Consider the following 114568-nt stretch of genomic DNA (forward strand, 5'->3'; position numbering starts at 1 on the left):
GGGGATTACACTCCTTGACTTGCAGATTTAAGATGAAGATGACAGGATGCACTGTGCTACTGGCCTACCACAATAGCAGGCCCAGAAGGCTGTGCGTTGCCTTAAAGATCACCTGGTTGAACCCATAACCTATTGCTCCAGTGAGAATTTCCAGTCCCACCAGTGAACCAGCCACAGGCACCCTAGCACAGGCTGCACATCCTGACGAGGGCCTCCAGCTCAGACAAGGCCAGCGGCACTGGCCAGGTCCCTTCTCCCCTTGTCTCCATTATACCTAAAGAACCTAGCAACCTGACTAGGAAGAAATGGGACAGCCACTCTTGGCCGCCTTCCTCCTTCCCCCGATAAAGGACCCTGATTTTGTTCTGGCATCGGGTATCCATGAGCTTCAGGGAAGCTGGGTGGCCCCACCGTAGTTCCGCTTCTCCTTCCAGTGGTTGGTTTAGGAATGGGCTTGTGTTATAACCTGGTCCCTGAGACATGACGAGAAGTTGGCTGAGGGATTATCAAGAAATGTTAAAAGCAAGAAAAGTAGACTTTTTTCTGCTTCTGGTCGTTGTCTACATTTAAATCCTGGAATTGTTGAAGTTTCTTGAGACCATAAGGGGACTCAACCTAAGAAAATAAATCAATGGGCAGAAACTAGAAAACAGAATAATGGAAAGAAATTGGTCCCTGATGACTTTGTTAAACCCATAAATTAACCAATCTTGGATGAGAACTATTTCAGAATTTTTAGTATATGAGGGTTTGTTGGTTGGTTTTTTTTGTGTGTGTGTGGTTTTTTTGCCACTGTTAATTGGCTTTTGGGTTACTTGCAGCCAAAATTATATGTGAACTCTCGGACTACAAGGCCACTTCGATCCTGGGGCTTCCCCTGCTCTTTTCCTCCTTCCGAATGGCTGAGTCACCTCTGACTCATCCACTGAACCCTAAATATTTGAAGGAGTTCAGGATAGGCAAGGAGTCCATTCACTTTCAGCACAGGACATGACTCCTGAGTTTCAGCAAACTCTCAGGCCAGCCTGCATCCCATCTTCTTCCCCCGTTCCTTCTAAGGGAACTAGAGGTATGCGGACTCTGCTGCTGGGAATGAGATGTGTGAGGAGCTCCTTCTTATGCATCTGGCCCACACCTGCCACCTGCCTTTTTCACAGAGCCCTCCCATCCCACCCCCTTTCTCCTGAGGTAGACCCTCCTTTGCCGCACTTCCACATCCTCTAAATCCCCTTTCAAATGCCTTCTTTTCTATGAGGCCCCTCCCACAGCGGAAGACCACAGATTTATCTCCCTTTGCTGACCAAACCAGTGCACCACACATTTAGACAGTAATGATGTCCTGAAAGTTTCTGCCTTCTAATTGTTTCCTACGAGCTCGACATTGTCCCTCAAATGGGACTGTGCACCTTTGAGTGCAGAGCCTCGCAGTCCTAGACCCCCAACAGCATCAAGCACAGGCAGGCACTGAATAAGTGTTTGAATTCAACTAAAAAGAAAACTTCCCCTACAGTCAAAAATCACAGACATTTTGAGTTAGACCCTCAAAGGCTCTCCTGTCCACCTGCCACCCACCATGACACTAACTGATGGGGTATAACCTCGTTTATACTTCAACGTTTGCAATGAAACTGAACTCCTTGCTTTGTGTGCCGCCTATTTCATTTACGGACAGCTCTCAATATTAGAAAGCTGTTTCGGTTTTACTACCAGGCCCAAATTTTCTTTCCTGTAACTTGCCTTCACTTGTCTTACTTAATACTTTCTGGGATAAAATAGAATGAGTATGTTCCATTTTCACATGATTGTCCTTCAGATATTGAATAGGCCTGCTACATCTGTTCTAAATCCCATTCCTTCAGGCTAACTACAGTAGGTTACTTAAATTATTCTGAAAAGGGCATGAAAAAGAACCTTTTCCAGTCCCAAATTTTTCCTTCTATGCCCTCTTTAAGAGAGTCATTTCTCTCTTAACTCTCATCTATTAAGTCAGTAAATACTGACTGACTTCTTACTATGCGCCAGGCATACAGCAGAGAATCTGACATCCAACTTGCAGTCCAGGAGGGAAGACAATCAATCAATGAGAGCGAGGAACAGAGTGTGCCTGCTGACGGCATTGCACAACTTCAGGGGCTCTGTTCACAGACAAATACAACTGAAATGTCACCCTCTAGACTTACACAATGTGGTCACTGATGGGAACAAGCAAACTGTGGTTTAGGGACGGCCTCCTTAGCAGGAAAAAAACCATTGAAACTGAGACTTGAAATATGAATAACAGTTCACTGGACAAAGAGGAAAGGAACAACATGCTGGGCTAAGGGAACAAGTATAAAGATGTAGAAGAAAAGGGGGAAGGTGTGAGAGCAAGAAGAGGGAGTAGAGAGAAATGAGGCTTGAGAAGTAAGCTAGGATCAGGCCATATAGTTTCTATTGGGACATGTTAAACAGGTTGACTCATCCTAAAGAGAGTGGGAATCCACTGAAGGGTTTTAAGTAGGGAAGTAACATGATCATATTTGCATTCTGGCTGTTGCATGGAAAGTGAGTTGAAAGAGAACAAGACCAGATACTGGGGGACCAATTCAAATCTATACAGTGATCCAAGCCAAAAAAGAAAAAAAAAAGGAAGGAAGGAAGGAGGGAAGGAAGGAAGGAAGGAAGGAAGGAAGGAAGGAAGGAAGGAAGGAAGGAAGGGCAACCGTGGCCTAAACCAAAGTAGCAGCAGTGGGAATAAAAAAATTACATAGGCATAATTGTGTAATAGTTGAGATGCAGTGTCAATTAGATTGGATGGATGGCTTGATGTGGAGAGTGAGGGGAGAAATGAAGGATGTCTAGGACAAATGGTCAAATGATGGTGCTATTGACTAAGACTGGAAACCCTGGAGGAGGCCAGGAAGATAAAGATCCCAGGGTTAGATGGTTTCAGCTGAGATACTTAAAGATATGTAAGTGAAAATGTCTAATTGGATTCAAGAGACATCTCCATAAGATTCTCGAGTCAATCTATAAATTGTAGCCGAAGTCATGGGAGAGGAGGCCAACTCAGGAAAAGGTATTCAGGATGAGATGAGAGGTTCAAAGCACTGAGGAATACACCCATTGAATGTCTGAGTTGAGGATGATATATCAGCAATGGAGATCAAGGAGAAACAGCCAGAAAGATGAAAGAAAAAGTGGAGTGTGACGCATGGAAATGCAGGGGAGCGGGCGGAGCCGAGGACTGCCGGAGGCCACCACATGTTTCTGGCCAGACGTGTTCGGACTATCGCCCTCCTTTCCCCAGGATTATTGATCACGAAGGAGCCTCTCCACTGTCGAGCAGACCCATTAGCGGCAGCCACACTCCGTTGTTGGCCATACGGGATGCGGTGGGTTCAACGGTGTCTTCCCAAAAGTTACGTTCAGAGCTTTGGGGTTCGCATTAGTGTCCCATGTCTGATGTAACAAATTATCAAATATTTAACTGAGTTACGAGTACACAGGCTTTGGCTCCATTATTGTTTTTAAACCATGCGTACATATTTTACATACAGATATGATTTCGTAATCACAAAAATAAAAATAAACAATAGCAAAAAAGGAAAAAATGTGTTCAAGCCCTGACCCCCTAGTACCTGTGAATATGACCTTATTTGAAAATAGTCTTTGCAAATGTAATCAAGTTGAGATAGGTTAGACGGGAGTAGGGTGGGCAGGAATCCAATAACTGGTGTCCTTATAACAAAAGGGAAATGCAAATGCAGAGACAGAGAGATACAAGAAAAGGCCATGTGAAGATGGAGGCAGAATTAAAGCTATGCTGCCACAAACCAAGGAACAGCAAACACTGCCGGCAACCGCCAGAAACCAGGAGAGGCGAGGCGGACTCTCTCCCAGAGCCCTCAGGACGAGCGCTGCCCTGCTGATGCCTTGATTCTGGACTTCTAGACTCCAAACCCATGAGAGAATACATTTCCACAGTTTTAAGCCGCCCATCTCATGGTAGATTTTTATGGCAGCCCTAGGAAACTGAGCCTGGGGGCAGCTAAAATTCTAAGTCTACATTTGAACTATGATGAAGTTATCTCATTCTCAGTCTGTGTTGCACACTGAAGTTTTTTAAATAAAATTTATGACTGACACTCACCCAAGTCTGCTTTATTCTTAGACATTTGGGGAAATTGGTCTAAATTTTGGTGAATTTGGCTTCCGTATAATCACCCTGGTTGATACAGGATTAAATATGGTGGGTCAAGGCCCTTCTCCCTAGCTAGAAATAATAGACAGCTATATCTTATCTACACACTGGTCACAGGCTTGATGAAATCCAAATATACTAAGTCTACTGGAAGTCCAAAAGGTCATACCAGAATGACTTTGCATCTGCCCTCTCCACTCAAGACCAGCACCACGCAAAAACACCTTTTCATCTTGTTGAGTGAATGTGCCTTTCTCTACCCCAGGCAATCCCAGTGACTATGTTGCTTGTTCTGTTCTTGAATCAGCCCCAGATCTGAGGTACTCGGTCTCCCAGACATGACTCTGAGTGTCCTCTAAAATCCGACTCAGCACCCACACCTACAGACCTGGCTCAGGTGTGTCCCCATGCACAGTCCTGACAAGTGACTTACATCGCTTAAAAGTGGGACCAAAACAGTGAAGCTTTACCAGATCCTAGTGACCGTTGCCTTCTCTCTCACTTGCTGGTGCACCCTTGGGTTGACAATCTGTCACTCCACTCGCTCTGCAGTAGAGAGAGGCAGTGGGGAGCCTTTCACACTGAAACTGGGAGAGAGAGGGAGACAGAAGGGGAAGGTGCACTCATAACAGGAATAACATGTCAGAAGCTAAAGCTTGTTGAGTAGGAGACAGGCCAGATGTAACTAGATGTTCCCAGCCAGAAAGCAGAGCTTTGCGTGCAATCCTTAATTTGTAAAGAATGGAGAGGGTGGGGAAGTTCCTGTGCTACATTTCCCTCTTTCCAGCAACGACTACAGATGGAGCAGGAATCTTTCATGAATAGCCAGCCTTTTCTTTTTTGTTTAAAGATTTTATTTATTTACTTTTGGAGACAGAGGAGGGAAGGAGAAAGAGAGGGAGAGAAACACAGATGGGCCAGAGAAACATCGACCAGTTGCCTTTCACTTGTCCCCCTGGGGAGTGGCCCACAACCCAGGCCTGTGACCCAACCAGGAACTGAACTGCTGATCTTTCGGTTCACAGGCCCCCTCTCAATCTGCCGAGCCACACCAGCCAGGGCAGCCTTTTCTGCCACAGAGGAAAACAAGCAGCAATGGGTCTAAGAAAAAAACAAGAAAGTTATAGGGTCCAAGTTAGAAAAGAGCCTGTGCACGTGAGGGCTCTGCAGCCTCTGCTGTGACCATCCCAGGACGGTTCTGCAGAGGCCCCCGTCTGCCACTCTTCAGCCTCACCAGGGGCACACGAGGAGGAGAAGATGTGGGTTCTGACATGGCTACAGAACTCCTACTGGGGAGGGAGTAAGCTCTGGGGTTTGGTGAATGACGCTGCAGAGTTCACGGAACTCTAGGCCAGATTTTATCAAAACAGTGGGAAGTGTGCAATTGGGAAAAGTAATGTTGTGACATATTTTCTGTTAGTAAAAACAGATAAAATGCCACTCCTGTGACCAGGATACCTAAAGAAATTACGTCCCCTTTGGTGTTGCTCTATGTGTAGCTCTTCAGTGGTTTGGGGCTGGGATACTCAAAAAAAGCTTATGGGGTGGAGCAGGTAAAGTATTACTTGGTGTTCTATGCGTGTAGCAAGTTTGGTAAACATCAGGACCCCTTGCAGGCCTCCTGCCCTGGGAGCCCGTGATTCAGGGAGGCCTCCAACATGTTTCTTGCTCACCCGCTCTCTGGTGTGCCTGGCAGGGAGTGACACAAGCCAGAGAGGAGCTAGGACCCCTTGAGAGTTAGGACATCACACTTTTCCTGTAGGCCCAGGAGCAAGGGACATGTGCTCAGGCCCGTGACAGGCCCGGGGCCCAGCACCGCCCTCAGAACGGCGCACACGTTACAGGGGCAGTTGGACAAGCGCCTGCATGCCAGCCAGGCTTCACATGTCTGGGCTCTGGATTCCTGGTAAGAACTCTGAGGGTGAACACTGCTCTCCCTTCCATCCCATTTTTTCCCTTGATTTTCTTATTTATTTGTATCCAGCTATATTGTACCACACTGGCTATAATTTTGGAAACTGTTATTTGTCATGTTTGGAAAAATGGCATACATAAAATACTAAAACATAAATATATAGGAAAGCGAAATAACCAAAATTTAATTGAAATGGTGTCCCCACCAAGTGTGGACAAAAGCCAGGTGGTTAGGATTTCTCAGGGCATCTGGAAATCTTCAGCTTCACCACCGGCTCAGCCAGCACCCTCTGGGCGTTCTCTGGGCGCCTGCTTCCCACCGGGTGCTGCGAGAGCGCCTCCAGAGTCCACCCACTCCGAGGACAAGAGTTTTCTGCTTACCCCTCCTGGCTGCACAAGTCTGGGCAGTTCGTCTTTGACGGCCTCAGCTCCGCCCACTGGGACATATGGGTGAGAAAGGAGGTGGGTGGGAAGTTTGTGTGGTCGCTGCCGCAGGACCCACTGAGGGCAGAACCAGAGGAAATGGGTTGAAACAGCAGTGGAGGTACTGGGGGCTGACCGAAGGGAGGAGGTGCTATGTCAGGTGACAGGCGAGCTCGGAGTTCTGGGGGTGCCAGCTAACCTCCTCCAGGAGGCGTTCCTGGGTGTCACAGAGCTGTGGGGACCGCTGTGGCTCCAGGCCTGCGCTGTCTCGGCCGCACCTTCTGACACGTACTCAGAGCGCGCGGAGCGTTCTCCTCCACAGAACTGTCAAGTGCTCTTTTTATCCTCTATGAAGAGTACCAGACGCTACTAAGTTTCCACCAGAATTCAGCAAATATTTGAGGGCCTGCTATGTGCCAGACACTGGAGATGTAACGGCAAATAAAGCAGACACAAATTCCTGCCCTGTGGACCACCTGTTCCAGTCCTTACAAATAAATAAAGTATACAGATTTTTAGAAGATGATCAGATCTATAGGGAAAAATTCAGTAGGTTAACTTTTGTATGGACATTATGTTTCAATAAAACCAATTTTAAAAACAAAGCCATGGAGGGGAACAGTGCTTAGACTGGGGAGTCAGGGGTAGGAGGTATGACTGCAGTTCTAAATAGGGCAATATGGTGTCACTGAAAAAGTGACCCATGAACAAAAAGGAAATGGGTTGTGCAGATATGCCAAGAAGGAACATTCCATCTTCAGCGGGTGGTTATAAAACCGCCAACATTGTGCCCTTCTAGCCCTTTGGGACTGTGGATGCTACATGCCCCTAAACTGTGGCTTGCCCACTGACAAAAAGCCTTGAGCTTCAGAGGCTTTGGCTGCCTGCTCTGTGCCTTTGGCTATGAACTTCTGCTGAACATTAGGGTCCTGCACTATAAAAGATTGTTTATTAGGTACTTAAGCTGACCCTCGGTGTACAAATCTATAAAATGGGGATAGTAATTGCACTACCTCATAGGGTTGTTGGAGGTCAAAATCCAAAATAGAAAAGAAGGTCACAAAGGGGACCAGGGCCTCTGAACAGGGCTGCAGGGTTCCTTCAGTGGGTCTTCATTCACCTGTGCCTGGAACTGGACTGAGCGGTTTGCACGAATTAGCTAAAACCCAAACTAGACGCAGCTGCTTCACATTTCCTCCCAATCAGCCCTAGTCTGCGGCCTCCTTTGCTGGGATACAAACCAGTGGTTTTCTCTGCCAGATTCTTCTGAGAGAAGAGAACAATACCTCCGAAGTGAGGGGCCTGATTAATTTCGGCAACTGTGGGAGGGGAGGAAAGGGGATGCATTCTCAGAATTGGGGCTGAGGCTGGGGCTGGCGGGCTGCTATCTCAGCTCATTCTAAACACCAGGGGCATGGGGGTTTCGAGAAAAACCCTGTGACTCACCCTCACTTCTCATGACCCCTGTTTTACTCAAAGGCACTCTGTCTTCCCACCATCGTCCCTGGGCCCCCAACTCTGACTGGCTGCTGACACCCACCCAGTGGCCCACCAAGCTATTCACACCGCCTCCCAGCAAGTCCGTGTCTCAGCATGGGTGGGGTACTCTAAGGAGAGCACCAGGGGCCCAGCCAGCTGCCAGAGCAGATGGCTGCCGCTGTTACAAAAGCACATGTGTGAGGAAGTTGGGGGGCGGGGGGACGAATAGAAAACCCAGGAGAAAATGGAGCAGGGAAGGGGCAGGAAGACAAATTTCTATTTTTTAAAGATTTTACGTATATTTTTTTAGAGGGAGGGGAAGTAAGGGAGACAACCATCAACGGGCAAGAGATAACATCAATCAGCTGCCTCTCGAACACCCCCCAGTTGGAGACCTGGCCCACAACCCAGGCACATGCCCTGACTGGGAATTGAACCGGCAGCCTTTCCATTTGCAGGTCGGCACTCAATCCACGGAGCCACACCAGCTGGGGCCGAAGACACGTTTCTTAATCCCCAAACCCAAACTCTCCCTTTCAGATAACTGCACACACCGCGACGGTTATCGGACTGCTTGCTCTAGGGTACGGCAGTGAGTGCCCACTACGTGCCAGGGATTGATTCTCCAGCTTTTGTATCGCTTTTCATTTGCTCTTCACAGCCCTAAGAGGTAGGAGATGGTGTCTTAGTCTGAGTCCTCAGAGAAGCAGATGCCAAAATGACACGCAGGGGTTTTGTTAAAAGAAATGTCTTTTTTAAAATTATACTTTACTGATTATCCTATTAAAGTTGTCCTGATTTTCCCCCCTTTGCCCTCCTCCACTCAGCACCCTCCTCTCCCCCAGGCAATCCTCCCACCATTGTTCATGTCCATGGGTCATGTGTAGAAGTTTCTTTGGCTACCCCATTTCCTATACTGTACTTTACATCGCCATGGCTGTTCTGTGACTACCTATTTGTACTTCTTAATCCCCTCACCTCTTCTTCGTTCATTCTCTCCTACTCCCCTCCCATCTGGCAACCATCAAAATGTTCTCAGTATCCATGATTCTCTGTTCTCCTTGTTTGTTTATTTTGTTTTTTAGATTCAATTTTCGATAGATTTGTATTTCTTGCCATTTTATTGTTCATAGTTTTGATCTTCTCTTTCTTAAATAAGTCCCTTTAACATTTCATATAATAGTGGTTTGGTGACAATGAACTTCTTTAGTTCTTTTCTTAACTGGGAAGCTCTTTATCTGCCCTTCAATTATAAATGATACCCTTGCTGAGTAGAGCAAGCTCAGCTGTAGGTTTCTGCTTTTCATGATTGAATATTTTTTGCCAGTCCCTTCTGGCCTGCAAAGTTTCTTCTCAGAAATCAACTGAGTCTTATAGGGACTCTCCTGTAGGTCACTAACTTCTTTTCTCTTGCTTTTAAGATTCTCTTTTTTATTTTTAACCTTTGGCATTTTAATTATGATGTGTCTTGGTGTGGGCCTCTTTGCACTGACCTTCTTTGAGACTTGCTGAGCTTCCTGGACTTGCATGTCTATTTCCTTCACCAAATTAGGGAAGTTTTCTTTCATGATTTTTTCAAATAGATTGCCAATCTCTTGTTCTCTCTCTTCTCCTTCTGGCACCCCTGTGATGCGAATGTTGGGCCTCTTGAAGTTGGGCCTCTTGAAGTTCTTACGCTAACCTCATTTTTTTTCTATTTTTCTTCTTGTATTTCTGATTGGTTGTTTTTTCATTCCTTATGTTCCAAATCATTGATTTGATTCTCAGCTTCATCCACTCTGCTATTTTTTCCCTGTTAAATTGTTCTTTATTTCAACTAGTATATCCTTCATTGTTCGTTATTTATATCTTTAAGTATATCCTTAAATTTTTCTTTATTTCAACTATTTCAACTAGTATATCCTTCATTTCTGACTGAATGGATCTTTTTTATGTTGCTGAGGTCCTCATTAAGTTCCTTGAGCATCCTTATAACCAGTGTTTTGAACCCTGCATCTGATAGATTGCTTATCTTCATTTTGTTTTGCTCTTTTTCTGGCTTTGATCTGTCCTTTCATTTGAGTCATGTTTCTTTGTCTCCTTGTTTTGACAGGTTCCCTGTGTTTGTTTCTGTGTATTAGGTACAGCTGCTTTTTGACTCGATGTCTTGGTAGAGTGGCCTAATATAATAGGCATCCTGGAGGGTCCAGTGGCACAGCCTCCCCTATCACCTAAGCTGGGTACTCCAGGTATGCCCTTTGTGTGGACTGAGTACACCCTTCTCTTGTAGATGAGGCTTGGTTGCTGTCGGCAGATCAATGGGAAGGATTTACCCAGGCCAGTCAGCTGCAAGGCCTGGCTATGACCACTGACCACCAAACTCCACTCTCCATGGAAGATCAGCTGTGCAGGGGGAGGGTAGTGGTGCTCTGATGTAGCCTGTGGCTGTCCACCAGGTGTGCAGGCCTTGGTGTTTCCAGCGCGGTAGAGGCCAATGTTAGTCCCCACCTGTGTTTCGCCTGGGGCACCCTGACTGAGCTATGGAGCAATCTGAGATGGCTGCTACTCGTGCTGGTCTTAGAGATTCCCAGGTGAAGCCAAACTATGAATCTAAGCTGGCTGCTGTTAGTATGGGGCCTGGAGAGTCCAGCTATTGCTTGTTTGATAAGATTTAGGAAGTTGTGAAGCAGGAGCCAAGACCAGCCATTCATATGGAAAAGCAGCTTGGGAGGGTCTATAAGTTGGGTGGGGCAGCGTCTCTTGAGGATCTTCAAGGTGGGTCAAACGGTGTTACCCAAGTTGATGGAGTCTCATATATGGCACCAGCTTACTGGCTCTGTGGGGGGAGAGTTTAGCAAAGAGCCAATGACCTCTGCTCGCTTTGATACCAGACACTTCATTTCCTCCCCTAAGCTGCTACCAGAGTGCTGGAGCTCAGAACGAGTGAGTCTGAGTAGGTGAGTCCATGTGTGGGTTAAGAACTGCTTGGGGCTCCAGAAGTTTCTTCTACCAACTCAATACCCACTGGTTTTTGCAGCCAGAGGTTATCTTCTGAGAGCTGGGGATCTATCTTCTGAGCACTGGAACCCTAGGCTTGGGGGCCTGATATGAGGCTGGGACTCCTCACTCCCAAGATATCCCTCCCAAATTTTTATCCACTACACACGGGTGTGGGACCAGCCCATTCTGAGTCTGCACTCCTCCTACTAGTCTGGATGGATGGATGTGGTTTCTCTAATTTTGTAATTGTCAGACTTCCATTCAACTCAGTTACTGACAGTTCTGAGTGATGGCTGTTCTATATTTTAGCTGTAATTTTGATGTGGTTGTGTGAAAAGGTGAGCCATGTCTGCCTATGCCTCCATCTTGACTAGAAGAAGTCTGGTAGGAAAAAGGTCTTTATGATAGAGAGGGAGCTGGGCAAAACCAGACCAGGGGTGCAGGAGGGCAGGGAGGGAGGAAGCCACCAGAGCGTGCCCAACCCCTGCTAAGAGAAATGAGGACAGGAGTGTGCAAGTGTGCTGGACCACTGTGCAGTCTCAGGAGGGTTGACAGGGCTGCCAGGAAATCCTCTAGCCGAAGTCAGCTGTCACTAGAGTCTTTGTTTCCTCAGGAACTTTCATGCCCTGGTGTCCCTGCTATTCCCAGTCACTGGTGGAGAGCAGGTGAGAGAAGCGTGGCCTCGGTGCAGAAACAGCAATGGACTTGAGAGCACAGCAGCTGGGGCACTGGGATGTCTATGCTGGAATTGGAGGTCTGTGAGGTGTCTCCTCATAATTAACAATTAATGAACACCACATATATTAATAATTATTATGGCAAATCATATACAGTATAATTATATATTTATTATCATTATATTTGTAGTATGTCTCATACTACAATAAATAATTGGATTATAATTAATAATTGTGGGATTCCACAATTATTATCCCTATTGTACTTGTCAATAAACTCACGCTCAGAGAAGTTAAGATGCCTGCCCACAGTCTGAACCCAAGTTTAATACAACTCCAAAGCTTTCCCCTGTGCAATGTGCATCTGAGCTACTGACCACCACACAGGCCTGATTTCTCAGACTCAGTAATGAGCAGAGGGTTGGGCACACCATCAGCAACCCAAGGGGTTTGTGTGTGTGTGTGTGTGGTGGGGGGGGATGTGTTTGAGCTCCTGTGTAGTAAGAAAACATCCTGGCATGTCTCCTATGTCCCCCATAACATCTAGGACCCTGAGTCAGAGCCACCTCCTCTGCCACGGGCCTTTCTTTCCCCAAGCTCCCTAATCAGAGGGGACCCCTTCCCCCCACTCTGGGCTTCTCTTACAGCACCTGTCAGTGTGCCTTACATCTACGTCTCGTTTGCACCATCATCTCCTCAGTGTCCCCATCAGGGGCACTCACTTTCCAATCACTTACCTGAGAAGCAGCTCAGGTAACCTGCTCAAGATCAGAAACCAGAGGGCATTGAACAAGGCTGAATCTCAGATTTGTCTCTGAGCCATCCTGCCCACACACCCAAAGTTCATGCAAATAACCACAATTTGGTGAGCAGAGCTGCTGACGTGGGGAGAGATTGAAGGAATCCCCTTGTCTCCTCCAGGTCTGATTTTTCCAGTCGCCCACAATGCAACCAAGGACATATGCATTAATCAGTTTGGGGAACTTCAAATGTCCTTATTCTATCCCGTTTGCCCCACTGCTGACAGCGAATCCTTTCACTGACCTCTCATTCAGAAAGCAACATGCAAAGTGCATTCACTCATAACCTGATAGTGTCTTTTCTGCCAGTGCCTACTACCAAAACACATATAACCTCTGATCTAAATATTCCACTTCTAGGAATCTGTCTTACAGAAATGCTCACACATGTGCACAAAGATATTGTACATTCTAATTGTAAACAAATGGAAATAAATGAAACATCTATCCTGAGCAGAGAGTTAAATAAATTATGGTGCATCCACACTGTGGAATACTCTGCATCTGTTTAAAAAAAGGACATGGTGGTTCTGAGGCCCGCCATGAACACTCACTGAGGGGCTAAAAAGCAAGTTGGACATTGACTGGCAGGTATAAAAAATTTCTGGAGTTTGATTGTACAACAATGTGAAAAATACTTAACATTACTGAACCATACACTTAAAGATGATTAAGATCCCAGGCTGGTGTGGCTCATTGGATTGAGCACCATCCTGCCAACTGACAGGCCACCGGTTCGATTCCCAGTCAGGGCACATGCCTGGGTTGCAGGCCAGCCAGGTCCCCCACTGGGGGTGTGTAAGAAGCAACTGATCAATGTTTCTCCCCTTCTCTCCCTCCCTCTTTCCCCTCTCTAAAAAAATTAAATCTTCAAAAAAATGATTAAGATGGTAAATTTTATGTGTATTTTACCACAACTTTTTAAAAAATCAAGTTGCAGAACACTAGGCCTAATGATTGCACTTACACTTCAATAGAAATTCAATAAAATTTCTACCATGTTTATAAGCATATATGTGTGTAGATAAACTGATACAAAAATATTTAAACTGGATAAAATCCAATCAAGCTATTAAAAGAAGTTATTTAGGGAGTTGGCATAGCTGGGTGAGGTTATAAAGAACTTTCACATTTCACGCTGTGTGCTTGCATAACTGTGTGTATATAATTACTTCCATGTTTGAGTTAATGAAATTGCTTTTGTTAATTGTTCTTTAGTTACATGCACCATCCAACAGCTACTGAGCACCAACGCTGGGTCGGCTGTCATTTTCAAAACCTGCAATCAGATCAGACCAGACTGGATTTCCCTCTGTTCTCTTCTTTTTTGCAGACCAGCTAGAGAATGGCCTGCTTTGGTCCCCCCTGTGAGCGGGTGAGTGGGATGAGAAGTAAGGCTATAGTCTCACTACGACGGTCTTTTCCCTAGAACAAGTTTCTGACCAGAAAAGGGGACAGCTGAGTGCCAGAAACCCACAGTCCCCTCCAGGTCTTACTCTAAACACCAGCTGCCCATGCACCACAGGCTCCAGTCACAGCTAACCAAGGTCTGGGTCAGACTCAGCAGGATCCAGTCACAGCTAACCACGGTCTGGGTTGGACTCAGATGAGATCGTGGTTTCTTTGAAAAGCAAACCTCTAGCTGGTGGTTTGGAGAACCACAGGTCTCCAAATCAGAGAAAAGGGCTGGGAGAACTCTGCTAATTCTGAAACTTGAGGCTTCCTAGCCCAAGAGAGGAAGCTGAAGCTATTGGATGAACAAGAGGCCCACAGCTGCCAGGATTGAGAAAGGACCAAAATCATGTTCACATGGTTTCAGACAGCAGTGGCCTGTGCTAGCAGCTGGCCTGGGCTCAGGCCAGAGCCACCCAGACTGGGGGCTCATTTGCATACCCTTTGCAGAACCTTTTGCAGATACTTTGCATTGAAGGGCCCCAGGAACACTGCTCCCCTGGGATCAGAGAGGATGACCAGAGAGGTCAAGTCCAGAATTTGGTCACACGGACCCTAGGAACACAGAGGGAGAAGAGGGCCTGAGAAGGGGGTGGGGATAGCAAAGGGGAAAAGCCACTCCCAGATTTCACTTGCAAATCCCGGCATGGTTGTTGAACGGGGTAGGAAACTTCATAGTCCCTAAGAGCAAGAAAATTATGCAAACACGTGCATTTGCATAGCAGTTCAATGGCCCTTACGTCCCAGGGCCTTTTAGCACCCCACCCCCACCCCCACCCAAGCACCACATCACCACCTAGAAGCCTGCAGACCTGACTGCAGGTCTAAGGCTCCCTTGGCCAGAGGCTTTGAGCAGAAACTTCTCTTTGGAGCGATTACCATTCTCTCCAGTGGATGGATGTGCACTCTGAGAGAACCCCAGGTTTGAGATGTTAGTGTGCAAAAATTAAAGTGTGGAAGGTTGAGTACATTAAAATGAGTATTTTCAACAGGGAAGCTCCCAAGGGCTTTGTGTTTGAGACACTGAGCGGTGGAAGCACCACGACCTGGCGTGAGAGCTGGCTGTTCCGTGGGGCTCAGGGGGCAGAGGAGCAAGAGAGTCCTGGTTTTCCGAAGGACCAGCTCTAATTGCACATGATGTCCTTTTCCACGGTGATTTGTAAAAGGTGTCACAGAAACATGACCTAAGTTTAAGGTATGACTTCTTCATAATGCCTCTTGAAAAAGTAATGAACTGAAGAGTAGATAGGGAAATCCCTGTGTTCCCAAGTTTTGGGTTTTGGGAAGCAAATGTGGTGAATGAGGGAAACCCAGGTTAGAGAGGCTGAAAGGAGAATATGGGCAGAAAACACCAAGGACACCCCAAGAGGGTAAATCAGATTTCCCAAAGACAGTGCTGATGGAGTCAAAGGTCAAGCTGAAGAGCAGAAAGTAGTTCAGACCGGGAGACAAACAGGGTGAACCGAGACTTGCAGAAGCAAGACGCTGGCCCTGGTGGGGAAATCTCCGCCATGTGGTTCCCTCCTTTTCTACCATCCAGACCGTCCTGAGCACCAACCCGAGGGCTCCTTGGGAGGTGCTCCTGGGCCTGCCCAAATAGCGCCCCCTTCTGGACCAGACACCTGCCCTGTCCGCTTCATGAAAGGCTGATTCTCCCCACCTCATGTCATACCAACATCTGCCTGCTCCCCTAGGAGCCACCTGAGGGTTAGACCCACCCATACTCATCCATGTCACCCCAATGTCCCCGGCACTGGGCACTGCACATAGCAGGTGCTCAAGGTGAGCTTAATGAGACCCTGGCATCTTTCCTTACTCTGGGAGAGAGGGAAAGTCCTCCCAAAAAGCAGCTCGGGCCTGAGGCCAAAGCACCAACCCTGCTGGAAGGGTGGCCTCCAAGGGCTCAGGTCAGGTCAGCGGCCCTGTTGTTCTGTTGCACACACACCAGCTGTGCTTTCTGCCTCTCAAAGTCCCTCTGTGGCAGAATGTAACCCTCACGCGCCTGGGTGAGGGGGGGCGGGGTTGGGGGGGACACTGATATTATCCCCAAGACATGGACTTGACGGCTTCTTCCATAAAATGAGGACGCAGGGCACACTCCTGACCTCACTCATCTCTCCAGTCTCAAAACTTCTAGGGCCCTAGGAGGCTGCCCTGGGCCACCTGGGCTTGGATGACATCGCCCTCACTGTCGGAAGCCATTTGGAATGGGCCAATTAAGACCACAGAGGGCTGTCCTGCAGATGCAGAGGAAGACTGCACAAGGCCTTTCTTCCACTGTGGTGTACGCTTTGCACCTCGCTGACAGGGAACCAAGCAGGAACCAGATCTTATGCATGTTCATTCTTTCCAAAGAATTGTGCATGTAGTAAGTGCCAGAGTATTCAGTGATTTGGTTTGTTGGGTGGTCTCTTCACACTGGTCTGATTGACTGAATGCAGGGAGAGGTAGATGAATTCACCAACAGCCCCCCCCTCCCCCCGGGCTGGAGCCTGGCACCCCTAGCCAGACTCCCTCTGCAGTGGCTGAGGTCCCTAATCTTCAAGAGAAAGAGCCAGGGAGGGGCTTTATTTCCTAGGCTGAGGGCGCCAAGGCTGCCCCCTAAAGCCTCCTGCATGCCCACTCTGGCCCACCTGGGGAGTGCCCAGCAGGTTTGTTTACATTCACCAGTGGATGGGACAGTCACTTTCCCCAGCCTCGCCAACCCCACCCGCCTCCCTTAAATAACTGGGTTTCCTTCACTTCACACCCCGAGCAGCCGGACCCACCCACCTTACCCACTCACCACTCACAGCCCTCCGCATTTCCTGTCTCTAACCCAGTCAAAGGAAAACCCCAAATTTACTGTTATTGTTTACCAACCTGTCTCCTCACATCAAGGCTGAGACGGGCCCTCAGTGCAAGGGCAGGAGCACAGACCCAACCTAGACCAGGGGCCGCACTCCAAACCTGAGGTTCCCTGTGCCCTCTGGGCAGGGCAGCCTGCCTGAGGGTGGGACTTCAGCAGTGATACAGGCCACCAGACACCCGACCTTACAAAGAATTTAAACCATCTCCTTGAATTCTTCACAGTATCACCCCCGTTTCCAAGAAAACTGAATTCTGCTCGGCAGAGAGGAATCTGGTCTGTCACTGCCCTTCCCTCAACCGCTTCCTTATCAAGAGGACTGCGCTGTGTTTGAGCTCTCTACACGTGGAAGCATGAGGTCCGAGTCAGATTCACCTCTGCTTAGTTGTGGAGGCCTTGGGAGAGTCATTTTCTTCTCTAAGGCTGTTTCCTCACAGGTCAGCTGGAGGCCAGACCGACTACCTCCGAGGGCTTTCGTACTGAAGAGATCAGGGTACTGCGTCACCCAGCACGGTACTGGGTGGTGCTCAGCAGGCACCCACGAGTGCCCTTAGCCCTCTGCATCTCACACCACTTTGGGGTATTGGAGAATCTCATCCTGTAGCAGCCGTGCAAGCCAGCAGCTGTATTTAGGTATAAAAGTGCCATGGCCATCCCATCTGGGAAGAGGTTAAGTTGCCCCTAGAGACAGGGAGGGCATCCTGGAGCCAGGCCAGCATGCCCAGCCAGGGATCAGCGCGAGTGGAAAGGCCCCGCTCACCAAGCCAGGATCATCTCGGCCCTTCACTCTGGCCATCCCAAATGCCAACACCAGGCAATGGCCAAGAAGATGTCCTGAGCTGGGCTCACCTAGAGGAAGAAGCAAGTGTGTGGAGCAAGAGGATGCGCAGGTTGTGAGACAGGCCTCTGGCAGAGCGGTGATCCTCAGACACCACATCCTAATCCCCGGACCAGTGAACATGTCACCTCACATGGCAACCTGGGCTCTGCAGGTGAGACTAAGGTCAAGAACCTCCTGGATTATCTGGACAGGCCCAATCTAATCACATGGGGCCTACGAGTGGAGACTCCTCCCCGGTTAGCGGGGAGAGCGTGCTGACAGGAGGGTGCTCGAAGTGTGCTACTGCTGCTGCTGGCTTCCAGGACGGGGGAGAGGGCCACAGGCCCAGAAAGTAGGAAACCTCTGTAAGCTGGAAAGGCAAGGCAACAGACTCTCCCAAAGCCTCCAAAAACGAACACAGCTCTGCTAGACCTGGATTTTAGCCCAGTTACACCCTATGAGACTGCTGACCTACAGAACTGGGAGACGCTAAATTTGTGCTAAGTCACAAAATGCATTATGACAGCAACGGAAAACTAACACAGCCTCCCCAGACAGCAGAGTGCTGACAACTCCCTTCTCCTCTCACCTCAAGTTCCTTCCCACCACCCTAGCCCCCTCTTCCCCAGGCTGTCACCGCTGACACCTGCATAAGCTCACACAGCCTAACGATTTCTCTGAAAGCAAAACCGTATGCTGGTTCATCTGAGCAGTGGTTTCTACAGTGATGACTTGAGTTTCGACGTAAGACCCAACCACAGCTGTCCTTTCAAGACTCATGCAGGGACCACCGTGCCTGTGCCCATGAGCCAGAGTGGAAGGGATGTGACCCACCAACAACTAAGGACACAAGGAGGCCTGGTGTCCAGGCAGGAGACACAGTGTGCGGAGGAGATTCCGCAGGCCTTGGGGTCCTGAGTTCCAGTCCTGACCAGTGAGCGGTGTGACCCGAGGCACATGCCTTTACCCTCTCCATCGGCTTCCTCACTCCTGAGACAGGGGTAACCCCCTGCCTCACCTTTCCCCGACAGCTCTGAGGCTCATGTGAAAAAACGTGGATTTTACCGTCTGACTGGGAGAGAGAGCAGTGGGGTCAGTAGACCCACCTGTACCTTTGGCCCTACAGCAAACCAAGCCGTGTGATCTCACACATCCCCCTCTAGGCCTCAGTCTTTTCACCTGGGAATGGAGGGGGATGGGTCACATGAGCCCTGGGATCTCTTCCAGCTCTACTGTTTTTCGCTTTCTGCCTGACCCCTATCACCCCCTCCTGGAAATCTCAGGAACTACACAACCTGTTCCCCTGGTCTCTTTCTCAGGATCTGAACTCAATTAACAACCACCCTCTTCTCCCTAGAGGCCCCCATGCCAGTTGGCCAGACCGGGCTGAGGGTGCCAGTGTCTGACTATGGCTAGATGGGTAAAGAATCGTGTGCCAAGAAACAACTTGGCTCCTGATTCATATTTGGCAAGAGCACAGGTCCCAGGCCCTTCCTGGCACCTCCACCCTGCTCCAAAGGAGAGCAGCGTTAAAGCCCCTACACCAGACACACTGACCAGGCCAACAGGGCAGGCACCAGCTACTGCTTGCCCAGGAGGCGCTCCCCTCCTCTCATCCCCTCCTGTGCCTTCTCCTTCCCCCCAGACCCTCAGGTCCCCTACCCTCCCACCCCTCCTGTCCCTACCCCTCCTGTCCTGTCTTCTCTTCCAGGACACCCAGCCTCTGTCTTTCCAAGAGACAGAACCACTCTCCACATGTAGGAGGAGAGATGGAGGAGTCAAGGGGCTAAGCTCCACAAAAAAGAGAAACAAAACCTTTCAACTATTAAATCCATTTAGTAAAGATGATTTCACTCATACAAAACAACAGTTTACAACACTCTGAATGCTGGACACACCACCAGACACGGGAGGCACTGTAGGCACTTGGAGCCCTTCCCCCACGACAGAGAAGACCCTGGGTGCCCCTCTACCACCCTGCCCTGAGGGAGATGAAAACTGAAGTATCACTGACCACCCCCACCCCTGTCCCAAAGGGACCATGGCCCTGAGGACCTCACCCATACTGCACCTCAGTAATACTGGGGGAGGAGGCCCCTGCCCTCCCCTCATTTGCCTGGACACATGAGGCCAAGTTGTTTTGGGTGGGGGTGACGTGGCTAATGGGGAAGGGGTAGAGTCGGGACATCTTTGGTGTGAAGACCCCCCCCCCAAACCCACTAGGCCACACAATGGAAATGTGTGGGAGGACCACAAGGATGGTGTTGCCTTTGCCCATCAGGGGTAGCCGGTGAGCCCAGAGCAAAATACAGAAGCTCAATGTCGCTTATAAAGTGCCCAGGCTCACCCACGTGAGCTGAGAGAAGGCCTGTTGAGAAATGGCTAAAAAGGTAAGAAAAACAGACAAGAATGGGTCAGTAACAGCAGGAAGGGGAAGCACTGGTTACTCGGCAGATCAGCACCTCAGAGGACCAGGACCAGCACTAAATGGGGAGTCAGGGTCCTAGGGGTGGGCGGTCCAGTCTTCCTATTTCACGCCAGTGCCTAGTCACTCCTCTCCACTGCCCAGACTGGCCAACAGAGACAGGCCCTGGACGGCCGGGCTCGGAGTCCAGACAGGCTCCCAGGCACTGTGGCAGGCCCAACACAGGCAGGGCCGGCCCATGCAGGGAAAGGCTCTGGGGGCCCTCCCTGCCTGCCCCGGCCCCACAAACGCACAGTCCCAGGCACACATGCACAGGCGCTCAAGCACACTCAATCACACTCCTATCTGCCTGGCACATGAGTGATGTCCCAGGGCTCCAGTAGAGGACATGGGTGGCACCCTGGCCCTAGCCCTCCATGGCCTTGAGCTCCACAACACCTCAGGCAGCGGCGAAGCTCAAGCTGTGGCGGGGACTGGGGCAGGTGGGACAATACACAGGGACACTCTCTATAACAGTTTCCACAAATACCCTTTAACAAGAGGAAGGGGCTTGGGGGAGAGGAGAGGGGAGGGGAAAGAACAATAAAAGAAGTTTCATAAAAATTCTAAGTCAAATTACTGATAAAACTGCGAAGTGAGCATAGGTTCAAGAGCATCTTGCTCCCTTCTCTCCACGCCCTCCGAGCCTCTCCCTCTCTGGGGTGGCCGGGACTGAAGGCAGAATTCAGCCTCTCGTGAGGCTCCAGGCTCTTAGCGGCCGAGGAGGAGGGGAGGCAGCTGCAAACGGTTCTGTGTCTCTTCAATTAAAAAATATTTCCAGGTCGAGAGTTATTGCTTGTCCTCTGGGGGAGGACGGGCCGAGCGGCTCAGTGAGCGAGGGCTGCGGCCTCCAGGGCCCGAGCTTTCTTCCGCCTCTTCAGAAGCAGGGGGTTGGAGGCATCTTCAATCTTTTTTATCTTGATCTGCTCATAGTCGACGCGCATTGTGGCCAAGGCACTGGTCATCTCCTCCTGGGAGGAAGGGGTTCCAAACATGGAGAGATGTAAGTGAAGACAGGATGAGGGCGGGCAGGCTGGGCGGTGGTTCCAGGACTGACAGCAGCCTCAGCCCCAGGCTGGGCTGACCACATTGGCCACCGCCGCTGCCCCTCTCCCAGAGCCCTCCAACGACCGACCACCCAGAGGCAGGAAGAGCACAGGACAAGGAGTCAGGGGACCTGAGCTCTGGTCTGCCGCTGCCACTCATCAGCTGTGTGACCTTGAACGGGTCGTTCCCCTCTCTGGGCCTCCGTTACCTCATCTGCAAATGGCCTCTCAGGTCCTTAGACCCCGGGAGCAGAGAGTTGTGGGAAACAGTCAGCCAAGTTTAGACTGCACACAGACTCTTCTGCCCCAGGCTGGTCAGCAAGCAGCTCAGAGTCGCTGTTCTCACTGGAACAGGCATCCCCCGAGGCAGAGAACAGGGCAGAGAATGCAGAACCAAATCCTCCCAGGCCGCACCACCAGGCACTCCTGTGAGCTCCGCCCCAAGCCTCTCTAGGCCAGTGATTCCCTCACCTTGACATCCTCCCACCGCTCCTTGTCCTCCTTCAGGACCCGGCTGGTGTGCAGGGGGGTCTGAGGGACCTTTGTTGATTGCTGAGGGGAGAGAAAAGGGGTCCAAGTGAAAGCCTGGGCAGGGCAGAGTCCTGGCTAAGGCCTTGTCCCAAGGGACAGTCCCCAAGGACCCAGGTCCCTCTGGCCACCAGGCTCACCATGATCCAGGGGTGGTTCATGAACTCCGTGATGGTCATCCTCTGAGTGGGCTCTGTTTTCAGCAGGTTCCGGATGAGCATCTTCACTGTGGGACAGAGCCAGGGGACAGAGCTCAGGGGACAAAGCTCAGGGGCCACTCTCCCGCTCCTGCTCCTTCCCGCCGTCTTCAGGGAGAAACCTGGGGGTGCCGCACAGGGGCAGACTGCCCAAGGACCATCACGGCTACCCCCTCACAGGACCTGCCCGGCCTATGGCAGGCCCTTCACCCAGGCAGGACATGCCCAGCTGCTGTGCGCAGTCCATGGCTACACCCTCCACACGGCCACGTGTACACGCACACGCGAGCACATGCGCGCACACACACACACACACACACACGTGGGCTCTTCACCTTCCTCTGATACTTCCGACCACTCTGGGTTGGGGAATTCATACTGGCCCATTCGGATGCGACTCTTCATGCCGGGAGAGATGGCAAGGCCATGGTTGGAATAGAAGGGTGGATACCCACAGAGCCTGAGCCAGGAGAAGCAAGAAAGGAGGAAGAGTGGGTATTATTTGGGGTAACTACCCCGGAAATAGGCTGAGAAACATACCTCTTGTAAAGGTCACAGAGAAACCAGGACTCGCTGACCCAGGCACAACACAGAAAGCCAAGGACAGGGCCCAGGATTCCTATATACCAAGCACCCAAACCACAGGTTTCCCTGTCCATTCGATAGTGTACAGCCATCACTTAGCTGTTAGAACCCACTAATAAGGGGCCGTGCAGGAGCTTCTCAGGGATTCCCCACCCCGCAGGGGAATGCTAACCTCTGCCTCTTCCTGTCATCTCAGAGAGGTCCGGCCTCCACCCACCTCTGTGCTGACCTGGCCCGGTCCCGGTTCCCGCCCTCCCGACTCCCTCCTTGGCACACTCACAGGATGTACATGATGACACCCAAGGACCACATATCACAGGACTTGTCATACTTCTCTGGGCCCAGCACTTCCGGAGCTGCAAACCAAAAGGCAGTGTGGGCGAGCTGGCCCTCAGACCCGGCGACCCAGCATAGTTTCTCTGTGGATGATGCTCCTCCCAGCCCTCCAGCCAATCACGATGGGACCACAGCTTGGGGTGGGAGGGGAATAAAGGAAAGGCCTTCCTCCAAGTGGAACCAAGGGCTCAAATCTTAAGAAAAAATATTTTTGACAAGAGCCTTTCAGGCCCACAATGTCCACTGAGTTTAACAGACACATTAGCAAGCTGGCTCTTAGCCACCAGCAGGGGCCCAGAACTGACCTGTGTACCACATGCCACTAGGAACCTGCTGGAGATGACAGCTATGCTGGGGAGAAGTGCCCATGTGCCCAAAGCCCTGTCTGCAACCTCAGGCAGACAATTTCCTACAACACTTCAATCCCAGCTTAGCTCTAGAGAACACCCCTTCAGGCCAGGCCACACCAGAGAGTACTACGGGACACAGCTCTCTTAGGACCTGTGGTTCCAAGGTCAGAAGAAGAGGATTTCAGAAGGCTCTGGAGAAGAACAAGGTCCGAGTTCCTGTGGACCTACCCACATAGTATGGCGTGTAACAAGGAGTGGTCAGCGAGTTGTGGCTGGTGGTTTCCTTGGCAAAGCCAAAATCAGTGAGTTTCAGGATGGCATTGGGCCTCTTGGAGGTATACAGGAGATTCTCAGGCTACAGAAAGAGACACAGAAAAATAACAGTCCTGCCGTGAGGGGCCTTGGAAAGTCAAAGGGTCCAGACACCATCCTCCTTCCTCCACCAACAGCCACTTGTCTGCCGCCTACGATCTGCACGCCGCTGGCTGCATGTGACCAGCTAGCTCCCGGCCTACCGAGAGCTGACAGTGCGCTGGGCGGGGAGAGACTAATGCACAGAGCCAGCAATACATACCACAAGCAGAGAAACCAAAGGTATGACTGTGTGCTGCTGACTGAGGACTGCAGGGCTGAGTGTGGCCACAGAGGCTTCCCTGATCATTTGGAGGTTTGCCTAGAGAGGGCAGATACTGCAGAGCAGAGAATGCTGCCCTGCCCACCTCTGCCCTCAGGAACGAGGCAGCAAGGAGGCAGGATAACTCTGTCAATCCTTCCTGGGGTCACTATGATCCCAGAGCCCTCTGCAGCACCTGAGTTGGGGAGTGGGGTGGGAAGGGGGTGAATGATGAACAGCTGGTACCTTGACATCCCGATGAGCAATGTTGATTGAGTGCAAATACTGAATGGCCTCACCAATGCTCTTCATGATTTCTGATGCTTCTATAGAGGAGACGAAAAGAAAGATTGTCATGAGGTTTGAAAACTCAGTATACTAGCCCACCCCCATGCAGCCTAAGGCTCCCTATATCCACTGCTCACTCCAGAAACCAAGACACAGGGAGCGACCTGGGCTCAGCTGAGGACACCAGCCCCAGCAGCGAGCCAGAGGAGGCAGCAGGCCTCGGCATCTTTCCAGAGGGCAGGCACCACAGAGGGTCCCCTTCCAAAACCCTGCTGCCTTGCCTGACCAAGGCATCGTATCCCACAACCGACCCTTTCTACCTCTTTCCGTGAACGCCTGGTCTCCTCGGTCCTGGATTCGGCTAAAGAGTTCTCCACCATCCAAACTGAAAAAAAACCACAGTTGGAACCGGGGAACACAACACCCCACCACCACTCTCCATCATCCCTTTTCACCCCCAAAATTCAAGCATTCACATTTTAAGCTTTGGGACACACCTGACAGTCCTCGGAAAGTGAGGGGCCTGGGCAGGGAGTGTGGGGGCTGGGCCAGGAGCAGAACCGGCCAGGCTGCTTACCACTCCATCACGATTAGCAGGCACTTCCGCCCCGCATACAGGTTCTCATAGACGTCCACGATCCGCACGATGTGTGGGCACTGGGAGGCCCGCCAATGCAGCTCTACCTCGCGCCGGGCCTTGGAGCAGTCCTGGAGCATCTACAAGCCAAACAGCCTCCTGAATAAGGGCACCATCTCTGGAGGGGGACAGCTGGCTGCTGGCCCAGGTGCCTGCTGACATGCCCACTGATGCACCACAAACTCCCTCCACCACCGATCCTGTACCAAGCCAGCCCCCTTGGCATTTTCCCTTGGCAGCTGCCTCTCCTAAATCCTGACTCGGAGCTTTACAGCTCCCTTATCCCCTCTGACAAAAATCCTAGTGTGGCCCCTTACGGTCCTGACAGTCTGTGCAGCAAAGGGCACCAAGTCCATTCTAGAAGGCAGGCAGCAGGCAGCACCAGAAGACAGGGGTGAAGGAGGCACGGGAGAAAGACAGATCAAGGAAAACCAATCCAATAATGGAGAGGGATCTAGGGAGGGCAGAGACTCGAGGATTTATAAGAAAAGGCACTTCTGGGATCCCTCCAACCCAGCACACCAAATTCCGAGCAACGCTCTTTCTACTTCTGTGGTTTACCTCATTCAACCACAGACGGCCTCAGAGTCAGCCCGTGGTGGTTCAAATCCTGATTCTTGTGAGATGTGCAGCCTTAACCAAGTTCTTTAACTCACCAAGCCTCCTTCTCGTCCCCTCATCTCTCCTGGGCCAGATGGCCAGGGGCTTTAAAAGAGCCTGGCTCTATCATGAGTCTCAAGGGCTGACTCTTGACTAGTCCAAGCAAGTCTCATTGGGTCCAGGCACTTTACTAGTAACTGGCTTGGAAGTCAGCCTAAGACCAACATCGGCCAAGAACTCGGTGGGAAATTGGCTCAGAGGCCTCTTAAAGGGAGCACGAGGACCATACATCAACTCTGCTGCATATGACACCTGGGACCAGGAAAGTCACCTTGGTGCCATTAGGGGAACCAGCCTAAGAGGATGAATTCACACACTGAGGAAGGCATCCAGGAGAGGGGGCTACTACCTGGACCTTGCTGATATGACCACACATCCGTTATGGCTTCTTTTTGGTAAGAGCCAAAAAGCACCCTAATACACCCCTTTGTAAATGGGTATACATTTGTCATACGAATTAAATGAAAGAACTCTGCAAAACGCCTAGCAGAGTGCCTGGCACGTGCTCAGTAAGTGGGGCTGCCGTTCTCATCACAGTGTTTGCCAAGCGCCCCATGCAGATGCCGAAATCATTACGACGAGGACCCTCGCATCACAGACTTGCCGACTCTGTGGGAAGTCAAGATTAGCACCACACGGGACACACCCCAACTGCCTCGGACAGGAGAGGGCTGCGCATGAGGCAGGCAGCCAGACTGAGAAGGAAAGGCACGGGCTGAAGGCAAGGCTGACAGGCAGGGGAAAATGGCGGGAATCAGGGCTGACTCAGAGGGAGCGGGGTTGGGGTGGGTGGGTGGGCGAGCTAAGGAACCTGCTGGAAAGTGCGTGAGGCTTGGTATTTGGTAAGTAAGATCACATGGCCAAGATGGAGCCAGATTACAAAGGACAATGGAAGGCAAACATGAGAATTTCCAACCGTAAAACTAGCACTCATTTATGCTATGGCCCATGATATGCTCAACCTTTTCTAATTTTACAGTAATTGCCATTTTACAAGGTGAGAAAACCGAGCCTCAGAAAAAATAGTGTGCGCCGGGCTCAGATTTGGAGAAAAGGGGAGCCAGGGTTGGCATCCAGGACTGGTGGGCTGCAAAGCCCAAGCCTTTTCCACTACACATCACACAGCTTTTGGAGACAGAATGAAGGCAGAGGCTTGTTAGTCTCAGACCGCCAAATGCAGACTGACTTTGCAGAGCTGATTCCCAAACAGATGCCCAGTTAATTCAATCTCCCAAGGAGCCAGCAAGAGGAAGTCTCCGTGGGGTCACACTGCCACCTCGTGGCCAAATGAGGACACTGCACAGGTCCTGGGTTTGGCCAGCATCAACTTCATACATTTGGTTGCACCAGGAAATTTATTTTCCTTTCTCAAGCTCTATGAGGAGTAGAAGGAGGCGCTGAGTGATTTTATGTGCATGTAATTTAATTCCGCAAGCATTTATTGAGTTCCTACTATGGGCTGTACATTGTGTAGAACATCGAGACCAAATAGAAGGGCTCTGATCTGAAAGACTGCAGGCTGGAGATGGAGGGCCAGGAGTGCACTAGGAATACACATAGAAAATACTTACAACCCACTGAGATAATGGGCTGTGAGACTGACTGATAAATTCAAAGGATTCAGGAGCAATGGTTCTCAGAGCAGCCAAACAGGAAAGACCTCTATCGCCCCCTATGGGCACACAGGAACTGAGTCCCTGAGAAAAAGAAAGTTGTCAAATTTACTCGGAGGCAATATGAAGTCATGGATCAACTTCTGGTTGCGTATCCTCTGGAGAGGCCCTTACCTTTCTAAGCCTGCTTTGCAGCTCTAAGTTAGGGAGGATAATACCCACCTGGGCCCCTCCCTCTTACAGCCATTGTAAACATCCAATGAAATAACANCAGGAGCAATGGTTCTCAGAGCAGCCAAACAGGAAAGACCTCTATCGCCCCCTATGGGCACACAGGAACTGAGTCCCTGAGAAAAAGAAAGTTGTCAAATTTACTCGGAGGCAATATGAAGTCATGGATCAACTTCTGGTTGCGTATCCTCGGAGAGGCCCTTACCTTTCTAAGCCTGCTTTGCAGCTCTAAGTTAGGGAGGATAATACCCACCTGGGCCCCTCCCTCTTACAGCCATTGTAAACATCCAATGAAATAACACCTCTAATTGTGCTGTGTCACCAGACAGGTGCGAATCACTGAACCTGCAGCATAACTATCTCTCCGTCACGTCTGTGCGGAGGCTGGAGTACGTGGTACAGCCAGCACAAGTCATCTGCAGGACTGTAGGCTGGGTTTCTGTCTGCAGCCTGGAACCAGCTCCAAGCTCTAACCAACCACAGCTGTGCTGAGTGAAGAAGCACCAAGGCCCAAACCCAAGTGCATGACAGCTCTCACGCCAAGCTCTGTTCTCTGCCTTAGGCATGTAAGCATGTGCCATCAGGCAAACGAGAACTGCAGCCAGAAAGCCTGGGGTCACATCCCCCTCCAGGCTCACACACAACTCTCTGCCGGTAGAGGAGCCCACTGGATCTAGTACAATACATCTGGCCTTGGGAAGCACACACAACTCACTCCCAGTTCTGCACTTCCCTGCTTGTGTCGACAAGCCACTTCACACTTCTGAAAAGGGTTTCCTCACCTGTTACACTGGATTCCATTCAACAAAACAAGCAATTGTAAAAAATGATATTCTTTGATTCTAAGAGAAACAGAATAAAAATTTCCCATGAAGACTGTTAGCTGACATTCGGGGACATGTTTATCAAAAGTCCCTGAATGGATACGAAAACCAACGCAAGCAATGAAAGCAAGACCTTCAACTCAGTCAGGAGGGCAGGCTGGCTGACGTCATGGGGCAGAGCCAGGAAGAGCCAAAGAGGCTTTGCAGACAGCTGTGGTGTGCAGAGAGCCTGGAGAGAGGAAATCAAGAATGTGCTAATCTGGAGTACACACTAAGTAAAGAACAGCAGGGGAGGTGCCTGAGCTCCACGCCAGAGAGAAGAGACAAGGAGAGAAAACAGGATTCCCAAGGTGTTGACAGGGGCAACCAGCAGAGATGCGGTGGGAAGTTCAACCAGAAGCTAGAGTCTCACCTAGGAAAGGTTCCGCCTCTCTGGCTGGAAAAGGGCAGAGGACGCCCAAGGGCCTGAATCTGAAGGGGGGGAAGCGTCTTCCTACTAAAAAGCCAGACAGGTTCTTGGGCAAGGAATGTCTGCCTAGAAGGGACTGTGAAATATTTTAAACCCATGCTAAGCCTGGAACAGATACCGTGACTTCCCGCCTCCCTCCAAGCTTGCATCTGAAATTCTCTTGCGCCGTAGAAGAGACTGCAGCACCTGCTGTGTTGTGCTAGACTGCAATGCAATAGGCAAGCCCACCTCCAGTGCTCTGTGGCCTTCCCAAGCCACAGAGTCCACTGCCTGGGAGGGACCCCTAGGGCTCCCAAAATGCTGCTCCTGCCTCTCTCTCTTTGCCAGAACCTGGAGGGAGGCAAGATGGTCCCACTTATCTGCCCCCCAAATCTCCCATCACGGGCTCACATGAAAAGACTGGAAAATAGCCAGCATCCCAAGCCTGGCTGAACAGAGCCAGAGAAAATGAAGAAACAGAGCCCAGGCCCGAGGCTGTGCTCACCAGTGAGGTAGATACGAGGACAGGAGGGAACAAGCTCGGGACCCTATGGAGCATCCCCTTCCCAAGCTCCACCACCACTTACCAAGGAGTCTAACCCCTTTGTGCCTCCGTTTCCTACCTGTTAAATAGGATAATAGTAGTACCTATCTGTGTTAAATGAATTAACATGTACATTATGTAAATTACTAAGGGTGGCACTTGGCGCATAGTAAGAACTGCGTAAGTGTCTGCTGATTGTTCTGCTCCCCCCAACACCCCTGCCCCCAGCAGTGTGAGAGTCCCATTGGGGTGGGGAGCTGGACTCCCACTCCTGCCCATCTCATTTACGGCATTAGCACTGGACGGAGGGGGACCCAGAACCCTGGAAGAGAAGCAGCTTTGGCGTCCTAGGCCCTGAGCAGTCTAGCCCCCTGCCTATGCTACCTAAACCAGGCAGCTGACGGCAGGGCTGCCATGTAATGAGAAGAAGCCAGCCCTTCTCAGGAAGGGCCCTGCGGCAAGAGGATGCGTAAGTTTGAATCAGACTCTGTGCTGTCAGCGTGTGGTGTGTCTTCTTGTTAAACAGGACAGCCCTGCACTCCCAGCAGGGGCAAAGGTCACGCACTAGCCCCCAGCCAGTAGCACACAGAGAGGGCTGGGGCTGACCTAAGGGCCTTCCCAGGCAGAAGAAACGAGGAGAACTTGGAAAGGAGGGTTGCTGCCTGGGCTGGCATCTGAGCAACCCCCTCTCACACAGCCCACCAAGCAGCAGGCAGCCTCAGATCCAGAGGAGCAGGGGAAAGGGGCCAGGCCGCTGCCTGCTGGGCGCGTGCTGTTACTTGGGTGCTAAGTAGTAGAAATGGGGAACCCTCACACCCTTCCTCACACCCACCCCAGGAGGAAGTCTCCTATTTTATAAATAACAAAACAGGCTCAGAGATGGTAAGCAACTAGTTCAAGGCCTGTCGGCCAGTTGTGCCTGGCAGGGCTGGAACATGAACTCCATCTCCACTGTTCCCAAAGCCTCTTGTCCACCACCCACGGCAAGGCCAAGGGGGACAAAATCTGCCCAAGGCTGTGGGGTCAAGAGCCAAAAGTGGGGGGCTGAAAATGGACATGTGCCTTAAAGTGCAAACCCTTTGACCTTGAAATTCCTTTTAGAATGTTACCCTAAGATACTAATCATAGATGGAGCTTTAAGAAGACATATATATATATATATTTATATATCTATATATCCCAATAATTGTTTATTTTGACTAGAAACAGCTAACAAGCTGAGTGCCCAGTTACAGCGAGAGATTTACCTATACAATCTACAATCTTATTGTAGATTTAAAATGATGTTTCAGAATATTTACAGGAAATGGATTCCTATGTATCTATTAGCTTCTTAGTCACCATCATTGTCATTGTCTACTTTTTGGGGCGGGGGTAGGCAGCACAAATCCCAACATGTAGTTTCCTTAAATATATTTATCAGAAAGTATCTGATAGTAAATGAAAAAGCAAGTTACAAAGCCTATGTACAATATAGTTCTACATGTACATCTACACATAGACACACATGTGTGTACATCTGTAACAGGAGGGCATTCATACTCAGTAAATGTTAACAGTAATTGTATCTTAAAGGTAGGATTACAGGTGACTCAATTTTCTTTACTATAGCTTTACTTTCTACATGATTTCTAATTAGCATATATACTTTTTAAAGAGGCAAAAAAGCTTAGCTCTCCACATTTTAATTGGAGGGTGTCATCCATACCCCTAATGGCCAGGGAACAAGCAGCTCGTGACTTACAGGCAGCTCTGCCAGGCGGCCCAGCCAGCCGAAGTCCACGGAGTCCTGAGCAACAAAGCAGCTCGTGCCCAGGGGAGAAGATAAGAACTGCAGTACAGCTGTTCAGTCACTCGCTAGCCCCAAGCTAGCCCTCCGGAGCTTCAGCTAGGACTGGGGCATCCATGTCTGGCTCAAAGACCTTTGGCCCTCTCTTTTCAGCCTGCAACCTGGGGAACTGGGCCTCCCAATGCCCAGCACTAGTGAAAAGGGGAGGGTGAGGAGGTCACAAGGTGCAGGAGCAGGACACAACGTCCTTACAGCATCTACTGTCTCTACGGGGCGATCCGAAGCCTCCAGCCCTGGATCTGCAGCCAGGGAGGGAGGGGCGTGGGGAGGAGACACACGGCACAGGCAGTACCGATATCACCTTCCCAGAATGCCACCACTCAGCAAAACCCTGAAGCATCCAGAGTGCGCCACACACCGGTCTCAAAGACTATGGGATATATAACACAGAACATGACAAGGAAGGCCTGCCCCACGAGACTTACATTTTAACGCACGAGGCTCATAATAAACAAGGTTGGTTGGTTTTAATTCTTAATAATGCATTGTGATTTGTGCTGCAAAGGAAATAAACTGGGAGCTGCCACAAAAACAGCCCTGGTGGTGAGGGGACTCTCTCATCCCCCAAGTCACAGAGAGCTGTTTAAAGGCTGGGGAGACGGGCGCAGGCCTCTTTTCATCCTGTCCAGCTCAGGGACAAGAGCGATGACCAACAGATAAGCCTTGATGAAATGATGATTTTCCTCTGCATCTGTTGGGGGTGGGGAGTGCACCCCCATGCCAGAACCTCCACAAAGCTCAGGGAGGAGCAACTGAAGGTCCTCCCCAAGAAGCTAATCTAAACATAAACCTCACAGCAGATGTGCTTAACCTTAGAAGGTCACCGTAATAAAAGACACACAGAAGTACATCACAGAGGCCCCTCGTGTTGGCGCTCACATTCCCAAACATTTGGGAGGTAAAAGCCTCTATTTGTTACTGACTTTCATTTACTTTTACAGGATGGGCGGAAATCCCCACCCAAAACAAGGCCAAAGTTTACAATGGGAAATCCAGTCCAAAAGCCGTAAAACAGCCAGGCCACACTGCCCAGAAGGTGAGTACAAGCTTTCCCATGGTGCCCCCACCGCAACCTCCCACCAGGACCTTTCCGGGGCAGCCAGAGGACCAGGGTTCCACGAAAGGCAGGAGCCTTAAAAGCCACACTGTAAATGACAGTATTTTTTAAATATTTGCAACACCTGATGGATAAAAGGCTAACTTAACTCCAGCAAATCAACTGTAAAGGATTATCAACCCAATATAAAAATGAGCAAAGCATCAAAACAGGCCATTCAAAGACGAAGAAATGCAGACGGCCAAGCGGGAGATACTCAATACGACTCATCAAAACATGAAATGTTTATAAAAACTATAATAGTAATTTCACCAGAATGGCAAAACTCTTTTAATGCTTGACCAAAAACATAACAAAATAAAACTTTTGGGTTTATGCAAAGATTTAGGGAGGAAAAGGCACCCTATCATATAACCATTAGGGATACATTTTTAGAGGAATTTGGTCATATCTGTCAAAAGTGTAAATGTCCCAACCTTGGACCCAGCAACTACCCAGATAGAAAATCACCCTATAAATATGTTTCTAAATCATTTTAATGACAATGAAAAGAAAAGAAAAGAAAAGAAAAGAAAAGAAAAGAAAAGAAAAGAAAAGAAAAGAAAGAAAAGAAACCTGGTAACAACCAAAATGCCTGCCCCTCAGGTGCTGGTCACTTAGACAGCAGCAAAGCGCACCAGAGCCCTCAGAGCCCTGCAGGGGTGTGGCCACACCCACTGCCGTGGGCAGGAGGAGGCGTTACTAAATGGGCACAAAGACAAAGAACAGGCTGACACTGTGACTTCGCCATTAATGATCTCATTTTTTAAATGGAACTGCACTCACATTATGTAACTTTTTTTAAGAAAAAATTTTTAAAGATTTTATTTATCTATTTTCAGAGGGAAGGGGAGGAGAAAGAGAGGGAGTGAAACATCCATCAGTTGCCTCCTGTATTCGCCCTGGCCGGGGACAGAACCTACAACCCAGACCTGTCCCAACCAGGAATCAAACCAGTGACCTTTAGCTTTGCAGAACAATGCCCAACCAACTGAGCCACACCAGTCAGGGCCATAACTTTTAAAGTATAATCAGAAAGACCAGAAGCAAACACACCAAAAGGTTAATAGATGTTGTGTGGGTTTTTGTTTGTTTGTTTTAAGGTTTTATTCATTTACTTTTGAGAGAGCGCGGAAGGGAAGGAGAAAGAAAGAGAAACATCAATGTGTGGTTGCCTCTTGTACTCCACCAGTTGGGAACCGGCCTGCAACCCAGGCATGTGCCCTGACTGGGAATCGAACCAGCGACCTTTTGGTTCGCAGGCTGGCACTCAATCCACTGAGCTACACCAGCCAGGGCAAAATGTTGTCGTTTTTAATTTCCAAAATAAAATACTGGACAGAATGTAAAATAACACCCCATGCGAGAGTTTCTGTTGTCATTTTTACTTTGTCCGTTTTTTCAGGCAGAGGGAGAAGGTATGTAGACTGGCAGACGCTCCAAACTGTCCCAGAGGAATTTACCCCCAAACCATGTCAACAGTGTTAACCACTAAGGCAGGGTAAGTACAAGAAAGAGGACTGTGTTTTTCTTTTCTTTTTTCCTTTTTATTTTACATCTCTCTATTGTTGAATCGTTCACCATCTATACATATTTTCTTCCTTCAGTCAAGGTGTTTACACTCTGAAGCACAGTCTGCCTCGGCCTTGACCTGACCCTGGCCTGACAGTGACGGCTACATGAGCAGGTACCCTAAAACAGAATTTATTTATAAAAATTGCGTATTCTTTCTTACATGTTTAAATTTCAGTCACCTTCAAAGTACTCTCCATTTGATGCAATGCACCTATTGAGATGTTTTTTCCGCTGCTCAAAACAGTTTTTGAACTTGTCGATTTCGATGGCTTTTAGTGCTTTGGCTGTTTTTGTTTCACCTCTTCCACAACCGCAAAACTTCCCTTTGAGGGCTTTTTTCATCCAGGGAAACAAAAACAAACTCTCTAGAGGTGGGGGACAGGGGAGAAGACCGGTGAGTAGGGAGGGTGGGGGGACAGGAGTCACACCATTTTTGGTCAAAAAGTGCTGAACACTCAGTGCAGTGTGGGCAGGTGCGCTTGTAAATCACCATGAAATGGGCAAACACATTGAAAGAGTCTTCAGAAACATTCACTGAAGCCAAACACAGCCTCTCAAAACAACACCAGCTGGTGCACTGATACAGAGGGTTCCTAGAACACTCGTCTAGCAAGGGAAGCCTGCACTACAAGGGGCCCACCCTCCAGAAGATAATTCCATTTTGGGGGGCCCCCTCATATGTTCCCCAAAGCAAGCCAACCCTCCCCCTCTAGGGAAGGAGGTGAGCAAAGACAGTCCCACACTGGCCATAGGAAGAAGGACCCCGTGTAACTTCTAAGGATGAAGGAAACAGCTAATGCAAAGGCCTGGCATCTTCCTGGAGAACGTCACCAAAATATGGTCAAAAGCAGGCCAAAGCCCCGAAGCACCCCTGCCGGCCACATCTGACGCACGTGGACATGAGCACTGCTCACAGGCAGGGTGTCTGACACTCCCAGTTTGGGGGAGGAAACTGAAAAAGTGGAAGACACAGATACTTCTGTTTCCGCTAGCAGATGATTACGACTCCAAAAGAGAAAGAAATGCTCACGTGTGCTGCACCAACACGTGTCAGGTGTACTTTATAAATAGAAAATAAGCCACACGCCAGCCTCCCAAGAGGGAGTCAACTGCTGACTCCACTGACAGGTGTGACCATCAAGGCCCAGAGAGGTAACCTGCCCAGGGCCACCTGCCGGAAAGTGATAGAGACAAGACTCAAACCCAATTCAGACTCTAGCCTTCGAGGACTCAAGTCCTGCTGTTCTTCCCCCACTACAAGGGCGGCTTTGCAAAACTCTGAGCTTCTAACACTGGTCTACTTTTGCCCTGTCTCGCTGTTCCTAGATGCCTCCCTTCCCCACTCTGTTCACAGGCCTCTACCCCAGTTATCTCTAAACCCGTCAGGCCTGGCACACAGCTCAGTGCAGGAGATTAAAGGGCAGACTGTCTATCAGAACAATGTGGGGGCCATGGCCTACAACAAGATGCTCAGAATCCTCCCCTGGGACGCAGAGATGGGGCAGGAAAACGCACTGAACTCTCCAAGCTGGTTTTAAGCTAAGTATGAGTCGCAGGAAGAAAAGTGCCATGTTTGAAAATCCAGAGATGGAGAGATTACCAACAGAAACCGAGACGGGAGGGGTGCGGAACACTGCTTCTGGTCTCCCTCAGTTGAATCCCATACAACTGACAAAGCAATTTTCAACTCTTTTTTGCAATTTCAGTTTTTAATTGGAAGTCACAAATGCCATTTCACCTTCATCACTCCGATTTAAGGAAGAAGACCCCTGGCAGGTGCACCTTAACCAACAGATCTGGTGAGAGGAGAGAGAGGAGGCAGGAGAAGGGTCATACAAACCCAGGGGCACTGTACACACATGCATGTCCACACGTACACAGCACCGGCACTACAATTTCACGATCCACTTGCCTAAGAGTGGAAGACAACCGAGCAAAGAAAGACAAAGAAACATAAATGGTCACATGTGGGAGGAGACGTGGTCAGGCAGAGGACACAGACCCGTCTTTCCTACTCGGTTGGCAAAACCAGCTCCGATGCAGGGCAGAGCTCAAGGGACCCAATGTGGGCACAGGACACCTGAGAAAGATGTCAGTGTTCTCCCGCTAAAGAGTAGGGCACCTGGTAAATCCCTGACTCGCTGTACGAACAGATTGCCTCTCACACAGCCGAGGACGCAAGGAAGGGAACTAAAACCCTAAACCCAATGCTGACCAGGGAGCCAAGTCTCATAAACCACGTTTAAAGAAGAAAAAAAAAAACAGTCAAAAACAACTTAGTTAGCAAAAACAGTAATAACAAGAATACCACATTGGGAAGTAATCTTGTCATTTAAGAGTTTAAAGAACAGAAGGAAAAACCTGGGGACAGAAACTGTCATTTAGCCTAGACTTCCAGAAAAACCAGGATTTAGATGCTGACACAGAGGAGCAGACGAGCAGAGATCCCCAAAGGGAGTGCCTTCTGAGCACTATGCCCTGCTCTCGGACAAGTGGACTGTGATCATCCAAAGCACAATGATCTAGAAAAAGAAACAAAAAGCAGACAGCCACAGATGCCAAGGCCACCGCAGGGCCAGCTCTGAGGAGCTCAGATGTTAAAGGATGTATCCAAAGACACGAGCAACTGCTTATAACCACGACAGACCCAAAGCGAGTGACTGATGAAACAGAATGAGCAGAGTTTGTAAAAATGCAAGAACTATGAGAAGCATGCCTTAAACCTACATGCAAAGCTGTAAGAAGAACCAAGGGGGAAGTGGGACCATCATGGGGACGGAGGCTGTAGTCTACAAAAATAACAGGTGTGGGGGAATACTCGTCTCCACTGCATTCCATCATAACTTAGGAAGGAGAACGTTCTTCAGATCAGAATGAGCTCCACATGCACATGCTTTCAGGGGAAACCTCAAATCCAAGTGAGACCAAGAGCCAGTTTATACTCACCCAAGGGTGAGTGAGTTAAAAGAGAGGCCAATCTTAGAAGAATCACGCCCAGGATGCAAGAAGCTGCAGGTCTTGGGATGGGCAATGCCCTGCTTTTGGGCAGCACACTTCCCTCAGCACCCACTATGCACCAGGCACCAGACTAAACACTTGGGCATTCAAGGAGATCACAGTCTAGTCAACGAAACAGAAACGACATGTGAACAAAACTGTTGATAAGAAAGACTGCCCAACTTCTTATGTCTCTGGCAAAGCTCTAGAACAGATCACAGATTGGACTGTCACGACCCAGCCTGGATTCCCTGAGAAGCCATGCCACCTAGTCTGATTACCATTTTTAGCAGGGTTACTAAATTGTAGAGCAAAGGCCAGATACACAGGGCTTTGACTTCTATAAAGCATACAAAGTCTCCTGGCAGACCTTTGGGATGACAAAGAGGGGATAGGATGACAAAGCGTTTCAATAATACTTGCAATTGTTACAAATGGCCAATTATAAAATGTTATTTAATGGGTCTAGGACAGGCTGAACATGCACCAAATTGAACGCCCTGCTTCCTCTCACTTGCCCCCCAGCCTTGGTTAATGACAATGACGTCACCACCCAGCCAGACTCTCAGATATAAATCTTGAAGTAGCATCCTCAGCCTCTCTCCCTCCCCCCACCACTGAAGCAATCCAATTTTGCCTTGGAAAGATCTCACAAATCCAGCTTCCCTTTTCCAGCCTTGCTGCCACTTGCCAGGATCCCTTTGCTCACCTTCAGTTGAAGCCACTTGCTTGGTTCCCTTTGCTCTTGGGTGCCTTCTAACTGGCTTCTAGATGGTATTTAATCTGCTGGCGGGCCAACCGGCAGAGAGAAAATCTGAGCAGGACACTTGCTTCCTTAAGGCTAGTGTGATAAAACCCAAATTCCTTACCATGGTCCTTCTCAGCTCCTACCCGTGAGACCTCTGCCCTTACCTCCCAACACATTCCGTCTCACTTAAGCTACATTGAACCTCAGTGCCCTCAAACAGGCCATGCCTTTGCATCCTTCATGACAAAGTGCACTGTCCGGCCCCTCCAGTGCAGCCTCCCTGAGGACTTCCAAGCAGAGTGAGCCCCTCGGACCTCCCTGCTCCCACACTTAAACTCCCCACTTCAGCGCTGACTAGCACACTCACAAGACTGATCCTGCTCCTGCTGTGCAGCCTCGGCCCCTGGAGGCTGGGACGACGTCTTGTTTGCCTGATTCCAAATCCTAGGCCCAAAACATGGCATTATGGACATACTCAATATATACTTGTTGGCTGAACCCAGGGGACGCCTCTAGTGACAAAACAAGGAATGCCACTTTTGGCTTTGCGGAGTGTTTTACCAGCAAGTTGACTAAAGACAGCTAATCAAACTTGCAAGTGACTAAACACTGGAAGTGTGCCAAGATTTAAAAAGACTACCATAAGTGAAAACATGGGCTAAAACTAACCCAAAACAAAGTCGCATTTTGAGGTTCAAAAAGCCCATCTAACAGCTTGTGATGAAAAGAGACCTTCCTCCAGTCGGGTCCACACAATGAGTGAGAACAAGGGTTCTGGAGCCAGGCTGCCTGGGTGGGTCCCAGCTGCCCCACTTACCCTGAACTCTCCGTGGGGCCCAGAGTGTCCTAACCTTCTCAGACCTCCAGTTTCCTTCAGGGTAACACAGAGGTAACGACTTCTAAGGGAGTTGTTCAATTAGTAATACTAATAATGTATTTGTACTTAGAATTGTGCCTAGCTCAAAACTTTACTATTATTTTTTGCTGCTATTGTTTTATTGTTAACTGATATTTCTAAGAGAGGAGAAGCTGTAAAGTATTGTACATAAAGGCAAGGGCCCTGGAATTAGACTGTCTCAAGTTTAAATGTCAGCTCCAAGCTTCGTAACTGCCTAACCTCAAACAGTTATTTCACTTTCTCATCATTGTCTTCATGCATTAAATGGGGCTACTGATAGTATCTGTCAGCTACATTCACTTCAGTATTTGTTCAAATGGAAAAGAAATAGAGACAAACTAAATGCCCATTACTAGGAAACTGATCAAATAAATTATGGTACATCTATAATGGTACGTAAAACAATGCGCAATTATCAAGAATACAGTAGATCTAGTTATATACTGAAACCAAAACTTCTCCAAAAAAGGTATTCTTCCATGAAAAAAAGATGCAGATTGATGCATATAGTCTGATTCCATTTTTGTAGGCTGTTTAAAAAAAGCAAAAAGAAAGGTGAGTATATTCACCCCAACTTTTGTAAATACAGACGGCCTTTGCTCTACATAGTAACATGGAATCGTAGAAATGACTGGGCAAACCAATCTTAATCATCAATGAGAAAAAGGAAGATTGTTCCATCACCTTGAGAAATTTTTGTCAAAACATTAAAACCTCTCTTAGTTGTAAATGAAGAGAAATGAAAAAAATAGAACTAGTATATATTTAGCATACTGTAATAAAAAATATTAGAGACACTGAAAATGAGCTTTTTATTTCTTAGTAGAAAACTTATCCAAAGTAGTTCGAACTGTGCCTGCCTTGTCACACAGGACACAGACCAAGCATCTTTTCTACCCTTCTGCAAACTGTCATGCTCCTTTCTAAGTCTGGACCGGTTTCCAACATTTCATCCTTTGCACTTTCAATGTTCCAAAGTATAACCTCCAAGAGCACCCTCAATGTGAAGTTTTTTCCAGTGTCACTTCCTCTGGAATTACTTCATCTTTCTCGGCACAACCACTCACATCGGTGAGTGCCGAGCTCCTCTGGCTGTACCCTGGCCTCAAACCGGGGCAGTGGCGACAGTCACACGGTCAGCGATTCACTCGACGGTTGTTTCATGTTCAACTCCAACTTTTCATTTCTTTTTTTTCTCCCAATTTTTTATTTAATTATTTTTCAAGTACAGTTTTCTGTCTATTACTCCCATCCCATCCCACGCCCGTAACTTTTCATTTCTTGGCTGAAAAACTCCCACTTTTGATTCCCTCTCTTGATAAAATGTCACAAGTTAGCATTAGGAGACAAGGAGGTCAGACAACTTTCCGGTCTCCATGTGAACCTACCAACACACTCTGAAAGAAGGGACACTCGGAAAGAGGGGGCATGAATGGCCACTGGCCCTAACAAACACCTGCTACGCGCACAGTGATGTGTGGACCGAAGGGCCAGCAACAAGGTCTGCGCTCCCTGCCGTTACTCGAGAGTCCATCTACACCACACTTGGACTTTGAGCCGTGATGTCGGGGGCCTAATGCTACCTAACTGGGCTGTGGCAACTGAAATCCATGCACACTGGAACCATGAGGAGCCAGTACCATCTGCACAAAGGGCATAGTACACAAGTACGTCCACTAAAGACTAACAGAGGCTGCCTCTGGGAAAAGCTGTATTATTTAAATGTTTTTCAATGACCAAATTCTACACCTTAAGAATGGTCTCAACCTGAGATGACTTTCCCCCACAGGGGACATTTGGAAATGTCTGGAGATACTTTTGATTGTCCCAACTTGGGGGGCCTGGAGAAGGCTGTAACTAGGATCTGTTAGGTAGAGGCTAGGGATGCTGCTAATTCCTAAGAAGCACAAGACCATACCTCACAACAAAAAAATTATCTGGTCCCGAATGTCCATAGTGCAGAAGTTGATAAATCCTGCTTTAATCCAAATAGTGCTTATTAAGTTACTTTTAATAGTACCTTTTTCATTAGGTGATGGCAATGATTACGAGATTACTTATTCATGGCAAGCAGAATAAATAATATGGCTATGATTTATTAATTAATGCAATAAATGTTATTGATGTCAGACACTCTAGATGACTTCAAGCTGTAGGAGTACCTTCACACCACCTTAGACATGTGGTACTTTTTCACAAATGTTAACTCACTGGTGCCCTGATGTGGCTGTCGGAGAGTTCACATCACCTTCAGCTCAATGACAGATCAAGTGCCTAGATGGAGACAGGGGTCCAGACTCAGCCCACACACACTCCACCCCTCAGACCTCGAGTGGGAAGAATCCAGTGCTCACCTCTGGGCAACCCATTTGAAAAACTCCCAAAGGTGACAACCAGGACGTAGAATGTCTGAGACCCATGGCACATGAGAAAGGGTCCCCAATTAGCCTGAAGCAGAGAAATCCCTGAAGAAACAATTCAGGAATGAGATATAATAACAGTCCTCAAATTCTAGAGGGCTGTCACAGAGAGAGCGCTAACTTAGAATTGTCCTGTGTGGCTCCCCAAGGTGGAAAGGACAAGGAGCTGTCCCACAAAAGCAGGGGTCTGGAAGGCAATAAGCTCCCTATCCCTGGGAACATTCCAGCAGACACTGTCGGGTGGGGTTTCAAGGGACTCCCACATTGAGTAAGACGGTCATCTAGATGAGTAATAAGGCACTTCCTAATACAACCTTGGGTGCGTAATATGCGAGTATAGTGGGCAGAGAGAGTCAGGAACACGAACAACAGTCTCCTTTGACCCTCAGTACCACTCCCAGGAACGGACCCAAAGAAATAAAAACACGATGCCCACAAAGACCTAGGCAAGAATGTCCACAGGAGCTTTGGACGTCACAGTCAAAAACCGGAAACACTCCACAGTGTTTCCTGTCAGTTTTGTCCATCAACAACAAAACCGACGGGAAAATTTTATCATGTCCATACAACAGCATACTACTAAGTATAAAAAGAAACAGACTACCAATACGGGGAGCCAAGTGGATGACCCTTACATAGAAGAGTTCATACTGATTATTCCATTTATATGATGTTCCAGAACATGCAAAACTAACCCATGGGGGAAATCACCAGAAATGAGACTGCCTGGGAAGGAGCATGAGGGAACTCACGAGGTAATAGAAACTTTTTATTCTGTATCTTGACAGAGGTTTATGTTGCATGGATGGATGCATTTATCAAAACGCAAAAAATGATGCACTTACAATTCTAAGCAATTTGAAATTGATATAACTTTCCATTTATATCAATTTTATCACCAAAAAAACAAAACAAAACAAAAGCATGAACAAATATTGAACTCTAATTAATACTTATTCACACCGAAATGTTCAGAGGTGAAGTGTACTGATGCCTGCAACTTACTATAAAATGTACCCCCAAAATAAGATATGCTGATAAACAGATCAACAGACGCAAAGATGGAGAAAGAGTGACAAAGCAAGAAGAGTAAAATGTCAGTGACAGAATCTAGGTGGTTGGGTATGTCAGTGTTTACCGCACAACCCTTTCAGGTTTGCTGCGTATGGGACACATTCCAAAACCGGAAGGAAGAAGTAACAGTCAACAGGGAGCACAAGGGAAAGAGAGGCTGTTTCGGCCAAGAGAGTGGCTCTCTGGGGCAGAAGTGCACGGGACCTGGCTGACTCGGGGGTGGGGGGGGGGGCAGGGGGCCTTAGCCAAGACAGAGAACGTGAGGTTGGTGCTCAGACCTCTGTCGTCGTAGTTGTTCCCAAGAGACCAACTCCATCACTATCCTACTTTGAGTCCAGGACAAGTCTCTGCCCCTCTCTGGCCTTGACACCTTCCCCTGGAATGAAGGGACCAGTTTAGAGGATCCTTACAGTGCTTTCCAGCTCTGACAGTCCATGCAAACCATTTTCTAGATAAGAGCCAAAGGATGCAGAGATGCAATTACAGCGTCAGCGAGCTCCTGCCAGTCTCCTACACACAAAAGGCACGGAGCTTGCTGTTGTGTCACTATGTCTTCAAAGAAAGAGACTGGGTACACTAGCTCTCGACTGTCTGCATGTAGATCATCCACTCTGTAGATCAGCCACGGCAAACACCAAACCAATGAGTAGGAGCACCCCACCCCACCCACCAACACACAGCAGGGTTTCTGGGACACAAACCTTATGGAGCCCAAGAGAATTAAGGAGATACATTTGCCAGAGAGAAAAAAATGCACTGACATTTTGAGAAGTCCAGTTTCAACAACTTTTAGAGTATCTACTCTACCATCTCTCCCTCCCTCACCCCCAATGGCATGGACACTTTAAACAGAATCGCACACAAGACTGTCGGACTCCTGTGGTCTGGTCTACCTGCTCTGTAGCTCTCTGCCCCAAGGACACACACCCTCGGGCACACTGAATGGTAGCAGGGCATGACAGAAAGCCGGCCTGCCTGGAGCCAGTCCCCATTCCACAGCTATAACTCGCTGAGTGCCAGCAGACAAGACATTTTCACTGTCTCCTCCTCTGGAAAATCTAACATAAGCGTAGCCTACCTGAGGTCTAAGGTTTCTTCCAACTCTAAATTCTCTGGCATCATGCTCTCTCCCTAGGTAAGTAATGTAACCTCCAAATTTGTTTAGTTTTCAAGAACAAACTCCTAGATAGACAATGGATTGGTGGCTACCAGAGAGGAGGGGTTGAGATAGCGTGATGTGAGGAAATCCCTTTACCCGATATACGGCATATTGAACTATAATGTTGCACACCTGAAATTTATATAATGTTATTAACCAATGTTTCCTCAATAAACTTAATTAAAAATGTGTTTAGTTTGTACATATTCTACAGCCCTTGCATATATAAGATCACCTTTAAAGTTGTAATCTCAGTGGATCCAGTGCAATCCTCATTTCAGGCACCCAGAAAGAAAGGTTCAGAGCGTTGCAGACATTTGCCAAGGTTCCACAGCTGGTTAGTAGCGGAGTGAGGGTTAAGCCCAGAGGCTGGAGTACACTGCACTGACTTCTCGGAAAAGCGCTGGGGACCCAGGATGGCCTGGGGAACCCCTGCCAGATTTCAGGACCTATAACGTCCCCTCTTTTCTCTGCCTTACCCACTCAAGAATCTAGTGTTCCTGTCTTTAGACCTGAAAGGGGAGGGAGGATGCATGTGTGTTTCTCAAACCAAAGACTTACCTTGCAAACCAAAAACCACCTCTGGCAGAACTTCCTTCCCGCCATTCTCCTGGGAGTGAGGTTGGGGCTAGCGGCTGGGGGGATGGGGAGGGGTTGTCGCTTCACAGACTGCTTAAACGTCAAGACTCTGAAACTCAAGACTCTGAAATGGAAGCCCGGAAGCCTGGAGGAAGCCTCTGGAGTGCCTGGGATGGGGAAATCTGAGATCCTAAAGAATTTGCGTAATGACCAACACATCTTGAAGTGGCCTGAGTACATTCCCAGCTATGGTGATGCATCCCCGGCTGATGGGGGAAGAAGGAGTCATCCCTACTCCTCCCCTTCTCCCCAGTCCTCCTCCACCCTTACCCGAGACCCACCTCAGTGAGCTCAGAGCTTCCTGGCAAGGGCTCCCCTCTGGGGGCCGCAGCAAGTCCATAGGGTCAGAGCCACTGGTACCTCCAGGGACTCTGGAGCCCGGGAGTCTGCCAACGCAGCCCCAGTTGGCAGCAACAGCTAATACTCCAGCTTCCCAAACCAAAGCCTGGCCCACCCAGACTTCCTGTGCAGGGGAAACTGAAGGACGGCATCTGCCCCTTCTACTAGCCCAGGCAACAGTCAGAGGGATTGGGTGTGCTCCTCTCCCGTCCGAGTGGCACCAGCCACTGTGGCTGCAGTTGCGGCTGAGGAAAGGCCAGGAGAAGGCCAGAGGAGCTGGGAGGTGACAGACACCTCATCCTATTTCCCAAGGGCAGACTAACTCCCCTCCCTTTGGGTAGGTCAGTGGAGGAAAAGCAGCATAACAAAACGTACATACACACACCTACTAAGATAGGAGACCCTGGGCCTGTCTTAAGCAAGGTCTACTCACATTGGAAGTGTCTGTTCCCCAGCAAGAGGGGCTGGCTCCCACCCACATTCCCATTTCTCCACAGTTGCTGATTTCCTTAGAAATGACCACAGCTGCCTGGCGAAGCTGTCCCAGGGGGTGCTGAGGCCTGCCACAGGCTCAGGAATTCCCTGGGCCTGCGTTGGCTCCGAGTGAAGAACGCAGTAGGGACTCCCAGGCCTTTCTCAGGGAGCTGGCCATCTGAGGGGCCATCATTCATATCTATCTCCCACCACCAGTGTTCTGAAAACAATTCTATGCAGGACTCTCAAATTGTAAAAACCCACAAACTTTAGTAAACACATGTCACAATTCTGAACTCTTCCTTCAATTTAAACTGAAATGCCTTGATCTCCCATTCCCTGAGTGATGATAGACAGCCAAATGCCCTCTACCCTGGTCCCCCTCCAGATGCCCTTTGGCTGATAAACAGGGGAAAAAACACCCAGCCCACCTGTTTCTTCCTGGCAGCTACCTCCAGGTTCAACACAATCTCCCCATCACACAGAAGAAGGCAGAGAGATAAGGGAGCTAAATCTTGCTTCCCTCCACTTCCAGGATTAGCAAGCAGCTGCCCTGGGATCACCGGCCCCTCCCTGCTCTGACACTGGGGAGCTCTCAGTAGCCTGGGCCTCAAGCAGGGGAGCCTGCTCACTGCTGGTTCGCCCCCCATGCTGCAAACCCACACTTCTCAGGCATGACAGATGTAGCTGCTATTCAGTATTTTCAAGCCAGGACAAAAGCCCCAGAAGCACAAAGCCAGCACGGATGCAGACAGGGCCAACTTCAATAGAAGCCACCTGCCAGGGGCCCTTCTCTGCCACACCCCCCAGCACTCACACACACACACACACACACACAGCACACATGCACCTGTTCTATGCCTCTCAAACCTGTGCTGACCTAGAGTCAGGTGAATTCTTTGAACCACTGGACAGTTCTTCTAGAGCAGGGAGATTGTACTGCCATTTCTCAAACACATTCTGTAGGATGTCAGTAAGCAGTAAGTAAAAAAGGGTCCCATATATGACAAAAGCACTAGGTTATAAAAATATCAAACAGATTCTTTTACTACAGAGCTTCTCTGAGCCTTTAAAATGTTAATGTTCCCCAGGTTTATGGGATCCCGGAGCATCTCAGAACAGGCACTCCACCAGCACATTCCAAGGCTGTAGTGTTTGGAGAAATGGGGGCCTCTGTCCTCCGTGCTCACCCAGTCCCGGTACACAGTCTTCTACTGCTTGGAGCATACAAGAAATACTTCCAGTAAATGGGTGAATGAAGAACCAATGGGCACACACACACTTGTGGTTTCGTCACCATCCAATTCATCTTGTGATGAAGCTTCTGCAAGGACCATCGGAACTGCATCAACGAGATTAAGCCTTTGTACACGCTCAAGCCAACCTTGGCTGTGAATCATCTCTGCTTCGTTGCCAAGGACAAGGGTTTGACCCCAGAGAAGCCAGCTGGTTTCACTCCCTCACTGAGTCTCCCCCTAGACCTCCCCAAATGTCTTGCATTTGGCCATGAGGGTAACTGGGTGACCGCAGCCAATGGGCATACCTGTGGTCAGTGAGAAGCCACAACCATGAGTGCCACACAAGGTCTGGGTGAGCTCAGGCACCAACACCACTAATTCCAACAGAGAAACCAGAAAGGAAGAGCAGGCTGGCCAAGCTTCACCAGCAAGGGTGAAGCCCACCCCTCCTTCCATCAGGGCCAGGTCCCAATGGACAGGTAACAATGACACTTGGACATGGCATCAATTGCCAATATTTCCCAGGAAGCCCAGTATTTTCATATTCAAACTATGTATCTCAGATTGCCTCTTAGATGTGACAGTAGACCCTCCCCCACACACCAAAAACAACTTTTTCAGATAGACCTTTACTTTGGGCTGGAAAAACTGAACCACAGGATGAACTTGGGGGAAAGACCCTTTTTTCCTACCGCAGGCTTTCTGCTTCATTCAGAACGAAGCAGACTCTGAAAGGGTGTCTCCCCACTGACCTCTGCCGTGAGCACAGCAGCAGGTGTCCTCTGTGACAGGCTGCAGGGCACTCTCATGCCCCCACCCCTCACACAGGAAGTCATTTCCTCTTGAGCAGCTGCCCTCGCTCTGAAGCCCCGGAGCGTTCCTGGCATACATGCTCATTTCTTAGAACACCTCCAGCAGACATGGAGGCTGTGGTTAGCATCCGGGCACCATCAGAGGCTGGGGAATTCCTGGCACTCTGGTTCTGACCTAGGAGGGAGGAGGCCCTACCACCAGCTCCCCCCTCCCACCCCCTGCAGCATCAGAAGAAAACAAAATGACAAACCACTAGGCGGTACTGCAGCACCTCTACTGATCATCAAACACACACAAAAAATGGGTGCTTTGTCACCTTAGGAAAAAGCCCGGACTCTATTCCTACCCTATTTTTCTAAATATCTCTTCTGGTCCACCTGGCAAAATTAGTCAGCCTACAGAAACTGGGAGTGAAAGGCACAGAGAGTCCTTTCTAGTGAAGCCCCTCCCCACTCCCCACACAGCCCCAGGCCCCACCCCAAAGGGCAGAAGCCCTGCCAGCTCCCCACCCACCCAGACCTCTGCCCCCTGGACTCCCTCAAGGCTAGAGAGAATTCTTATTTCACTCACTATTCCACTTATCTTCTCTAACTGGGAGAAAGTGAAGGGGGGGGGGGTGGGGTTGTGTTTTGCGTTTAGATGTAGCTGCTTCTGAAGCTGACACTTAAATTCTTGATTTTAAAAACTTTATTGTTTAAATACCAGTTTGCCTTGGAGGCAGCTGAGGCTCTGTGCCTACTTGCTAATTATCAGCTGCTGAACACGGCACTTTTCTCATCACTTGCTCATCAGTGCTGATGAGGCCCGAGGCCACTAGAGAACCAAGGTGGGTGCTGGAAGAGGGGGCAGAGGGGCTCCAACTCCCCCTGTGGCCATCTCATCAGACCCAAAAGAAGACAAACAGGCAAGTAAGTCACTAACCACTCCTTCGGGCAGGAACCAGGCACTGCCTACACTGGGAGGCAGATACAGCGCAGGCACACAGGGCTCATCCTCAAGGAGCACAGGGCCCAGCAGGGGAAGCCACGGGAGGGACTGTCGTTCTAATCCATGGCAGTCGTACAGCTAGAATCAACTACCACTGATAAAAAAAGGTATTCTCTCCTTCATTTTAATCTTGGCTAATGTAATTATGGTTAAAATGAAGGAGAGAATGCTAGAAGCAGCAAGAGATAAGGGGACAGTCACCTACAAAGGAGTGCCCATAAAACTGTCAGCTGATTTCTCAAAAGGGACCTTACAGTCAACAAGGGGCTGGAAAGAAGTATTCCAAGTCATGAAATCCAAAGACCTACAGCCAAGATTGCTCTATCCAGCAAAGCTTTCATTTAGAATGGAAGTGCAGGTAAAGTACTTTCCAGATAAGGTCAAGTTAAAGGTTCATCATCATCAAGCCCTTATTATATGAAATGTTAAAGGGACTTAGCTAAGAAAAAAAAGATAAAAAATATGAACAGTGAAAGGACAGCAAACTCAGTTATTAAGAACCACACCTAAAACAAAAGCAAACTAAGAGGACAGCTAGATCCGGAGTGGAACCATAGAAATGAAGAACACATGGAGGGTTAGCAACAGGGGAGTGGGAGGAGGAGAAGGGGGGAGAAGGTAAAGAGAATAAGTAGCATAGACGGTAGGTAGAAAATAGACAGGGGGAGAGCAGGAATACTACGGGAAATACAGAATCTAAAGAACTTGTGACACATGGACATGAACAATGGGGGGGAGTAAAGGGGGGAATGGGACAACTGTAATGGCATAATCAATAAAATATATATATTTTTAAAAAAAGGTAGTTATCCTGCCTGGAATAGGAGGGTGGGGGCAGGTAAAACATAAGCCTGGAGGGATTAAGTACAATTCTACCAGGACATAAAAGGATGAGTAAATGGAAGGCCCAAGAGATGCTATGGAAGCATAAGACTGCCCTGCAGAGTGGAGAGGGACATCTCCTGGCACAGCGAGTGTTTGTGTGTGATCGGGGTAAGGTGGAGAGGAAGGTCAAAGCCAGCCAGCTTACTTGGAGACAGTGTTTAGAAGTCTGAGCCTTACACTGGAGGGAAAGGGAGGCTACTGAGGTCTCTAAACAGAAGTGGTGTTTATGGTCCTATCTGACCAGGAATAAAGGCTGAGTCCCTCATGGGGTAAGAAGGCTGAGTTTCTTCTGGTGCCTCAGAAGAACAGACCAGTGCCCTCGAAAAGCAAGTATGAACCATGAAGAGAATCGGGGGTTCCTTCCCAGGGAGGAGCACACAGTGAGGTGGAAGGACACGTGGTCCACACCTGAAGGACCACTGCTGGGAGCCTACTGTCAGGGCCCACCCAGATGTGCACCTCCTCAACCTCTGGAGAAGACCTGGGCATGGTGTCATCTCTGCATCCCCGAGAGCCCTCAGCAGGCTGTGCACTGAAAATGTGCCGTGCCGCTGGGCGGCAGGGGAACACACCACGGCTGTGCTCAAGCACCTACAGGAGATGGCCCCGATGCATTCTGTGAGGCTCAGGAACACAGGACTAGCATTATGCATTATTACAAATGCAGAAAACCAAATAAACACAGAACTTTAACAAGAGCAATTTTTTTATTGCTAAGTTTCTGAAAAGGAGGAAGCTCTTCAGATTGGAGGAATTAAAGCATAAGGTTCCACAAGTCAGTGGTGGCCAAACCCAGATAATTGCCAGATAAAAACACACATGATGAATACCACCCCTGGAAGGGTCTTAAATGTAGTAACATGAGAATCGTGGGGCCTAGGAGTCTGTATTCACAAACGTTACCTAAGATGACTCTGACGATCCACTCGGTTTGGCAGTCGCTGGGCTAGAGGACCATCTCCTCAGATGCGGCCCTAAACAAGACAAACTAAACAACCGTACTACTTAAGATCCCCTTCGAAATGATTACCTTCTCTTTACCCCTGGCCTAGACCTCAAAACTTCCCCTCAGGCTCTTCCCCAAATCTCCTTCCAGCTCAGGTGAACCCTCACTGGAGAGCAGAATGACTAATTCAGAGTCTGGCACTATCTTAAAGAACTTTGTATGATGATGAGATGTTCTCTACCTGTACTGCCCAAAACAGTGACTAGTGAGCATTTGAAAGGTAGCTAGTGCTACAAAGGAACTAATTTTTCATTTCATTTATTTAAATTTAAATAACCACATGTGGCTAGTAGCTACCATACTGGCCAGCACAGCTTCCTGTGAAAGAGCTTCCACTCACTGTGAAATCCAGGCAAAATGAGCCAATTCTGATGCCCTGCCCCCCACAAACATGGCTTGGAGTTCATCTCCAGGCTGAAGAGACTCACCTGATGACAGGGAGATGAAATGCAAAGCAAACAGCAGGAAAGGACAAGCGCTATGTCAGCTGTCCCAGACAAACCGGGTACCGAGAACCAAGAGCCTGCACAAAAGCCCTCGGCCCTGAGGACCTGGCCCCGCTCGGCCAGGTAAAGCAGCTGTGCCCAGAGCACCAGCAGCCACCACCGTCCCGACAGGCAGCTTCCTCAGAGCAAGCGGGCCTGGCTCTCAGGGCTGACCTTGCCCCATAGCGGGCTCAAGCTGGAGTCTCAAAACAGGGTTGTCCAAGAGAGAGGAAATGAATCTCACCAGAAAAAAAAGTTCCACAATTTTCCAGACCTCAAAACTTTTCATCAGGAAAATATATCATCTGAACACTTTCAAACACAACTGGATCCCTGCCCAGGTACAGCACAAAGGCCAAATTCAAACCTGACCAAGGACTCCAGATGCACATGTGTGGTCTTCCAGCCCGGACTTCTGCCTCCCACATTTCAGGCCCCTTTTCCCAACATCTGCCAAGGCACGTGCTCTGAAGTGTCCACCAAAAAGTGTAGGCATCTGAGCTAAGAAGCCAGTATTGCCTCACCCTTGCGGGATGCCAAATGAACACAGACCGACGCAGGAGCACGTGAGGCCAAGTGGGGACCAGGAACCATCTGTGTACTAAACAGCTTTCACTGTCAAGGAGAGGCCGCCCCGCCACCCTGCAGGCATGGGCTGCTGTAGTCGGTCACTTGCCCAGAGGACAACAGACAAGGTGCTTTCTCAAGGCCCCCTCAGCCCAGGTCATGGACACTTTCTCTTTGGAGAGGTAGCAAGCCTGCAGCAAAGACACAGTCCCTCAGAGGGACACTGGAAGGTGTGTGTGGGGGACGAAGGATGGAAGAAAGGCTACTGACAAAAGGCATTGTCGGGGAGAGGAGCAATAACCATCCGTCAAAGACTAGATGCTTTTTCTCAAGTTTACTAGAAGATGTTTTTCCCTCTTCTTGCTCTATAAAAAGAAAGGAAAAAAAAAACCTGTTGCAACTTCCTTTGTCACAGCACATGCTCAGGAAAAAAGACCTGACCCATTGCTTCACTTTCCCATCTGCACTAACGGTCAGTCAGCCGACTCCGACCCAAGCCCTGACTTCTCCTCCAGCTCCTGAGAGGCGGGGAGCAAAGGTGGCCCATGCTGGGGGCAGACAGCCTCCCAGTCACCCTGCCTGCCGCCTGCCACTCCTCCACCTGGGAGGCTGAACATATGAAAGACGTGATTCTTCAGACCAAGAGAGAAGCCCTGTGAGAGCCTGAAGAAGGACACAAATAACCTCCGCCACAGCGTCAGCCTGGCCATTTCCCTTTCATCACCCCCTTCCACCCCGGTTCTGTGCAATGGTCAGGCAGCACCCCATCCCAGTATTTCCAAAACCAGAAAGACCCATAGGAAGCATTGCCTTTTTCCCCTTGGCCACACAGAAGGTATGAACACCCGGTGAAGTTCCTCTGTCCACCCAACTTTTATCTGCACAGTCCCCTGGGTGTGTCACAGGGGTGAGTCCCTGAAGTGTCCCTGTCAGTACCAGGCAAAAGCGACCACGCCCCCTAACCCCCTCCCTCCCTGGGGAGCCCATCCCATGCCTCTGTATCCTTTGGGGACACTCTCTTGCTTGACTCCATCATTACTCAGCACCACCTCCCTGAACTTTCTCTTCGTGTGTAAAACCAGGAAGCAAACCACCTGGCCTGCCTGCCTGAGAGGTACAGTAAGTCCTCACTTAACACTGTCAATAGGTTGTGTGACTTTCAGTGAAACACTGGGTCATGGAACCAGTTTTACCCTAGGCCAACGGATTTCAAACTAGAGCTAAGTTCCTACAGCAGCATCTTGTCAGTGTTACAATGAACCGACACTGTTATTCAAGGACCCGCTCGCTGTCCTACCCATCAGAGTGTCAAGTAGGAATACGTGTGAAAGGGCACAGTCTGGCTTTAGGAGGCCGTCTTTTCTCATTCCTTTCACTGTTTATACACACGGTGTTCACGCCTCCTCTAAACTGTGTGCAAAGACAGGGCCTACATCTTACCACTGTAGCAATTTGCACAAAATCAGCATTCCATAAATACTTGATGATAATAACACCTAAAATGCTAGGTCATCTAAGCACTGAACGATAATACAGTCACAGAAGAACTATGAGAGGGGCAGTACTGCAAGCTGTAAGGGGCCAGGTTTCAGAGTTCCTGTATCCTCATCAGCAACAGCCTCAGGCTCTGCACTTGCTATTGTCAGCCCGCTGCCCCTCCCCTCCAAACATTTCCAAGGGTCACTCAAAAGTCACTTCTGTAGTGAAGCCCTGACTGAGCCCCTATTTAAAATGTCAACACCGCCCCCCCCACACACACACACAACACAGCATTCCAGGGCCTCCTCTGCTCTATCTTCTCCTTTACACCTATCGCCATCCAATAAACTTACCCCTTAACTGACTACATTTTGCCTGTCTCCCTCTGTTACAATATAAGTTCCATGCAAGTGGGATTTGTTTAGTTTTGTTTTTCTGGTCTGTTTTCTGAGATACAGTGATGTATCTCCAGAGCCAAAAATAATACTTGGTACTTAGTAGGTGCTCAACAAATAATCGTTAATGAGTGAATTATTCTGAACGTGTTTGAATGTGTTTCCCCTTCCGTAATATAAGGATTTTTATTCTGCAGCGTTATTTTAAGGATTAACAAGAGAGTAAGTAAAACACCTAGCACAATGCCCAATACACAGTATCTGCTCAGTGAAGATTGTTATTATTTTACGAAACCTTCACAGTGTTGCTAAACTTTCAATAGTGATCCGAATGAGGAAGAAGACAAAAGACTGCTATATGTATTAAATTCAATCTGCTGTTCTGATTTTACCCTCAGGGAGGATGCAGAGTCAGTCTTGGCTCTACTTAATTGATTTTCTTGAGTAGGAAGTTGCTTTGGACCTCCAAGGGACAGAAAGCACCTTAAGGCAAATCCTGCTTATAAAGGCAGAGGTCTAGTCTAAACTGCTAGAAATCAATCCTCATTGTTCAAATTCCTCTCATGCGACATAGCAGAAGCATTCAAAGGGCCTGAACCCGAGGGGATGGCCCCAATCAGTCTTAGGTGTCCACTCTAGGCCAATCCTGCCATCTGAACTCCTGATAGCCAGCCGGCAGGGAAGAAAGGAGGCAGGCATGGAGAATAATTGTTTGTAAACACTGGCTGAATGGCTGAATGAATAAAAATACTACAGCTAGGAGGAGGGTGAGAGAACACTGGCCTGAAGACAGTGAGGGCGGATGGGATGGCTCCCATGCCCCAGGCTCCCTGGAACCTGGGCTGACCACCTATCCCCAGCACCTGGCTGTTTTCCAAGCAGTGGGGATGCAACAAAATAAAAAAAGAAAGCCCTTCCATTTGCAGTCCTTCTGGATCAAGTCTAAGCCCTCTGTCTTACAAATGAGGAACTGAGTGAGGCCCAGACGGGTTCCAGGACTTGCTGAGGACCCCACAGCCAGGTCTCAGCTCTGTTTCCCATGGACATCTGTAGTAAGGAGTTAAGTGGCCCTCTGAGCTTCAAACCTCTGACCTCAGTCCCAGCAAGTTGGTGTGCAACACTGGTCCTCTTGCAACACACAGGAGAAAGGCCAGCAGATAGACAACATTTGTGTGTCTCTGATGTTTCTGGAGCTAACTAGAAGTTGCCAAGAGCTGTAGGAAAGCTGGGAAGTGCCACATCTGTCCCTCCCTCAAAGTTTTCCGGAAGGCAGAAGGGTCATCTCCATAGCAGAACAGGAAAAGGAGGAGCTGTGGAACCGGGAGGAGAAGAGGCATCAATGGGAAACTGTGGTCAAGGCCCTTACGAGAAAGAGAACTCCGTTAGCAGAAACAGAAGGTGCCAACTTGAGTCAGCAGATCCAAGTGAATGGTGGAGGGAAGAAATGCCCAAAAGACTCTCTGAGTATGGCTTTTTAGCAGACAGGAAAAATAACAAGGACAGACACTTAGGGGGACCTTCATATACACCTGGGTCAGTCACAGAGAGTCCAACTCCCTATTGTCCATCTCCCAGAACCTCCCCCTCAACCCTGCGGATCACTAATAGTAACCTATAATATTTATGTGGGGAGCATCCACGATTAGTCAGTTGCAATATCACACCTTTATTAGGCAGCTGGATATAGTGCACAGTGCCAAAGAACTCTACAAATTTCATAATGGCATATGGCCACTACTCGAAAATAAGAGGATACAAAAGTAATAAACACAGCAGTCTTCGGGAACTCAGACTCCAGTATCTAGAGGAGCACCTTGCACACGGAGAAAGACATTTAAAATGTGGAATAAAAGGTAGCAGTGTCTTGGCAAGTTTGACAGGGAGGGAATGGGAAACCAGCTTCTGGTGTGAAAGGCTTCATGAAAGCAGCAGCATTTGAACAGGAAGAACAAGTAGGTACAGACAGGGCTGGGGTGCAGAGTCAAAGAAGCTACAGGTGGACAGATGAGACGCATGTCATGGCAAAGGTGAGGGGCTGGGAAAGCCGAGTCCTGTTAAGGAAACAGTATAGTTACACCACTTAAAATGAAATGTAGCATACATTTTTTTTAAATCGAGGTCAGCCCTGGCCAGTGTGGCTCAGTTGGTCAGAGCACTGTACCATAAACAGAGAGGTCATGGGTTCAATTCCAGTCAGGGCACATGCCTAAGTTGCGGATTCAGGCCCTACACAGGGTGTGAACGAGAGGCAACCAAATGATGCTTTTCAATATCTGTCTCTCTCTCCCCACCCCAACTCCCCACTTCATCTCCCTAAAAATCAGTATGTCCTTGTGTGGGGATTTTAAAAAAAAGAGGTCAAATCAGGGAATGGTTTGGAATTCTCTTGTATTCTGCAGGCAAAGGGAACCCACTGAAGGGTTTAAGCTGGGAAGTCACATAATCAGAGGTGAAATTTCAGCAGACTAACCCCCCATGCACTCCAAGGAACTGAGGGCCAAAACCTTCCCTCTGTGGCTGAGTCTCAGAATCAGCAACACATTTCTGCTTCCCAAGCCCCCCACCCCCAATTCTGTATTCCTTCTTTCTCTAATTACAGCTCAAACCCAATTTTATGCTCTTTTGAAAACACCTAAGGCAAGGTAACCAAAACAATTACATGCAATCAGGAGACACACGCAAAAGGGAACCCATGCTCCTCTTGTTCCTCTCCTCCCTAAGAGTGCGAAGGTAGGGGACACAAGGGCATGAAGACCCTGCGAACCCCCTGTGGAGAGAACATGATGCTTGTGAGCCCTGCAGCCAAGAGGAATAATAAAACTCGGCATTTCTATAAGCAGAAGCATTTGCAAAGTGTTTACAACACAAGCTCATTTAGTGCCTGTGGCCTTCTGCCTTTAGATCTGGGAGCCTGCAAGGAGAGAGGCAGGACAAAAGGTACAAGATGACCCACTGGTGCCCTCCCCAACACAGCAGAGCACAGAGCCCCAAGCTCTAAGAGACAGTCTCTTCATCAGCCCACCTGCATTCCTAAAATACTGTAAGTTCTGCACATGGCCTCAAATGCACGGGGCTACCCCTCTCCCTCCCCAGCTGCCATGACCCCTTGAGCTCTGCAGAAGTCAGGCATGCCACCCATCTGCAGATTCTTCACTTAGAGAGGCTTCCCTTCCCAGCTGCTGTGAAGCCTGGCCTTTAGAATCCTACTAGCCGTCCTCAAAGAATCACAGATGCCAGGGAAGAAGGCCCGGGGTAGGGACAGAAGAGGAAGAGCATGGCTACCCAAGGACAGGAGCTCCTTCTGTTAGAGTTAAAAATAAACTCTTAGCAATTTACACCCAACTCCTCCCTACAGAGGCCAATGGGCCTTGGCAACTCACTCTCTCCCTGCAGCGGAAAGGACAGACAGGAGAAGGCAGACGTGGAGACAGGGTCTGGGTGTGTAACTCCAGCAGAAGACAAAAGACCTCTCAGGCCCTCCCTTGGCTTCTATCACTTCCCCACACACTGCTCACCCCTCCCAAACAAACCCTCGTCCTAGAACACAGACACAGAACCCTGCCCTCCTGGGCTGTGGTTAGTACCAACACCTGTCCAAGGATTGGAAAAAGCAGAAAAAAGAGAATGCCACAGTCAAACCAGAAGAAATATTCTGCCCAGAATCACCAGTTGAGCAGGTGTCCCAGCTACCTGAGCCCTTTTCCTCACCTTCTTCTCTAGGTCCCCAGGACCCATGGGTGGCAAGGGAAGAGGTCTCCTTAATGGGCCTCAATGGACACAGATCACCAATCACCCTCTCCCCACAGTCAGGAGGTAGATCAGACCCATGCTGTCTGTGACACCCTGCAGGTGGCTGAGCTGGGAGGGCCAGAGGGGCCACGGCCTGACTCAGGAAGGAGGCCCAGCCAGGCAGGGCCCAGTTATTCCTGGAAGCCAATGAGATGAGGTCACAGTGGTGAATGTGGTAACCCAAGGCTCCATGCTGCAGAGGTGGAGAGTATTGCTTGGCAACGGGGGCAGAAGTCCTAGGGCAGGTAGCACGCTCAGTCATAGGGCAGCTGGGGTGAGGGCCTGGGACAGCAGCAGGCAGGACTCTCCTCCTCATCCCCACCCTTTCTGGCAGGGAGGTCCACTTGCAGATGGAGACTGGAGGCGGCTGAAGCAAGCACAGCCGAGAAAGTCTAGAAAACTCTGATGAACTGTTCACCCTCCTCCCTGTCTCCCCTCCCCCAATAGGGAATATGCAAAGCAGCTCCCCAGAGCCTTTGTGCACATGCAGCTTGCGACCTGGACAAGCACCTGCCACAGCTCACTCCCAGCACTCAGAAAACAAACTGGTCCCAAAGCACCTACGAAGCTCAGGCTGGAAGCAAAGGGGCAAATGGGGAAGGAAAAGAGAGAAGTTCAGCAGTGTGGCAGGAAGGCCAGGGACAGATACCAAGGCCTGGCAGTGAGGTGAGACTTCAATAGTGGCAGGTTTATTTTTAGCTGTTGGGACAGGGGCTGAGTAACAGTTCCCGACCCTGGGCAGGAGACCAGGTTGCAAATGCCCAGGGTGGGCTGGCAGCCTTGGAACAGTATGGATAATCACAATGGTAACCAAGTGACTGACTCAGTCATCTGCCTGTGGAGGTGCTGGAGGACACGAGGGGAGAAGAGCTGGCGGGTGTACTGTCAGTGGGTCTCCTCTTTAGTCCCCTCCCCTACCCAGGACTGCAAAGATTTCACCTTTGCTTCTGGTTTAAAAGAAGAATCTTCAGCCCTGGCCGGGATGCCCAGATGGTCAGCGCATCGTCCCAATACCCCAAGGATGCCGATTCGATCCCCAGTCAGGGCACATGCAAGAATCAACCAATGAATGAACAAATAAGTGGAACAACAGACTGATGTCTGTCTGTCTGTCTCTCTCCACTCCTCCCTCCCTCCTTTCCTCTTCCTAAAAAATCAATCAATACATTTTAAAAAGAAAAATTTAAATTAAAAAAAGAAAGGAGGGATGGAGGAGTGGAGAGAGACAGACAGACAGACATCAGTCTGTTGTTCCACTTATTTGTTCCACTTAATTAAATTTTAAAAAAAGAAAAATAATCTTCATAGAGAAAAGCCAAACAGAGAGAAGGCCTGGACAGAGCGGCGCCCTTTGTCCTCGTGTTCTCTGAGACGAAAAGGCTGCCGAGGTGACCACGAAGCTCACGCCTTCGGTCACCACTGCTCACCTCCCAAGCAACTCCCAGAGGAACACTGACCATGGAGATGCCTGGAAATGTCCCTTAAGAGTAAGATGCCCTCTCTAATGATTCTTTAGGACAGCTCAGGTTCCTACCAGAATAAACACGCAGCCTGGCTGGCCACGGAGGGAACATTCGTCACAGACAGGGACTGACCTGATGGATGGCACACAAAGGTGTCCACTGGACCAGAGAATCAAGACCCCAAGAACTCTACACTGCCAACCAAGTCTGATGGCCTGGCACACGGGGCCTGACAGTCCAGAGCTCCAGGGCTTTTGCCTTGAATGGGCAGGAAGAAGAAAAAAGAGGACCCACATCACCAGGCATCCCTCCTCCTCTTGCTCCTTCAGACTCCTGAGATCCCTCCTACCCAGTCCTATGGGAAAGAAGTGGCACCTGGATGGAAACCCTAATCTCCCGTCGGCTCTGGGAATCAGTCTCCAACTCTCATCTCAAAACAGGCCCTGGCCCATGCCGCATCTGTGAGTGAAACAGAAGAAGACACCCACGTGGATGGACACAGCCACACACCAAGGCAAAGCCTGACAACCTGGTAGCCCTCGCTCCCTCACTCAGCAGACGCCCCGTGCAGGGCACAGCCTGCACCACCAATCACAGGGGCCATGTTTGGCCCATGACTTCAAATGGGAAAAGCATTTCGGAGGGGACGATAAAGAACTCCCCACCTCCACTTTGAGTCACCCCTGCACTGAGATAAGACCCTTCTGTTTTCCAGGAGTAGATCCACAGCCCGTGGGGTGACACAGCCCATCCTCTCTGCTCACCGACTCTGCCAACCGACACACTTCCCGAGTGTTCATGCTGCAAGGTATGGGTCGCTTTACCGGCTGGACAGTGATGACAGCTCACTGGACACACGCTGCCCTGGAGCCCAGCATTAAGCCCATCCAAAAAAAAGGGTATCCATGCTGGCCCAGATACTGCTGATGCTCAGACAGAGCAAGCTGGCGTGCTACCCCGTCCTCGGCCTCTTGCTTCCAGGGCAGCCTTCCACTGTCCCACACTGCCAGAGCTCAAGGAGCCCCTGACCGCCAGACACTGATGGGCGCACTAAGGCCTGGGAAGTGGCCTGGGAGGTTTAACTGACCTGCTCAAAGTCACACACTAGCCATCAGGGCACAAAGACCAAACCTTTTTTTTTCTTCTTTCTAATCTAGTACATAACCCATCTCAGTGGGCTCACCTCTAGATATTTCTATCCATACACATCTTAAAATATAAAATTTCAGCATTCCCCTAAAAACTAGAAAATACAGAAAAATCTGATTTGGGTTACATGCCCGTCACGGTGGTGTAGTCCCTTCTCTTTACCAGCGTCCCCATTCACATGAAAAGTCCCAGTGACCAGTTCGTGCAGCTCAGTTTGCACTGTCGGGTCTGCGGCCCCAGTACTACTACCTCTACCAACCAAACCACCCAAGGAGCCCAGATCGAGAGGAGGCAGGTCGCAAGGCGTGGCTGTTACGCTGGCACCTGATAAGACCCTGGACATACCACTCAACCCTTCGGGACCAGCCCAGACTTTTCCTCAGTGAGAGGGAGGGAGTCAAGAAAGATGACAGGAAGAATGGTCAGCTCTGAGGTGCTGTGAGGCATGTCCCTTTGCCACTGGGCCTGAAATCATTGCTAAGAGCAACTGCAGCCCCTTCAAACACAAAGAACAATTCTGCCTGCCTGTTCACCTCCCTCTGGGACACCTGAAGAGACAAAGTATGGGGGGGTGGGGGTGGGGAAGAGAGCCCACGTGACCCTTGGAAGGACCTAAAATAGAGGAGAGGATTCTGTGCCACGAATCCTGTGGCACAGACATCAAACCACGGGGGAGAATCCTGATCAGAGCACGGGAGAGCCACCTGGGCACTGTGAAATGGCTCAGAAGCAAATACCCATGCCCTGTCCTTCCCTGTTGTGGCTGACATTCCTCCTGGCACAGGCTCGACAGCGAGTGGGTGACAGAAGCCTCGGCCCTCCCCAACCCCAAGATTTGGCCAGTTTGCCTCCAGCAGCCCTGAAGTGTGGCTCCTCCAGGCCTCAAGCTGAACCCCCACACCTGCTTCTTAAGTAAAATCACCAACTGATGATGACCCAACTTCTCAGTTCCCAAACAATCAAAACACTGTAATCATGGATACCAGCACCTTCACCCTCCTGGAGAAGAGCCCCTCATTTCCCAGATAGCCACCCCTATCTGGTCCCAAGGCCTGGGGCTGCTTTTCTCCATCCCCACCTCCTGGAAGCCACTGATCCCAGATCTTAGTTGGAGATTATTTTCAAACTCTATCAAAGTCCCAGAATTCACAAGTGAAAAGGGACCACAAGCCAACCTGGCTTTGATCCTGCCTCGGTGGACGCCAAGAGTCCTGCTGCAGGATACAGGGGCCAGAGCCCCAGCAGAGGGACCGGGTCTGCAACCTTCCCTCAAAAACCATAAGCCCTGATCTCAGCAATTTATAACCTTTCTTTACAACATCCTGTTCACTTACTTCACAGCCCTCAAACACTTGAAAAGCTGCCTTTAGTACAAAGATGGCTTAGGTTCAATTCTGAGCCACCAGCCACACTTGCTCCCTACCCATCCATCTCCTGCTCTGCCCTCCTCCCTACTGCCTGGGGCCAACAGCACCATCGCCTCCTGCAGGTGGGCTTGCTCCTCCGAGGCCCAGCAAGGAGCTGTTCTCTGCTCCTTCAATCCTCCGATTTCCCTGTCTCAAAGCTCCTTTATTCCCAAACACACGATTTAACCCCCTAGTCCAGCAAAGTCCCGTGGAACTTCCTATAAGGATGAGACTGTTCTTCTACATGGTTCATTGCAGTAGCCACATGCAGCTACTGAATACTTCAAATGTTGCTAGCAACTGATTTTTACATTTTAATTTAGTTTAATTTAATTAATTTTAATTCAAATAACCATGCATGGCTACTGGCTACCACATTGGACACTGCAGCCCTAGACTACATTTGGAGCTCTAGACTCCAAATCAGTTTCTTGACACCCTTCCCAAATTTTAAGGCCACTTTATGTGTGTGTATCCTCCATACAACAACACATAGTAGGATGCTTAGCAAACTATTAACCACCTGTAACCATAGTGGACATAAAGAGGCTGGTTTGGTCAGCGAAACTTTCCTCACCATGTGGCTCCATCCAGCAAACCCCAATTTGGAACACGGCCTGTTGCCCAACAGGGGACCTCTCTCCAACAGGTATGCATGGGCATTTGCAACATGGTCTCGCTCTCCAACAGGTATGCATGGGCTGTGCTGGGTAAGATGCTACTTGTACTGTGGGAATGTGGGAGTTCTGGCACTCCCTCTGACAGTGTCCAGATCAACCGTGAGAAGTTCCAATCAGATCCTCTTGAGAACGCCAAAGGAAGGCACACTGCAGGGACACTGCGTGATCTGGGGAGAAAGGACCACCACGGAAAGGAAAGCAGAAGAACACACAGGGCCTTGTTTTCTCTGATCCGTGCACTGGAAAGATCCAGAGAGGTAAGTGAAGATGGCATTCTATTTTTTGAAAGCAGTAACACATTTCACCTAATCAGAGTCATACAGCAGAGAGGGACAACAATGCCAGCTTTAATTAGATCTGTTCAGCTAATATCGAAGGGTCACCATGTCACAGTGAAGCAACGAAGCAGCTGAGGAACCCACAGGGAATACAGCAATTACTATTCAAGTGGGTTGAGACTAGGCATCCCTGTCAAAGAAATAGTTAATAGAATTCCCATATTCTTGTACAAAAAATAATAAAAGATAAGATTTCTATCAAACACTTCCTAAAGGGGAGAGGGGAGTGGTTAAAAAAAAAGAGAAAAGCTTGTTACCATAGATTCAGAACTCATTCAGCTGCTGAGTTGGTTCATAAACTGCCCCTCCAACTTCAGGGATTACTGCTGAAATGCTGATAAAAACCCACCCAACACCCCCTCGCCCAAGTCAAGAAGGGCCTGTGGTGACAGTGTCACTCCTCATGGAGCTTGAGGGGTTCTTGGAGCCAGTCCCAAGTAGCAGCCTGCTGATGACACTGCAGCTACGAAGTGTGAAGAGGCCTGAGACTCAAAGTCAGGTGTCCTGGGTTCTAATCCTGCCTCTGCCAAATGCATGGCTACACTGCCTCTTGCAAGTCTTTGCTCTGGCCTTACTTCTCTCATCTGCAAAATGAGGGCGTTAGATGAGATGACCTCTAAAATCCCTTCTGACTCGGAAGTATGAAAGTAACTCAGAACTCAAAAGAAGCAGCCAGGAGAGACAGTGAGATGAGGTCTGACCACCTACCAAAAGCATTTACAAGTTAGAGATCTCAGGTGGAAGGAGAGAAGCAGCAGAGAGTAAAGTGAGATTATTATTTTTTTAAGAATTGGTTTTACTTTGTAGGCTAAGAGGTCCTAGACCACTAACAAGGAATGGGGCATCTGGGCAGCCTCCACCTCCCATCAACTCTCTGAGCTGTGAACCGCAGGTAACACAGAGCCCCCACCGGGGCCCTGCTCTCTGCCCCAAGTCCCCAGAAACAGCGTGACACACTGTGTAGGGGAGAGAGAGGGCTTTCCCTTTTTCTTCAGGCAACTTCACGATGGGGTGACCCCTTCTGCCCCACCCTCATCTTCCTCCCTTGCTTTATAATCAAAACACTCCAGGTTTTGAAAATCACCTCACTGCTTAGCACCTAAGGTCAAGTTAATCAAGATTCGAAGTCTAGCATCTTTGGTGTACGCTGGAACAGATTCTTTGAAGCAGATTCCCTCCACGGCTGTAATTACGTGTTAGCCAATATTTGGATGTGGAAGTGCTATTCACACTGCTGTCAGTCTCTGAATGCCTTATCCCTTCTTTCTTCCTCTATTATTACCTTTTTACACAAAGATGTGTGGGAAATCTACAATTTAACAGTTGAGTCAACTTGTAAGATCTGGGAGCAGACTGCCTGTCAAAGCAGACTCTGACTTCAGTCTTTGCCTGCTGCTAACTTGAGAGGGATAAACTACCAGTGGTATTTAAAATACTGCTGGATTTCTCTTTCAGAACTATTCAAAGGGGGAAATTATCCAAATTTCTCTTCTATTAATTACAACAGACATCTTAATTGTCACCCAAAAGCATTTTAGAGGGTAGTTTTGTGTGCTTGTTAAAGAGAATAAGGAGAGGTTGAGAGCTTCTGTTCTTAAGTCTTTATACAATATTTCAACTTTTCAAGAAAATGAGCAGCCAATGTCCCCAAACTGCTGATGGATGAAGGCAGATGGTGTCTCAGAGGGGACAGAGGAGCCTCCTGGAAAGAAACGTCTGTCACTTCCTCAACAGTGCAGGTCAACTTTGGTCAAACAGTATTCACTCAACTCTACTGCCCAAGGTCAGGGCCATGGTCAAACAACCACTCCACCTCTAAGCCCCCAGTTATGAGTACGGAAAGAGTGATCTAAGGTGCAAAAAGTACTACAGTGTTCAAGATACTGATATATTCCCTCTCCAACAGTAAACAACAATCAAAAACCCACAGCAACACCTTCAAGTAGAAACCAAAGACCTCTGACAGTGTTGGGGCAAGTTGAGAGCTCTCCCCCAAAAGAGAGGATGAAAGTTGCAAGAAAAAATAATTTATAAAGGCCTAAAACCTAGAAATTGGACATGCTTGCCCTCTATAACCCTGAAGTACATACCAGGGTTTTATTACATCTAATTACATATTCCAACAATCCCACCCATTACACATATCTGAGTGTTGTATTAATAGCTGAAACGCAGCTACCAGTGGGGGCTGAGGAGGAAGAGAGAAATACAACACAGGAAGTAATTTTATCCTCCAATCATTAAGACACCCCAGGGGAAACAGGGGTGATGTGTCACCTTTAGAGATATGGTTTGACCTGAAAACCCTCTGAGGGGAAAACCTTTCTGTGACTCTGAACACCAGCTCCCACTGCACTGGGGACCCATCCATCTCATCATACCTCCAAGTCTATGCTGTTTAACTTCTGAAGTAGGTGTGCTCACTGAAATCCCCATTCTCCCCCTACAACAAAGGGGAAGGGGACTTCCTCAATTCAAGGATAACGCTCCTTCCCACTGTCCACCAGTGGCCCACGTCCAGGACTCAAGTGGCCACCTCCGATCTGCAGAATTAGCATTGGGCCAAGCGTGGTTTCCAAACCCAGTTTACAAAGATCAGTGACGCTATGGAAACAGCAGACGCGGCGCCGGGAGCCTGCTGCCCTCCCATCTGGAGCCTCACAGGCATGGAAGGTAGGAGGGCGCCTGCTCTCAGATCAAAACAATCCCTCCTTCCCCCGGAGGGGGCGGTGGCCCCGCGGAATCCCCAGGCTTGCACCTACCTCCGGCGCCGGCGCGCGCCTAGGCGGCCCAAGCCGCACTCGAGAGGCCCAGGGAAGTGAAATCACACATTCCGGCTCCCAAATAAGGAGCGAGGCTAAATAAACCTCTGAGACCCGACTTCTCCAAACCAACGGACCAACCAGCTCAATGAGTAATGGGCCTTTTGTGCCCGCAGAAAGAAAGGAAGGAGGGAAGAGAGGATGGGGAACCACAACCCCGGAAAATCACTTCCTCGAGACGCGGTGAAATTAGCAGAAGTGGTCCGGGAGCCAACCGTTCAGACTCGGCTGGATCCCGCTCAAACCCCAAAATGGCAGAGTCCCCAAGAGTACTCTCGGGTCCTTGCCACTCACACCTGAGGTGACCGGAAACGCAGTCTCCGCGGCGTGGTCCGCCCCTACCTGACCTTCCCTCTGCCCCCGCCCCCGCCGCGCACTTGGTCCCCCCCGCCCCGGCTGGGACCCACCGCCCCGCCGCGGTCCCGGCGCCGGATCGCAGCAAAGGATCGCAGCAAAGGGTGGCCGAGCGACCGCGCGCGCCGGCCGCTCTAGAGCGCCCGGAGGTCGTCCCTGGGTGCTCCCCTCTGCCCGTCCATCCCTTCCCCGGCCCCCAAACCTACTTTTAGGGCGAATTTTTCCTGGGTCCTCTTGTTGAAGATCTGCAAAACTTTCCCGTTGATGCCCAGCCCCAGCACCTGGGTGGTGACCTTGTAATCGTCGATGATGGCGTTCTTCTTGATCTGTAGGCTTGACTTGACGTGGAACTGGGGGAATTGCTGCGGGGGCTGCGGTGGCGGTTGGGACGGGGCGGGGGGCTGCGGCGGCGGTGGCGGTGGGGTGGGGAATAGCACCGGCGGGGTCTGGCCCTGGGAGTTGGACAGCATGGTGCCCGGAGACGCGGGAGCAGAGGCGGGAGGGCCCCCGGCCGCCCCCTCCTCCGGCTCCGGACCGGGTCCCCGCCACCTCCCGCCCGGCGACGAAGTTTGCTCCGGGCTGGAGCCGGCTTCCCCGGCCGGGCCCGGCTCCAGGCTCGGCGGGTCGCGGGGCTCCGTGGGTCCCGCCGTGCGCCGCTGGCGCCCACCGGCCCTGCTCTCTCCCTTCCACCCTCCCCCCGGGGGCCAGGCGCTCAGTGGAACGCTGGATGGCAGGGGCCCAGCCGGGGGGGAAGCGGCCGCGCCACAAACTACCCAGCCCCGGGGCCGGCGGCCGCGTCACAGCCTTGTCTGCGTCCGGGGCCGGTCCTTAAAGGGGAGGGTCGAAGGGGGCAGGGCTTGAGGAGGAGGGGCGAGGCCTGCGGGAGGCGTGGGCGTGGGGGAGGGGCTGGCCTTAAAGGGAAGGACAGGAGGCCAATGGAGCGTGGAGGGCGGGGCAGAGGACCGGGAGGAGAGGCCGAGAAATCCTGGTTCTTAATTAGGCCCACGCAAAGGGAAGGGGGAGGCGTATGAAAGTAGCTGCATAGTTCAGATAGAAAATCCACTTTTCTACAATTCTCTAGCTCTTAGCACCGTCCAATTGGGAGATGAAGGTGTATTTTGAAGGAGGTTGACTAGGAAACATGGACTGAATGAGAGCTCAGGGTGGAGCTAGGTAGGTGAGAAGCCAATATTGGCTCTGACTTTCTCATTTCTTTTCTCATATATTTATTGTTTTTCAATAAAGATTTGCTTAACTTTGAACAACTGAGTAATTATACTTTTGAACATATTTTCACATAAATTAGTTTTCGAAAAGGATACGGAGTGGAAAGAGGATGGGTTGACGTTCAGATGGTCTGAATTCGGGGAGCCCTCACCACCTAAGCTGTGTGATCTTGAGCGAGCCGCTGCTCCCCTCTCAGTGGAAGAACAGCAATACCTTTTCGTAGGGCTGCTGAGAGAATTGGGCAAGACAATGTAACAAACAGGAAGGTCTGGTGAATAGTTTCTGATTTCCAATGTGGAGAAGTAGACCCTGAACCTGCAGCCCGGAGGAGAAGTGGGTATTTTTAAATTATTATTAAGAGAGGGAGAGAACATCGATGTGTGGGTGCCTCTTGTGCTCCCCCAATTGGGGACCTGGCCCACAACCCAGGCATGTACCCTGACCAGGAATCAAACCAATGACCCCCTGGTTCACAGGCCCACACTCAATCCACTGAGCCACACCAGCCAGGGCAGAAGTGGGTATTTTTGAAGAAGCGGAGCTCCAGTCCAGGTTGGCCCTATGTCTCTGAAGAAGATACTAAGGATCCAGCCGGACCTGTATCAGTAGCCCACATCAGAGCAGGGGACTGGAGAGGCCATAAATATGAGCTGTAGAAGTCTTCTATACATATTTCTGATGCATTTGGTGATGATCATTAAATACATCCCTGCTGACCTGCTCCCCCCTCTGACTAGTAGAGCAATTGAGAAATAAGACAAAGGAACCAGACAGGTGAAGACAAAACCTCATCTTAAGTACTGATAAGGCCAAATTAGAATGGGGCGTGACCTATGACCACACCTGGCCCCTAATATATCTCCCCAGCACTGCAGGGAGATGCAGCTTAGGAAGAAAGAGAGAAGAATATCCAGGGCATGGGGCCCTTCAGGACTGAGGCAAGGCAGTTAAGGAGTGAGGAGGTAGAATGAAAGGCAGAAGTTACCCTCCCAGCACATCCGTTCCCAGGCCTAGCAGGGCTCTGTCCAGGGGCCCCAATACAAATATTTGCTTTTTTCAAGCAGAGTTAATTTAGTGCACACATTGACTGAGTACAAGGTGCCATGCTCAGCCTCGTGGCGGTGGGCGGCGTTATTCTGTGGAGAAGACAGACGGGTGGCCGTGGACAGCTAGGGGAGAATTGCACAGGTACAGGTCTGGGAGACCAGGCAGAGGGATCCACCACTGGCAGCAGGAACCGAGCTTTTGCCTATACTAGAGGGTAGATGCAGTTCCCCAAAACCCTGACCTTCAAAGACAAAGGGACTACCAGAGGCCACAGAGGTCAGAAGACACCTTTACCTCACCAGTTCCACAGTGTTGCTGTCACCTCCTCAGGCACGCATGGGAGGCACTCATAGACTGGGATGAGGACGCCATAATAGGGTGGGGGGGGTTGTGGGGTGTCGAAGCTCCAGCTGCTCAGGGTCTTTCTTAGCTGATAGGAGGTCAGGGTCTGGGGCTGCTCAGGGCTCTGAGTTGGTCTTTTTTCCTCTGGAGAGTGTCACTGGGGGCTTCCTACTGCTTGACACTGAGTTGTCTCCCGCTTCTATCCCCAAGGCTAGAAAGACAGTAAGCTCTTTTAGCCCTTTCAGAGGTAGCCAGGAACCATGGAAAGAGAGTGGAATTTAGACAAATGACCTGAATTCAAGTCTGTCCTCAAATTGAGTTGCCTTGAGCAAGCCATTTATCCTTTTTTTTGCGCCTGAAAAAAAGTGAGAAAAATGATAAAATCTACTTTCCGGGCCGAGTGGGAGTTAAATGAGATGGTTTTACAAGAACTCTTCGGCCCTGGCTGTGTTGCTGAGTGGATTGAGTGCCAGCCTGCAAATCAAAAGGCTGCTGGTTTAATTCCCAGTCACAGCACAAGCCTGAGTTGAGGCCCAGGTCCCTGGCTGGGGGTGTGTGAGAGGCAACCAATAGGTATATTCCTCACACACTGATGTATTTCTCCCTCTCTTTCTCCTTCCCTTCCCCTCTCTCTAAATATAAATAAATAAAATCTTTTAAAAATCTATAAATTATAAAGTGTAAAATCATGAAACGGTCAACGTTATCATTATTGAGGCATTGCAGGCTTGCTCCTCTGCTTTGTGCCCACTGCCTGGGAATCTGTCCCTGATACCGAATCTGCCCGCCTGCCTGCTGGGGCTCTGGGAAAGTGCCGAAGCTCGGTAACAGGAAAAACAAGACAGCTGAAACCCAGCTGGGGATTCCTTCTGGAGTTACATGTCCATTAGGCCTGGGGGCACACAAGGACTCTAAGGGCTTACACACAGTGTATAGAGATTACATAAACTGCACCTAACACCCAGGAAACACACACACATGTGAAAACTCACATATAAGCACAGTATTACTGACATGCAACTGACACGGAATAAAGGCCTCATGGATGAATAACTGGGGAGTGATACCGGCTAAAGAAAGAAGCACTAGGCACTAGAAGAAGCACAAGATGTAGTCTTAAATTCCATTCCAGTACACACTAGCCGTATGACCTCACAAAAGTCCCTTGCCTGCTCAGTTCCCTCTTTCTCATCTGTAAAAAAATTAAATAAGGATAAATTAAGAAGGATAAGATAAAATATTTTCCCTTAGGGCAGAGAAGTCGGAAGTCCCATAACATCAAACTCAATCATCTGTAATGAACTACTTAAACAGGTTTTCTGCTCGTGCAGAAGCCCTTTAAAAGTTAAGTCTACAAAAATAGAAAGTACTATTTTACTATTTTTGTCTATTATTCACATGCAAACATGTATGTCAGGCAAAATTATACACACAAAGACAACTTAAAGATCTCAAGTGCATAATATTGGATTAATTATAATCCTTGATTCCTGACACACCCTCACCATTGGATCATTAGCCCATGTATCACTGCTTTTATTTAATTATTATTTTTAATAATGCAAGAAGCATCTACAAATCCATTACCCAAAATTAAAACTTGACTTTGACAATAACATACATCTAAGTAGGTGGTCCCTTCATTCCCCCCTCAAACCTTCCTGCTTCCCCAGTTAAAGATAACAGTTATCTTGAGTCCAATGGTAATGATTCCCTTACTTTCCTTTTATCTAGTCTTATTTTGTAAGGACACATTGGAGACATAGGTGTCTGACCTTCATAAGACATGAAGCTCAGAGTGTCTTAAAAGGGAGGGGGATAAGGGTGACTTGATGAGCAAGATGAGGTTCAAATAAGGAAATATCTTGTCATTGTTTCAAAGTACCCCCACCTCTCAGGGTGGTGGTGGTGATGACGATGATGTCCATGACCACTGAGTGCTAACTCTGCGGCCAAACCTGTGCTCAGCCCTCCACCTGCATCATCAAATTTAAATCTCAAAAGATCTGTGGCAGATTGCTACATGCTTGGGCCAATACTCATTTCCCCCTCTGTGATAGTAAAGAACCTCCAATGTTTAGCTAAGCATGTACTACCTGGAATAAAAATTACATTTCCCAGCCTCCATTACAGCTGGCTGTGTTTGTGAGATTGAATTTGAGCTAATGGCTTGTAACTGAATGTGGTTGAAGGGAAGAATTAGTTCCTTCTTTACATCCTCTTTTCTTTTTCCTGATGGCTGGAATGAAAATTTAATGGCTGGAGCTTGAGCAGCTATCTTGGTTTTTATGAAGTGGAAGCCACAAGTTGAGGATGACAGAGCAAAATGATAGACGGAACCTATTCTTAAAGAGCATGGATTCATCTTATCAGCCCCAAACCACTTCCCCAGACTTTAAAAAAGAGAAATACATGTTCTTCTTGTTACAGTAACTGATATACTGTTTTCTATCATTCACAGCCAAACCATATCCTATACACAACCTTATGAAGTATGTACTGTTATCCTTGTTTACTTCATAAATGAGAAAACTGAGTCTTAGAAAAACTAAATAATTTAAATTTATTTATTTCATACAGCTAGCAAAGGACAGAACTCAGGTCTTTCTGACCCAAAGTTCATTCATGCTCCCCACTCTGAATCCTGAGCAGGCATATACCCACATATTCTTCTTGATGTCAGGAATACAGTATGTGCCATTTCTGGGCAGGAATGGCTTAAAGAGCTATGAGGTATACGTACATTTTAGACGAACTTTAAATCCCCCACATTCCAATTTCCTGATCTTCAAGTATAAACCTGTGTTAATTTGCATGTCTGGGTTATTATAGGACAAATCATGAATCCATGACAATGTCTATTCTCCAAGCTCTCCAACCTTGCCTTCACACCAGCAGGAAGCGAAAAGTCTCTGTTTAACTATGATGTGACAACATGAATGAATGACAGAGGGTAAAAATCTACCGAGGTGAACTTGGAAGTTTTCAGGTGATGTGCCCTTGAGGAGACAGGCTCTTCCATTGGCTGTTGGACATGCATACGCACACATGAAGTGGTCTTTGTATCTATTGTCTTTTAGTACATCAGACAAAACAATGCAGAAGGAAACATGAGTCACAGGAAAAGTCTGTCTACTGAAAACTCACTCTTGGAAAGAAACACGACTTTAGGCCAGGGAGAGAGAAGCAGTCTTCATGTCATAAGCTAGTAAGTCTTTCATAAAATGAGGACTCTAAAGCCCTGGCTGGTGTAGCTCAGTGGATTGAGCGCGGGCCTGCGAACCAGAGTATCGTGGTTCGATTCCCAGTCAGGGCACATGCCTGGGTTGCAGGCCAGTTCCCAGCAGGGCCCAGTTCCCAGCAGGGGATGCACGAGAAGCAACCATACATTGATATTTCTCTCCCTCTCTCCTTCCCTTCCCATCTAAAAGATAAATAAATAAAATTTAAAAATAATAATAAATAAAATGAGAACTCTAAAACGAGAATGACAGCTCTATAAGAATCACTGACCACAAAAACTTCTGACATCTCTGAAGGTTCTAAGGTCTGATCCGTAGGAAGAAATTCTCCCCAACTCAAGTACTGTCCGCAATGCACTACCCGGAGAAGTGCTCTGCTCCCCAGTCCTCGGTGTCCTTCCTGCAGCCCGTCCTTTGACAGTTCAATACCACAGCAGGAACAGCTGGAGCAGTGGGAAAGAACAGGAATGGAAAGAGAAAGAAGGAAGTACCCAAGGGGAACAGAAAACTTAGCCTCAGCGCATCCACAGACATAACATAGTCCAAAGGCACTGTGAATGGGACTAATTAAGACTGTAACATGCATAGTTATAAATTCTGCCGCTTAGTTTGGGAAATAGAGGGCAAAAGAAATAGAGGGGAAAGCTGGCCCAAGGCTGTTGTCCCTGTTTAAAAGCTTTGCCCCTCCAGTCTAGCCTGGACCTGCCCTGTCGATTGCAACTCAGGTTCGTATTCAGCCTGGAGAGTGAACTGGGGAAGGGAGAAAGCACAAGGGGATTTGCCTCTAGGGACACAACCAGGGTGTGTCAGGGGGAAGTGTCACTGGTCTTTTGCCTTGTGACCCTTGGATTTTTTTTTTCTCTACTACTTAAATAAATGGAAGTGGGAGGATAGGAAAGATAGAGAGAAGGGGTGTGTGTGTGTGTGTGTGTGTGTGTGTGTGTGGTGAATGGGTAGTGACTCCCTAAGGGTATAATGATAAATAGCTCCACAGGAGAATAAAATCTGGAGGCAACAGAGCATGCTGAAATCAAATCTAAAGTTCAAATTCTGTTTCCACCACTTACTACTATATTAACTGCCCCTCAGAAGTCTCTTTCTATAATGAAGGGGGTGATGATATTCTCTAGATTAAATACGTATGCAACAGTTTGGACTGTTAACAATACATAATAATTTACATCTATAAATGTGAGCTGTTATTATACAGTGGGTACTTTCATACCAATCATTTTCTTTAATCTTCTCAACAAGGCTATAAACAGTATTATTTCCACTATTTTGATCATTGAAAACACTGTGGCTCAGAAAGGTTGCTTTACTGGGCGAAGTCACCCCTGGACTGGGAAGAGCCAGAATTCAGACTCTGGCTTTTCGCACACTCGTCAGAGTCCCTGTTTCTAAGTGCCTTTGTACAAAGCCACCCCAGCCTGTGTGCATGGCTCAAGGGAAGAAAACACAGTCTGTGACCTGCAACTTAGATTCCAAAGGCTCTCCCTCTAAGAGAGTTCAAGGCAATGACTGAAATTATTTTAGAGTTAATACTTTGGCATCCTAGCATGCATAAGCGTTTGAAGAACAGACCTAAATACAGAAGGAATATGTGGTATATACTACATTTTTGGGTTTTGCCCTTTCCGCAACAGAGGTAGGAGCTAATCTCTCCCCTATGTTTCTCACTAGGTTTGAAAATGATAATGTTGCAGATCACCGGATCTTTGTCTCTTCTCCAAAGATCACAGCTATATCATCATACGGGTAGGTGTGTGACCTTAAAAACTTCAGACTCTCAGACCTTCCAGCGCCTCAACCGCAAGAGGAAGTTCTTCTTTTTCTGTGACCCATATAGCACATATTGCAGGCAAGTCCCTGTCATTCTGGAAGTTCACTCAGTGAGGCTGGGAGGGGTCAACCCACAGATAAACGTTCGAGCCCCCCTCCAGGGAAGCAGTAGATTTAGGGGAAGTTGGATGTGTGGAAGAGAGAAGGTGGCGTGTGGGCTGGCCTGAGATGTGCACAGGCCGGCGCTTCACCTTCAACTTTGTGCCCCCTTTCATATCACCAAACATGGACTGCGCACCAGTTAGTGCCAAGTGTTGTGCTAGGTATGGGGATACCCACGGCTCCCTGGGCTTGAGTGCCTTGAAAAGTATATGTATAAATGGTGATAGTCATGCATATACATAACATCAAATTTCTTTTTAACCATGCTCTGAATGTACAGTTCAGTGGCATTAAGCACATCACCACTACCCAACTCCAGAACTTTTCATCCTCCCAAACTGGTACTCTGTACCCATTACACAATAACTCCCCACCCCGCCTCCACCCCCACCCCCACCTCTTGGCAACCACCATTCTACTTTCTGTCTTTATAAATTTGAATCCTCTAAAAAACTGGTATAAGTGGAGCCATACAGTATTTGCTCTTTTTGTGACCAGCTTGTTGTGCTTGGCGTAACGTCTTCAGGGTTCATCCGCATTGTAGCCTGTGTCAGAATGTCCTCTCTGCTGAAGGCCGCAGTGTAGGTGTGCACACTGTGTGTACCACCTTTTGTTTACCCATCATCTCTCCATAGATACCGGGTTTACTTCTGCCCTTTGGCAATTGCGAGTACCGCTTCTAGGGGTGTACAGCTATCTGTTGAGTCACTGCTTTCAATTCTTTTGGGTATCTACCCACAAGCGAGATTGCTGGATCACGTGGTAATTCTGTGTCTAACTTTTTTACCGACTGCCCCTCTGTTTTCCAGAGCAGCCACATCGTTCTCCATTCCCGCCAGCAACGCACAAGGGTTCCAGTTTCTCCAAATTGGAGCTCATCTTTGTGATGTCCAGGTTTGGGGGCTTTGGGTTTTGATAATAGTCCTAATGGGTGTAGCCCCCAGAGGGTTTAAGCACAGCGCTCCAGGGCCCATCAACAGGAGAGACTCATCCAGAAAGGCCAGTCCTCACTGAAGAGGCGACACTCCACGTAGGCATCCAAAGACGAGCAGGAACTCTCCAGAGAGAGGAAGAAATCAACACAGGAGAGAGAGGTAACACTGAAGGATGGAATGGAGACACATGAGAAATTGCACGGCCTCTTTAGGAAACTCTGTGGAAACTGCAACCCTGAGCAGCCTCCTGCCTCTGACAGCCTCTCCTAGGCCTGAATCAGGCCTAAATGAGGCCTCCCCAGTGCAGACATCTCCCTGTCCCTTCCACCATAAAGGGAGGGGGAAAGGACTCTGTATTAAACATACGGGAGATTTGCAAAGCCACATATTTTTTTTTTACCTTTAATACATTCACACAGTACAAAATGCAATAGCTCAAAGGGAGATCCAGTAAACTGCTCCCTCCCACCCAGTCTCCCACGTAGCCTTCTAAAGGTGTCCCAGTCAGTCCAAGCTTTCACCTAGCAGGTAGCAGGGACCTGTTTGGCCCGAATCCCAGGATATCAGGTTTTAAATTCAGGAGTCATGCTGTTAGGAGGAAAACCCTGGACCAGCCAGGCCACGGGAAGTCAGAGCTTGGGGAGTCCTTTGGCCAGTGCAACCTCCAGTTCAGCCTTTGTTCCTGGGTGCCTGGGATCCAGGTGTCCTTCCAGGAGTGTGACACTTCCCATGGCACCGGTAAGGAAAGCACATAGTTCCTTCTGAAACGACAGGGATTCGGGGGTGACAACGAAGGGCGGGAACTGGACCCGTGAATAGGGAAGACAGTGAGACAAATCCTAAAAAAAGGAGAGATGGGGGCAGCTGATCCCTGGTTGTGAGTGTGAACCAGGGGCTGAATCTGGATGCTCGCGTGCGTCTGCAGAGCCGGTTGGTGCAGAGGCCCCTGCAGCTCGGGCAGAGAGTGCTGGAAAGGTAGCAAAGAGGGGTGTGGGGGAGCCTTCCCCAGGCCTTCCCTAGGCAGGTCAGGGCTGAGCAGAGGTGTTTCTTCAAGTGCTGGTGTGATCACAGCTGCCAGGGCCACAGAGCTCTCCCCCACGTCACTCCCCAGGAATCTGGCTCTTGTTTACTACGAAGAAATGTGGTTATTACAGCGCCTCATGGCCCTCCTCCAGCTTCCCCAGAGAGCCTGCGGAGGCGCCCAGGGCCTGGGAAGGGGAAGCTGCTGAGTGGGAAGACCAGCAGACTTCCGGGACCCTGCCCCTCTCTGGCACCCTGGCCAGGACAAGTCAGAAAAGGGTCTGGAAGGACTCGTGACACACCTGGGACCTACCTTCCTGGAAGCTGGGAAAAGAAAGAACAGGGAAGCAGAAAAGCAAATGAAGAACAGGTCAGGAACCACCGAAGGACCCAGGAAGAATTGAGTTCTCATGTGCTCTACACTGTGCTAGGAAATAAGAGAAACCTGGGCAGGCAGCGAAGCCACTGAGGAGATTTATATTCTGTAAACTTTGTGCCCAGCCCAAGTGACTTACCTGATGTCTATCACAGCACGGGACACATAGTTTGCTGAGCAGATGGAATGGGGGTGGGGGTGGCACTCGGAGAAAGACAAACACAAGTCATGATAATAGCTCCCATTAATGGGGTGCCTATCATGTTCTGACTTGGTTCTAAGTGCTTTCTGTGTGTTAGCTCAGTCAGTCCCAGTAACAGCCCTGCCAGGTGGTTGGTTGTTACCTTTCCTGTCGCCCAGATGAGGGAACTGAAGCCCAGAGTGAATTTAAGTGACTTCAAGTAAGGACAGGAGTGGGGATTTGAATGTAGGAAGCTAGGACCCCACCATGCATCCTTGGACGCTGTGCTGTCTCGAATAGGGAACAGGGCCACTGCAGAGGGCCCACCTGAAGGCAGTGGCTGCTGCTGCTGAGGACAAAGCTTTACCTTAAACTCTTTCTTCTTCCATCACTCACCCTGCCGTTACCTCATCTCCAATCCAACCCCTGGGTGGGCTCCACTGAACCCCTATTCTAGGCTCATAAAAAATCATAAGGAGCCCCAGCTGGTGTGGCTCAGTGGATTGAGTGCCGGCCTGTGAACCAAAGGGTCACCGGTTTAATTCTCAGTCAGGGCACCTGCCTGGGTCGTGGGCCAGGTCCCCAGTGGGGGGGTGTGCAAGAGGCAACCACACATTGATGTTTCTCTCCCTCCCTTCTTCCCTCCTTTCCCCTCTCTCTCAAAGTAAATAAATAAAATCTTTTTAAAAATCATAATGAGGCTAAGATGGTTATGCTTTTCCCAAATAAAGATTCCAGTAATCTATGGATTTGTCTCAAAATCCTGATATGAAAACCGTGACAAGGCGTGGGCCCAGGGACTCGAACAAGATCCCAACCCCCACTCCCTGTCTATTTGCCATCTCCCCTTGACGCCTTTCTCCTTCTGTCCTCTGTGCGTTCCCATTGGACAAATGGGGAGATATTTCTGAAACACCGGCTTGGTTCGTTTACGCACCGCACAGCTGCCTGCTCTTTTCTCCCTGGGAAGTTGTGCTAACAAGGTGGCATGAAATTTAGGTCATTTCACTGTTTCTCAGGGTTTCCAGAGGCCACGGCACTGCAAATGGAAATGTCAATGTGCAATCATTCCATTGGCCTGATGCCCTGTTTTCTGACGACCACTTACCCATCATTGATTCCTAAAAAAGACAAAGGAGGTGAATAATCAGCCAAGCAGATGGAGCGTCAGGTGGCCAGGCCAGAAGGGAAAACATGGCTCCCTTGAAGGGAGAGGGAAGGAACGCCTCTGGCCCAGGGAATGTCTCTGCTGTGAGGGCAGGACGGGCCACAGAGAAAGGCATCGGCCTCAGACCTGGCCTCAGCAGATAACGCGTGTGTAGAGGAACCAACTAGTCACTGGACTCGTCTTTTAACATCTTTGGACAGCCGTGGGAAACTCTCTCTAGGAAATGGGGAAGGGAGTCGTGAGGAAGGACTCTGAGGATATCACGTGAAGGAGGAAGCCTGCTGTTAGAGCGAGGTGGAAGGGTCGCAAGTCCTGGAAACTAGTTATCCAGAGGTGCTCCTTGTGAAACACATGCACACGCGCACACACACAAACACACACCGAGTTTTCTTTGGCTACCTCTCTGCCTTTGGGTCCCGCTGAGGAGCTGGAGCCAGGCATTTAGCACCCGGCGTTTTAGTCAGTTTCACTTCCTGTTTCTCAGGCCGAAAGCAGAGTAATCATCACCATCATGATAACAATTCCACAGCTCTGCCTTTGCCTCCTATTTATCTAGGGCCTCCCAGAGTGTGTGTTTAAGTGTGTAAGTGGGAGGGGGAGAGTACAGTTTATCTATTCTATCAGTCAGCAGCTGGGGTGGAGACAGGCATGAAGGTGATCACAGGGGAGAGGAATCAGCAATGGAAATTATTAACCTTGCATTTTTTTTCTAAGAAGAGGAATCTAAATGGGTTGGTAGTTTCCCCAATGAGTATTCTCTCCTTAGAGACATCTGTATATCTCTTTCCCCAAGATCCCTCCAAAAACAAATCCTCCCCAAGGCTTTTCTACCCTCTGATCTGCCCCAACCAAGGAAAGCCCAGTGAGGTCAAGCTAATTCCCTAGAGTCACACAGCAGGTCAGCAGAAAAGACAGGAGCAGGCCAGGCTTCTTCTGGGACCTTTAAAAAGTTGTAACCAAGAAGGGAATTTCCAACTGTATGGGGAAATTGTGAAGTTTTTAGGAAAAACCACAACTATTTCTGCTAAGGAAAAAATATGCAGTCCCTGCAGGCTTGAAACACCAGGACCATAAGAGAGCATTTGCTCTTACAGAGAAGGTGCTGGGAACATCTGAGATTAAGAGAGGCAAGATGAGCAGCCTGCAGACTTTGGTCAGGAGCAGGGTTCATGGAGTCGAAGTGTCTAGCCAGCGTTTTCTGTCTTCTAGCTGCCAGGGGTGTGCTGTACTCTAAGAACAAAGGTGAGCCCTTCCACGGGCTCTGGAGACTCAGGTGGGAGTGGAGGAATGTGGGGGAGTGTGCCATTATCCCGATGAGGACAGTGAAGGTCTTCCTCAGATCCTGCCCTCCCATTGGGGATCTGAGGAGAAGGGGAGGGTGGGCTCTATGAACAAAAAAGGCAGGTAAAGGGAAAAGAAGAAAACCTCCAGAGAGAGACCCTAAATAACTGAATTAAAATTAAAAAAAAGAAAACCTACCACACGATCGCAGTTCGATTCCCAGTCAGGGCACATGCCTGGGTTGCAGGCCAGTTCCCAGCAGGGGACGCACAAGAGGCAACCATACATTGATATTTCTCTCCCTCTCTCCTTCCCTTTCCCTCTAAAGATAAATAAATAAAATCTTTTAATAAAATAAAGAAAAAAGAAAACCTCCCACTCAGACACACACGCCCTGAAGCACTACCTGGTCACCCGAGGACAAGGGCGTGTGATCTCACATGGTTGTTGATTGTGATGTTTTGTTGGACTTTTCCCCCCTAAAGTATAATCATAAACCTGGGGGTGGACAGTGAGTGAGGGGTTCACAATGTCAAATGGGAAAGTGAACTGTGGTGCTGTGAATAATCAACCTCAGGCTGTCAGGTGTTGAACCAGTGCAGGGAGGAGATGAAAATAATACCAAATACCTCCCCAGCAATTGCCAGGTGCCAAACACTGTTCTTAGCGCTCTCCGCGTGCTTGCTAATTTCATACTCCCAGCAGTCCTGAGAGTAGACTGCTACTACTGTCTCCTTCTCATTCAGACTCAGCTCAACCCCATCTCGGCGTCTTGGGGCCTGTAGAAGTTCTGGGCCACTCATCTCTGCCTCTCTTCCCAGCAGCCACTGCACCCACAACTGGCTACATAATTTGCAGGGCCCAGTGCCAAATGAAAATGCAGGGCTCCTTGTTCAGAAGTTGATAAGAATTTCAGGAGAGCCACGGCATAGCATTAAACCAAGCATTGGGGGTCTCTAAGTTTAAGTCCCCGTGTGACCTTACAGTCACAAATCCACAAAGCTTACCCTGCATGGAACCTCCCCAAGTCCTCACACAGGGACTATCTTCTCTTAGCTCACCCTGCCATGTGCTCAGCTCCTCAACCAGGAGAGGGAACAGAGAAAAATGCATTCTACCCCAAATACACTGGCCGTGTGTGTGGCTTTGTTGAAGAAGGCGCTCCACAGCTACACAGGTTTGCCTTTCAGAATGAGCTACATAGTTTGTAAGATCTCTCCTACTGCTGTATTAGGAGCTCCGTCCCCCCCACTCCTCCCTCTCCTCTCAGCCCACATCTAACTGGCTGGCAGTCCTTGCTGATTCTATCTCAGCAGGGCCTCCTGGATCCTGCCCTCCTTTCCATCTCCCCTGCTCCTGCCCTAGTTTTCTCTCACCTGGAAGATTCCAGGAACTGGCTAACTACATTCCTTGCTTTCAACTCCCAGAGTTTCCAATCTGTCCTTCACTCTACTTGCCACACTTGGGCTTCTATCAGTTCGTCTTTAGGACTTTCTTTCCCCTGGGCTGTTCATTTTTCCAGGCAGGCTCTCTTCTTCCCAGGCTCCTGTGCATCCCCCTGAGAAGGGAAGCCTGTGCCTTCTGCGTGCTTCTCCGTAAAGCCTCCTTCGCACGTCTCTCCTGCTCTTTCAGGCCCAGCCTCTGGGAGTCGCTATTGCAGCTCAGCCCCTGGACGTCTCAGTCAAGACAGCACTGCTCTTCTGTTGAAATTCCAGAGGAAAGCATGATATCCAAAGTCCCATCTCCTATTACAATCAAACTATGGCCAATTGGTAAGGCAGGAAGATCTGTCTGCCAATGGGCCAATAAAGAGATGTGCGGGAGAGAAGTCGGAGAGAGGGCTGATTGATGCTTCTTGCTTGAAAGTGTATACATGGGCTTATTTGGCCTGAGTTCAGAAAGGCGGACAGAGGTCTGGCTTCCATACTTTTCAGTGCCCATCACAAAGTAACCAGCGGCTCGGAATCGTCTTAAAGAGCAATGGCCTGGACTGCTACTTTGGGAAAGCAGCCCCAATCAAAGATGCTTCACCTCAACATTTTTAAGTCTTTCTGGTACTCTGATCCCATTTTGATACAACAGCCACCCATATTAGTGAGGCTGCCTTCTGCTGGGAACTAGCAGTCACTTAAACCATAAAGAAGCTAATGGTTTCACAATAAGACTGAAGGGAGGTGATCAGAGGTTGCCTGGCAACCCAACATAGTCACCCGGTACGTCCAGGAGCTGGTCTTCCCACCCCGGTGCTTTGCCTTCTTAGCAGGCTGGACCACACCCTCCAGCTCAGCTCTTCCTTTCTCCGTTGCAGGAGACCAGCAGCTCTAAGCTTCACATCCCCAGTCAACACAGTTTGACAGAGAAAAAAAAAAAGACAAGAGTAAAATGAACAATACAAATAAATTTTGAAATTCTAAGGGCTTATTTTCTCATGTGACTATCTTACTTATCAAGGAAAAAACATATTTGCCAAAGAACCTCAGCAGATTTCCCCTCCTGTCTCATTGGCCATAAGCAGGTCATTAGGCTCATCCAAAGCCAATCACAGGACAAAGGAAGTGGAATTCCTGGGACTTGCCCCCCCACCACGGGGTGGGAGGAACCTAACCCACAGGAAAGAAGAGGCCAGTGGTTTTTGAGTAGGTAACTGACAGCAAGTCCCACTTCCCCTCAGCTGACTCCTTCCCCTGATCCTGTAACATGGTTGAGTACCCCTGGCTCTCGGGCCTGCCTCGGCCTATACTGCCTGGTTCTCCTCTTCCCTTCCCAGCAAACTCACTGCAGGAGCCATATGACTGCCTCCTCTGCCTCCTCATCTTCACCAGCTTTTCACTCCTGAGCTCTACTGAACTCAGGCTTTGTCTCCACCACTGCTCCACCTCCTTCTTGGCTAGCTCACTCCCTCAGCTAGGTCTCTCTGCTGGCTTGGACATTTTGCACCAACCCTTTTCTCAAAACTCCCTCCCACCTTGGTCTCAGGACATCATACCCTGGCTTCTACTTCTTCTTCATCCCTGTCTGCTTCTCAGTTTTCTTCACTGGCTCTTTTCCTCTGCCTGTCCCTAAGATGTTAGGGCTTTCTAGGGCCCCTTCTTTGACTGTCTTTTTAAATCATTCTCTACTACTTCCAAGGTTTCAAATGCCAGCTAATTCTATACCTAGGATGCCTAAATCTACAAATCCAGCCCAAATAGTTCTCTTGAATCTGTTGGGAACAAGAAAAATGGCCTCAGCTCCAAGGAGCCTGAAACCCTAGCAGACACCCTGTAAGTTGATTGCCATCTGTTTAGTTTCAAAATTTCCCTTTCAGTTGAGTCAGACCCCACCCTTTTTCTCGCGTGTGGGCCCTGTAATTCAATAATCTGCTTCTGTGCAAACGCTTGCTTAATGGCCTATATATAAGGACTTAGCTGTAAGCGNTTCTCTTGAATCTGTTGGGAACAAGAAAAATGGCCTCAGCTCCAAGGAGCCTGAAACCCTAGCAGACACCCTGTAAGTTGATTGCCATCTGTTTAGTTTCAAAATTTCCCTTTCAGTTGAGTCAGACCCCACCCTTTTTCTCGAGTGTGGGCCCTGTAATCCAATAATCTCCTTCTGTGCAAACGCTTGCTTAATGGCCTATATATAAGGACTTAGCTGTAAGCGCTAGGCGAGAATCTCAGACGAGCCCCCAGCGGGCACCGTGTCTCCGGACACTTTGAGGGATCGCCCCTGCGCAGGTTAAACTTGGCCAATAAATTAACATCTTTGAATCACTGAAAGTCTCCGACATTTGTTCTGATGGTTGGTGGATCAAACAGAATCTATATACATAGTGGACTTCCATTACTCAGTATTCCTAGACACCTTAAGTTCATCATCTGCAAAGCTGATTTCATTACACGCTGCTTCGTTCTGCTGCTCGGAGACGGTACCGCCATCTGTTCCCAAAGACGGATGCTGGTAGTTGTCCTTGACTCCTCACCGTCTCTCATCCCCAGGACTTACTCGATGACCAATTGTTGCCAATCCCGCCTTCCCACTATCTGTTTCCTTTAACTCCCTTCCCATTTATACAACTCAGTTAATTTTAGTTTTATGCTATAAGTACCAAAAAGAAAAAAAGAAAATGGAAGAAAGAAGAACAGGAAGGAAGGAAGGGAGGGAGGGAGGGAGGAAGGAAGGAAGGAAGGAAGGAAGGAAGGAAGGAAGGATGGAAGGAAGAAAGGGAGGGAGGGAGGAAGGTCTTCATTAATTTGTGTAGAAAGAGTCGGGGCCATTTCAAACTGTCTCCCTAAGGAAGAACAAGTGTTTGTTCTTGTGACTTGTGTCCCACCGGTAGCATCCAGTGACAAAGTCACCATGCACACAAAAGGGATTTCCAGTAAGGTGTCTAAAAATGAATGTAAATCAAACAGACTGTTAATGGACAACGACTAGAAGATAGGCCCAGGACTGCGTCTTTGCCGCGGGAGCGGCACAGTCGCCAGGGCTCTCTGACCCGCGGGGGGCTCCGGGGAAGGCGACCGACTGCCCTTCCTGATCGATGGCAGGGGCCTAGCAGGCGTGAGTGCCTGGGACATGGGGGGCCTCAGGTCCAAGCACAAGCGACAGCGATGCCAGCTGCTGACAGGGGGGACACCCCCAGCACTGAGACTAACGGGGTCCCGGGGCCAGGAAGCACCCCCCACCAACCCGGCTCCCCATTCACACAGAGAATACAATCCCTGTTCCAAGTCGGGGACTGCTCAGCCACAACACCGAGACAGGCGGCGGACTCTCTGGGAGGCAGGCAGTGCCACTATCCTGTCCGCGATGCAGAGATGGAAACCTCTAGCTTGAATAAAGGTATTCACACAGGTAGGATTTTTATTTCTCCATGGAGCAAAAAGGAGAAGTGAGGCACTCAATGTTCTCATCCAAACCAGGCTCCTGTTCAGGGCATAGGTCCAGTGCTTTTTCCATTGTAATATGTCAATCCGTAACTTGAAAGAAGCTCCTGGCCAAGCACCATAGCTGCAATCAGGAGAAAAAAAGGAAGTCAGAAGCCTGGGCTCACAGTCATCTCTTACTCAGTACTTTGGGGGAGGAATTGCCACAGACTGAGTAAGGTAGAGAGGGTGAAGAAGCCGCCCCCTGTAACTTTATCCCGATATTCACCACCAGAGGGGGCAGTTGCTCCATATTGGTGGTCTTTCCACCTCAATGAGAAGGTACTTGGCTAGGGGTGAGAGACCCCCTAAGGCCATAAGGGTCATTTTTAGCTCTCCCCTGCCCGGGTTCTGCCTGCATTTACTTGGCAAGTGTCACTCTGTTGTAGATAAGGAAGACACTGCAGGGATCATCTGGTCCCAAGCAGCTGGCTGTTTCCCTGACTCTTATAGAGCTCCAGAAATAGAGTCCAGCAACTCACTTGGCTGTACCACAAGGCTGTCAGTGTGGGCTGCTGGCTGCCCACAGCCCCAGAGACAGGAGCCAGGTGAGGGCAGACTCCCTGGGGACTGTGCATTAATCCCCGGGGAAGGAGCAGGGGTTCCTCCTCCCGTCCAGGAGCCCCAGGTACCTGCTTCCATCCTTCTGGGCACATGCCTGAGAGCACGTTAAAGCCTTGGCCTGGGATCCCAATGGCTGGAGCCCCTTCGTCTTCCTCTTGAGCTCCTTGCATTAAGGGGCACCCTTTGTGGAGACGAGTATGGGCTCCTGAGACAACCCCATTTAGAATCTACTCCCACCCCTCCTTGCCCCCAGTGCATCTGTCTTTGCTTCATTCCATCTGGCATCCTCAGAGGAATGGCTAATTAAATTGAAAAGAGTTGGCCTATTTTTGGTGTTTTTCAGCGATGATTTGGAGGAATAGCCACAAAGTTTGGAAAGAACCCCAGAGAGACTGAGAAGCTCTGGGTTGGTTGTTTATTCTAAGATTGGCAGGTGCTAAGTCCCATAGGCTGGCTGGTTCTCTTGAGGTCCCACCCCGCTCTCTGGGTTGTTGCATCTGGGGATGGGGTAAAATCTGAAAGGGAAATGTCTTCCTGGGTGGTCTCAGTCCACGTGGTCCCAGAAGAAGCACACACGCATTTCTTTCACCTTGTTATTTGTGACAGTGGCAGGGTAGCCACAGTTTGGAAATAAAAAATTGTTCTCTGGAGAAAGATGGCAGGCACGGGACCTGGGGGGTGGGGCATGAGGGATGGGAGCAGAGGAACAGATCCCAATCTCAGATTCCATTACCTGCATTTGAAGAAATATTGTTCCTGCCATGCAGTGCGCCAGCCACCTGGAATTGCTCACTGCCCTGTTCGCCTCTGGTGGCTTCCACGGTGCTCCTCCAGGAGGTGGCCCTTCTCTGCCTGGCAAATTCCACCTGTGCGTGGACTTGCACTGCAAACACTGCCTCCCTGAAGCCTTTTTCTTTATGTTCTAACACCTCCAGGAATTAGTCCCGCTCCACTGTGCTGCCCAGGACTTTTGTCACACCTCCCGCACATCTCCTACCAACATGTTTTCGTAATTTTGTACATGTCTGTTCTATGCACAATATGAGCTCCTTGAGAGCAAGGACTGTGTTTAATCATTCGGATAGCCCAAATCCAGCATGAAGTCCTGTGAATTTTTACAGATGAATTGCTCAAAGAAGACACAGGCAGTGTGACATGACAGGTGGACTGTCCCAGGTGAGGTGAGATGTAATGTGGAGTCAGACAGCTACAGTCAGATTGGTGTTTTCAGCCATGGCTGGTATGTGAAATCTCAGGGATGGACCTGAAACATGACCTTGGCAGCCAGTCCCATTGCTCAGGGGCACTCTGCTCCAGCAAGAAAAGCCTGCAGGCCCGTTTTGCACCTCTCCTCAGAGCCCCATCTCACAGTCCCACCTCCCCCAAGAAAGCTTCCCTGACTGCTCTTGCTCCTGTCTCCCCAACTGAAGGACCAGATTCCTGAAGTCCGCCCTTGGTGGACAACACAGTGACAGTGCATGTTTTGTGTTAGAAAAGAGAAAAGTTTATTGATGCCGATAACTTTGCTTGCTTAGGATCTCAGAGACTGTGCTGTGCAAACTCTGCCCCTCCGGATCCGCCCCCACCCTGCTCCTCAGCGCTCTGCAGCGAAGGAGGTCAGCCTTTTGGGACTGCACCAGCCAAGCTCTGGACTTTGGGCTGTTGGCTGGGCGTGGCCCCTGGGAGGCGCGGGGGTGGGAGGAGATGGCAGCACACTTATCCCCTCGGTTTCTCCTGCTGGCCAGAGGTTGGCAGTGCTTGCCTTCCTCCACCAAAGGCCGCAGCTCCTGTGGGGCAGCCCGCCCCTCCAGCCTCACCCACAGCCAAGCTCTGCACGGTGGCAGCAACCTTCCCTTGCCCCGTGGGCTGTCCCTGCAGACCTCACTGTTCCTTAATAGCTCCCTGTAACTCTGCCCCTGTCCTGCCAATGGCTGCTCCTCAGAGTTCCCCCAGTTACTCTGTTCTGAGTGAGGATCAGACACAGAGTCCACAGAAAACTTTTTGCCCCCATGTCCAGCTCTGCCTGTCAGGGCTCTCCAATGCCTGCTTAACATTTGGTGACTACATCTCAGGAACTCCGGTGCTCTGCGTGTGTCCTAGTCCACTTGATGTCTTAAGTTTTTCAAGCAGAGAAAATGAGCATTTGTTGTCAGCCTCAGGAGTCATTTCCATGGAGTCTGGAGTTCCACAATAGCTCTTGGAATCTCAAATAGTCCTGCTCCCTCCCTATATATTCAGTGTGTTTCTGAACCACTTAGTCAATCATGTTTGCATACCAAACATGAAGTGTTTTGGTTTGGGGGGAGTCTTGATTGGGAGGGTCCATTTCTCCCTTAAACCATCAACCACCCAGTCGGTAGTCTCCAGAGCAGTTGAATGTGCCTGCTGTCCTAAATATAGCTATCTCCCCAGCTCAGGTGCTTTGAGTGCAGGCTTCTTGGGACCTACAACAGCGCCTGTTCTCTTGCCTCCCCCACCACCATTCCATAGCATCGTGTCATTCCGGGGAGAGCAGTTTTGTGATTCCTCATGATCCTAAGAACTGCTCCAAGCCACCCACTGCCGTGAACAGACGCTCCTGGCATCGCACGCCTCCAGCCCTGATACATGCAACATCTTCTCACCAGGAGGATGTGAGCATGAGCCTCGTGGCCCACGGTTCCCCATCATCTCAGGGAACTCAGATCCGAACAAGATCTGCAGCATGTTAAATCAGTGCACTAGTCCTGAAACTTCAGTAGGAAGATTAGTGCCAGAGTAAAAACTCTCCTCCCAGGAGCCTCTCTGTCTGCTGCCCTAGATTGCCTGGGGTGGGGGACGCTGAGGGAGAGGTCGGGAACAAGCTTCCTGAAGGGAAACTGAGGCTGGGAGAGAAGCAGCAGCCATGGCCCTGAGCCACAAACTAGGCTGGGCACGAGGAGGGAGAGGGGTCAGGTGGACTGCAGAGGGCGACCGATGCTGGTGCTCCGACCTGGGAAGGATGGAACAGAGCTCTGAGAAAGAAAAGACACACAGTGGGGGGTGTGTGTGTGTGCGTGTGTGTGCGCACGCGCGCGCATGCACGGGCAGGGGCAGGGGTGTGCTGGAACAACCGCTCTGGCCGAAATTAAGACTTGGTCATGCCCTGACCGGTGCGGCTCAGTTTGCTGAACGTTGCCCCAGAGTGAAATGTCACTGGTTCAATTCTGGGTCAGGGCATACGCCTGGGTTGCGGGTTTGGTCCTCAGTTGGGGCGAGTTCGAGAGGCAGTCAATTGGAAGTTTCTCTCCCTCCCTCCCCCTCTTTCTACAAACAAATAAGTCAAATCTTAAAAAAAAAAAAAAAAGACTTGGCAAAAACATTTGCCAAGCCCTTTCTCCCTTCTACTCCTTTGCCCACCCTGCCCCAGAGCCAGGGCCAGGGCAGAGTCCGACTGCCTGGCTCCTGCCCCGGCCTGAGCTGCCCCTTCCCAGTGCTCTTCCCTGTCCATCCAGGGCCCACAAAGAAGCGCTGGCACCTTGCCCATGTAGCTCCTCCAGCCAGATGACACTTGAGCTGGGAGATTACGGGAGCGCTCTTTTTAACCAGCCTGGGCTCATGTGACTGGCTCGTGTCCAGGCAGACATATGTGGGCCAGCCCTGCAGGCAGGGCACACGGTGCTATTTATTTCCCACTGGGTCTCTGCAGGCAGAGTGAACTGGCAGGGTGGGGCTTTCTCATTGTATTTAAGCTTCGGCTGGCGCCACTGAATTGCCCCAGCCTTAGCCTTTGCCCCCTTCCCAACCCTGTAGGTAAAAATAACTCCCCCCTTGCATCAAGTGGGGGGTGCTGAATGGGGTACTTTATTTGGGGGAGGGGTACAGCAGAGGGTAGTCTGGCTGCAAACCGTGGCTCTGATACTAAGTGAAGGCACAAGGGTTCTTGTTGTCTCTAGTTGGGGCCTCAGTCTTCCACTTTTCTGCTGTGAAGAGCCTGGCACATCCTTCCGTTACAGCATTGCACATAATTGGTGGTCAAGGGGAAGGGTCACGGCTGGTGAGGGACAGTAGTGGCCACTCCCCTTGTCCTTGGCTGCCCTCCACCTCCTCCCTGCGTCTTGGCTGTTACCCAGGGCATGTAGTCCCTGTCTACCACCTTGGGCACCCATTGTACTTCAGTTCTTTGCCCGCTAAATTCTGGAGCGAGGATGCGTCCCATTCGTGTCTGGATTGCCTTTCGTAGCACCAGAAGCACAGGAGACACTGGGTGTTTACTGACAGAAGGAAGAGGCAGCAGGCAGAGGAAGGTGGGCATGGGGCCTGCCCACCCCCCCCTCGGGCGCCCCTGCAGAACTTCGCACCCTATGAATCCTTGGTCTGAGAAATCTCAGTCCCGCCTCCTCCTCCAGCCCCGCCCGCCCAGGCTTCCCCAGCTAAAGCCACACCTTTCTCTTCCGGGAACAAACGAACTGAGGGATTATTCCCTCTTTGAACTGCAGCTGCCTGGGGCCACATCAGCTTGCAAGGGGTGGAAGGGGTGGCAAGTGTGGCACAGCAGTTAGGAAACAGTTGTCCCTGCAGGAAGACCTGACCACAGAGAAGTTCCTGACCCTGCCAGTTCTTTCGGCGGGACTAGGGGAAGCACCTGTGTGGCCCTCAGCCACCCCCTCCCCACAGCTTCTCCTGAACATCTCCGTGGCAGTCTGAAGTGGGTGGTGGTTTGGGGTTCCAAGTGGAGGGAAGGGACTCTTCAACAGAGAGAACTGGAGGCAGGACAACATGGGGCCACTGCTCAAACGGTAGGAAAAGATCTCAGGGATGAATTTCCTGAATCCCACGCAGTCACCTCGGCCTCGGGCACTGACCCGGTTTGATGACAGGACAGAAATAAACAATGTTGATTTAGCAACCGGAGGAAACAGGGATGCAAGCCAGCTATTGCTGAGGGAAGAGAGGGAGAGAGAGCAGAGGCAGGGAAGCCTGGTGCCGGCCTTCTTCCTGCCGGCCGTTGCCCTGGATGTCTCATTTGGGGTGGCATTGATGTTTGGGGAGGGAGCCCCAGAAGCCAACCCCTGATTTGAAATCATGTCAGAGAAACCTTCAGGGTCACCCCATCTCATTTTCAAGGTCAGAGGGGGGGCAGCGAGAGCCAAGTATTCTAGTAGACAGCAAGTCTCCCTAGTCAGTCATCTGTGCCATCTTGCCCCCCTCCTTCAGCTCAGAACACAAGCCTCAGAGACGCAGAACGTCAACTATATCCCCTTCCCACCCATTCACTTGCAGGCTTATACAAATTTTAAACCCCAAACCGAGTGTAGATAGCTTGGAGTTTTCTCTAAACCGACTGGCTGCTTTTTAGCAAGTTCTGAGCATACAATCTGAATGCTGTCGATGCTCCTTAGCCCTTACAAATGCCACAGAGCGGTTTTCTCCACACACAGTTGCTCAACAAGTCGCTGTTGAAATAAACGGGCCAGTGAAGCACAGCCTGCATGGACGTGCTTCAGAAGGGCCGCGGTGCGTGTGCTTGCGCCAGGCCTCACCGCAGAAACGACAGAACCCTCCGCGTTGGTTCAGACTGGCCGTCCTGAGCCCGCTTCTCCCTTCGGGGCTGGTCAGCAGCCAGATGCAAAGGCGGGGCTGGGCAGCCTCTGAAAGCGTGGTCGAATTGTGCCAGGCCCCTGCTACACAAAGGCTGAGATCAGATCTTAGTATCATTATCTTGGTATCTTGAGATCAGGTCTAGCTACAGGCACCTCGGGTTGCTGCTTCTGGATGGAAATTCCCGGATGTTGAAAATCGACAGACAATGCACCTGTGGCTCTCATTGCCATTTCACTGCCTTTTGTAAGTTCTGTGATATTTGCCCTAAATGTACAAAAAGCCAGGGGAGCATCCTGGCTTGGGGTGTACTTGATAATGCAGAAATTTAAACAGCTATGTTGAGGGCTAATGCTCTTTTAAATCCCACCTGGCCTATAGCTTTTCTAGCAGCTGGTCGCTCACACACAGCTGCTCCACGAACACAGGAAGGCCCTTTTCTAGCTTTGCGCCAGGCAGCCATTTAGAACACGCAGGAATCGTGCTCTAAACAGAAAGCAGCCCTTCGGTGCAGTGCCCACTTAGCTCCTGTTGCCAGGGCAGTGATGGCTCAGGGCCAGATCAGGAGCAGGCAGGAGCTAAGTTGCCCAGGGGCCCCTAAGAACATTGCTTCCTTTTCCTGCATTTGCTCAATTCCCTCTGGCTTTAAACTAGCATAGGGACCAAGGCCAGGGCCAAAGGCAAACAGCACAACTTGCCAAATAAGCTGTCTTCCTTGGAGCTGCTTGCCAGACTTCACCCTGAAGCTAAGCTGGGGCCCCCATTACTGTAAAGATGGGAGCTCCTGAGAAGAGAGCTGCCAGTCAGGCTCCCAGGGAGACAGCCACCCCTGAGCACGACACGCGTGTTCCCAGCTCACTGGTACCAGTGTGAAGAACCCAATGGAGCTCTGGGGAACCCAAAGGATGTGATTGGTAGAATCTCTGTGAGGCTGTCTCTTCCCTCTCCTTCTCCCTTCCCAGTATTTCCTTCATCAAGCCCAAACATGCCCTAGTGAGGGGTGTACACCCACCACACTGGGAGCGATTCGGGGTACAGAACCCAGGGCCCACCCAGGGCCGACCTCAGCTTTGGTTCTGAAACGGTCATGAGATGCTGAAAAATGTTTTGTCAAAGCATTTCATCCTTACCTTTTAAAAGACAAACATCCCCAAATATAAAAACACAGACTCGGGCCTTTTTACCCCAGGCTGTGTTCTCACACGGCTTGTACATAAAGAGGAGACAGAGCAAACCCACCCCATACACGCCTCAGCCCTGGCCCTTTGCCTGGTCTGTATTGTGGATGGGGGGACAAGGGTGGGGGGAGGAAAACACAGACTCGTCCATGCCTAACTGTGCTTTCCAGAGGAAGTGTGTCAGCAGATTCAAACGCACAACGGAGAATCCCGTGACACCGAAATGAGTCACACCTGATGCTTTAGAGGCTGACATCCTGAGCTGAAACAGCCACAGGTCACCATCTGGCCTGATTTGGGGCATTCCTTCTTTTTGGTTTATTTTTGTGGTGGCTGAAGAGATGAGACTCTTTCTAATCAAGTCAGGCAGGCTTCTCCTGTTATAGAAAAATTATGAGAGTCCAGGCTCGACTTAGTGGTTGGTGAGCTATATTAAGAATCACATCCTCTCCTTCAAAGTCTAGACAGTATATTTGCAGCTCTGGCTTATCTCAGGGGTTATGGATTCGGGGACCAGAGAGCTTTCAGTCCTTACATGGATGGGTTCACTGGGACTGTTAAAACTTCCCATTGAAATCAGCAAGCATAATTCAACAGACAGTTGGAAACGATTACCCCTAATTTGGCTGAAGGCCAGGTTTGGAAGTAAAGTCTTTTAAAATCTTGGGCTTGGCGAAGCATAGGTTGAAGATGAAAGTGGTACATGCTGGAAAGAGGATATTAAACATGTTATCTAACACCGGGGAGGGGATCCCCAGCAAAGGACAACTTTTCCCTGATTTGCCCCTTCCCAGCCCGTCTCTCTCCATATTTCAAAGACCCCATGGATTCACACGATGGATTTCTGCAGTCACTCTGTGCACAGTCAGCTCTGGCACTCCACAGGCTGGTCGCCCCAGAGAGACTGGACAGAGGGGGAAAACGCATCCCGGCAATCCCGCCTGCTTCAAAGGATAAGTACTTCTCCTTAGTCCACAAAGGAGAAAAGGCATCCAGGTGAAGCCTGGAACAATTGCCATCCCCTCTCCAGCTTCCACGTTGGTGACATCAAATGTCAGATGCCAGAGAAATAACTAAAAGTAAACAACAAAGAGTTTTCCATGATTCACTAAATGGTAGGAGTATTCTGTTAGTCAGGAAAGCTGAGAACCATTTATCAGCTGCCACCTAAAATGTAGCATTTAACTTAATTATGCCTAGTTAGGAATTAGGCGGAACAGAAATGTTTCAACACGACCAGCTGCTCCAGACCTTAACTGCTTCACTGTTGACATTTTTTATTTAATCTTTTTTGTTTTGTTTTTTGATCACACAGTAAGCCCCATTCTTAACAGATTAAATGTCATGAAAAGGAGCCCTGACTGGTGTGGCTCAGTCGGTCGGGCCTTGCCGGGCTGGGCTTCGTCCCCAGTAGGGGTGCGTTCCAGAGGCAGCAGATCAATGTTTGTCTTGCACATCGATGTTTCTCACTTTCTCCCCCACCTTTCCCTCTCTCTTAAAATACATAAAGTCTTTTAAAAGGCATGAGAAGGAAGGTATAATGACATTGGCCAGCCAACCTGTGTCCCCCAAGGGCCATAGTCACATCATTGCCTCAGTTCCTCCAGGAAAAGAAGGTCCAGGCTAGACCCTCTCCTCTTCACAGAGCCCCCGGGGGGCGGAAGCAGGACTTCATGTCAGAATCAGGTTATGGTTGTATTTTCCTTTTCATTATTATCAAGGTGTCAAATACTGGGCCAAGGGAAGGTGGCCTCATACAACCCTCAGCCAATGACCCTTTGTCAAAAAGAGACCAGAGACTGAGGTCACCATGATGAGGATGGAGTGAGCACACTCCTGGTGCGTGGGGGAGGGAACGAGCCCCCCGCACCTGCATGTGATCAGAAGCCACACACCTGTTAACTGAGAACAGCAAGTTCAACCTTCTTCATCTCGCGGCAAAAGAATTACTAAAATTCTGCAGCACATCAAAAATTGTATTTTTTGCCAATCTGACAAAAAATAAATATAATTTTGATTCATTCACACCAGATGGCTATTGTTGGCTGTCGTTTTTTAATTTGACAGTCTAATTAAAAGAGGAAAAGAGGTCAATGCCTCTGACTAAATAGTCAGGCACTGCATGTTTTTAAAAACTCCTGCGGCAGCACACCAGCTGAAAATCGCTGACCCAGAGCATCACAAAGTCATGGGCCTGCCTGTTTGCACCGCACACTCAGTCTGATGTGTGGAGAAAGCATATGATGAACGAACAGATCCCTCACTGGGAAGGCAGATGGTAAGACCTAGCAAGACGAGCAGGTATTAGCGAGAATAGTCAATCCCCCACATTAAAAGATAAAAATTATTTTAGGAGTGAAATAAAACCTAAATTCCTATGTAACTCTTTTCACTGTGTCAGTAAGAATTTGGAAACTCCACTGATTTTGTCAATTCTAGAATCCGTTGACTAACTTACCCTGTTGATTGAAATGGCCTGAAGAACACAAGTGGTGGAAGAACCCAGAAACTGTCCGACACAGCTGGAACCTCCGTGCAGCTGCGGTCCCGTTCAGCCACTCACCGCTGTGGCTGGAACAAGATCCCAGCAAAAACTTCAGTGGCCGTGAAAGGGGGCACAGAATGACAGCCTCTAAAACCTACAACTTGTCCCTAACGTTGAAACCCACTCAGAAAAGAACCTCCCCCGATTCATCTGGCACCACCGCCACCACGTTTGAAGTGGCCCACTCTCCCCAGCCTGAATCAGCCTGCAGAAGAGACATGCCAACTGGAATGACTCTGCTCTGCATCACTCTCTGGCTTGCCAAATTTAGGCAGAAACGCGTCCATTCACCTTCCCAGAGCGTTCTAGAATTTGTCTATTGTCACGGGTTGTCTGTATCCTGTCACTCCACCCGCTTCAATAACCTCACAGTCCACCCAACACACAGGAACCACACGCCAACCTCAGCCGCAGGCTCACTTCTCTCCCGGGGCCCACAGGTGCTGGCTGACCAAACAGACCTCTCGCTGAAAACACAAACAGCGAGCCGGGGCGCACGCTAGTTGCTTTGGGTAGAGTTCTTTCAACAGTTTTCTTAAAAGAGCAAGTCTTCCACACCGACAGCAACCGGCAAAACCACCTGACATGTGCTCTGCCCAGATGACACAGAAGATTTTACCCGACTTCTCCTTAAGTCAGAGAATTCAGGAGTAAGAGGACCTGAAGTGTGTGTATGTTCCATTGCCTTCTGTAAACCAGGAGTGAAGGATATTGTGGGAGTTTTAACAGTCCAGTTGCTTAGTTACAAATATACCAGGACATCCCCCTTTTGGAGGCCGAGGCCCCGTTCTGGTCATTTGCTCCTTCTCATTTTTCACAGCCTCTGCTGTGGCAATCAGGAACACTTTTGGGATAAGGCAAAAGCTCCTTCAATAACACTCACACGATACTCTCCTTTTTGTTGCTGTGGTGCCCAGCGAGAGGAGCCCCTGCCCTCACAGAGTTTGCAGAGACTGAACTCCAGGATGAAAAAGGAAGTGGCTCATCCTGGGAACGAAGCTGCAGGAAGCAATGGTCTCCTTTGAGGCGCAGGCTTTGAGGACAGAGCGGTGCACGCACCTGTTTCAGAGGCGGCTGGAAGCGGAGGAAGGGCGGGAAGGAAAACAACCAGCAGCGGAGAGCTGCTTGGTCAGACTCTTCTCCACCCTTCTTAGTAAGACATTTCCTTAGCAATTAGTCTATTATCAGTCCTCAGTGTTTAAATCTTAGCAGAGAAAGAAGACATTGAAACAAAGAGAAAGGAAAAGGGTTACTACTAGTTTCTGGAGCTTCTTCTAACTGAAGTTCATTCAGAATCTAGGGACCAGTGTTCCATTTAAGTTGAAAGTGGGAGAACTGCAGCACGCTAAGGCGGCAGACAGCTGGGGAAGGAGAGAAAGCAATGAAACCACAGTTAGGTTTACCCGCAAGCGATCGCTTTTGTAAGGAAGAGAGTCCATGAAAACGCAGCCAGTAGGCCGGGCCCCACGGCTCTAAGAAATGAGGGAACTGCGGCTTTACATGCCCGCTCCACCTTTAACATCTGGGTCACTCAGGGCAAAGCAGCTGCTTTCTCTTCCTTCGAGACCAGGGAGGGGAGCGGCATCTGGCTCACTGTAATACCAGTACTTAGTAAAGTGGTAAGATGTCTATAAAATGCTTTCTTTGAGTGCCCAGAAAACAAATCAGAGGAAAAATAATTTTTAAAATAACATCAAATAAAAACACTGCACTTCACAGACTCGAAGGGAAGAGAAATGAGTCACTGAGAAGCAGGAACCCCAGCTCCCCGGATGGCTGACGCCTGACTGGAGCCCCTCCCCCTGTGCTCTGCCTGAGCCCTTTCACCCACAATGAGCCCACAGAAGGGCCTGCTGGGCCGAGAGCTCTAGCTTCAGCTCTCATCCACAGCTGTGGCCAGGTCCCACAGTACCCCTCTGGGACAGATGCTGAGGGTGACTAGAGGGGAGGAATGGTCAGAACAGACTTCTGAGACGCCTTCTCTCCTATGAGAACGGGATTTAAACCAGCATAGCAGAAACACACAGATGAAAGTACAACTGACAATAACAACAAAGATGCACTGACCTACAAAAAGTCATTTAATGCATTATTCCAGGACGGCCAATACAAGCTGGTTAGGTAATTAGCCCTTGAAGAGATCTTTTTTACAGTTATATAAAAATGTTTTGTCTTGTTAAAAAAAAAGAAATCTAGTCTAACAAAAACATCCACCAAAGGCTTGTAATTTTTTTCCATTTTCAGGTTTGCAAGGTAATTAAAAATACACACATGTGCATCTCTAAGCATATCACCGTCCACTAGCTAATCAGTTTTGGCAACACGCTGCACAGAGGTATGCTGCCGCTGGCTTCTGACATTAAGTTAGCTTTAAGCTTATTGGCTATGCCAACAACCGGAGGCAGCTTGGAACCCAGTCCATGGAAAGCATTTGCAGGGTTTACCACCTGTTTGCCTGACACCTTCTCAACAGTGAGAGGTCTGGGTGCAGACTTGCTAATCCAAGGGTGTCTTAATGCTTGAGCTGGGGTCAGGCGGGCAGAGGGGTCCCAGTGAAGACACCTTTTCAAAAACTCTATAAACAAGTAGTCGTCACACCCTTTCAGCGCTGTCACCCAGTCTTTGCTGCCTGGGGGTCCCCGCTTCTTACCCCTACGTGAGCGACCCCCCACAAGCACAACCCTCCCATCTGCCTGAGTAGTCACCGAACAGTAGCGAGGTAGGCCCTTGGAGTTAATGAAGTACTTGGCACGTTTGGACTGCTCCAGAAGTTTGGCCGGCGGCATCCCTAGCAGCTCCATCATACAGGCCAGCTGATCTCCTTCATCCTCCCCAGGGAAGAGAGGCTGCCCTGTGAAAAGTTCGGCAAGGATGCAGCCGAAACTCCATATATCGATCGGCGTGCTGTAGCGGCCTCCTAAGATGATCTCTGGAGCTCTGTAGAACCGAGACTGGATATATGTGTAAAGTTTCTGGTACTCAAAGCAGCTAGACCCGAAGTCAATGACCTTGGTCGCACTGCGCCCGTGGTGTTTCAGGAGAATGTTTTCTGGCTTCAGGTCACAGTGAATGATCTTATTTTTGTGAAGCGCGTCCAAGGACTGCAAAATGGACTGAGCAAACTTTCGTACTAACTGGATGCTAAAACCCTGAAACTTGTTTTTTTTAATCAGCTCGTAGAGGTCTATGCTCAGCAATTCAAAGGCCATGCACACATGGTTCCGGAACGTGAAACTCTCCAGCATGTGGATAACATTCATGCTGCCAGTTCTGTCCTGCTTCCTCAGATGCTCCAAAATCCGGATCTCCTCAGCTGCCTGACGGTGAAAGCGCTTTTCATTGCGCACTATCTTCAGGGCCACGTACTGTCGAAGTTTGTGGTCGTAGACCCGAGCCACCTGCCCAAAGCTTCCCTTGCCAATAATTTTCAGCACCTCATATCGATAAGCTAGATGGTCTCGAGGTACATGAATATAGGTCCCTTCCGCATCATCATATCCCCCATTATTGGGGCCACCAAGAACTCCATGTCTTTTTTTGGCATTTGGACCCACAAAGTAAATTTCTGGATAATTAACAATTTCCAGTTTCTCATAAGCAGTGAGGTGGTGTTTGTACTGCTTCAGTGCTTGTTCTGGAGTCAGAGGCACCGCTTTGGGTGCTTTGGGTGAACTGTTGGACTTGACCATATTCAAGCTCTCCGAACTTTTACCCTGAGAAACAGTGGGAGAGCATTTTTCAGAGTCATTGACGCCATCAGACTGAAAAGTGTCAGCTCTTCGGTTGCCAAACTCTTGAAACAGCTGTTCCACCTTCATTTCGCCCCCATTCAGAAAGCGCTGAGTGGGGTCTCTCGTTAACTGCTCAGTGGCGATCTACGGAAAAGGACAATGAATATAATGCTAAAGTCATGAAAAACAAAGTAGAAGGATGGAAGACTCCTCCCTCGACACAACAACGAAGTACATCCAGTCGTTTAAGTTGACGTGACCCAAAAGTGGGATAAGCAGAAGTCTCTAGAAATGTTATACTAACCTTCAAAGTATTCTAGCCACCCCTCACCCCTATAAATGTTTTGCGTTGTCCAAGACAAGACGGTTTTCTCACCACACCCTATCATTCTAGGTTCCTTCTAATAGAGTCCATCTTTCTACTGAGAATCTTTTTGCCCCAATCACTCAAACCCTACACTCTTTCAAGGCCCAATTCAAGTCCTCTCTTCCTCCAAGCCCATACTGATTAACCTTGTATCAAAACCTGGCACTTGACTGTATACATATGCACTGGTTTATATTTTTGACTAATGCTTTCCACTACCTTTCCAAATCTTACAGGCATATAAGCAGGATCAACACAATGCGTATTGAAGTATTCTGTAAATAACAGAGTATTATCGATCAGCACATGAGTTTTGACCTGCTCTCTAACTTGGGCCGATCCACCCCGCCTTAGGCAACCTGCCGGCCCCCACTCCCAACAGGTCACCATATCGATGCAGAACTTAGTGCAGACACCTGATCGGCAGAGGCCACCACGCCCACTGTAAGTAACAAAGTATTAGTAAAGAGCAGAAACAGGATTTGAACCCAGGACTTCTGTCAGTCCAGGGCCCCTCCTGTTAACATAACTTTGGCACCGGGGTCTCCTACTGCCTGTACTACTGCTCTCCAATGGGGCTGAATGTTGACTGTGGCCTAGAACCAATCAAGTCCTCATCGGCTTCTCTCAGGTCCCTAAATAAGTTATTGCAGCCTTATAGCTCAGTTCATTGAATCACAAAAGTTCTAAGTCAAAGAGAACTCTTGGGGTCACCTAGGCCAATTCTTTATGCATCTGAATGGCATGCGAATCCCATGCCCTGGGGCTTCTTATAAACCTCTCCTGAGGAGAGAAGGGTCTCTCTCCCAATCAGGCACAAGTGCCTCTTCTTCTTCAGCAGGGGCGCGGTGTTAAGGACACACTGCCACTCTTTCCGTTTGATTTTGCTTAACTTGCCTGCAACACAGTGACCCACAAAAGACAGCTCTACTAATTTCTCTGAAATGAAACAAGATTCGTTGAAATGAGATGGAGGAAAACCAAAACCAAATAAACAAAAACTAGAAAAATGTAAGAAGGTGATAGAAAAAGAAATCAAGAGAAAAATGTTAAATCTGTCGCTAAAAGCAAATTCTGGGACACTCCAAAGAACATGTTTTTCTTAATAAACTCCAAAGAACTGTACTCAAGATGTGTTTGGTAATTTCTGACAGCCTCTATGATCAGGGTAGATAATTCCAGGAAAGCTCTAAACTATGAGTATAATCTCTAAAAAGTTATGATACAAATTTAAAGCTAATGATCTAAAGTGACCAAACCTTTCAAAAACAGAATTTTAATATAACCCAAATAAACAACATCTGGCCTATTACCTTAAATAAATAATAATATAAAAGATGAAAATAAACAACAAAAAAAGGACGAAAGTATTTAAGTGCAACAATTCGTAAAGATAGTTCCTAATCTAAGTTATAAAAGCAAAACATTAGTTCTTGCCTCCTCCTTTTAGGTCATTTAATCAATTTAAACATTTATAGATTACTTACAACTATAGCTACAGTTTGGCATTAGTTTTAAAGCAAGAAGGTGAGATACAAGCTGGTGTAGCTCAGTGGATTGAGCGCGGGCCTGTGAACCACAGGATCGTGGTTCGATTCCCAGTCAGGGCACATGCCTGGGTTGCAGGCCAGTTCCCAGCAGGGGACTCATGAGAAGCAACCATACATTGATATTTCTCTCCTTCTCTCCTTCCTTTCCCCTCTAAAGATAAATAAATAAAATGGGTATTTAAAAAATGTTTTTTTAAAAAAAGGTGAGATACAGACCAGGAAACATCTGATACAAAAATAGGTAAGTATCACTGGTCAAAAAAAATAAAATAAAAAACCTGCAGACAGAACCTAAATACCTTGCTAAAATGTAAATATAATGCAAGGTTTTTCTCAGCAGTAATTAGAAAGAAGTCAAATAACTATAAGTATGCTCATTTTTAAGAATGAAAAAAAGAAAGGGGTCCTACCCATCCAACATTCACATGAACATTTATTGTTAACAAACAAACAAACAAACAAACAGGTGTTTTCAAGGAACAGTCTATTAGGAGATACTTTGGCTGAACTAGGGAATTATCGTTTTTTGATTTTAGGTAGATTTAAATAACAAAATGAACATCTGCATGCACCTCAGCCAGTTTTCCTTAAAATTTTACTCCCTAATTTATTTTACTCCAGCTGAACACTTACTGCTAGCCTTGGGGTCACATCCTGAAGCAATGTGGAGCCAGAGGCCTGGGCTGGGGTCATAACTACACTGCTTTAAAAGCTCTAAGTCCCTGGGCAGGTTGCTTAACCTTTAGCCCATCTGTGGAACGCGGGCAGCAGCACCTTAGGATGCCGTGTAAGTCACACAATACCAATAATATACGCAAAAGCCCCTCACCAGCTATAAAACACCTTAAAAACATTGGTAACAATAATTCTCAATATGTTAAGGTTTAAACACCTACACACCCTCCCTTTCCTCTTTCAGTTTCTCTCCTCCCTGTGGTGCTTCTTCCACACTGCCAGTCTCCCTCCACTAGACATCTGGCACTAAATATGCCTTCTGCTCCACCGCAGGCCTTCCCTCAGGACGCACAGAAACACCTTACCCCCTTTCTCCGCCACCTGCTTTCAACTTGCTGTACAATGTAGCGTGTTACCTCTCCAGACATATTTGAACTTAAGGAAAGATCAATGCCTTAACTCAAAGGACTGACTCTAGGAACTGCAGCCCTCAGCGACAGCTGGAGGGAAAGGTATCTGTGGTCCAGGGTCCACCCCTGGGTATTTCCCGTGCTCTGTCTACACGTAAGGCTGCATTGGCTCTGGACGTCTTCACTTCTATTTGTGACAAAGAGAGGGACTCAGGGACAGACGTTAATAAGAACAGATATAGAGCAGGAATTTAATTTCCAAAGATCCACTACAGTAAGATTAAAAATGTCATTTTCATTTCCTGACTCATGGTTTTTCTTAAAAGCGAGCCTAAATCTCCCTCCCTGAACAGTAAGTGTTATCTTGCCTTCTGGAACCACCTGGGAGTATCCAAATTTCATGTAAAAGCCCTCAGAGGCATAAAAGGGGCTGTCCTGTCCCCGTCAGTTTTTTCCAGGTTCATCACCCCCATGACATTCTCTACCTCCCATGGCTGCGTCAGGTTCCCTTACCATCCTATTCATTTTCTCAATACACGCTTCCCTTTATGCCTCTCTTGAACTGTAACCCCCAGAACAGAACACGATACTACAGGTGTAGTTCACTACGGATGATCAAGGTTCCAATCTCCAGTGGATCTGAAAAGTTCCAGGAAGGAATTTTTCCACACAGGGAGGGGTTCTCTCCTCAGCGTTCTTTCCTTTCCTGTAAATACCTCAAACACTAGCCTGGATCAATTATGTACCAAGCCTGCTATTCTATAAATAAAATCTTCCTTCCATTGTTCTAGGAGAATCTACAACATTCACACATGTTAAGAGTACAATAGTTTTAAAACACTGTATATTTCTAGTCTGGGTTTACAATCACAATAACCAAGCAATGTACTGATCAACTACCCCAAATATTTCAACTATGTAATTTCATACAAAGAGATATACAACGCCAGATTAATCATGTTTTATTTAAGAATGCTTCATATACACTGTTAATGTGGAGGTCTCTTAACATTTTAAATAGAATCTTCTACTGTGTTAATCAAATCTTAAAGATCTTGTTAAGAAATTCAGGAAAAAAAAACCTTCTCATTCAGATATAAAACACCATCCTCTCCCTAGTTCTTGACCCAAAATCTCTGCAACACAAAACCTAACCCAAGAAAAGCCTGTGAGTAGATGATCTGTAGTTCACGACGTGAGCATCTTAGATAAACAGTGATGTTAAAAGCCTCTGTGAAAACAGTAATAGGGTGTCGGGATGGACGCATGGCATCATGAACTATATATAAGCATAACCAAGAGGTCAAAAAGCATTTTTCAGCAAAGTTTGCAAAGACACCATTGGGTTAGAATCTAAAATCTTGTGTTTCCCAAAAACTGTTACTCTGAATACCATGCTGTAAGAAATTATTTTCATCCCCAAACATAGAATTTATCTGAGCTAATGGAAGGGAATTAGCATTAGCCAACTTTGAATTAAAGTTAAAATGAACTTTTAAGTCACATGTTAATGCACCAACCTCCTATAAAGGGATGCTAATTGGCAACAAGTAACCAAGAAATCTAAAGGTCAACCCAAAGAACACGTGGTTCTGGAGTCCTCGGAGGTTTTTACAAATTGAAGAAATAAACTAACAGAAAGTGGAAAGGAGCCTTACCTCACTCCAGAGAGAAGATTAAAAATAGGGTGACTGGCCTTCCAAATACATTTATCCCTTACTTTGTGATAGTATCAGCCTTGAAAGTAGTGAAAGGTTGATTAGCAAAAGATGACAAAGAGTTGGGAGGAGCTGTGAAATATACAGGTAGTTTTTTTTCTCATATAGGAACACTGTTAGGTCTTCAACACAGAAACATAAAGGGAATATATTAAAACCAGTCTATTCAACTATTCAATTTGTTCATTAGATGCGGCAAATTTTGAAGTCTCAGGATAAATGTCTCCCTATCGTGGAGCTTGCCCAAGCTTGTCCCTGCTCTCCTTGCTACGCTGAGGGAATATAAATTAATTTTTTATTATCTTAAGTAAAACAGTACCCAAAGCTAAATTTCCGCAGTCTCCAAAATGACTAAATGCTTCAAAAACCAAACTGTACTATTACATTTTGTGTATGATCTACAAAATGAGTGTTTTCAAACTGATGATTGCCAGAGAAGTAGAAAGGGGAAGGAAATCAAGAAGCACAAACTTTCAGTTACGAAATAAATCACAGGATATAAAGTATGGCTAGAGAACACAGTCAATAATACCGTAATAACTATGTATGGGCCAGGCAGGTACTGGACTTACCACTTGGATCACTTGGTAAGGTGTGTAAATATAGAATCACTATGTTTTGTACTTGAAACTAGTATGTCAACTAAATTAAAAATAAATTTTAAAAAGCAAAATTAAAACTAAAAAATGGTTCACTTTAGCATATGATAAGCTGAAACTACATTTCTATATTGTAGAGGAAAAACCTACAGATCTACGAACTCAGGGATATTCTCTCTTCTTTGTTTTCATTACACGGAGCATTTGAATACACTATATATATATATATATATATATATATCATTCATCACAAAAAATAAACATTACCTAGATAAAAAGTAGCATATTATTTTTTTCCTAGTGCCATGTATTTATCCCAGTGGTTCAAAGAGTTGGTCTCCAAATACAAATGTCTGAAAACCTCAACTCAGACCACAGAAGTTCTTAATCCAAAATCAAGAGAAAACCAAAAGGAAACAAAGAGTCTGGGTTGCCAGTAGTAACCATACCTTGGGCATGAAGGAGCACTTCCTCCTTTCCGAGACAAATACAGCATAAAACATTGTTTCATTTACTTACATGTAGTCTTCTAGGTAGAGGCGGTTCAGAAGGATTGCAGAGAACATTTGAACAGGGTGGGCATTTGGTTTCATCTATCATCATGAAGGTATCGTAGACACCATCCCCCAATCTAGTTGAAAGGATTACAGATAAAATCTGTTAGTAATTGAAGTACACAAATTTCTACTTCCAAAGCATCTGTGTCTTAACTGCTTCATGTCTGCTACAAAGACTAATGAATACAAATAAATGTCTACACTGCATTTTGGCGTTGAATACAAACAACCGGGGTGTTTGGCAAAGGAAAAAAGGAAACCCAAATTTTCTTTCCTTTTTTGACCAGAAAGTATAGCATTTCTAAGTCTGTATTTTGAAATAGTTAACAGTCTTACCGGATGTTGTTAAAAAGAAGGCCTATCAAAAAGGATCTCATTTAACTTACTAATTGAAAATGAAGGCTAGTTTGAATCTGGATCCTAAAACTAACCAGAACAGGGCGGCGGGGGGGGGGGGGGGGGGGCGTGTGACAGAAGAAACTGTATTTTCCAGACTTGGATTCTAATCCCAGCTCCACCACTGGCTGCACTGCATTCCTCCTGAGCCTGTTTTCCACATGCTATAATGGGAAGAATCATTCCAGTCAACACTCTGGTTCCCATAGGCAAGAAATAAAGGCCTTCTTAGGACTCTTGTTGTCTTCTTCTTCTTTAACTTATTTTACCTACTTAATATCCACGTAACTTGAAGAGAAGTACAGTGAAAGCTACAGCAAATATTAAGGGATCCTCTAAATTTCAAAATGTTCTAATTTCACTTTTTTCATTTTCTAATGGTCTAATTTCATCTCCTGGTGGATGGTGGAAGCTAAATGCTAAATGATGAAGGATGGAACATTTCTTTCTTCTTTAACACTGAGTCTCCACCACGGTAAGGAAACACAAAAGATGATTTATTTAGTCTACAAGATGACCCTGAATAATGTATTTCATCTACCCCCCAAAATGTGGATTTCCCAGCTACACACACCAGCATTTCATTATTTCATTTTTACACGATATACAATAATGATGCCCGGGGTTACAAGGAAAGATTTTTCTAAAATCTTCTAAAATATGCTGGAATAGTTCGGTTGCCTTTAAAAACTGTTTTGTAAAATTAGTTTGAGTTTTCTTAATCGATGTGCTATAGGAATACAAACAGAAAAAAAAACACTACAAATGTTTTTGAAATTTTTTTTCAAAACATGCTCACATTCTGATAGGACCATTTATATCTTTAACGAAAACTGCTTCACTGACATGAATCAAAAATTCTGGATGTGAGTCTGCCAACAGTACAAATAAAAAAACAAAATGGGACAGACGTCCACATTTAAAGAAAAAAGGTATAGGGAGATCTATAGATATCTTTCAGTCGCCATTGGAAATTACCCAAAGGACGTCTCCATCCACGCACATGAAGCGACGAGGGGACCCTATGCAAGGTGCAGAATCTCTCAAAACTTGGACCCACCCCAAACCCTATCAGCAGAGCCCCTAACCTGCACATCCGAAGTCAAACCGTACCCCTCACGCAAAGCCCCAAGAGTTCAGCCCTTGGTTATCGGCTCTAAGCAACAAGGATTCTCTGAAATCGATTGCTCCCGGTCTCCCCCAGTTTGCTAAAAAGTCCCAGTTCCTCATTGTTCCTTACCATATACCCCTCGACCTAGGTCCTGCAGGGAGAATCTCGAGGGTGGGAATTCCTCTAAATCCGACCACCTCCCTCCCCGGCTCTCTGGGGGAGGGGAGCTGATGAGGAGGGAGAGGAGGGGCCGGCTCCCGGTGGGGATCAGACCCCTTCCTTCGTCCCTCGTGCTGGGGTCCAAATTTTCTTTGCCCCCTGACCTCGCCTGCGAGCGCCAGCCGCTCTGTCGGGAACCCCTTAGCCCGTTACCCAGCGGCGCCGTTACCTCCGCTGCTGGGGTGGCAGTCCGGCTCCGGGCGGCCCCGCATCCTTCCGCCCTGGCCCGCGAGCCGTACCTCCCATCACCTAGCTCGGGACCCCCGGGGGGAGGGGCGGCGGTTGGAGGGTCTGGAGAGCAGCGTCCACTCGCGATGGGGCGGCTGCCTCCGGACCACGACGCTTCCCGGGGGACTCTCCTGCAGACACTGCAGCGCCGCGTGCCTTCGCTCGCGACTAGCCGGGACGCGGAAGGAGTGCAGCCAAGGCAGGGGCGGGCTGGGGAGCCGCGTGGTCGCCTAGCAACCGCGGCACGCCCCGGTAAACGCCTCTGCGCAAAGACACGTGATGCACGGAGGCGGGGCCGGAGACCTTTCTCCACCACGCAGGCTCTGGGAGGTTCGAATCGGAGAGCTACCACCCAAGCCGAGGACTCCGCTGGCGGCGAGCCGAGGGCCGAGGGCGGCAGTTGGGGGACCGGGGGGGCAAGGCCCCACCGGAGGATTGTGAAAGGAGCACCTAGTCCCCATTCGTACCTCAGAATCCGCTGTTCCTTAACACGTCGCACCCTGGAATTCTAATACCTGTTCTGAATATGAATTTTAAAACGAATGAAAAAGAGTGTAATAATTAAGACTTCCCTTCAGAGCGCCCCCCGAAAGAAGTTATGTAGGAGAGCAATAATAAAAAAACCAGGTAGTGACACTACCAGTGCTTTCGATCGTTACACTTTTTGTTTGTTTTTTGTTTTTTTGAATCTCAGTAACCATACCAGATGACAGCCCCTTTTTACAGATTTCAGCTCTCTTTTCCAGAATATAAATTGAGGGCTGAGCCCCCTACAGTGGGATGCCGTGGATGGTAGGGCTCCAAGAGACATTTTAGGGATGAGAAAACAACCCAGAGGGGCCGTACTTCCTCGGGATTTCCTAGTTGGCCAAACCTGAAGCTAGAAGTGTGCGAATTCCCTGCCTTTCTCCCGCTGCAGCAGGCCCCCTGGAAAGAGGCTCTTCCCGTCGTTTTCCCTGGAGCCTGTGTGGGAGGCAGAGGCCCGGGAGGGGGCGGGGGTCTTTTCTAAGAAGTTAAGACAACGTCAAAAAAGTGAAATTCCATTAAAAGTGTAACGTTGATGTCTAAGTAACATCAACGTTAAACGGATTTTGTTAGTTGGAACACAAGTGATAGAGGAAGATGTTAAAATAGAACACAAGTATTGTTTTCTTGAGCGCGGCATCCAATCAGAATTTCTAAACCAACAAAGCACGAGGCCGTCTGACTGTAGGAGACCACCAAATGCGTTTTGTAAATGCTGAACAAGGGCGCCACATGATGGGACGTGGGGACCCATTGACCCAAAACCACGCCATAAATTGAAAATTTCCATCCGAGGCTTATTTCCGTGTGACTAAAAGTCATATTTCCTGTTCTCCTTCTTGCAAGTAAACATGCCATTAAAATCCAAAGGCTCTTCACTTATTAAATTAAGACTGTGTTTGTTTGGGGAATTTTATCCTTCGCGGTCAATGTTTCTTTAGCCTCTGATATAAATAAAAATGTTTTCCTCCATGATGCTTTTAACTTTTTTTCTAATTTTATAAATATGTTTTGGTCCCCACCCCACACCTGCTTTCCGCAAGCAATCCTGCTTTCATATAGGTTTGTATTTAGGCCCCTATCCAAGCTTTTGTTTAAAGAAAGTTCCATGGCAACAAAAGGTTTGGACTAGATTGTTGCTGAGGTCTCCTTCAGCTCTAAGATTGTGAAATTCCATTAAATAATCACTGTTCTCAGTACTTTTTTGGACCCCTCAAACCACTTTCCTTCTCTAAACATTTGAGTGGAACTTGCCCCACAAGTTTTCTTATTCGTGGACCTCTAGCCTTAGTGACCCAAGTACTTTCCAGTGCCTCTTCAAAGAGCCCCTGTTTTAATGGTGTGGCTGGGTTAAGTCCCCTCTGAGCTGCTGCTCTGTGCTCTCCCACTCCCGAACAAGGCATTTCTCACACCATTCATGCCCTATCTTCCCCTCCAAAGCCCCACTTGAGAGTAGTTCAAAATCTCCATGATTTTCCTCAGGCAGCTAATCCCAGATTTACCATATATCATTTATGGTACCTGTCTGCCCTTTGAAGCCAGTTCTAAAACTTCTGCAAAATAAGGAACCTGTAACAAGACAACAATAAAATGGAACTATTTCAGGATCTTCCAAGATGATTGGATCATTCAGAATGTGATAATAGCAGTTTCAAAGCGTAAGTTAAGAAGACATCCTAGTAGCCATGTTCTTCTGGAATTTTGCTGGCTGGTTAGGTTAAGTTTAAATAGTTTCACTGGTATAAATTATTCTTCTGCAGCATGATGTGCCATAGTACATAGTCTGACATATGAATCACAAAACGGAAATGCATTTTTAAACATCATGGGAAATTCATTCTCTTCCCTGAGCTATATCAACCTCAAATTCACCTGAGCTCCAGAAACATGAACTTGCTATTTTTTCAGAAACACAGAAGCCTACCTCACGGAAACACTACAGCCGTGTTTTATTCTTCTAGAGCCTTAGCAAACTCTCTCTTCTGAACTTCACTCACTTTTTGTTCTCACTCTCTCTAAGCTTTGAAAGATGCCCCTATAAATGCTTCTGAATCTTGGAAACAACAACAAAAATAGCAAACAAAATCCTTGTGCTTCCTCCAGGACTGTGTCTCCCAAATCCCAAATTTCATCCTTATTAATCTCTAACCTCAGAAATATTTCTTTTCTCCAAATTTCTGACATCTCTTTTCACTTGCTTCTCCTCAGTCAGCATGACTAGTTCCACTTACAGCCCTTGGGAACAAAATGAAACTACATTTCTGAAGTCTTAAAACCTAACCAGGACTCATTCTTCAAAAAAAAAATTTTATATATTTATTTTTAGAGTGAAGGAAAGGAAAGGAGTAAGAGAGGGAGTAAAACATCAATGTGTGATTGCCTCTTGCGTGACCCCCACTGGGGACCTCGCCCACAACCCAGACATGTACCCTGATTGGGAATCGAACTGGCAACTCTTTGGTTTACAGGACCAGAACTCTTTCTAATTATCTTTACTATTTATTAAGTATTTATTATGTTCCAGGCACCATCTGAAGTGCTTTCCATATATTTTCTCACTTAAAATTTACAACAATCCCATGAGATGGCTATTTTACACTTCAGAGAACAATCTTGGAGATGAATAACTTATCTAAGGTCATCCAGCTGGCGTGTGGTGAATTGGAATTCAAACCCTGGTCTATTTCATTCTACAACCCACTCCCATCACGCTGCCTGTACATTGGCCCAGACTAGACCACTGGATCCTCTGAATTCTGTGACATAGTTTCCCTTGATCTAAGATTCCAAAATGCAGTAGACAGAATAATGATTCTCCAAATCATATCCATATCCCAAACCTGGAACTTGTGAATATGTCACCTTAAGTGGCAAAAAGAGCCTTTGCAAATGAGATGAAGTTAAGGATCTTGAGCCGGGGAGGTTATCCTAGATTATCCTGATGAGCTCAATCCAATCACAAGGGTCCTTATAAAGTGGAAGAGGGAAGCAGGAAGGTCAAACCAGGACGTGTGACAATGGAAGCAGAAGTCAAAGAAAAAGAGATTTCGAGATGCTCGAATTGGTTTTGAAGGTGGAGGAAGGAGCCTCAAATCAACGCACGAAGGTAACCTCTAGAAGCTGAAAAAGGCGAGGAAACAGATTTCCCCCCAGAGACTTTAGAAAAAAACAGCTCTGCCAACAACTCAATTTTTGGATTACTGACCTCCGGAACTGTAAGATATTAAATCTGTGTGTTTAAAGCCACTAAATTTGCGGTAGTTTAGCACATTAAGGCTTAAGAACCTTAGGTACTGTGGGAGATTAAACATGGCCACACATTCTTTGCAGCTGCTCCAGGTAAGTGGTGAGACTATTTTTCCAGTTCTTGGACAAATAGTTCTCTGACTAGCCACGTGACTTGCTTTGACCAATGGAAACTGACAAAATTGGTTTGTATTCTGAGTTTAGGCCTTAGGAGACCGCAGCTTCCCTCTCATGCTATTAAATGCTGCCACCACGTGGACAAATCTGAACTAGCTTGGTGGAGAATCCTCAACCAACTCCACTGTGAGACAAGAGAGAGAGGCCACCCAGCACAGCTGTGCTGCACCCCACCCCCGCCCCCCGGGCCGCCCCCCACAGCAGGCTCAGGCAGATCCCAGGCAAAGCCAGCAGAAGAACCGAATCAAGAAACCCTCAAGAACTGTGAGCAAATCAGATGATTGTTTTAAGCCACTGGGTTTTGAGATGCTGTAGTAAATAAATGATACTAGTACTTTGGAAAAATATCAATTCCTACCTACCCTCTCTACCCTCCAACCCCACTGGATCTAATGATTAAGAATTTCTTGGTAAGGGGTCCTACTGCTGTTTCTGTTGTGGCTGCTGTTCACCCACCAGGCTTGGAGCTCACCAGTGTAGACCTTGGAGCCCAAGACCCACTGGACTTTGGAAACACACTAAACCTATTTTCTTCCCCCTCATCCAAGGATATTATCTTTTCATTGCTTTTAGTAAGAGAAAAGGGAGAGAAACCTCGATGCAAGAGGAGCACTGATTGGTCACCTCCTGTGAGCCGTATGCCCCTGCAACCTAGGTACATGTGAATGTACCTGACTGCGAATCAAACTGCAAACTTTTGGTTACAGGACGACACTCCAGCCAACTGAGCCACACTGGCCAGGGCTAAGCCTGCTTTTTTGTTTTTTGTTTTTTCTAAAATTTTATTTATTTATCTTTAGAGGGGAAGGGAAGGAGAGAGGAAGAGAAATATCAATGTATGGTTGCCTCTCGTGACTCCCCTGCCAGGAACTGGCCTGCAACCCAGGCATGTACCCTGCCTGGGAATTGAACCGCGATCATCTGGTTCGCAGACCCGAGCTCAATCCACTGAGCTACACCAGCCAGGGCAGGGCTAAGCCTGTTTTATTCATGGCACCTGGGCCTAGTAAATCAATTCTCTATCACTTATGTACAGGTCAGGACTTTCTCTATTGCAAATATTTTAAAATGTAACTGCTCAAATAAAATGTATCATAAACATTTTTAAAATCTTAAGCACTAGAGCTAAATTCAGGTATGGCCTGAATTTAAATTAGGCCCTGTTCTCTCTCCATTTCTTGGTTCTGTGCTCCTTCATACATACTGACTTCATTGTCAGACTTCTTCTGTCCAAACAACATGATCAGTTCAGCAGAAAAGCTCTCTCAGTAGTTTCCATTTTGTCTCACTATGCCATTGGCTTTGATTGGGTCTACCCTTGAACCAAACCTGTGGCCCAGAAAGTGCAATGCTCTGATGGGTCAGGCCTGGGCCACCTGGAGCCAACATCAGGGTCATCTGCAGGACATTGGACAGAAAGTTAGGGAGATGCTGATTCTCCAGAGAAAATTGCTCCTGTGGGTACCAGAAAGGGGATAAATAGATGCTGGACAGTGAAACCAGCTGATATTTACTATGGCTGGACATTGGAGAGTAACTCTGTTTGTGTCACCTAAGTCCTGATCCACATCAGGCTCACCTGGCTACTGGAAATCTCTCACCTCCTCAAATCTCAAATGTCTGGACAGTAGGCCTTGAAATGCATCTCCCCATGTCAGCTGAATAATGGATGGAAAAGGCCCTCAAAGATGCCCCCCATGCACTATCGAGCAATTTGTGAAGTGCTTCCCATGCAGGGTCATGTAAGTGCAGCGACCAAGGGCCCTGTCAATACGTCTCTACAGCTGTGACCCTCTAATTTTATGCACCTCTTTGTTTTGTCATAAAAGCCAGGTTAAAGGATGTTCCAGTCAAGCATTTTTCCCAGAAAGCTAACCCATTAGGGGAGTTAAAATTAACTGGAGTGTACAAAGATGGAGAATAATGTTCTTATCTGAATTGCTTGTGGAGAGACACTGTCTGCGCCTGGAAGAAACACTTGGGTGAGTGCCTTGTGAGGACAGTAGAGGCACAAGCTCAAAACTCCCAAGGGACACCAGTGAAACCAACAATGTCTAAACCACCTTGGAAGGAGGATGGGCCCGTCTGTCTGCGGGGCTTCAGGGGCTTTCTTTTCTCCCCTCCTGCTGCCTAGCTCAGCCCCTCCTCAGAACAAAGAAGCAAATATCTGGGTGTGCAGGAAATCCAAGTGTTTCAACTTGCCCTGATTATAATGACATGTGCCTGGGTCTGCTTCACTTTTTGAGACAGAGACCTTGTCTTATTAAATGGCGAGTGGATTAAGTACAAATTGGTAGTTATGAAATAGTCACATGGACGTAAAGTACAGCACCGGGAATATAGTCAATGATATTGTAATAACTACGTATGGTGCCAGGTGGGTAACTGAAATATCAGGGGGAATGCTTTGTGAAGTATATGGTTGTCTAAACACTATGCTGTACACCTGAAATAAATATGAAATATTGAATGTAAACTGTAAGTGAAAAATAAAACAATAATTTTCATATTCTCCATGTCAAGCACAGTACCCAGTACAGTACCCATCTTCTCTGTGAAGGTGTTGATATCACCAGGATTTTAGAAACTGCCCACTGATCAGTGGAAATCTCAGTCTTACTATCCAATACTCTCCGCAAAATTGTATTACTTGTGGGCCATCCAGACTGAGGTCTTCACTTTTGTGTGCTTGCTTGCTTTTTAAGACAAAATCTGCTCTTGCCCCGTGAAGCCTAGAAACACAGTCCTTCCAGGCGGAGGACCCTCAAGGAGCCACAGAGAATAGGAAAGGTGTTTCCATTGGGCCTGGAAAGCGGCCTCTGTCCCTTCGTCCCACAGAGCTCCTCCCGGGTTTCTCCATTGTCCAGAGCCCTGAGGCTACTCTCTCCCCCGAACCACCAACTCCTTTTGCTCTTCTAGCTCCGGACAGCCACTGAACTGGGAAATCAGTTTTCAATAAGGAAAAACCACCCCTTTAAAAAGCCACACTTACATATCTGGTTTGTGCTCCTTTACCGAAATGAGCATGAAGTTCGAGAAAGTCACACTGAAGTAAAAGCAACAGGTCCTCACACGGAGCGTGCCCAGAAATGTCACGGCCCGGGGAACTGAAGACTGATGGAAAGAAAACTTGCTTTTATAATATCGACCTCTAGAAGAGGAGATGGTTTTCATTCCCCCCTGGGATTTGATAACTGGTAGACAAGACACTTCATACTCCCATACAGTCCTTGATTAAACAAGTAGCTTTATCTGTAGAAAGACCCATACTTCCTAGGAGACATCATAAACATTAATGAGATCCCAAACCATAGTTTCAGCTTCCTGTCCTCCAGATGTGTGCCCCAATGCTAGACAATTTCATCAAGTGTCTTTTCATTGACAAGGCCTTTGCTAGGTGCCTAGAAGGTCCTAGATCTTCAGCTCCACACCATGATCCCATGGATGCTCCTTCTCTCTCCTTTGTTTTTTAAAAAATATTTTATTGTTTATGCTATTAGAGTTGTCTCAATTTCCACCCCCCTTACCCCTTCCACTCAGCCCCACACTCCCTTAGGCAATACCCACACCTTTGTCCATGTCCATGGGTCATACATGGTTTTTTCCCAATCCCTTCACTTTCTTACAACCTGCCTTCATCTCCCTCGACACCTTTTACAGCTGTCAGTCTATTCCATGTTTCTATGCCTCTGATTCTATTTTGCTCATTAGTTTATTTTGTTCATTAGATTCCATATAAAAGTGATATTATACGGTATTTGTCTTTCATGGACTTGCTTATTTCACTTAACATAATGTTCTCTAGGTTCATCCATGCCATCTCAAAAGGTAAGAGTTCCTTTTTTTTTATACCAGTGAGCAGTATTCCACTGTGTAAATCTTCCACAGCTTTTTTTTTATCCACTCACTCATCTACTGATAGGCACTTAGACTGTTTCCAGATCTTGGCTATTATAAGTAACGGTGCTATGAACATAGGGGTGCATATCTTCTTTCAGATTGGTGTTTCAGGATTCTTAGAATATAGTCCCAGAAATGGAATTGCTGGATCAAAAGGCATTTCCATTTTTAGTTTTCTGAGGAAATTCCATACTGTTTTCCACAGCGGCTGCTGTACCAGTCTGCAATCCCACCAACAGTGCATGAGGGTCCCCCTTTCTCCACATCCTTTCCTTTGTCTTTCAGTCACCAAGGGTCAATCTTCTCGGCTCACAGTCATCAAATTTATACCTATTACAGGAATTTAACAGTTTCTGCCCACTGTTCCTAAATAGTTTCTTCTCTGGCTCCACCTGCCTTCCCTGGACCTGCACCTCCCAGGTCATCAACGTATTTCACTATGGGGCCTTACTGTACATAGGGTATTAGTGTGTCTTCTGTAAAATTTGAGACACATTGATGCCAAAAAAAAGTACGTATTTTTCCTCTGAAATTCAAATTTAGCTGGGTACCTTATACTTTTGTTTTCTAAACCTGGAAACCCTATGTGTAGGGAATAAAATCTTCATCTGAAATATTTTGAATTAGACTTGAAATCTGGTCTTACAAAATTACCCTAAGTAACTCCCTATCCCACCTTCTCTCCAAAACACAAACTCTCACACACATGTGAATGCATATAATCTTATTCCCTAAATCCTTTTTTAATTTTTGAATTTTTTTATTTACTATTGTTTTACATGGATCAGTTGCCTCCCAGAGTTACCTGGACAGGCAATTGAACACACAGCCTAAGGCATGTGCCCTGATGCCGAAGCAAACTCACAGCCTTTCAGCTACGGGACAACACTCCAACCAACTAAACTGCACTGGCCAGGGCTATTCACTAAATTTTAAAAGTAAATGTTATACCCCCAAAGTGCACAGATCTTGAATGTGTATGTTGACGAGTTTTGACAAATGTGTATCTCTGTGAACACACATCCTAATCAGGATATAAACTATTTCTCCAGCCCCTTTGTGCCCTTTCCCTGTTGACTCTCTCACCCCAGAGGCATCGGCACAGATTACTGCTATTTGTTCTTGAGCTTCACACAAGTGGTACAGCGAGCAGCCTTTAGTCTCCGGCTTCTTTCTCTCAACGTGATGCTTTCAAGATTCGCCCATGTAGTTGCACATCCCAGCAGTTCGTTCTTTTTTAAAATTGCTTTATTGTTGCTCTATTACAGTTGTCCTGGGTTTTCCCCCTTTGCCCTCCTCCACCCAGCCCACCCCCAATAGTTTATCCTTTTTAGGAGTAGGAGTCCGCTGAGTAGACAGACCACGATTTGTTTACCCAGTTACCTGTCAATGGACATTTGGGCTGTTCCTACTTTGGGACTACTGTGTTTAAGGTTCTACAAACACTGTGTACAGACCTTTTGTGAGCACGTGTTTTTATTTCACTTGTGTTAGATTTCCAGGGTTGTTGTAACTAATCGCCGCAACTGGATGGCTGAAACCAACAGACATTTATTCTCTCTCAGTTTAGGAGGCCAGAAGTCTGGAAAGTGTCAGCATGGCTGCTTTCTTCCAGAGCCTTCTGGGGAGAATCTGTTGACATCTCTCTTCTAGCTCCTGGTGGTTGCCAGGAGTCCTTTGTGTCCCTAGGCTTGTGGCCGCATCCCTCTAGATCACATGACAGTAATCACAGGGAGCCCAAGGGACAGTGGAGTGGAAGGTGGGTAGGGAAGCAGGGAAATAGGGCCACCTGACTAGCTGTGCCAGTTCTTGCCTCAACCCTAAATTTACAGGCTCTCTGCTGGCTGGGCCTACCAACCTAAGGTGGGCTGGGGTCACTGAGCTGGCACTGTAAACGAAGGGAGCACACACCAACGCTTGCAGCCAGGAAGCTGCTGTGCCGGCCTCTTCCCGCAGTTTACCCACTCTGTGCATCCACCTCTTTAGGAGATTTACACCCTCCAACCTCCTCATACTCCGGGAGTGTTGCCCGGTCCCAGAATCTAGAAACTCTTGCTTTCAAGTCCTCCAGAAAGAAAATATTAAACAAAAGCCAGCCTGTTTGGGTTTGGCTTTGCTGGAGACAGCACAACACTAGAGGAATGATGACATTCAGAATGTTCACAGCACTTGTCCCCGCTTGTCCCCTCAGCCTCGTTTATTTTGTCCTCTGTTGTGTGATCTGTGCAGCTCTACCTAGGTGTCATCACAGGACCCAAAAGTGCAATGAACATCAGTTAAAAGGGAGTATTTCTCTTAGGCTCAGATGGCATTTGAAATCCTTACTCTGAGGTGTAGGAAGCACCTCTACTCTGCCCTGGAGCTTTTCATCTCGACTCTGCTGGTCCCCTGCCTGGCCTTCCCTCGAAACTCATGTCCAACTTCAGGGCTTCCAGCCCCCTCAGGCATCCTTGCACTTTACCTTTCCCATCACCTGCCACAGGATCAGGTCAGGAGCTTAAAGATCCGTGGGAGTGTTGGCTATCTTTTAAGGCAGGTTTCCTTTATTCATAGAGTTTTCCTAAAGTCCATTAGGTTCTGAGAGTTTCCAGTGACAGGTTTCTGCCACAGGTTGTGGAGAACATCTTCACCTCAAATCAGTCCTTCCAGATCTATCCCAGGCAAGGGAAAAACTAACTCTCTGAGCTGTGGAAGGTTTTACTTCTGACATCTGTATGATCTTTCCCTGCCCCATCGCTAGTGTCCAAGGACTCCCACTGGCTTCAGCTGGGGTCCTCCAGACCCATTAGCCTTTGGGGGAGGCCATGAAAAAAAAGGGGATTTTAAAAACCCAGCGGAATATGTAGTTCGGGCAGTCCCCAAAGGGAAGAAAGAACAGGAGGGCATCATACTCACAAAGAAAGTCTTCATGCTCCTGAAGCAGTGATGGGCAAGTAAGGCAGGCCACCAACCTGGCCATGGAGACCAAGCAGCAGAGCAGTGCTGAGCTGATTGTGATGGTGCTCTGGCCCCTGTGAGCTGGGCTCGTTGTTTGGTTTTGCAACAGCAAGGCCTTCATGTGTAGAAAATGGAGGGAAGGCCCTCTATATTGTGGTTTCCGTAGGACCTCCCCATTCATAAAAAAGCCACAGAGTCACAGCTTTCCTAGCAAAGGTTTTTTTCTGATTGAAGCTCCTCCCTTCCCTAGACCTCTCCAACTGTGCATTAGTCGAACATCTTAGGCTTTTAAATTTTCAACTTTTGTGGTGATGTAAAGTACAGAATACAGAATACGGTCAGTAACATTGAAATAACTGTGTATGGTGTCAGGTGGGTACTAGACTTATCGATCACTTTGTAAGTTATTTAAATGTCTAACTACTATGCTGTACACCTAAAACCAATACAATATTGAGTATCAACTGTCATTGAAAAGGAAAAAAATAAAACAAAATTTCAATTTTTGTTGTGTGAGCCAAAGAGCTAGTGGAGGATGATACCCGGGAGAAGAGTTGGACTGAGGACAGCTATTGCTTCTGTCACAGTGACATGAACAAACTGGCTCCTTTCAGGATGCACTGGGACTGAGAAATGCTCGAGG

The 114568-nt window shown here is 48.3% G+C and overlaps 2 protein-coding genes, 1 long non-coding RNA gene and 1 other non-coding gene across 5 annotated transcripts; 2 read left to right on the forward strand and 2 right to left on the reverse strand.

Moving 5' to 3' along the window:
• Positions 1–19391: 19391 nt before the first annotated feature.
• On the reverse strand, positions 19392–64877 carry MAPKAPK2 (MAPK activated protein kinase 2). 2 transcript variants are annotated; one of them, XM_037067074.1, is made up of 10 exons: positions 64270–64876; positions 24560–24699; positions 24303–24367; positions 23941–24020; positions 23310–23436; positions 22676–22751; positions 22146–22270; positions 21754–21839; positions 21557–21637; positions 19392–21010 (listed from the first exon to the last, which is right to left on the reverse strand). In XM_037067074.1, the coding sequence occupies exons 1-10, from the start codon at positions 64531–64533 to the stop codon at positions 20867–20869; spliced, it is 1188 nt and encodes a 395-aa protein (XP_036922969.1). In that variant the 5' UTR covers positions 64534–64876; the 3' UTR covers positions 19392–20866. The 2 variants fall into 2 exon arrangements, with proteins under 2 accessions (XP_036922969.1, XP_036922970.1); XM_037067075.1 differs by lacking the exon at positions 21557–21637 and having other exon boundaries at positions 64270–64877.
• Positions 64878–87843: 22966 nt separating this feature from the next.
• Positions 87844–91020, forward strand: LOC119001670 (uncharacterized). Its single transcript, XR_005069615.1, has 2 exons — positions 87844–88102; positions 90756–91020. It is a non-coding gene; the product is annotated as an uncharacterized LOC119001670 (long non-coding RNA).
• Positions 89030–89155, forward strand: LOC119001736 (small nucleolar RNA SNORA51). The gene has a single exon (XR_005069626.1). It is a non-coding gene; the product is annotated as a small nucleolar RNA SNORA51 (small nucleolar RNA).
• Positions 91021–93637: 2617 nt separating the features above from the next.
• Positions 93638–103343, reverse strand: DYRK3 (dual specificity tyrosine phosphorylation regulated kinase 3). Its single transcript, XM_037067149.1, has 3 exons — positions 103082–103343; positions 101149–101260; positions 93638–95454 (listed from the first exon to the last, which is right to left on the reverse strand). The coding sequence occupies exons 1-3, from the start codon at positions 103156–103158 to the stop codon at positions 93880–93882; spliced, it is 1764 nt and encodes a 587-aa protein (XP_036923044.1). The 5' UTR covers positions 103159–103343; the 3' UTR covers positions 93638–93879.
• Between the last annotated feature and the right edge of the window lie 11225 nt (positions 103344–114568).

Source organism: Sturnira hondurensis, unplaced genomic scaffold (genome assembly GCF_014824575.4).
Source record: "Sturnira hondurensis isolate 20B ecotype Veracruz unplaced genomic scaffold, ASM1482457v3 Scaffold0017082, whole genome shotgun sequence".
Lineage (NCBI taxonomy): Eukaryota > Metazoa > Chordata > Mammalia > Chiroptera > Phyllostomidae > Sturnira > Sturnira hondurensis.

Excerpts from the sequence above, each read along its gene's own strand:
- MAPKAPK2 (XM_037067074.1), bottom strand. The coding sequence starts at position 64,533 with ATGCTGTCCAACTCCCAGGGCCAGACCCCGCCGGTGCTATTCCCCACC. Across the intron at positions 24,700-64,269 it reads AGGAAAAATTCGCCCTAAAA|ATGCTCCAGGACTGCTCCAA; the intron begins GTAGGTTTGGGG and ends TTTGGCTTGTAG. Across the intron at positions 24,368-24,559 it reads CTGCTAATCGTGATGGAGTG|TTTGGATGGTGGAGAACTCT; the intron begins GTAAGCAGCCTG and ends GTTTTTTTTCAG.
- DYRK3 (XM_037067149.1), bottom strand. The coding sequence starts at position 103,158 with ATGGGAGGTACGGCTCGCGGGCCAGGGCGGAAGGATGCGGGGCCGCCC. Across the intron at positions 101,261-103,081 it reads CTGCCACCCCAGCAGCGGAG|ATTGGGGGATGGTGTCTACG; the intron begins GTAACGGCGCCG and ends CCTTTCAACTAG. Across the intron at positions 95,455-101,148 it reads CTCTACCTAGAAGACTACAT|ATCGCCACTGAGCAGTTAAC; the intron begins GTAAGTAAATGA and ends CCTTTTCCGTAG.